This window comes from Amblyomma maculatum, chromosome 7 (assembly GCF_055883805.1).
Source record: "Amblyomma maculatum isolate TAMU_Amacu chromosome 7, ASM5588380v1, whole genome shotgun sequence".
NCBI classification, from domain to species: Eukaryota; Metazoa; Arthropoda; class Arachnida; order Ixodida; family Ixodidae; genus Amblyomma; species Amblyomma maculatum.
In genome coordinates, this window is record NC_139350.1 from 35,087,224 (window position 1) to 35,210,345 (window position 123,122).

Sequence of the window (123,122 nt, forward strand, 5' to 3'; positions counted from 1 at the left end):
GGCGCAGAAACATCTAGATAACGTCGCAAACCGTGACTAGCGCAACCCGAACGATTGCAGAAACATATGCGAGTGGCCAGAATCTTTGAGACACATATCGGCGCGTTTCGCGACAGAGAAACTGATAAAGTTGCGTCTCGCGACAACGAGCATAAAGAAAGAATACAGAATTGATCTTCACGCTACAGTCATGATAAGGCCGGCTGTAACAGATACACATTTGAATTTTATGCGGCATTACTCCCCCTTAACGAACACAGCCTCGATGTTCAAAAAATAAACAAGAAAGTGAACATAAACAGAAAATTTTAATATCACGGATTGTTTAACGCACGTAAGAGGGCATTAGGCGTACAACATGTACGATTTCTGGGCGCGCGCGTCGCCGTTTGGAGGCTGTTGTACCGTCAGGAATGACTTCATAGTGACGTCATAGTCCAGTTGTATTTTGTATGGCCCGAAGTATTGACGTAACAAATTTTCACCGAGTCCGCAACCGCGAGGCGGTGTCCATACCCATACTTAGTCTCCCGGCTTGTACTCTGCGTAGCAACGTCGCAAGTTGTATCATCTGGCGTTCGTGCGTTCTTGGTCTTTAATGCGCAGCTGGGCGAGTCGTCCGGCGTCCTCTGCACGCTGAAGGTAGTCGGCGACGTAGAGGTTGTCTTCTGTCACGTGCGGCAGCATCGCATCGAGCGTTGTCGTGGTCTCTCTGCCAATACAAGCTTGAACGAGATTGCTCTGGTTGTCTCCTGGACGGCCGTGTTATACGCAAAGATCACGTACTGCAGGATGGCGTCTCAGGCGTCGACGTACATGGCGAGCGGTCGTCCTCCGGTGACTTGCCTGGCTGTACTCCAAAATGGCTTTAGTGAGCTCCACCGTAACTGGCGTCCCTCTGTCCGTGATGAGCACTTCGGGGGCGCAGTGTCACAGGAGAATGCGCTCGACCAAAAAATTACCGACGATTACGTTACTTCCTAATGCGAAATTTGAGCGCAGCAAATAAGCTGTTTCACCTTTTCGATAGATTGAGGCAAAGAAATCGAGCAACACATGTATGCGCTATCACAGAATGTTTTAGAGCGCGCGAAGAAAGGAATTAAATTCGAGCTGGCGCTTTGACAACCGGAGACTCGCAGGAAGAGGGGGGAGGGGGGCGGCGTGTACACCCAGCGGCAAACTATGGGGGCAGAAGTGCGCGCAGCAAGCGGACAACGCGATAAAGGGAGGAGGGAAGAGATAGCAGCGACTGACTGATGCTGCTGACGCCGATAGTGAGTCAACCCCAGCTGCGGAGTTGGTTTCAGGGACAAGGCCGCCGATGCCGACGCAAACAATATGATACCCTCGCTTCCGCAGCGCCAAGAACCAGGTCTAGCCGTGGGAAGGTGGTCACGTATTTTCGACGTGCCGGGGCCTACGTGAAATAACCGGCGCGTCGGCAACTGAAGAGCACCCTATCCGCCACACAGGAACAGGGGGGGGGGACCCTCCCCTCCTTTTTCTGCATGGCGGCGACGGTGTTCTATGCAGTCACGTTATCTTGACTCTTTAGCGGCGTCAGCGGCATCCAGCGGTATCAGTCGGTCGCTGCTAGCGCTGGGGGGATGAAAGGGGGGCGGAGCTGGTTACGAGGCCGACGACGACGTCGACGCCGACGCGAAACCCAGGAACGGACGCCAAAGAGCTGCGCTCTAAAACTTGGCGACTTCTGCCGCGGTACCATTTGGCAGTGCTTTTGCTTCGGCGTAGCGGGTGAGGTAGTCTGTCCACGATGATCGATTTGTTACGCACAGATAAAGTCGGAAAGGGGCCGCGCAAATCTATCTTAATTTGTTGAAAGAGTTTGGCGGGGGCGATATGGGGTTCAGTAGCCCAGTTGGTCTTGCGTCGCTGGCATCCACGGCACGTTTTCACGTAATGGGCACCGTCGGCAGGTAATCGCGGCCAGTAATGCCTTTCTTAGATGCGATGCAACGTTCGCGCCATCCCGAGGGGCCCTGCTGTCGACTTATCGTGGAACGCTTGCAAAATTTCCTTTCGGAGTTCCTTAGACGCGACAAGGACATCGTTCGCATGAACGTCGTTGTGCAACGCGAAGGACGACAGCTGATGCCTGAAGACCGTAGGAGCTCAAGCCATCTTGCCTTCTAGGTAATCCTCCAGGTCTCTCAACAGTCTCTCAATAGAGTTGAAAGTAGCGCTTGTCCTGTCCCCTCCTCGTCCTTTGTGTTTTTTTGCGCTTTGCTTTGTTGACGGTGAACCAACACGCTCAAGCGTTTTCGCTTCTCTCAACAGAGGGTCCGAGCGCTGCTGATCTGCAAAATTGGTGGTGCTTACCTGTCCCATGAAGGTGTCGTCGACGTCTTCCTTCGGAGGCACGTCAGCAAGGTCCCGCGACAAGCTGTCTGCGCCAGAATGCTTGTGACTAGACTTGTACACCCCTGTGATGTCGAATTCTTGCAGGCATTAGCTCCATCGTGCAAGGCGGCTCTTTCAAAGCGGCAAGCCAGCAGAGGCATTCTATCTTGAACAGTTGACCCTACGGACGGAATTTCGACGTGGCCTAGTCGATCGCGAGGCAATCTTTCTCGGTCGTCGAATAATTGATTTCGTCTTTTGAGAGATACTGCTAGCGTAAGCGATAGCTTTTTCTACTGCGACATTTCTCTGAACGAGGATGGCGCCTATACAAACGCAGCTTGCGCCGGTATGAGTTTCAATCTCAGCGTTTTCACCAAAATGACCGAGGACAGATGGGTACTATAAGCGGCACTTCAATTCCTCGAAGGCTTCAGCTTGCGATGCTTTCCACTCAAACGGTACGTCGGCCTTTCTAAGCAGCGTCAAAGGTTTGGCGAGGCGCGAAAAGTTCTTGACGAATCATTAGTAATAAGCCCGCAGTCCGAAGAATCAGCTCACAGCTTTCTTATCACCTGACTCCGAAAGCTGCGCGATCGCAGCTGTTTTGTTTGGGTCTGGACGAACACCGTCGTTGCTTACGATGTGGCCAAGGAACAAGAGCTCCTCGTAAGCGAAGTGGCACTTGTCTATTTCAGTGTTAGCCCTGACGACTTGATTGCATCGAGAACTGTTCGAAGCCCTTTCGGGTGGTCTTCAAAGGTCGAAGAGAAGACAACGACGTCATCTAACTACACCCGACAATTATGCCACTTTAAAACAGCCAATACGGTATCCATTACACGCTGGAATGTCGTGGGTGCGGAACAGAGTCCGAATGGCATTACCTTGAACTCGAAGAGGCCGTCTGGTGTGATGAACGCGGTCTTCTCATGGTATCTTTCGTCGACCTCAATTTGCCAGTAGCCGCTCTTTAAGTCCATCGATGAGAAGTACTTTGCGTTGCAGAGCATGTCGAGTGTGTCGCTGATACGAGGGAGAGGGTAAACATCCTTCTTCATTATACTATTCAAGCGGCGATAATCTCCTGAGACTCGTATGATCTAAGCATGCTGGAAAAGGGTCAACGCAGGCAGGCATTGGGTGTTTTAGAACATTCTCCCGCCCCCCAAAGGGTTAGCACTCGTGAGCAAAACAGCTGTGTACGCGTGAGCTCCTTGCTTGGCAGGGGGATTTCCCTTTTAAGTACAGAAATCTTTAGCATGCGTTATTGTCGACGAGACAAAATCTTTTACTGCTTGTTTACTAACAGCGAGTGTGCAGGAAAACAATTTCCACCTCGTCGTCTTATCCAGTCACCTAAATTGTGTTAGGAGGGAGCATGGCTTGCTCTGCTGCTAAGATTATCACGCGAAATGGGTCTCGAAGCAAATCTAAAATAAAATGTTTGGAGTAATATGCCTCCCGCAAACCTTTAATTGCATTAGAAAGCAACAAAACACATTTTTGTATCTTGTAATAGTATTCATCAAGGACGTACAAATAATCACAAGTGCACTTAAATGATGATAGTAAAGCATATTACGATTCTGTTGAGGGATGCGGCGGTGCTTGAGCGATTTTGCCCTTGACATATCCTTGGGAGACGTCTCGTAACAGAGGCTAACTGCTTGAACATGGTCTGCAGACCTGGAGCAAATTCCATGTCATACAAGCTGTGTGTGTGCTGCTATTGATCACGTGCCATCCGAGTCTTTGAGAGTGCATTGGCCAGTGTTCAAAAATGATTCGTTCGAAAGGGCACTAAAGCAACTATGTCCTTCTTCCTCTTCCCGAGGTATGTGAATAACTGCTTACGGTTAAGTACAACATCGGGTCCTGCCAGCGCATGACATCTGTTGCTTCGTTCATTGCACAGTTCAAAAACACATTTTGTACCACTTTCGGAGCAGAAGATGCGTGCCATTATTCGCTTCAACGGATTATCGCATTTCACCACGCGGGAGCTTGACGACATTGAGAAAAACACGGCAAATGTTCACAGGCCATGAACGTACTTTTTTGGTTTTGAAATAGAAAAGGTGATTTTCTGAAGCTCAAATTGTCGGCAGTCCTACATATTTTCGGTACACAACTGGACCTGGGCTCATTAAATGCTCAGGAAGCTCAGTGTAAACGTGACGTCGGCTAATGATGTCCTGCTTTGTTACTGTGGTACCCAATTCTAACTCTGTGCGCTATTGTGTCACGTCATTAACATTCTGTTCGATTGCCGTGTGGTGCTGGGCAGTTATTGCTAGTAAGGTGACTGTTGTTTTTTAGAGAATAGGTGCATAATGATGTGCATACTACGGCTGAGAGAGCCGGTAGTTTGAATTTGGTCCAGCAGTCTGCAACGCGTCGCGGGAAAACATGCCTCTGTCACTGGGCTTACAACCCATTTGATATACTCAGCTTCATTTTCCTTGGAAAAAAGCCACCCGCTTTCCTTGCTATTCAGGACATCAGAAAATGATTTTCTTCATTCGAAAAGCTGATAGCATTCCCTTCCCCCCCCCCCCCCCCCAATGACTTCAAGCTCACCATTGAAACTAAACACCCAACTGTGTTAATTCATACTGAGTTTTGTTTAGTTAGCTATGTAAATAGAAGATTTCTTAAAGTAAATGTTCTGTCATGACTGAGTTTTTGCTGAAAATACAGTAAAATATCGTTAATTCGAAGTCATTGCGACCTAGAAAAGTTTTCGAAATAACCAGGTTTTCAAATTACTGGAACACTGCTAAAAATCTGAGCCAGGCAAACAATTTCTTTGCGAGACCACGCTGAAAGGCCTTTGCTGATATCACACTTTTCAGTAATCGTGTGGCTGTGGACGGTGCGCAGCACCACTAACCTCCAGTCTTGCGCAACTGGACGAGGCGAGCCAGCCGTTGTTGGATTTTTTTTAAGGTCGCTGGCACACTGTTCAGCACGCCCCTGGGGCGCTACGACATACAAAGCATAAGCCTCGCTTTGCGGTGCCACTTCGCGGCTCTGAGGTGCTGTCGCTTAAAGTTTTTGGGGCGAAATTGGCACCGAGGATTCTAGCAAAGCACTGTAAACCTTCAAATTAACAGGGCTTCTGCAGACCGCGGCTTCAAACTGTATGGCTGAATCTTAATTAGAAATTACGGGACCAAATAAATTATTCAAAGTATCCAAGGTTTCGAATTAAAGAAATTGGAATTATTGAGGTTATACTGTAACTTCTTGCATTTCGAACTCCATACATTTAGGAATATTTAAAAGTGATTGCTGCAATATCCGGATTCAGGCATGTTCCTTCCTCCGCTTGTCTGGCATCCTCCAATATTCCCATACTACATTCAGCAATTTAGCATTGTACATAATTTTTATTAAATCTATGTACAGGGTTGTCCACATTTAGTGCGAACAAGCGTGCTGTCTTCAGAGCGCCATTGCCTTCGATTAAATGCCGCATTGAAGCAAAGTTGCCGACTATCATGTCGCTTTGAGCCCCCGCCGCTTTGCTTCGATGTGCGGCTGCCTCGGACGCAATAGCACTTCGAAGGAAGCATGCTATTTTGCACTAAGAGTGGACGACTCTATACACTGTGCCAACAACTTCACTGCCACTGCCATCATAGTGTGGCACCCCTCTTGGCACTAGAATTCCCGTCCCCTCTCTCGCTGTGCCATGTGAAGCATTTTCCTCCCCTTTTTGTCCTACTTTACCGCGGGCTCTTGGTCGCTCTCGTTTCACGATTTCTCAGTTGTCCCTGAAGCTCCGCCGACTCTTGTTTTCCTAGCCGCCTTTCATTATCGTCTTTGCAGCAGTTGGCCGCGAATTTTTGAAGGCCGCCCACTGGCCATACTGGGGATGGCTATGGGAAAATTCAGTACTCTTTCGAGGGCGATGCTTTTCTGCAGCCAGCATCGTTCCTCTTCCGCTGGCCATCCATACGGTACCGCAGCCTGCAGGTCTTTCCAGTTTGAATAGCTCAATGGCAGGAAGCGTCTCTGAAATACAGTAAAAGTGAACCAGTGGAGGCACCTTCCTTTGTTATGAATGCTCTATAAGGCTTTCCTGTAACAGGCTGAATATTTGCGTCCACGTCTCGTCTTTCGCTTTGAGTAGGGTGTTGAAGGGAGATATTCAGACCCTTCATTGCGATTGTGTCACCTATTCGTGAAGGAAAGGTAAGGCAGCGTTTTGAATGTTTTGAAACTTAAGCTGTATGACAAGCTAAATTAATGATTATTTGCATTATAGCACTGCATGATTTAACTCTAAAATAAATAAAAATAAAAATATCTACTCTAGTCTGAATCCCGGACTTTTCACGTGAGAGGCGAGTTCTCCAATCGCTATAACAGTCAACCCTCTTCACCCCTAAAAGGATACCTAAGGAAGGCTAAGGAAGGCAACGCTCCAAGCGGAAAGTACCCTTTCTTGGCTTCAATTTCAGGCTCTCGCCTGAGGTACCTTTCCAGTTCACTCTACTAGGGTTGAAAATAGACGTAGCGCACATAGAAATGCATACAAAGGAAGAAACTATTTCAAAGCAGTTTTCTGATTTCCCAGCGAGACGATGACGTCTCCCCTAGGTGCGGAGAAACCACAACCATCCTAGAGCAGGTTGCGAAAACTTGAAGCGTCATTTATAAAAGGAGCATTCCTTAAACACCGTGAAATGTATGCGGGTGCGGGTAAGGAGCGCAGGCCACAGAAACAAATGAAAACAAAACTTACCGAAATATTTTCCTGGTTTCTTAAGGCACCAACGGAAGCAGCCGGTTGTTAAACGTTTGCAAGTGCTTTAAAGAAAAGCATGACAAAGTGTATATGCTACGTCATTTTGCAGGTTATATATTTTTAAAACGCGACGACGAATGCGTGTGGTGAATCCGCACTGAAAACGTTCAATATCCGCTTGGAGCACCACCGAAACGGGTAGGCTCCTCGTGTAGACAGACATGCTGTCGCGCACTCTACTATCCTTCGCAAATGATGCTATTCAGACGATGGAAACGTTTACGCTGAAAAAAAGAGCCCGGAAAGCGCTACAAGCAAGTCGTGCACACAAGCAGTGCAAACAGAAGTGTTCGTTGTGAAAGTGAACGGCGTCGTAACACGGACACAGACAACAAAGGGACACCACATGCGCCGCCGTTCATCATTTTCATCATACACCAACTCGCCTCTCAGGCCGTTATTCAGAACGCAGACGCCGGAGACGACCGTTGGTAGCATCTGCGCCGTCGGCTGCACCATTCTGGACTTATGTTTCGTGTGCTGGTCGCAGTGTTCCAGAAATTATTTTTTAGTGCTATTATGTGTAGGTTGGTAAGTTTGAACTACTCTATGTGAGGATACACTGGTATCCCGCTCTCCTTCCTAGTCAGCAAGAAGTGCAGGACAGTCATGAGATGACGCTCGGCAGAAGGGGTGGGGAGAAGGCGCTTAACGTTTCCTTCGCTCCCAATGCAATGCCGATACGTCAGGGCACCGCGCTAGTCCCTTAGGGAAGGGTAGATGTAAAATGCGAGAGTGAACTAATTGCTTCTCGTTGTCGAAACACGAGAAGTAACCAATTGCTTCTCGGAGTGCAGTACCCAAAGGAATAAAACCGTATGCTCGTGGTCGGCCTCTCTTGCCTCGCATTCTCCCTAGACCACGATCGGGCCCCCTTCCCGCGCCCGTCCGATGGCCAGGACGACTTGGTGAGCCAGTCGAACCGTTATTTTATCGGACAGAACATTCTCCCGCAGTGCGTGTTTTGCCTTACGTTGGAGTTAACAAACTGCTACCGACCATATTCAGCCGTTGACTATTTTGTCCGGACCGGCTGTAGCTGCCAGTCTGTGCCACGGGACAAGTGTCGCGTACGATTAACGCTTTCGCGTAGTGGACACGGGAGCTCGCCAGCTGTGCGTAGTGTGACACGCGCGTAGTATGAGCACGTGCAGCTTCACTACATAAAAATATCGGGATGTCTTACAAACACTCTCTTCGTAATAATGTAACATAGTTTGTCCCACTGTTCCTCAAAGCACTCGCCAGCATTTTATTGCGCCTGCCCCGATTGGGCGCTCTCTGTAAGGAGAAACATATCTGCGTTTCTATGAGCCGCAGCTCCCTCACGTACTGCCGTACCTTTTAAATGATGTTTCCTTTTAAATGATGTTTCACACTTCACAAATCAGCTCTAGAATGTTTGTCGTTGCTCGGCACAAGGGATATCTAGGCACACTGTGAAATCGGAAAACTGCTTTGAAATATTTCGTTTCCATGAAATACTATGAGTGCTAAGCCTACTTCCTGCCCCTCTGCGAGCGCCTTGTTTGCGGTATTTGTCTATGGGGGCCCGCTATCTGTGTAGGTCTGCAGTCGCGCATGCACGGTTGTTGCATGGCTTGATGGTTAAATATTGCCAAAGATAATTTCACCGCAAGGTTGTGTGGCGGCAATTGCGTTTTTACTGAGTTAAAATCGGAGCACTAGTTGTAGGATAAAATTTTACATTACGCTAATAATGCTGGTTTCCTGAACGCAGCCGCGCTGTAGCGCGGTATATTCGTAACCTACAGCCGTGAAGTGTTTTTGAACATTTATATTGCCTACTCGTAAGTGCTCGGCTCATATATAATTCCAATTCCAATGCCTTCTTCATACTTCTTGGCGGCCATAGGAAACCTCACCAATTAGTCTCTGTTGTCACATGTGTAGTGGTGCGCCAGTCACATAAACAAATTATTGCTGTGTGTTCATCTTAGTTGCGCAGCTAACAGAACCAAGTTTTGTTGCAGTTTGTTTGTATACACCACTGCACTGTAGTGTTTATATGTTTGAAAAATGTATTGCCTATTAAACTGTGGCGGCTGCATGTCGCCCCATGACACACTTTTTAAATCCTGCGTATACATAATCACACGCACTAAAAAAAGAAACAGCAGCTAATGGATGGTAGATGGAGAATAACGATTTTATTTTATATGTGGGATTTAGTGATGCCTGTTTCGGACTGGAGCAGAGCGTCATTCGTACGCACTGGTCTTTAGATAAACAAACCAGCCTCTATCCCAATGCGGACCAAGAGGCCGTAGGCAGCAACAGCTTTCTCCACTGGTTTTTATTTCATTGTCTCAGCAGCCATCTGGAGTGGCTGGTCTCGACGATAGCAATATCGCGGCGGCGCCTCATCCCACAAAGACGGACAACAAAAATAGACCTAAAATGAACATTCATTGCTCTCACATGGACTCGGTCGGTCTTACAAACAGTCTCAGATGTGCTGCACGCCGCAAAACTCAATGCTACTATGTTTAGATGCTTTTCTGACACTTGGAGGAGAAAACAATTGTGAACGCCCTGTTCTACTATAATCGAGCCATGTGTAGGGACCATGGACGTCATTACTAGTCAGTTGCCATGCGCTAATCAATGTTTTAGAAGATGACTGATGCAAAACAAGTTTTGTTAGTCTCATTACCGATTGCGCTGCCGAACCCTCCGTCAAAAAGGATACGCGCCTGTTGTGATTAAGAGGAAGAATCGCGTCGTGAAGAGTGCCGTGCTGTTGGCTTCATCCCGTGACACGGCATGCAGGGTGACACGGTATCTCGTCCGAGGCCCGAGGTCGCGCGTAGAGAACACCACTCCGACGCCGCGTTCGTCGCGCACGTCGAACGGCTGCGTGTCGCCGCTCAGTGACGAGAAGGCTGTGTTGTGCAGTGCAGCTCCGTCGTGGTCCCTGGCCACGAGCCGCGCGACGGGAGAAGCGGCGAGCACGCCGCTCGGCAGCGCCACGGACGAGTACGTAACCACGTCCGTCGAGCCACGGCCGCACTCCTTCAAAGGGCACCGCAGTTTGCAGAAACTGCAGCGAAAAAAAAAAAAATGGAGTGGAGCGCGACATTAGAAGTATCACTCGCTAAGTTCAAGCTTAGCTTTGATCGATGCGCGTCGCCTCTCACGCATACAGTGTTAGTAGGAAACCTACTGGCATTCCCGGTCGGGATCGACCAGCAACATCAAATACACTCGTCGAGATCGCACCGAAACATGGAACATATTTGTTAAGCCCAGTGTGACTCCCTGAACTTGCTATTTTAATTCAGTTGCTTTGAAGAACCTGAGTGTGCTCTCTCTCTCCCTCTCTCTCTCTCTCTCTATATATATATATATATATATATATATATATATATATATATATATACAAATATATGAACAGAATTGAATAGGATGTTCAAGATTCTACTTTCCTGAAATTTGTACTAAAAGAAGTACACCAAGGCTGTTTGTGATAAATGGTTAATGAGGCAAGGCGGACAAACCCTGCGAGAAAAACTGTCACCGTAAACTCAGTGATTACCAAAAGGTTATTGAGTACTTTTCTTATTTACTGCAGTTAGCATGCATGTTTATGATGGAAAACTATAAGCAGTGGCGTTCGAAGATTGGTCTCTTTTTTACAGTTTTGATGCATGCCTGTGTCCCCAAGCATGAACTTAAAATATTCAGTCACAAGACGCATAACACGCATGCAGTACAACGGCATTCAGCATGAAGTTTCGCTCTGATTCGCAGAGAGAAAGGAAACGCTGAGAACCTTTCATTCCTGGATCGCGAAACTTACGATTCGCTGTGTGGACAGAGAGGGTTGAAGGCTGTTTCTTTAAGTGATTGGCTAATTGGCCAAGAACGAAAAGTTAACACCGGTGCTTCGGACAATTCCGTACTCTTGTCAGGCAAAGTGCCATACGTAGGAAGTCCATTAGATAAGGGTGGAGCTGCTTGTAGAGTGCCGCTGCCTCGCATGTATAATTATGGCTTGGGGCTGCAAACTTTGACATGCACTTTACAGGACACATGCGCGTTATTGAAACTGCATAACTGCTATTACTAATACTTGAAATTGAAAGCCAGCGAGATGAACTTTTCGCTTTGGGTGTCGTTCTACTCGTTAGCACTGCTCAATTACTATAGAATATAGCTAGGCGGCACTTGAGCTCTTCTGAATGGATATAAGTCAGCGTTATAATTGGAGCATGTATCAGTCTGTACGTTCTAAAGTATGTTGTGTCAAAAAAGTCATCCAAAAAGTCTTACAGCAAATAGTGCTATAGATACGAGTCCTGTGGCCTCAGTTTCATTCTTTTTTGTGTTTCAGTTCGGAACACTGACTTGATATCTCGTCTGCTGCTGAAAACAAAAATAACGGTGGTTTAGCTTTTGTAAAACTGAGTGAGAAGCGGAAGCTTCACGATGTTAGTTTGTCTTCATACGACCTTCGCTGGGAACTTTGCTCTTCAGACTGCGTCTCAGATGTGGAGTCAGCGCCGACCGATTCAGCCGCGCGACGTTCCTGCCTAGCTGTGTCTGCACGATGCCGCTTGGCAAGACGTTCTTCCCGCTTGTCCAGCATCTCCGTTGCTCTCTTCGTCCTCTCTCGTTCACAAACTTTTCGTAGACTCTCCTGGAGAACTGCAATGCTGTTCGGATCGTCAGACAAGGCTAAGCGCCGGCTCTGACTGCTAGGAATCTCTGTAGCTGCTATTTATGCTCGGCTGAAAGAATGACGTCGCGGCATACCACGTGAACACCGCCTGTCGACATATTCCTATACACGTCGGCGCTCCTTTCGCCATGTGCTATGTGTAGGATGGCGTGACGTCCCCCCTTATTACGTTACCGCCGCGTTTCGGTTGCTCAGTGAGCCCAGTCAATAATGTGACCAAATTTTGGTTGACCTTGAAGTGACCTTGATGTCCCGAGATTCATCTTGACTTGACCTTGAAATAACCTAGATCTTTGACCTTGAACTATGCAACGGCTTCATCATTGGTGTGACCACTGACCATCCAGTGATTCTCCAAACTTATCAACTGAAGGGTCGGCGTTGGCTGAGCCGTAAAGTTCATGGGCAGCGCAAGCCGAAGAGAGCCCAAGATCTCTAGTGAAGCTACCACTTCTATATTCTGGCACATTTGTGGTGGGCAATGTACAGTCGTGAGAAACACTCTCTTGGTATACAAGACACGGCCGATGGCGGAGTTCGAGAAAAACTGGAGAAAACGGGGCTTCGGAGATGGATGGATGGATGGAATATAGGAGCGTCCCCCTTGGAACGGGGTGGTAGCAGTAGCTATCATGCTCACTTTTCTCCCTATATCCTAATTATTGTTTTGATTAACTCTGCCATCATTCTATATATTGAATTTTTGTTCCTACATTATTAACATTATGTCACTTTTCTGCTTTTAAGCCACCAATCTTCCAGTCGTTTTTTGCTAGCTTCCACCGCCGTTTAATTCACCCGGCCACTGGTATCTCCAAACCCCAGAGCTTCAGGAACAGTGACTGCGCCTGCATCGACTTCCGGATGGATACTATTACATTCGAGTATAATATGGTCAATTGTTTCACTGGAGTTACCACATACAGCACATGCGTCATCTTCATTGTTAAATTTCTTTTTGTAGCTGCGTGCTCTAAGGCACCCTTACCTAGCTTCAAAAAGTAGGGCACTGCCTCTTGAGTTATCAAAGAAAGCTTCCTTCCTGATCTGCCTTTTCCACTTTCGGTATAATTCCACACTCTGTTTCTTTTTTATCGAATTTATCCAATTTTTACCTTCTGTGTTTTTCACCTGTTCCTTAACGCTCTTTATTTCTTCGTCCTTGTGACCAGCATACTAACTGGTTAGTTTCCTAGTTCTTTTCCTCCATTGTGAGTCAACGCTGTTTAGGTATAGGTATTTAAATACTTTAGCTGCGGATGGATGGATGGATGGATGGATGGATGGATGGAATGGATGGAATGGATGGAATGGATGGAATGGATGGATGGAATGGAAGGATGGAATATAGGAGGGTCCCCTTTGAAAGGGGGTGGTAGCAGTAGCTATCATGCTTATTTTTCTCCCTATATCTTAATTATCGATTTAGATTGGTTAACTAAACCATCATTTTATTTATTAAATTTTTGTTTCTACATTACTAACATTATGTCACTTCTCCGCTTTTAAGCCACCAATCTTCCAGTCGTTTTTTGCTAGTTTCCACCGCCGGTTTATTCACCCGGCCACTGGTATCTCTAAACCGCAGAGCTTCAGGAACAGTTACTGCACCTGCATCAAGTTCCGGATGGATAACATTTCATTAGAGTATAATATGATCAATTGTTTCACTGGAGTTCCCACATACAGCACATGCGTCATCTTCATTGTTAAATTTCTTTTTGTAGCTGCGTGTTCCAAGGCACCCTGATCTAGCTTCAAAACGTTGGGCACTGCCTCTTGAGTTATCAAAGAAAGCTTCCTTCCTGATTTACCTTTTCCACTTTCTGTATAATTCTACACTCTGTTTCTTTTCCATCGAATTTATCCAATTTTTACTTTCTGGGTTTTTCACCTGTTGTTTAACTCTCTTTATTTCTTCGTCCTTGTGACCAGCATACTTACTGGTTAGTTTCCTAGTTCCTTTCCTCCATTGTGATTCAACGCTTTTTAGGCATAGGTATTGAAATTTAAATATTTTAGCTGCTCATCTGTTACTGTCCAATTTCCTCAGGCGTTCCTCAAATAATATTTTACTCTGAGCTTCCCGAACTTCGAAAGATGCCCAGCCCATATCTCTCTGTACCGCCTCGTTTGTAGTTTTGCCGTGGGCACCTAGTGCTAATCGTCCAATCGATCTCAGATTTGTTTCTAATGTCGACTGTACCTCTGGTTTTAGGCACAAAACCGCATTGCTGGATGGATGGAATGGATGGAATATAGGAGCGTCCCCTTTGAAACGGGGTGGTAGCAGTAGCTTATCATGCTCATTTTTCTCCCTATATCTTAATTATCGATTTAGATTGGTTAACTAAACCATCATTTTATTTATTAAATTTTTGTCTCTACATTACTAACATTATGTCACTTCTCTGCTTTTAAGCCACCAATCTTCCAGTCGTTTTTTGCTAGTTTCCACCGCCGGTTTATTCACCCGGCCACTGGTATCTCTAAACCGCAGAGCTTCAGGAACAGTTACTGCGCCTGCATCAACTTCCGGATGGATAACATTACATCAGAGTATAATATGGTCAATTGTTTCACTGGAGTTCCCACATACAGCACATGCGTCATCTTCATTGTTAAACTTCTTTTTGTAGCTGCGGGTTCTAAAGCACCCTGATCTAGCTTCAAAAAGTAGGGCACTGTCTCTTGAGTTATCAAAGAAATCTTCCTTCCTGATCTGCATTTTCCACTTTCGGTATAATTCCACACTCTGTTTTTTTTTCCATCGAATTTATCCAATTTTTACCTTCTGTGTTTTTCACCTGTTGCATAATGCTCTTTATTTCTCCGTCCTTGTTACTAGCATACTTACTAGTTAGTTTCCTAGTTCTTTTCCTCCATTGTGAGTCAACGCTTTTTAGGTACAGGTATTTAAATACCTTAGCTACCCATCTGTTACTGTCCAATTTCCTCAGGCGTTCCTCATATAATATTTTACTCTGAGCTTCCCGTACTTCGAAAGATGCCCAGCCCATATCTCCCTGTACCGCCTCATTTGTAGTTTTGCCGTGGGCACCTAGTGCTAATCGTCTAACGGATCTCTGATTTGTTTCTAATGTCGACTGTACCTCTGATTTTAGGCATAAAACCGCATTTCCGAAAGTAAGTCCGGGCACCATAATTCCTTTCCAAATACCCCTCAATACCTCATACCTATTGTATCCCCACAATGCCTTATGCTTCATTATCCCGGCATTCCTTCGCCCTTTGGCCTTAAGTGATTGCTCATGTTTTCCAATGTATGCCAACTTCGTTTACCCATACCCCCAAATATTTATATTCTGGTACTCTAGGTATTTCAAGGCCTTGTATTTTAAGACCCTGATCAGTTGAGCCGTTGAAAATCATCAGATCCGACTTAACTGCGCTGAAACTGAAGCCTAGAGCGTCCCCTTCGTCTCCGGAATACTTAACTAGAGTTTGCAATTCTTCCAGACTCTCAGCTAGAAGCACAGTATCGTCTGCATACATCAAACCGGGGAGGTGCTGCTCTACCGCCTTTCCACCTAATCTATATGACAGGTTAAAACCTAGGTTACTGTCTTGTATCCTCCGTTCCAGGTTTATCATATAAAGCATGAACAGCACCGGTGATAGAGGACAGCCTTGTCTTAATCCTTTGCATACTTTGACATCCTCCGTACTTCTTATCCCTTCCCACGTAATTTCTACTTTGTTATCCCGGTATATTTCCTGTAGGAACTCTATTATCTCATAACCGATACCTTCTTCTTTTAATATGTTCCACAGGAGTTCCCTGCTTACGTTGTCGTACGCCCCGTTTATGTCAAGGAAGGCCAAATACAAAGGTCGTTTTTCCACTCTAGATATTTCGATGCATTGGGTAAGCACGAACAGGCTATCATCTAAGCGCCTACCATTTCTAAAGCCGTTCTGAAGTTCTCCGAGTATCTTGTTACTTTCAACCCATGCTTGCACCTTTAATTTCACCGCCTGCATGGCTAACCTGTACATTACAGATGTTATGCTAATCGGCCTGTAGGATTTTATGTGCATCCTTTCTCCTTTCCCTTTATAAATCAAATTCATTTTACTCTGCCGCCAGCTGTCCGGAATTTGCTTATTCGTTATGACTGTTTCCAAAGCTTTTAACAACGTTTCCTTACTTTTTGGACCGAGTTCATTAATCAGCTTGATCGGAATTACATCTATTCCTGTAGATGTGTTTTTAGGAATATTTTTTTCTGCCTGTTTCCAGTTTAGATTGGTCAGTTCTAAGGTGCTTTGTATTCTGCTACCTTGTGTTGCTTCCTGATTTGCGGAGATTACCCTATCGTCGTTCTTAAATGACTCGGCTATAACTGATGTAATGTAGTTCACTGCGTTGTCTCCCTTTAAACAATTTCCCTCGTTATCTTGAATCTGATCTTGCTTTCTTTGATTCTTCTTCCCTAGCCAGCTTATATGGTTCCAGAAGTTTCTTGCTCCGCCTCTAGAGGCATCGTGTATATCAGCCATCCAGCGATCGGTGGACTGTCTTATTTTACTTTGGACGAGGGCCTGCACTTGAAGTTTCTTTAGTCGATATGATTCCCATTTTTGGTCGATTTCCTCCTGAGAAGCCTATGCGTTCTTTGCCATTCGGTGTTCCTTTGAAGCAGCCCGTCGTTGTTCAATAGCTTCCCTGATTTCCTTATTCCACCAGCTCCGTGGCTTCCTCTTTCCATTCCAGCGGTTTGCTACTTTAACCTCCTGAATTTTACTCCTTATGAGTAGTTCTACCTGTTCATAATCCCAGTATTCCATGGGGCTTTTCTCTATTGCTTCCTCTATGTCTGCTGCTATCTGCGCTATTTGATCGTCGTTTAATTTTGCGTTTACGTTTTGTCTAAGTTCCATTTCTCTTTTCATCAAGGGCCCCATCTGCAGACTAATACGTTTTATGATCACTTCCCAGCGTTACAATGCAGAAAACTGCATTGTAACGCCACCTAGCGGCAGCTATCTGGGATCGAGATAATCGTGGTCATTTAGTTAATACTACTAAAGCTAGAGAGAAAGCGATGGCGGCACTCCTATGTAAACCCTCTCCACTCCTTTGCTAATTGTGTTCGCAGCCATGATGTACCTTTCGCATGCTACAGCCAACGCTCTTAGATATAGGCTGTTGGAAAACTGTGCTGGTGCGCCGCACTGCGAAGTGGGCCCAAACAACAGCCGATTTGGCGTGAATTGATCGCAATGCAACGGCAGCGCCCCTCCTCGCGTTGCGGTAGATGGCTGAGGTCACTGAGCTAATACAAAGGCGGAAATTTCAAAGTACTACTAACCCTCTTCTTTCAGCAATGGAACAGGAAATAAAATTGCGTTTGCGTTGTTAACACAGTTTTGTACGCGTAGGAAAGCCACCACGTCAACTGAGGTGCCCGAAGCAAGAAGGTTGCAGATGCGGCTCAAGCTTATCGTCTGCTACCTGCCTGCTTGAGATACGTGTGAAAACGAGGTGGCGTTTCATTCATACAAAGATGTGTTTAAAAACGCAAACGCAACTTTGTTTTTTGTTGCATAACTAAAAAAAGGGGGTTAGTAGTATTTTCAAATTTGAGTCTGTGTATTAGATCAGTGGCCTCACCCGCCTAGCGCAGCAGAGGAGAGGGGCACTGCGGTCGCTTTGCTATCAACTCACGCCGGACCGGCGATCGTTTTGGCCCACTTCCTACCGCGCAGTTTTCCAACTGTCTCTAAGAACGTTGGCTACAGCTGCGTACAAACAGCGCTCTCGCGTTCTAGGTACAGCTAGCAGAAGAAACGATATGAAACTGTCACAAGTACGTTTTTATCAGCCTTCATCTCTATTAAATTTTACAACTGTAAGAAAATAAAAGGTGAAAACATTCCTTATGAACGTTTTGCTCTGTAGATATACTTTTTAGAGTTTTTGTGCGCGTAAAGCAAAAATAATTAAAAGGAGTACCATCATGGCGCAACACGAGTGTAGCACAACCTCCTCGTTGTGCTTTACCCCTCTGGTAGTGGCGGTGCCCCATTTGGAAAGTCCGTAAATTTATGGGAGTCTTATGCACAGTGTCGATGGCAGTAGCAGTATGTGCTGTTTAATATGCCGCTATCAGTGCCACACACGCGTATGCTCCAGTACCGAAGCAGAAAATGAGTGCTCCGATTCCTAATGCGCACCCGCTGGTGACATAGACTGTCGCCTTGTGTTAGAAACAAGTCCTATGCATACCATGCTTCTACGGGTCGCTGAGGCGCCGAACCTTTTTATCCGTTATTTACAATAAAACCGATTATTCTGATAGTGTTCCGTGGTCCGGTGCCGTGACCAGCCACAGGGGTAGAGATGCATCCCGCACGGCGTGGTTCATGGTTGATCTTCCACCCAGAGCGGGCTCCGGCGTGAAAGGTGCGGAGGGAGGCATTGCGACGGCAACAACGACACAACCAAAATAGTTTGATGTGATTTAATTTGTGAGGTTTAACGTTTCAAAGCGAATTAGATAAGTGAGGCGCCGTAGCGGCGGACTCGGGAAATTTCGACCACCTGGGGTTCTCGCACAGCACACGGGCGCCTTGCTTTTCGCCTCCATTGAAAAGCGGCCGCCAAGGCCGGGAATCGATTCCGCATCCATGGGTGCAAAATTCGAGCACCCTAACCCTTGCACCAACCCGGCGGGACCCATCAAAATAGCTGTTGCTACGAATTTGGTAGAAGTTCTCCGTAGTGGCTCCTAATACCTATCGCAGTCATATAACCGCAGGTGGTTGAAATTACAGCTAAAACCCAGTGTAGATTCCTGTGCGTTTTTTAAACAGTCAAATACCTGCAGGTTCGGAACCGTTGTAGTCACATTGCAGTAAACAACATTGTTGACATTTGTTGACACTTAGACAAAGTTGTGGAAAACATGATTGAGAAGTATGCTTGGGCTTCACACCACTTAATTCATAAGTGTTGCTTAGTTTGCTGCTTATAGGTATGTCTCTGAGACCTCTCTGCGATCTCTTTGCAACCGTTAAACTTAGTGTACATTCAACAGCATCAGATGCAGGGACAGCACTGGCATTCGTACTTTTCGTGATCGTCCCGCTCGTAGTCCGGTGGGCACGGCACGTGCACGCACTCGTAACCTCCGCGTGTGTTGAAGCACACGTGGTCAGGACCGCAGTCTGGCTGAGTCTGGCACTCGTCCACATCTGCGACAGAAATGACAGGAAGTTATGTAGGGACTAAAAAGCTTGCGCGCTCTGGCGGCTTAAGAAGAATGGTGATGTTGCACGAAATTCGATCATGGTATTCGCGTATTGTTCTAGTGCGCATGCTTCGTACTCTTTTTTTTCGCATGCTTCTTGCATTGTACCAAGGTTTAGCTACAGAGGGGCCTCGCGCTTCAGCGCAATACAACTAATTCAACATAGGAGTACCAACTTCCTCATAAGAGAAAATTTTGCAAACATTAAACATCAGTCGTAAAAGCCCCGAGCTGGAAGGGATGGCGAATTTCAGACGGCACAATTCATTGTTTGCACCCCAGAAATTATTCGAAATTATCTGGACAGAGGCATGAAGGATTCAATAAAGAAAACAGCCAAAATGGCAAAAAATGCCGCGATGAGCGAGCTTAACCAAGGCAGAAGATTTTTTGACGTTATAGGTTATGTCACGAGTGTGGTCGTTGGGGCACAAAATCCGAATTTTTCGGGAAATAAACTGAGCCAAGTGCTACGAGAAGCAAGATATAAATTGTCCGGGAATGCGAACGGTAGTAGCACCACTGGATGATGTTTTGAACAGTGACGTAGCAAAAGCCGTGGAGCGGTGAGGGTAGGGAGTTGAGGACTTGCGGGCAGTATCAGTAAGGGTAGAAAAAGTGTTGTGAGCGAAAAAAGCGCTTCTCCCTGCAGTACCAGCGCACTCGAAGCTGGTAAAGCGAGATGTGGTGAAATACTGTATAAGCAATGCCCTAAATAAGTCTTTTGTACATATGCTCCGTGGAGCCCTGGCGCTACAGATTAATCGGCTTTATGATGCTGGTTACCCTGAACCCCTTGTTAGCGCGGTGGCTGAAAGTATGCTTAGGAAGAAAAAATTAGCACACGAGAAGGATGATCGCAGAAAAGTAGCTGTAATTCCATATGTGCACCAGACATCACACAATCTGAAAAATATCGAAAAGCGAATAGGGGTTCAAGTTGTGTTTTCTGCTCCGTTGAAACAGTCAGTATTATGTAAGAAAACAAACCCATTTTCAACTAAGGAGAGCCCTTGCAGTATTAATCATCAAAACCGCTTCGTCGGTTGTCAAGAAGGTGTATATATCGCGTGCCTTTGTCGTGTGGCCCTCGAATATATCGGACAGACTGGCAGATGTGTCAATACAAGATTGAGAGAGCACAATAACAACGTAAAAGAAGGGAACCAGGGTCAGCTCAGCCTGTACTGCCGTAATTGCGACAATAAATGTGAACGTCAGCATCGGAAAAGCCCATGCGTACCAGCTTTTAATCAATGCACGATTGAAAGTAAACATCAGGATCAGGTAGTTAGAGAAATTATCGAGGCGGTGAAGATTGCGCGTGCGGGAGATAAGTGTATGAGCATGCCATCGGTCTTTTTGAGCCCGAAGGAACTCAGATGTTTAGATGGATGAGACTGGGCTCTTGGTGCTATGCTGTGGCATCATGACGAGTATCGGTTCCCTTTCCCTTTCTATGATTTCACACTTGCTGGTGTTTATATACATGGCACGCTTGGTGAAGTAAACAGTTGGAAGTCAGCGCTCTATTCCCTTGTGCCTTCTCTTCCCTTCTTTCTCAGATAGGTTTTATGCGCACAAAAAGACGACACAAAAGACAAGGGAGACAGGACGGAGCGCATCGTCCTGTCTCCCTTGTCTTTTGTGTCGTCTTTTTGGGCGCATAAAACCTATCTGAGTATGAACCAACTAGCCCCACAACGCATATTACTGGAATTCCCTTCTTTCTACCTGCGCTGTTATTGCAGTCATGATTAACCAACTAGTCCAACGAGCATCAAGCTTGCAGAGAACACGTCTCGGAGTCAGGAAGAATGAAGGTAAAATGACATGACTGAAGGCAGCCTATCTGTAGAAGGAAAAATGAAGGCAGGAAAACAGGGATGTAGCCGCATTGAAGATAAGAAAAAGACAGTTTGAAGACGAAATCGAGATAATGCTCGCTTCGGGGCATATTTAGGACACATCAAGAATATGAATAAATACACCTAGATAACAAGAAAAAATGACATGAACTCTGACCTAGTTATTGTGAATAGATAAACTAAATGTGAAGGACCAAGGAGGGATTCTGGAACAGGCGAACGGCTATTAATTACTGCTATATGTCACAAGGTAGCTACAGTAAGCTCACTAAAATGGTAACAGACGAGGAAAAGGAGCGCAGTCTCGGAAGTAACCATAAACGTATTACCCGACAAAAGAGAAAATCGGGAATCAAATTTAACCCACAAGCTGTTAACAGCAGGAATCGAAGAGACCAGAATGAATATGGAAGCGGTACTTTCTGAGCTGATTTTCTGCGTGAGCTGCGGCCACGGGTGAAGCAATGTATGTAGTAGCGTTAGGAGCCCTTTTGCCGTGTCGCATCGCCCTTCCGCACCCGGCTATGGTTTGTGTTGGCGTGCAAAAGCAATCCCCCTTACGTTTGTGAGCAAAGTACTGCCCTGTCGCGAGACTAAAACGCATGCTTTGCATCGTAGTGGCGTGCAGTGCTGTATCTTTGCGAGCTGATTTTTGTTGACCCGGAATAAACAGGTGTTATTATACGAATTGTGAATTTGTGACTCGTCACGCGAGACTCTGGCTCACGGTCCCGTTCTCAAGAAGGTGGGTCCTTCAACGTTGATGTCGCATGTTATGTACGGCTGGTTGGGGGGTCTAAATATACATGAGCATGGCTCCAGAGATCTGGGCAGCGATAATAAGTGTATCAAGCTGAGTTTTAGAAGAAATACTAAAGTACGAAAGAGGAATTAATTTGAAGACAGTGCGGCGCTATATATATATATATATATATATATATATATATATATATATATATATATATATATATATATATATATATATACCGTCCGCTTTGGCCAGACACTGCTTTTTGCCAGTACAAAAATAAATTCCCATAAAAACTGTTAATGCTGCACTCGTTATTGCCTCGCAGGAAATGATCGAGATTACTCCAAATGTTTACAATAAAGTGAAAGAGTTCTCTGTTTCTTTAAATAAACGCCGGATAGAGTGAGCGACTTTGTTACGTCATTGACCATTGAATGCTATCGCTGCGATCACTTCTGTCAGTTTGTTTTCTGTAACGTGCGAGTTCACCCAATCAAGAGTTCCCAGAAGTATCGCACAGCTCTGTTCGATCGTGGTTGCCGCCACCTGATAGTGCTGTGGCGAAAGCCTTGCTTTGCACTTTCGTGCCATGGACTAGAAGCGTCCGCAACAAGTTCCCAGAAAATCTTCTTATGCCTCGCTAGTTGCCATAGCAATGATCTAGAGAAGCGGCGAGTGAGATGACGGCATGCACAACAGGTATACATGTGACAGGGGGTTTTTAAAGGAGGAGTGAAATAGGACACCACTAAAGGAGAATGAGGAGTGAAGAGGCAACCGCTGAAGAAGCAGAAAGAGTACAAAAGGCATCACGCCACCGGTCTCGTGGTGGCGCGCGGTGCAGGATGAAGCGTTGGAACCAGGCGTCGCGCGAGCGAACTTTCGCCTTCAAGCACATAGGCGGTGCTAAGTTCCTCTTTTGTTTCAGGCAGTGGCGATGATAGATAGGCGACAGTGGAGATGAGCGAATCTGTGTCAAACTCAAACACTATATAGTCCAGAGAACTTGTGACCTTAAAAAAATTAGCCTTGAGGAGCCAATACGATCATCCGCACTCCACAGTCGCCGTGATCAGGAGTGAACACTGCTCTCAGCCACCCCGGATATCAAGTTAACAGGAAATGTCCGACACAATGCCCTTAAATCACGCAGAAGAACGCAGGACAATGTAGAAGCTGTCGGACATAATTCTGAACGTGATGACGGAAACCGTCACACGCAGTATGTGAGCGGCGAATTTAAGCGCTGCCTTTCCATTACGGTATTCAGTTGACAAGGCTGCGTTGCTTGAGTCGAAAAATTAATAGAAAATAATTGGTGGCCAGTTTTTTTCAATTTTTTTCTTAATCTACCATTACGACTTGAATGACTTGCGACAAACTCCACTCTCCACTCATCTCTCAGTACATTACACCTTGATCAATACCTGTATTCATGTTTGGGCAATCGAAGCGTATTAATTAATCTGTCATTCATCGAAAGAAGCATTGTCTGTCGCACTTCACAGTTAATTTTTCGAAGCTACTGCAGTGGGTGGGTGGTTTCGGCGTTTGGCTACTGGCCCCAAGGTGGCGGGATGAAATCCCGACAGCATTCCGATCGAGCCTAAATGAAAAAAAAAAAAAAAAAAAAAGACTCCGCGTGCTCTGCGGCGGTGGCGCCGGAAAAACAAAACTCAGGTTTCAGTAATTAACCACGACCAATTTCAGCGCCTCAAGTGGCGCGTCAGGACGTTACACACCGTATTTCACACACATAATTTTCCCCGAACGAGCAGCTTTACATGGGCTCTAGCTGTTCGAAATCATGGCAAGGGATGCGATAAATTAAGTACTGCAATATTCCGTACTACCCGCTTAGGAATGCTTATAGCTTTGTATGCACTGATACCTAAGTTGCTAGCCTGTGTGAGGCGCTTACCGCGGCACGTGTAACCGTCCACATCTAGCCTGTAGCCGGGCGGGCACACGCACTCGTAGCTTCCAGGTGTATTCTTGCACTCGTACTGGCACTGGTCGTAGCCTGAGCATTCATCGTCATCTGAGAAAAAGAAGAAAAAAGCAGTTATGTAGAAGTGCATCGATTAACACGAGAAAACTTGCACCTAGTAAAATAACAGTATGGCGAAACAGGCAGTAATATAGCCGAAAGCGACTAACACCATTTCCTTTCGGAATAATAACAGCTAGTCGCCATAACAGGTACAAGCAGAGCAATATTTTGAAACGTAAATAGATAGGTAGGGAAGAAAGCTAGAAAAAATACGCAGACGATGCACGCGATTCGTGAGGAGGCGTATACATGAGAACATTACTTTTCTGGAGCACGCAACATGATTGTCTCATCTCCTATTTAATGAAGCGAGGGATACATTCACATTTGTGTCTGAATCATCTATTGTGCGGTGACAATATATATTTAGGTCGATGTGGCCGCCAACACTTGTCTCAGGTGAAGGTTACGAGCTTTGTGGGGTCATTACCGCCATGTGGTCAGAGAGGTGGACACTCCGAGAGGCATGATCGCGATGTTTCCCCCCGTGGATGCTTCGAACGGCTGGTGCAATGCTCCTGCGTGTTTTATTCACATCGCACCCGACTACCCGAGTTAATGACTTCGTGTTGGCTTGTTATGCGACGCCACGAGACCGAAGCCCTTGCCGTCTGGTCTCGTGGCGTCGTACAACCAGCGTATACCAATCACACATTCCGTGATATCCATGAGCGAAACATAAATGAGCGCCTGTGCGCCATTGCACCAGGAATTTATCAGATAGTGGCCGGCCACGCCTGAAAACTACCCCTGTAAGAGGCATATGCTCCTAACTTTTCGGGACAGTGAGGCTTAAAACGGTCGACACCGCCGACGCCACCGACGGTGCCAATAATATTCTTCGAAATAGGGATACTAACGCCCTCGCCTTCGAAACAGAGAAAACGCACACCAGATGTGCACCCAAAATTATCACTGCTATTTCTTTAAGGCGTTCACTTTATTCCTTTCACGCATCGTTTATCATTTCGATTGTAGCAAATAATTTTTCGCCTAAATAGTTAGTCAAGGCACCGAGAAAACCGGCGTCATTAGTTTTCCAGCGGTACGCAAAAAAGGGTTAGTTTTTTTATATGCATGTAGAGAACTAGCAACTATCGAAATGGTTGAAAACTGCAATGAATAAAACCGTATCAATCATGAAATAATATGCTTTATCGAATATGCACGCGATGCTAGAAACACGAAGAAAAAATATAGACGCTTGTACCGGTTGATGGGCATTTTTGCAAAAGAAACGCGGAGTACGTGACACAAATGCTTGCTGTTTTGAGGAATGGCATTAGCTGCGTTTGGTGGCGGGTTGAAAAAAAAAAAAAAAAAAAAAAACAGGCAGCATGGTTGTATTATGAAGGACGCTAAGTTTGCCTGAAACAAAGGTGCCAGACTGAGTGCACTCGGAGAAGATGGTGCGACATTGAATTGTACACAATTGCGCATAAAATAATATTAAAGGTTTAGGGAACATATGCACCAAATTTAGCTTATATGTTTCCTCCGCTTTATTGATGCCAAAGGAATTAATGTACACGGATCCTCGCCTTGTATCCACCTTGTATTGTATTGTATTGTATTGTATTGTATTGTATTGTATTGTATTAAAGGTTTAGGGAACATATGCACCAAATTTCGCTTATATGTTTTCTCCGCTTTAATAATGCCAAAGGAATTAATGTACAGGGATCCTCGCCTTGTATCCACCTTGTATTGTATTGTATTAAAGGTTTAGGGAACATATGCACCAAATTTCGCTTATATGTTTTCTCCGCTTTAATAATGCCAAAGGAATTAATGTACAGGGATCCTCGCCTTGTATCCACCTTGTATTGTATTGTATTGTATTGTATTGTATTGTATTGTATTGTATTAAAGGTTTAGGGAACATATGCACCAAATTTCGCTTATATGTTTTCTCCGCTTTAATAATGCCAAAGGAATTAATGTACAGGGATCCTCGCCTTGTATCCACCTTGTATTGTATTGTATTAAAGGTTTAGGGAACATATGCACCAAATTTCGCTTATATGTTTTCTCCGCTTTAATAATGCCAAAGGAATTAATGTACAGGGATCCTCGCCTTGTATCCACCTTGTATTGTATTGTATTGTATTGTATTGTATTGTATTGTATTGTATTGTATTGTATTGTATTGTATTGTATTAAAGGTTTAGGGAACATATGCACCAAATTTCGCTTATATGTTTTCTCCGCTTTAATAATGCCAAAGGAATTAATGTACAGGGATCCTCGCCTTGTATCCACCTTGTATTGTATTGTATTAAAGGTTTAGGGAACATATGCACCAAATTTCGCTTATATGTTTTCTCCGCTTTAATAATGCCAAAGGAATTAATGTACAGGGATCCTCGCCTTGTATCCACCTTGTATTGTATTGTATTAAAGGTTTAGGGAACATATGCACCAAATTTCGCTTATATGTTTTCTCCGCTTTAATAATGCCAAAGGAATTAATGTACAGGGATCCTCGCCTTGTATCCACCTTGTATTGTATTGTATTAAAGGTTTAGGGAACATATGCACCAAATTTCGCTTATATGTTTTCTCCGCTTTAATAATGCCAAAGGAATTAATGTACAGGGATCCTCGCCTTGTATCCACCTTGTATTGTATTGTATTGTATTGTATTGTATTGTATTGTATTGTATTGTATTGTATTGTATTAAAGGTTTAGGGAACATATGCACCAAATTTCGCTTATATGTTTTCTCCGCTTTAATAATGCCAAAGGAATTAATGTACAGGGATCCTCGCCTTGTATCCACCTTGTATTGTATTGTATTAAAGGTTTAGGGAACATATGCACCAAATTTCGCTTATATGTTTTCTCCGCTTTAATAATGCCAAAGGAATTAATGTACAGGGATCCTCGCCTTGTATCCACCTTGTATTGTATTGTATTAAAGGTTTAGGGAACATATGCACCAAATTTCGCTTATATGTTTTCTCCGCTTTAATAATGCCAAAGGAATTAATGTACAGGGATCCTCGCCTTGTATCCACCTTGTATTGTATTGTATTAAAGGTTTAGGGAACATATGCACCAAATTTCGCTTATATGTTTTCTCCGCTTTAATAATGCCAAAGGAATTAATGTACAGGGATCCTCGCCTTGTATCCACCTTGTATTGTATTGTATTGTATTGTATTGTATTGTATTGTATTGTATTGCATTAAAGGTTTAGGGAACATATGCACCAAATTTCGCTTATATGTTTTCTCCGCTTTAATAATGCCAAAGGAATTAATGTACAGGGATCCTCGCCTTGTATCCACCTTGTATTGTATTGTATTAAAGGTTTAGGGAACATATGCACCAAATTTCGCTTATATGTTTTCTCCGCTTTAATAATGCCAAAGGAATTAATGTACAGGGATCCTCGCCTTGTATCCACCTTGTATTGTATTGTATTAAAGGTTTAGGGAACATATGCACCAAATTTCGCTTATATGTTTTCTCCGCTTTAATAATGCCAAAGGAATTAATGTACAGGGGTCCTCGCCTTGTATCCACCTTGTATTGTATTGTATTTAAGGTTTAGGGAACATATGCACCAAATTTCGCTTATATGTTTTCTCCGCTTTAATAATGCCAAAGGAATTAATGTACAGGGATCCTCGCCTTGTATCCACCTTGTATTGTATTGTATTGTATTGTATTGTATTGTATTGTATTGTATTAAAGGTTTAGGGAACATATGCACCAAATTTCGCTTATATGTTTTCTCCGCTTTAATAATGCCAAAGGAATTAATGTACAGGGATCCTCGCCTTGTATCCACCTTGTATTGTATTGTATTAAAGGTTTAGGGAACATATGCACCAAATTTCGCTTATATGTTTTCTCCGCTTTAATAATGCCAAAGGAATTAATGTACAGGGATCCTCGCCTTGTATCCACCTTGTATTGTATTGTATTAAAGGTTTAGGGAACATATGCACCAAATTTCGCTTATATGTTTTCTCCGCTTTAATAATGCCAAAGGAATTAATGTACAGGGATCCTCGCCTTGTATCCACCTTGTATTGTATTGTATTGTATTGTATTGTATTAAAGGTTTAGGGAACATATGCACCAAATTTCGCTTATATGTTTTCTCCGCTTTAATAATGCCAAAGGAATTAATGTACAGGGATCCTCGCCTTGTATCCACCTTGTATTGTATTGTATTGTATTGTATTGTATTGTATTAAAGGTTTAGGGAACATATGCACCAAATTTCGCTTATATGTTTTCTCCGCTTTAATAATGCCAAAGGAATTAATGTACAGGGATCCTCGCCTTGTATCCACCTTGTATTGTATTGTATTGTATTGTATTGTATTGTATTGTATTGTATTAAAGGTTTAGGGAACATATGCACCAAATTTCGCTTATATGTTTTCTCCGCTTTAATAATGCCAAAGGAATTAATGTACAGGGATCCTCGCCTTGTATCCACCTTGTATTGTATTGTATTAAAGGTTTAGGGAACATATGCACCAAATTTCGCTTATATGTTTTCTCCGCTTTAATAATGCCAAAGGAATTAATGTACAGGGATCCTCGCCTTGTATCCACCTTGTATTGTATTGTAATAAAGGTTTAGGGAACATATGCACCAAATTTCGCTTATATGTTTTCTCCGCTTTAATAATGCCAAAGGAATTAATGTACAGGGATCCTCGCCTTGTATCCACCTTGTATTGTATTGTATTAAAGGTTTAGGGAACATATGCACCAAATTTCGCTTATATGTTGTCTCCGCTTTAATAATGCCAAAGGAATTAATGTACAGGGATCCTCGCCTTGTATCCACCTTGTATTGTATTGTATTGTATTGTATTGTATTGTATTGTATTAAAGGTTTAGGGAACATATGCACCAAATTTCGCTTATATGTTTTCTCCGCTTTAATAATGCCAAAGGAATTAATGTACAGGGATCCTCGCCTTGTATCCACCTTGTATTGTATTGTATTAAAGGTTTAGGGAACATATGCACCAAATTTCGCTTATATGTTTTCTCCGCTTTAATAATGCCAAAGGAATTAATGTACAGGGATCCTCGCCTTGTATTCGCCTAATGCGGTTAAATAATTTATAATTGAATTTCTTCTCTCACCTGCTTCCGTTTCGGTTTCAGTAGCCGAGGGATCCCTGTGCTGACGAAGGTCAGCATAACTACGCAACGTGAGGCATGAGAAATGGGAAGTTCAGTCGCTGTTTCTTTACTTACGCTTCCTGCTCTTGAGATATGCTTGCTTCAGCGTTGTAGTGAACCAAATGACCAAGCAGTGAATACATAAAAACATCTTATTCGTCACTTCAGTTATACTGACAACCTACGTAAAACCCCATCGCCTGGCTCTTAATAACGACACCGAAACAGCTGAAACAACAATTGTAATTAAATATCATTTTTTGGTCGTAGACGTACACCACTCGCGATCCACGTACAGTAGTTGTTTGCGTACTGTGAAGAAGATAACAGGTGACCAAAACTTTAGTGTTCATAGAACTCCAAGGTCAGGGTTACCAGCGCTTTTCGGTAAGGTTCGCGGTGAACCTTCTGCTCGCTTTAAACAGTGCACAAAAAATTCAATACTTTGGAAACAAACGTCTGTCGTAGGATGAAGGCTGCGTTGTCACATGGCCACATGGTTTTACGACGAGGCAACAAGGGGAGAGTGGGGCAAAACGCGACACTTTTTACTTACCACCTGTAACTTTTAGATATGAAGTGTGATCCGCCGCTTACCCTCTGCAGCTTACATTAAGACTCATGAGATTGGTCTTATCTAAAGAAAAAAAAAAAGGACTCTTAAGCTCCCCCTTTAAAGGTGTATCGGACACGGCTCCCGTCATAGTGTCCTATCGTGGATCCTCATTTGCGTACAGTCACCCCCCACCGACGTACACGCATGCCACGCTTCCAAGCATAACTATATTTCAAGCTGTTGAATCCAAACGTCTTGTTGTTTTGTATTTTCCTGCGTGCTTCCGATTTCTAGCCAGGGTTCATTTGTTTCTGAATAGACTGGCAGGAGTTCTGCTGTACGTGCCGCATGAAATGCGTGGCCTGATTTATGTGCATGGTCTAGTCTTCTCAGGTATGATGGTCTGGCTGATCCATACACTTCACATCCATACTCTACGGTTCAGCGCACCAAAGAGAGATGGGCAGAAGACATGCTGTATCAGATCAAAGTTTCTGATAGAGCAAGCAATTTCAGTATGCCTAGAGGTTTAGACGCTTTATTTATAAGGAAGTAATTACTCATAGGCGTCCTTATAGAGCGACTGGCCCAGAAAGGCGACTCACAGCGGCCTCATAGAGCGACTTCCTCGGGTTCAATCTCCGGACTAGGACAAAATTTTTTAAACTACGAAGTTTCTGAGAAAGCTGTACAGCTTTCCTTTGTAGCCGTATGCCTGGAGTGGGGTGGACATCTATGAGCAATTGCTCTCTTATGACAAACCTATTTCAATTGGGGGCATTATAATTAATACTCGACCAACACTTTATTATTGAGGGAGTATATGTGAGGAAGTAGCGTACGTTTTCTGTGAAATGTTAGGTCCAAAATTACCTGCTCTTGTTTTACTGTTTACTGGTAGCACGGTTTCTTCTAGGTGCAAGACACGGTTGGTCTGCAAGCCTCTCTTCAGTGAGAAAAGAATGGCCGCAGTTTTTGAGGAGGAACACTTTAATGCATCGCTGTCAGCCAAAATCGTTAATTTGTTTGGTGTGAATTGCGTCTGTCTGTCATATGCTGAAAGTCTCGAGGATGTGCATGCGATTTGAACAATAATCACCGTATATTTATTACATAAGTGTTATTGTGGCGAATGAGTTCCTTTTCACGCTAAAGTGTGTTATATTTGGAATACACCCCTGGGGTACTCCATTACCTTGAATTAAGTTCCACGATAGCATTGAGCCCAAGCAGACATGAAATGAATGGACCAAGGAAAATATTTTGAGGCAGTTTAGCATCCGGCCGCAGATGGCTAGGCCTGCTAGATCATAAACGCCTTCACGTGGTGTCATAAGCTATTTCCAAATAAAAAAATAGACGGTGTTCGTGTATGAAAGCTTCTCGTATTGCATCAATGCATTTTCAAGGCGAACAAGATGATTGATTGTTGAATATGCGGTTTGAAAACCGCACTAGTGGGTGTAAAGAAGTGCATGGGATTCAAGAACTAACATAGCCGAACACTTAGAGCAACTTAAAAAGATTTAACAAGACTTGTAAGTGCTATGGACCTATATCTACTGGAAAAAGTTAGCGGCTTCACCGGTTTCAGGAATGGCACAATAACCGTCTTCTTCCAAGCTTTGGGTGTTTTCCTGATACCCATAGCTTGTTGAAAAAAATTAAAATTGACTGTACAGCACGTTCTGAAAATCGGGCTAGCATAACATAATGGATTTCATCATGGTCAGCTCCTATCTGCTTACAGGCTTTCAGGAATACACGGATTTCTTGAAGGGTAGTTAAACTGATTTAGGGCTTATTGACGCTGACATTTTTGGGAAGCTTTTTTATCAGCTGAGCCACTGTGCTTTAAAAACGAATGTAACAAGTTTGTATAGTGTAAAGAAGGAGAAGCTTGACAGAAGTACTTCCCTAATATTTCTGCCTATTCACTGATGCTTGTGCACAAGGACATCTGAGAAAAGGAATTGTGAAGGAACGGAAGTGCCTTTTCAGTCTAGGAACCTGCTCCCACATTTTCTTTGACTTGATTGAGAGGCTGATGCATGACACACCTTTGGCAAGATTCTTTTTATGCTGTGCGGCGGACATAACGAGCATTAGCTTCCGCCTCCTCGAGCTTTATGAGGTTTTCATGGGTTGGGCTTCGTCGCAAAATTCCCGGCTCTGTTTTGTTTCTTATCTGTCTGATTACATTTTGGTGTGTACCAAATCTTACGATTCTGTCGTACCACTGCCGAGGCCTGGGTAATTGCTAGGTGTGTTCAGTAAGAATGCATGCAAATAATGTTTCATTTAGTTTATCAGTTTTATCATCCTTTAAAAATTTTGATAGACGCTGGCTTCGGCTGGGAGCAGCGCCCAGTTGCCTAAAACATGCTTCCAACAGGGTGGTTTTATAGGACTGATGAGTGTTGATAATGACGTGTTGATAATAACAGGTAGGGGATCGCTTCCGTATGAATTGTTTAAAGCATCTCATTTAAAATCCGCAAAAAGAGATTGCGAACTAAATGACAAGTCTAAACAGCTCATTTTTCCAGTGCTCGGAGAGCAGTAAATTTCTTTGCCCGTATTCAGCAGGCAGACATTGTTGCATAGAATGAAATCTTCTAAAAAACGGCCCTAGTGTAATTTGCTCACTTCTTCAAAACGAAGAGCGCACATTATTATCCTGAACTACCACATACGGCTTTTAAATCGTTAACTGTTAAATGGGACTCAAGGTATAACAGTGTTATAGTTTTAAAACGCAGCGCGGTGACTGCAAACACATCATAATTAGTTTTGATGTTGATTTTGCGAATTGCAATATCACTGTGCACGGCGATAGCGACCCCACCAGAGAGTAATCGCTTTCTCTCGGTCACAACGAAATACTTGGCAGTTCTTTAAAATATAACTGGAGCAGCGGCGGTGCGCGCTCTATCGTGATATAGCCGGAGGCCTTTTATACAGTCAAGCGGCAACTTACCTACGCAGTCGCCTCCTATCGGCAGATATCCATCTGGGCACGGCCACTCTCTGACGAGACTAATTGGAGGTGCTGCACGCAGTTCCTGCAGCCTTCCCATAATCAGCGGTCTGCTTCGAGGACCACTGGTAGGGACCCGGGACGGGACTGTTGAAAAAAAAAAATAACATAAGAGAAGCAACGAATGCTTCTAATCTGGAGCGGGAACATCAAAATGTGCTCTATGTAAAAATCAAGGGGACAATAAATCTGACTTAAGTGCCAGAATGCGTGAGCACACAGCTTGTGGCTTCAGTGTTTCTTGTAGATTTATGCGATCGGACGAAGCTTGCGCACAGAAAAGACTCTTGGAGTCTAAGTGTTCGGCCACGTAAAAGTAAACACATGTTATTCCTTTGTTCGTTGCAGGCAGCATCCGACCACATAAAGTAAAGGGGGACACTTTAGCCACAGAGTGCGCTGTAATACAGTGATCCGGTACGGAGCAGGTGAAGCTAATGTGAATACGTCCGGAGGCGACACACAAGTTATACCGACTGCCTAGCATTCTTCGAGGGTGCGGGGCTGCCTTTTATCGCTGATTACAAAGAACAATGGCGTAACATAGAGCCTAGCTGTGCGCCCTTATACACCGCCACCTACCAAGCCCTGTACTGAGGATGCCTTGTCATGAGCTAGCAATACGAACCGAACCTTTTCCATAGACACTCATGCTTGTATTGGTAGACTACCAATCGATGGCTTATGCAAGTTGCGACCAGCGGTACTTTGCTAGATCTCATGCAGCTTCGAAGGCAACAAATTCCTTACTTGTTAGACGTTTTAGGCCTGCACAGTCCTTTCAGAGACCTTCTCATCGGGAAAGATGATGAGGCATGTTGTTCGGCTATATATCAAGCTTTTCTGGGACCCACACAATGCACCTTAAGAAAATTTCAAGAAAAGCACCTGTTGCCACCTGCCCTGGTTACACGCCATGTGATCGACTGCGGGTCATAACCATACTGTATCATGTTACGTGGCAATGCCTCCACATGAAACGACTGATGCTCGTCTCCACCGATCTCGAAGAGGAAGCTAAAGCACGGAACCGCGCGTTTGGTCTTCGAGATGGCCGCACAAGTTATCTTGGCACTGGGGACGAGCGACATAACATGAAGCTTTTCTACGAAGGAACTAACACGTTCAAATTCAGTCTTTTCTGAGCACCTTTGAATCTTGGAATGCATTATTTGGAAACATTCTCTTTGATTCTGACAGTTTTCTAACAGCCATTCAAGACGCATAATCATTTGTATACATGCCTGAAATACACCGGTGGCTAAGCACTCCGCTCTTAATGTTTATACTTTTGTTGCTCCCTGCGCAACGTAACTTGCATTTATTTCGTAGTTTGTATTTTGTTTGCTTTTAGTGAATTCTAGCGTTGAAAACTGCACAGTATGTTTTCATGCTTCTCTTTACACTCAAGCCATAGTGCTCATTGCGATTCAGTATGCATAAACAAACAAATAAATAAATAACCCCGCCTTTCTTCTGCAGTGGAAGACAATTCTATGCCTTTAATCCACCCTTGGTTGAAACACTGTCGCCACGGCTGCAAGGTGACGCAGCTGCGCCTACAACATGATCATCGCCACCAACTCTGTCAGATCAGTTCCCATCAGCAAGGCACCTCCACTGCGATTGGAAGGCGTTCCTTGGGAGCTGGAGCACAGACGTCTAGCACCTTCAGGGTGGCCCGGACCTATTGTACGGAGCGGAATTTCACTGGGGCCCTAAAATTATGGCTCCGCCCGAGAAGCCGGATATAAAAAGAGCGGGACAGTGGTCCTTGGCCACCTCGCGTCTCTCCAGAGTACGTCACTAAAGTTTTTTTTTCAAAAATGAAGTTACAACAACCTGCCATTAGTTTTTAAAAAGCACTTGTGAGGTAAAAAATGAAGTGGATTTCCCCGAAGTGATATCAGTGTTGGCGGACGACATAAAAAAGGTGAATTACGTTAGCAAGGTGTTTATTTAAATCCTGACAGTTAGGTTTTTCATTAAACTATTACAGATAGACACCTTGTTTACAGTCGGAGATTAAGCTTTAGCTTACCATTATTAACTGCCTTGTCTGATGTATTTTTATAAGACGGGAATTTCTTTGGTGCGGTGGCGTAGCACCGGTAGGCAATTACTCTCGTTCTGCCCTATGCGATGCACGCTTCGAGTAGCAGCCGCTCGTGTCGCCGGATCATGAAGTCAATAGGGGCGCTGGAGCTGATTCCTCCTCAAGGTCAGCGTGCAACCGCCATTGTAACTCGCCTGCGGCAGTGCGCGCACGAGGACGCGAATAGACTATATTTTGCGACTTTCTTAATATCGTCACCCTGTTCCCGCAATATCATCGCACATTATTTGTTGGCTAGGCTAGTCGACGGCGCAATTACTGTTACTGCTGTTCAGACCTGCTGTTAAAGAGCATATTTATTTTCTGGAATTTATTCTGCCGCTTTTTGGTTGCTTGTTGTTGTTCCTACTTTTTGTATCCTTCTCTATTCCCGCACTTCTTATGCTATGTATTTTTCTTATGCATCCCGCTCCCTCTGTGATGCCCCGATGGGCCCTGACAGTATTCAAATAAATAAATAAATAAATAAAAAGTAGGTCAGGATTGTACATGTCTCATGCTAGCGTGTACGGAATATATCTGCAGTCGGTGTGAGCTTATGGTGACTATAATAGCCACAAGTGTTATATCGTTGGATAGTTAATGTTGACTATAACTGCGTTGGCCTAATGGTGGGTGGTAATTATATACCGTCAATTAGTTGATTATGATTATATTCAATATTTACGCAACATCATTGTCATATATGTTTTGATAGTTTATGTCGAGTGTTTTTTTTTAATGCGTGAGCATTTAGTGGCTATATTTGAGGAGTGTGTCATCAGAAATTTGTCGGCCGGATTGCGTTGAAGTGAGGGGCGATAGGAAAAAGCGAATGGCTGTAGTGGATTGACAATAAAAAATGTCGCCAGGAAATAAATCTTCTGCATATGCAATCATTAGTTAATTAAGGAAAGCCAATTAAGTCAATCAGACATCGAAATAGCTAACCGGAGTAATGCCGACGTCCAAAGCGATCACGTGATGCCTCACTTCTGGTCATGTGACCTGTGAGGACGTGAGAATAGTGACATGTTATGCTGATGTCGGGATGCGACGTCATTGTGTGAAGTCCCAAAGCCGGAAGTGATGTGTTTCGACATGAATGAGCTGAAAAAAATCGAGCGTGGACGTGTAAAACCTAAATTCCAATGCCAAACCATGCAAAAACTATAAAAAACTCCGTTAACCCCCCCCCCCCCCCATACACACACGCACACACACACACACATGCACATCAGGAGGCGAAAACCTAGACGCCCGTGTGCTGTGCGATGTCAGTACACGTTAAGAACCCCAGGTGGTTAAAATTTCCGGGGTCCTCCACTATGGCGTCTCTCATAGCTTGAGTCGCTTTGGGTCAATAAACAAAAAAAAACAATCCAAACCAGAAGCGAAACGCACATCATCGCTTAATGCTTACGCATTCGCTGTACATCTTTTCTCAATACAGATAACAACAACTTTAGATTTCCACGGTTTGGCGAAATAATCTGCACAAACAGTACAGCGTAGGTGCAGGACTGCAAAAAGTTTTGCAGGTGAAAATGTGCGCAGAGCCATCTCTCGGCAACGTGAATTGCCTCAGGCAGAGCCAGCATCTGAGCCCACTACCCCTATGCTGGCAAAATGTAGTGCGATGTCAGTGCAGGGTAAAAATTCCTAGGTGGTCCAAATTTCTTGAGCTCTCCACTAGGCCCCTCTCACAGCTTGAGTCGCTCTGGGACGTTAAACGATATAGATCGAATCATTCTCTAAATATTCTCAAGTGAAAGCATGACAAAGTTTTTGGCAAGGAAATGCAAATGTAACAAAGCAGTAGCATTTTCCTGATTTATTGAAATAGCCATCGCTGCTCAAATAGCCATATAAAGCGTTTTGAAGCATTCGACGAGCCTGCGCAGCACAAAGCCACAGGCAGGCAACTACCGTGGCGTCATGGAAAGAGCGGAGGGGCATGAAGTAAGTCGAGGTGGCGTCGCTGAGAGCCCCATTGCTTTATGTAGGGCGGCACCCCGTCCGGCGCATGTCGCGCGTCTGCTTTGGCATGAAAGTAGTTTTGCACTATCATCGTAATCATCATCAGCAGAAGCAGCAGTACGACTATAACCACAGCAGGGCGAATGTCTCTTCCATATTCCTCCAATTACCGCAGTCCTGACCTAGCTGCACCACTTGACCCCTGCGAACTTCTCAACCTCAGCCACCCACTTAAATTCTGCCGCCCCCTGATACTCTTTCCTTTCTTTAGAATCCAATTTGTTATCCTAAGCGATCATCGGTTATCTACTCTCCGCACTACATGTCCTGCCCATGGCCTTTTCTTCTTGATTTCCACTAGAATGTCAACTTGAATACATCTCTGACCTACTCTGAACGCTTCCTATCTCTTGACGTTACACCTACCATTTTTCTCTCCATAGCCCTCTGCGTTGTCGTCAACTTGAGTAGAACTCTCTTGGTTAGCCTCCATGGTGAGTACAGGTAAGAGGCAACTGTTGTATGCCTCGAACCATAACGACATGAAAATATTACAAACTACATTTGCTCATAACCCTGAAGGTTTCGAGTTCCGCAATATTATTGTGCTGTAAGGCAAAAAAAAAAAAAAGAAAACGCCATTAGCAAGTATTATTCCACTATTCCCCTTTCACCTGCTCATTATAGCTCTCTGCTGTAATTTGCCGTTATCGTTTCTCTCTGCAGGTAATTCATCTCACTATCCTTTCTGTCCCTTTTTCACTAAAACATTAATTATCATTTGCTGCGCCTGGATACATCTTCTCCTGTCGCTTCTTTTTAACGAGCTACTATTGCTATTACGGGGAAACATTATACAGATGATACTTGTCAGTACTAGGTGCTCCCCTCAGAGGTGGTCCTCCCCACGGTTGCTAACTTCTGTCACTCGAGAAGTATGGCACTTCCGTACGTTCGTGTACGCATGCAGGAACATAAACCCGGAAGGCAATTATGGTTTGCTTTCCTACCAACAGTGCAGCGAATCAAATATTTCGTTAACAATATCACGAGAATTGTTCGTGAAACTAGAGATGGGCAAGACGGCTCACTGGCTCACTTACGTCTGTAGAGGTGAGTGGGTCGCTCAGGAGGGGCCGGATCTTTTATATACACACACACACACACACACACACACACACACACACACACACACACACACACATATATATATATATATATATATATATATATATATATATATATATATATATATATATATATATATATATATATATATATATATATATCGACGTCCATCCTTCCACGTTATCTTGTCATCCAAGCGCCACCCCACTCCAGACAAGTGCCCCGGAAAGCCAGGCGTTGGGGATTATATGGGAGCACATCCCTGCCCCTGACGTCCGTTTCGAGCTTTCCGATTTGTCGAAAATGGCTTCAGGCGCTCTCCGTGTTGGAACCCGCGGATCACACACTATAGCTCTAGCTTACCCTGACGTCAGTTTCGAGTTTTCCGATTTGCCGAAAAATGGCATCGGGTGCTCTCCCTGCAGCAACCAGTGAATTGCACATCATAGATTACATTCGTCCCGACAAAAATTATTAGACGACAAACACTGACTCGCATTTTCTCTCTCTCTCTCTCTTTCTATCTTCTTTTTTTAACGTGCTTCGGCACGCTGGCTTCTCGGCGCCTTGCCTTGTTTGCGCGCCGTCAGTAAGGAGGCATTCGATGGCAGAACCGATGCGATGCTTCTTTGTGTTTGCCGCAAACGGCAGTTGTGTGACACGCGCGACAGGCACATGGTCATTGTTTCCCTCTCCTTACCTCTCACTGACTCATTTCCTTCCTCTTCCGATCAGATGTGTAATAGTTGTAGTCAGTGCTCTCTGTGTCCCCTTCTATCTTCATCCTACGCGCTATTTCATCAAAAGAGTAAGCTGCACGTTCTATTGTCTTCTGAGACACGAAAGACTTCGTCGTCAAATGCTGTTGTTGCACCAGCTAACAATGCACGGCCAATGAGTGTCGTGAGAAATCGTTCGAACAGCAGCATGGAAATGAACGGCGCCAATATTTGCCAATTAAGGCGTTTTTACTCCCCCCTTCAGTGGTATCGGGTGTCACACTATATTACGCATACAGAGCCAAAGGGATTCCCGCGGACCACTTTACACAGCGGCTAGTACGAGTACCGGTCCCCACTCGTTGGTATGGAACAAAACCACAAAACTGCAAGACAAAAAAGAGAAGTGCAGGCACCAGCAGTAGTGCGGCCGCGGTACCCGCGGGTAGATCCGAGGGCAATGGATTGGTTGTGACACTGACATGGAAGGGCGGAATATTTGCTTTTTCGCTTTGCGTTTTGAAAAATCTCACCCGGCTCTCACAGAAAAGGCTCGCTGAACGAGAGAGAACCAGCTTAAAAAAACAATACCGCCGTTCCAGCCATCTAGCAGATTTCCATCCATAGAAGAAAAGCAAAAGAACCACCTCCCTCTCATCTAAAAAAAAAAAAAAACGGCGCACTCCGCTCAAAAGACACCCGAGGGCCAGGACAATATTGCGAATTTTGCGAGAAAGGACATGATGGCGCTTTCTCGCATCGCTAATGGATGGCGCGGTAGTCGCACCCACCTTAAAACCCGTCTGTGACGGAAAGGTTCATTGAATAACGGCTCCGACCGCTCCGATGGCTCTGACCGCTCCGGCCGCTCCAGCTCCGACCGCTGTGGATCCGACGGCTCCGGATCCGGCTTTGCGGAGCCAAATGGCTTACCCGCTTTTTGAAAGGAGCGGCTCCGAAGATCCGGCTCGCTCCAGAGTGACCTCTCCCTACGTGAAACCTATTCCGATCACATTACTCGACCATTCGTCGCGCATTCTTTCACTGGCGGTGCGAACGATTGGAACCATATAGTTTTCTGCGTCGGCACCACCGGTCGAAGTGGAGACACATGGACCATTTTGACATACAGATGAAGCCTAGCACTGCCGAAATATTGCAACGTACTAGTTTTGGGGGGCTGTGAGTTAAGTATACTGATGGCGAGAGAAGTTATTCTTTTTTTCTGCAGATATTTAAGAAGACAAATGGCGTTCATATATGTCATTGATTCGAGCAGCATGTGTCATTTCGGCATTTCCAGCCTAAATAACGAGCGATACACTCAAGAGGAGCCCACCTTGAGAGCACGGCCTAGGCGAGCAGCGGCGGGTCTCGTGGTCACTGCCGAGGCAGCCACGTCCTCCGGCTGAAGGAGGCGGGTTATCGCAGGTGCGGAACCGACGGCGGAGGCGCCTCCTACCGCACGTAGCCGAGCACTCGCCCCATGGGCCCCACTCGGACCATCCACCGTGCACTGCACCGGGGCATGAAGGGCAGAAGTGAGACGCTTAACTGCTAGTTATAAAGATATTTCAATACACTTGGGGTACCGTCGAACAACGTTCATCGGGCGAAAGATCCCCAAAAAAGTACAGAACAAACTGTAGACCAGAAAAAAAATAATGAAAATTTCATCTATAAAGTAGCGGGATATAATCGTGCATCATTGATGAGAAAAGACCAAATTTTAATTTATGCCTTTCAATGATTTTATGCTTGTTTCAGCACAGCGTTCTTACGCATATTCTACAAAGAACATTTTAGTTAGATGATAGAGCTGTAATATCAGATCGGAATCTATATTGGTTCCATGATCATATGATAAGAGAGATGCGTTACAATCGTCGCATTAAATGAGCAGGATGTGGTATACTGAGGATCCATAGTGCTGTAGGGACCTAGATAGGGTTTTGCTTTCTCCTCCGTGCTCACAATACGCATATCAGCAGTCACTAATTTCTGTGCCAAAACGTTTCGTTCCTAAAAGTTTAGCGCTCACTGCGATAGCTTCTCATGAAGTAAGCTGCAGAATGCTTGTTGCTGCCATGCACCAATCGCTATATGTAGGCAAAAACGTGCAACCGCTACCGGAATAGCTGTCGACTCGAACCCAAAAAGAAATCAATACATTATTTTTCTTGTTGAAGTTGCCTGCAAATGGCTATGCGCAGAGCTATAGTATATATTTAGTGCAAATAGGCAGAAATATTATGCTTGTTTATTTTCGCAGAGTTAAGACATTGAGTGTACGAGCCATTTCCGAAGGAGTGCAATGACTAACCGGGGCATGCCTCCGGATGGCAGAAGTCTTCTTGATCGAGTTCCCCCTGGCAGTCCCTGCCTCCCGACGCCGGAGGTGGTGAGTCGCATGCTCGGTGCCGGGTCTTCGTTCCTCCGCCACAGGACGCAGAGCATGAGGACCATTCGGACCACGGACCCCACCCGCCGTGCACTGCACAAAGGTACGAAGCGGTAGTCGAGAGGCCTGGAGACTTTTGTAGTCAATACCGACTACAGAAACAATGCAACCTACAACCGCGCGAATGGACAACAGACAAGGAAGGAAGCAATAGAACGGAGCGCGGATCCATGCTCTGTTACGTTGCTTTCTTCCTTACTCATTGTCATTCACGTGGTTGTAAGATGCATTCAAATACAATCACCAACCTTTCTCTGACGCTATGTTTCGTTGCTTTCTTCCGTGTGCATTGTCATTCACGTGGTTGTAAGATGCATTGAAATACAATCACCAACCTTTCTCTGACGCTCTGTTTCGTTGCTTTCTTCCTTGTACATTGCCATTCACGTGGTTGTAAGATGCATTAAAATACAATCACCAACCTTTCTCTGATATATTTACAGAACGAAAGCGGCGGTAGCAGTTACATGCGCGTCCTTTCTGCATTTTTTGCTAACCGCAACGACAGTAGTGATGATAAGGATTCTTGATAGCCAGTTTTTACTATCTGAACAAAATATAGGGCGGACGAACCTGATAACGATGACTTTTATTATCATTCGATTCAATTCGATAGCACGAAACTGCAAATCACAAACACCAATTCTGCAAAGTTTGCAGAGTGCTTACACGTGTAACAAGTTCTTTTCGAAAGTATTTAAGCGTTTGCTGAAGCAGTAAACTTCTGCCAATGTCATAGATGCACGACATCAGAACCACCTGACGGCACTTGTTTCTCCTGGTGCCGACGTCTAAATGAACGCTTGGAGTCAGTCGAAGCAGCGTGCTGCCTGGGTGAAAATCACTTTGGGTCTAGCACTTTTCTTGATACACTTCACCTTCATGTGAGTGTATATTAATCACGACATGCGCGTACTCTGTACAATTGAACTGACGCCGTCAATGGCATAAAAATGAGGCACAGCGAAGAGGAAAACCAAAAGAGGGTACTTCCGCTATGTGCACAAAGAGGCCGCTTGAATAAGTTATCCAAGGGGAAAACCTAGGTGCAGGCCTCCTGAAAATAGAGTAGAAGGACGCATTCTTCTTCCACTTTGACTAAGCTTCACTGATGAATTGCAACTAGTGTAAACAGATGTGTGCAATTCCTGGTGCCTCTACATCATTGTGACGTCAAGACTATACGACTGAGGCTTAACGTTCATTCCTTCAAGAAGGGCCAAGATTCCCATTTCGGGGAATACTAAGATCAGAACGCAGAACACATGCAGCAAGATTTTGGCGTCATGGCAGCCATTTACTTTTTTTCGCGCTCGCAAAACCACTAACATGTTCGCAAGATAAATGAGTATCTGTCATTAGAGAATTAAAGGATGCCGCTTTCGTGTTCACGCCACCGTTTACCATGTGTCCGGACTTTGAACTTTCTGTTTAGAGCTAGAAAATATCAGAATACGTTTCAGCGTATTTATCTCTTGCATATAAGGTACCGTAATCGTAAATCTTTACCCTAAACCACAAATTTTCTCGGCCAATTTTTCCGAAAACTGCGTCTAGTGACCAGTTATGTTTGGAGGTATAAGCGACAGTACACGAAATGAAAGCGAATGGAGCCATTTAGAGCGAGATTTCGGCCCTACGAATGCGGCGGAGATTCTGTGCTTGGCCCGAAGTGGGCGAGCAGCGCGTCGCCACGTTGGCCTGCTAATTTTCCGCAGCCCATAAAGTGATCGCGCACGTTAATGGTCTTGCATGCGCAGATGTCGTCAACCTATCCTGGTGAAAGGTAACGTGAACAAGATAGCGCTACATCTCCCACTGGTGCAAACTTACCGGGGCAAGCGGTATCGAAGCAGGTAACCACGTCACGCGTTCTTCCAGCACAGGCTGACGACAGCGAAGAAGTATCGGATGCCAAAGGCTCACCGGAGACCACGAAGACACAAAGCCTCTCCTTCAAACCCGGACCGCAGGAGGTACTGCACGGTCCCCAGGGTCCCCAGGCGAGTTGTTCCTCATCGGCTGCTGCAGTGAGGGGGCGCACTGAAGACCCATGGCTAGTGTGTTTCAGAACTTCTTCGCACGAATTTGCTAGGGTCATACATTGAAGCGCTTCAACCGGTCCTCTGCCGCTTGGCCGGTAACGTAGCAGTAGTGAACGACGCCTGATTGGACGCGGCAGAAACACGCTCATAATGCAATAATACCACATACATAATGACAAAGTATCTAGTGGGTTCTAGCTGGCCGCTCATTTCCTTGATCCAACACCGTACGTTTAGTCGGAAAGCAAGTGCTCATCATTACAAGAAATGTCTATAGTTTGCTTTGCATGAATGAAAGCAATCATGTTCATAGGGACTGAGGCTGCACACGTTTGTATCTTCTTTGCCAAAAACTTTCGAGACGTTTATGCTGCACCCAAGAGGTGACACGATAGCAATATTTGTGTTTTTAATTTCCCATTTCGTTTTTAATTTGTTCAATATTTCTTGTTCGTGTTTTATTGATTTTCATTGTATGCGCCGCAACGCGTCGTGCCTCTTAACACACCTGCTACCAACGGCCCTTCCCAGCCTATATGCGTTCGTTGTCTGACTTGCATGGAGAAGGTTCGGGTTTCAACCACTATGGTTACAAATTTATGTTATTGAATTATACCAAGTTTTCAAACAACCTCATCACAGGAACCTACTCGCAAATTTTGGCTATTTTAGTTTGATTATTGACTCAAACATTTTCGAGACGTTTTCAGGCTGTTGTCGCAATGCCAAGTTATGGCAACGGCTTTTCGGCACAACGAACGCAATACGATATCAAATAAAATAACCGGACTGGACGGCTTGATTAGCATCAGCGTACTGGAAACATTAAGGCACGCAGAAATGCCATAAATACCTTAAAAGCTATAGACAAGGGTTCGGCAAGTTGGCGCTTGAGGCGCTTACGTTCTCTGCTACATGACTAAGAAGCAAACCATAAAACCTGATTACTTTTGTCAAAGGCTGTGCGTGTAATCTCTACTTTCGCGTGCCGCTGTAAACCAAAGTTTCCAAACCACATAATGAAATTCATAGGTGGACAGAAATCATTGAGAATGTGGAAAGTTTTCGCGTGGAACCAGAGTGTCAACAGCCATAAGCGCTGTCATATTGCAAGACCCGTGGTTCACGATAAGTAGTGCTGTGGCCACGCCCCCCCCCCCCCCCCCTTCAACGTTACGCAAAAAAATGACAGCTGATTTAGGGCGGTTAGGCGAAAAAAAATTTCGCATCTACCCGATATTGTACAACAATCAACCATATTATGTGAAAGATCAGCATAGTTAAAGGGCCCCGATTTAACCGAGAAGTGGGTGAACACGGGCAGGTTGGTACATGTTGAAGAAAAGAAACAACGAGACGGGACAAGTGAGCTGACACACATTCGCGCAAGTGTTTGTCTGCTCGCTTATCCAGTCTCTAGCGCTGTTTCTTTACTTAACCAAACAGTACGGACATGGCCTTTAGGAGCAGGGCACCTACTCGGGATCCAGGTGTCATGGTGTCATTTGATAAGTGCTGCCCAAGCTGGAAGCTCTTGCCAACTATGACATGTGAATTCCTGCTACAGAAACCACCGAGCAACCAGTGCCTGGCCATGTCACCTGCCAAATATCACCTCCAAGAGCCATAGTTGCGAGGACCAAACAAACGAGCATTGATGAAATGCAGCAGTGGAGGTCTTAGCGCTAGCGCATTAAAGAGAAAGTTAGGAGCAACAGGAAACAGTAACAAGAAGCCTGTCAGCGGTCACCCTCAGCGGCGTGAACAATGGGATCGGGCGACTACAGGGAGACGAACCCTGGCAACTGCCATCCTCGCAGGGTTGGTGCTCGACTGCTTCGCCGACGCAGTCGTCTCCGCTGTTGCCAGGCGGCGGCGAATCGCAGCGCCGCGTACGGTTTCGCACGCCGCCGCAACCACACTCCGTCCATTCCGACCAAGCTGACCAGCCGCCGTCCACTGCGTAAGCACGGTGCGGGAAATGGAAGAAAAGGATTTGAAGCCCTTTGTATTGGTGCGCCAATGCTAATTGCGCATAGCAAATTGAATACGCTCAAAAATATTCCGAGAGCCCTGCAGAATAAATGTTAGAGAAATGCGCAAGGCTGAGCTTTGCTACGCTGTCCGCGTGATGTGTCGGCGAGATTCCGCGAGTGACATATACTGCGCCTTTCCTTTCTTTAAACCAATTGTAGTACTCCGGTGAAATTTGACGTGTACAACGGAACACTGGTTGCGTTCGAAAAGGGGCGCACGATCTAGCGTGTGTAACAGCAACGCGGCTTTTGCATTTCTCCACTGCAGAATCTGTAGTGCTGTCGAAACACGTCCACATGCAATAACATCATATCCTGACGTCGGCATAACTATGTCACTATTCTGAAGTCCTCATAGGTCACTTGATTGGAGGTGAGACACCACGTGACCGGAAGTGAAGTATGATGTGACAACTTTGGACGCCGCCGGTAATCCGGTTGGCTATTTCGATGTCCATTGACGTAATTGGCTCTAATTACCTAATTGACCCACATGCAACAAAATTTTCGCCAGTGAGAGTTTTCATCCTATATCTAATGCAACCATTCTTTTTATAACTCATCGCGTTCGAACGTAATCGTGTGGACAGATGACTCGAACCTGCCGACATAGCCACTTAATGCCTATGAATTAATAATGTGTCCACAAGCAAATACGAATTCAATAGGAAAAGAACTCCCCCGAATGAAATGAATATCTGCAAGTGATATTCAAATTGTAAGTGCACCCCCCAAATTTGACACCCGCCATGTTGACAAGCACTATATAACAAAGCGCAGCGGCGAAGTGTGCAAGATTAGACAAGCAGGTTCAATGACCAGTCCGGCGCATACAGCTGTCCTCTGCTATGTAAATTGCTCCGGAAACATAGCCCCATAGGTATATGATTCGCGCAGCACTTTCCTGGGGTGAAAAAAGGTATCTGTCACTAGAACTCCCGATTAGTAGACACTTTCAAATAATACCGCAGACGGCCTTCTAATGTCTTACCGTGATTAAATTTATTGCTTTTCTAGAAAGCAAAAAGAAAAGTATAAAGACAGAAAAAAACTTTGTTTGCTCGCATTGATAAGAAACCAGATGAAGGAGTTATACATTGTGAAGCGAGAGAGCAATGACTCCTAATCATATTATTTCGCTTATTCCGTCACACCTTCGTCTCCTACATGAAAGAAGGTAATACAATGTTGCCTTTTCTAATCTTTTTTCAGTGGCATATGGCAAACATAAAAAAAAAAACGCGATAATGCACAAGAACATCATCAAGTATTGGCTTTTCATTGTGAGCATATTAACACAATTCAACCCCATTTTTAAATTATATTCTTTCAGCTATTTCAGTTAATTAACTGAACAATTACGCACTCTACATTTTCTTCATTAGCAACATCAAGCATTGGCTTTTCATTGTAATCATTTCGATACCTTTGAGCCCTCTTCTCTAATGCCTCATTTTTCAATTACCCACCAGGGTGGCGCAGTGGTTACGGTGCTCGACTACTGTGCCCAAGGATGCGGGTTCGAATCCAGGCCTCTGCGGTCGCTTTTCGATGGAGGCGGAAAGCAAGGCGCCCGTGTGTTATACCATGTCAGTGCACGTTAAAGAACCCCAGGTGGTCTCAATTTCCGGAGTCCTCCATTACGGCGTCTCTCACAGCCTGAGTCGCTTTGGGACATTCAACTCATAAAACCAATCATTAAATCAATAATTGATAAATTACGCACATTTTTTTTAAACTATACATCAACAAGCATTTGGTTTTAATTCTAAGAATTCTGATAGCTTTGAAGCACTATTTCTCATTATTTCAATACTTTCAATTATTTGAACAGTAATACACTTCAAAATTTTTTAGTTAGCATCATCAAAGAATGGATTTTCATTCTGAGTATTTTTACACCTTTGAACCCCCTTTGAATTTTTTTATTTTTATTTGTTTTGTTTTTGCATCAAAACATCAATTAATTACAATGATTTCATTAACTCACTACTTATCACAGCAATTAATCAGCAGAGCCACAAATTACCATGATACTATTTTTTTATGAAGCCCACAATTATTTCTGACACGTGGTGCCGACAACTACAGCACGTTATCGACGGTCTTTAGGCTGAACGGGCTGTAAAAACTATCGCTTAAAATCGGGTGGGGTTAGGTGCGCTTTCCGTAAGAGGTTTGCAGAGGAGAGCTCCACCGGACTGTTCACTGTCCGCTTGCTCGTATTCTCGCTGATTGCGCCGCTGTGCTCTGTCAAAAGGTGGTTATCGACTCGATGGTCGACGCCCGCGCGTTCAGGTTAAGAAAGTAGGAGGGTGTACATACTATCGAGGAAAAGTCTGCAGAATGAGCAAAACAAAAGAAGAGCAACGAAGATTACAAATTCGAAAATTCTAAAGTTGAGCGAGGCGTTTTCCGACGCGTAAAACTTGGAGTCATCTTCGTCGGCGACATACAGTTCCTCAAACCCAAAATCCGCAATGATAGGTAAATATTTTAGCACCCCCTTTTTAACTGAGTGGTGAGAAATGTCACCTAGCTCCGAATACGCGGAGTGCCTAATATTTGTTATGTGTATCGATTATTTCCTCTGCTAAGGTCAATACTACTCCCTTGACCTTTTAAACCAATCCTCAAGTTGCCTTTTGCTTCCACTGTTTCATAATTTAACCTGCCATCGATGATCCGAAACCCCAGTGCTTCTCGAATACCTGCGTCAAGGTCATGTACTGGTGGTTGAAGTGCCTTAGATTATATAATATTATGTTCAATCGTTTGCCTACTTTTCATGCAGCAGCAAATGCCATATGTGCTGGCAAATTTTTGCCGGCAGCATTTCGTCTTCAATATCCCAGCCCTAGCCTCAAAACGTAAAGCACTATCTTTGAAATTGTCAAAACTGTTTCCTGGCGGCCAATCACAGAAAGTTTACGAGCACGAATTATAGCGCGATTACCCCAGCTTCTGGTAGAGCAGCGACGGCTAGCGGCAATGTCGAATAATTTTCATAAAGCAACGACAGCTCAATTTAACGTGTTTTTTCTCTATGGATCTGTAACGCGATGTATTAGCGCTGCGTTTTAAACTAAAAACGGTCCAGCTTGAGCCCACTTGCCTTAGATTGTTATTCTTCATGTTTGTGCTATTCTACAGGATACTAATTATACGAGGGGGGGGGGGGGGCGCTTAAACTTCGATTTAAAGTGCAAGACACGATGCCATAAAGGGTCCCTACGCTGCCGATCCCCAAGCTGCCCGAAACGTCAATGTTCCTTATGACCATGAAAGGTTGCTCAAGGCCGATCAGAATCTAGTGCCCCAGGTTGGCATACGCTACTAACAATAGGATGACCATCCAGGGCTCTATATTCTTGTATACTTAGGGCGAAATTTTATGTCCCTGCCAAAACAAGACGCGAAGGAGTAGAACTGTTAAAGTGGGACCTGCGGTGTCTTTTGTCGCAGGGCCACTTATTGGGTAGTCGCGAAATCGCTCGCAATGATTACTTAATCCGCAAGGTGTAAGGCGTCAAAGGGCAGTCGAAAAAACACGTGGTTCGAAACGGCTGGAGTTCAAATCTGGTTGGGAGCATGCAGTAGTACTGCCTTTTGCGCCGTCTAGGGCGCAGTGCTGCTTGGTTACACTCGTCGCCACGGAGCGAGGGAGGGGCGTGGGGATACCGAAGCAATAAAAAACCAGCTTCGGCGATTCGAAACGGCGCAGAAAGCTGCCTTGGTTCAGTGCTCGTTTCTATCTTGACCGCAATGAAAGGGACAAGCGTTCGACCATGCTTCTGTTCTTGCTGTTTTGTTGACGTTATTTCCTTTTTGCAATAGCGCATGCTGTAGGAAAGAAGGAGGGAATAGTTATCTGGGACTAAATTTGGCGGGAAGACAAAGAATGTATGCGTCTAGTCTGGAAAGAAATTGTTGATGTGTCTACTAGTTACAATTAGTTTTTGTATGGATGAAAACAAGAACGCAATTAAGAGCAACTGCATTACTGCACAAGTAATTGTAATGTGTTGCCATTAGGTTTTGAAGCTGTAAGTAATAGCGCCATTTAATTACAGTTTTTGAGGTTTTCAGCAAATCAATTAGTAATGTAATTTATATGCTTTTCAAAAATAATTTTGCCCTATATGCTTAGCTCTGAACTGAGGACACAGACAATATTAAGCTTGCTAGTCACGACCATTACCTCTGCCAGCATCGTCAAAAGCCAGCAATTAATAACAAAGCTCAAGTCTTCGGCTACACTCAGTGTGTCTTGGAGAGGTAATCCCAGGCGATAGGCGCACTGTTGGTACGCTCCGCATTTAAGGGTATGACATGACGACGTTCATAGCTCCTGTCTGTCGGCTGCCCTTGTAGATCCTGTTCCGCGTATATGCATGTTGCTATCCTTTCAAACAGTAATATCTTATTTTTGTGCCTCCTATCTCACAAATGTTTATTAGCATACAAAAGTGGTCAATGACCAACAGAGATAGATATAAATCCCCGCTTTAATAAAAATGTACGAACGTGCGTGCGTAGCATAGGAGTATCGTGTCTAATTCCAGCTTCATTGGTCCCAGAGGATGCAATTTTCACACACTTCCATTTCCAAGTGGAAGCGCGATTCGCCGGCGCTTGCGAACTCGACCATGTCATATGGCCTTATGATGTAACCAAATCCGGCAACCAATCACTATTAGGCTATGACACTTGAAAACTAGCACTCGACAGACACAACCCGCAAGACCAGCGACAGTTGTTCTGGCGGGCCTGCAGGATTGAGGCGGCACATGGAGCCCTGGACTGAGGGCTCCACTCAGGAAGAAAAGGAAGTTTACATAATAAATGTTGTTCCTCCTCCTCCTCGACAGAGTCACGCTCATGATTTCTGCTCACTACGCCTACGATGTTCATGCTTCATTTTCTAGAGAACGGGGCCTGTAGCACTATCGCCTTATCGCATCTGTCTGCGTCCCCTCGCGGTGGTGGAGTGAATAGGATGCTCCAATTTGTCCAAGGAGCGGGATTGAATCCTAGCCGCGACGGTCGCTTTTAGGTGGAGGAAGAAAGTAATGTTACCGTGTCCTGTGCGATGTCAGTGCACAGCAAATAACCCCAGGTGGTCGGATCTTCTGGAGCCCTACACTATATGGCGTCTCTCATAGCCTGAGCCGCTTTGGGACATTAAACCCCATAAACCAGACCAAAAATTTGTCTTCGAGGCCGTTATAAACCGCAGCATTTTCTGTGCTATAAAAGGACGCGAAAACAAACATGCAACTAAATGCCTCACATCGACATGGGGAAAAATGTTTGCCAAGGACGACGCAGGTGAATTGTGCCAGCAAGTGACTGTACGCAAGTTTATGTGCTATGTACTATGGTTACAAAATAATACGAATGCATGTTGTGCGAACATAATTTATTTTGGGGTTGCCTAAAGGTGTAGCGGCTTAGCACTTTCACCCAGCTTTTACCAGCGTATCGATTACAAAAGTCCCGCCTTGCATTCACACACTTCAGGCGATTGTCCTAAGTGATTACGCTAAAATAAATTCTTTTCTGCACATCCACCTCCCGTAAACTTTTGCTGTAGATAATGGGACACGCTGTCAGATGTGTGACCTGGGTTCTGCTGGGTCATCTAGCTAGGTCGAGGTCCCCGGAGCCTGTCGTTCAAGTTTGTTGTTTCGATGTGACGAGAAGTGACTAGAAAGGAACTAAGGGTCTGTTAGGACTATAAAACAAGTACTGGAGACCATACGTGTGAGAGGCAAGCAAACGAAGTGCTCCTAGCGCTCATGCAGGCCAGTCGCATAATAAAAAATTAAGAAAAATTACGACCGATTGTGGGGCGAAAGCGGCTGCGGAACCAGAGTACCCGGCTGCGAAGCCAACCGCCGGCAGCTGCATTTCGATGGAGGCGAAATGGAGACGCGTCCGTGTGCTATGCGATGTCAGTGCACGTTTAAGATTCCCAAGTGGCCTAAATTATTTCGCTGTAAGCAGTATACACTTTTATGTCCTGCGCATGCGATGCCGGCAAACGCTTTCCTGCTCAACTCGGTCAGCCCTCCACGGCAGCTCGCGCATGCGTAATGCGGAAACCAGCTTTCTCCTTCTCTCCTCGCAGGTGCGCGCATCTGCTGGGATGCCGCTACTCTCCTCCTCTCTCTAGCGAGCGCTGCTGCGGAACACTTGTGGAACGTCGCAGCTAGTGGCTATGATGACGGCGCATGTGCAGTAGTGGCTTATACTATGTACGGGCGACCTTGTCTTTACATGGCATAATGAAGCTTTTGGTTCAGAATTTGTGATCCCGAGTTCCGGCTGGGGTAACGCAGTTCAAAGTGCGGCCCTACCAATGGATACGCATGATGGCTCGGGGAGCCGCCAACATCAGTAGGCCTCACCGGAGCCCTTGCTCGCGGTGTGTCAGTGGCAAGGCCTACTTCTGTCGATATAGACGGCGACTCCGTGCTTCTGCGGGTAATGGAATTTTGTTACTAAGGAAACCACGCCCTGATCGGGTCAGTTGTCGGCCTAGGCCAACTAGCACAACGCTTATAGTAAGTTCAAGGCGCGAAAACACACACGGACACAAGAAAGGTAACGGGACCTTTCTTGTGTCCGTTTGTGTTTTCGTGCTTTGAATTTACGATAACTGTCACCAACTAGCCCAACAAAACGTTCTTTCTAGCAACAACGCTTCCAGTGAGGTCACGTTTGAACCGGAGCGCTTCGTGAGAACACTGATCGCCGCTGTGTTACTCAGTGCAGAGAAAAGCGGAGACTATTTCCTGAGCGGTGCGAACAGCCCCTTATGGTTACGCCTCTGTGGCAGCACCGCCGATGCTGCCGGTGCGAGTGCCTTTTCTCCAGCAAAAAAGAGAGTCGATGCATGCCCTGTGACCGCCGCCGTCATGACTCTCTGCTGCTAACGTGCGCGTCAGGGTATTTGAAAAGTCCGGCCAGGTTAAGGGTTCTTGCTCTGTATCTTGTTCCAGTGCACTCACTTTGTTATTTTCTGAAGCACGATAGAGCGCACTAAACGGTTATTCCGGTGCGGCAGTGGCTTGTAAAATATTTGTTTACCCTGTACCTTGACGCTGCGCCATTCACACTATTCGGCAGATTCCGCGTTCAAATGATACGTTGAAATGACTGAATAGTTGTCAATCATTATATTAAATTACAATATTTAATCACAGAGGCCGATATTCAAACCGCTTTAGTTAGATTTTAGATATAGAATCAGTGGTATATCCTTTAGTCTACTACTTAACACGGTCAAAACCAACCACGAATCCTGTGTGATACCTCTGGGAGTGCAGAGAAAAACACGTTTTGGCTCCCACAAACAACTTGGTATTTTACGAAAGCGTCCAAATCTCTACTGTCTATCCAAATTCAAGGAGTTTCAGACCTAATATAGGTGTGGGGGGAGTCTAGTTTGGCGGTGTGCCAATCGTTGTTCAAGGTAAACCAACTCAATTTTCGAATTATGCCGGGTTAATTTTGTAGGTGGGTCAAGTCAATCAAACAGTGTCTCACCTTTAACGGAATTTAAGTGAGAATTCCATAACGGTGTGCTTTGGATTTATTGCGCACGGATGAAAGTTGATGGAAACAACAAGAAATCCACCGAGTAAAGGAGACTGGCAGAATAACACGTGGAGTAGTAGGCTATGGCGATAGCTACGGTGTGCCGCAGTCGCTTCCCAATTTTCGGATTCGAACCTGCTCCACTCTGACAGATTTTCCCCTGCACTCACCAGAAGCTTCATTCCGTCCCCTCTTTCACTGTGATCAAGAAAGCGGTTGGGGCCCCGAGACGTCTTGCCTTAAAGTATTCGTCATTATTTGCCTAATGAATGTTTTCTTCAACCCCAATGCTTCCTCTTAACAAGAAAGGCTTCTGCCGAATCCTTGACAACGTTACGAGAAGCTTCAGGCAAAGTTCATAGTTGGATTTCATCATGTTAATGTAATGTTTTCGTGCCGAAGGCGTTATAGCCCAGAAATGTCTCATCAAGAGCGAGTACGGAACCTCGTAGGTATCGGCATTGCCGATTACCCAGAATGGTAAACCACAGCACATTATCGAGCGATGCATTGCACGTCGTCGATCTTCATCAACGTCCACATGTGCGCAAATCTCTCGCACGCTCTAATCGGTTCAAAAGCGTTTAAATCTTACGCGAGGCATATACAGCTCGTTCGCCCGAAAAGCAGTCGCCATCGCCATAAGCGAGATTGAGAAAAATGGTGCCGGAGAGAGTACGAACGCCATTTAGTACCAAACCTATGGCGAAGCCATACGAAGTGCAGCGTTAATAGCGGCGCTGTGCCATTTTCCTTCCCATTTAGCCTACATCTTCTAGTCAAGTTTAATGGTTGGTTGGTTTTTTTTAGGGGGGGGGGAGGTTTAACATCCCAAAGCAACTCATGCTATGAAAGACGCCGTAGTGGAGGGCTCCGGAAATTTCGGTCACCTGGGGTTCTTTCATGTGCACTGACATCGCACAGCACACGGACGCCTTGCTTTTCGCCTCGACCGAAAAGCGGCCGCCGAGGCCAGGATTCGATCCCGCATCCTTGGGTACAGTAGTCGAACGCAGTAGCCACTGCACCACCACGGCGGGGCTCTTGTCACGTTTGAGGCTATAGCCTTCAATAGAGGTTCAAAGTGACGACATATATTAGGGTGTATACGGGCGAAACAGGAAGATGCGTTAATGGCCCAGCTCGGTAACACAAAATCCTCTGACAAATATGTTAGACAAAAAAAAAGCTCCCTCGTTACTGCAGAATGTGTGAAAACTATGTTCCTTGTTTTGGCAGAATTTCAGTAATCTGAGAAGGAAAGAGCAGGCAGGAAAGGGAGCTTGTGGAGGCCTGTCCCATTAGGATGCAAGGCAGTGAGAAGTGCATCAGTAATCCGTGACTTCTCAAAAATTAAGATCTTACTTTTGCGCGAGTAGTTGTAAGGAACGCAAGTTATGTTTTGTGTGACGATGAATGCCACTATGCTTGCAGTACTGTAATGATTCGCCGCGTATGTCTTATTTGCGCGTCTGACACGCATCAGACATTCGATTTATTTTTTTTTTTAAACCGCAATTGTTAGTCCAGCACTGTCCCGGGTTCTCCTTTTTCTTGTATTCCCGTGTTTTTCGTCGGTCCAAGATGTAGATTGGCACTAATTTGGCTCAAATGGTTACCATGTTAATCACGTATGCGCCTTTGAAAAGTGTAGGTGACCACTGGGAAGATCGAAATACTGGGCCTTCCTTGCTCAAAAACCAACATAAAATGTACAGCTGTTTGCAGAATGGAAATGCGGTGTGAAGTGTGCTTCGCGTGCACTCTTAAGGCGAATTTGAGCGTTTACCTAATGTTTCTTATTGCGCGATTTGTCTTTTAAGTAGTTCGGAAGGACTTTTGGACTAGCTGGTGCATACTAATGTATGAACGAGTTGCGCACAGAAAGACACACAAAGGAAAAATAAACACAAGGTAGGCCAGGATCAAAACAAATGTGCGTAAATGGTAGTGTAGTGGAAACGTTTCTGTTAGATGTTTTACAAACCAATGTTTAATTGCTATATTGACACTTTGCGCACGAAGCCCCTAACTACAAAGTTTGTTCATTGGTATTTATCCAGTTGTCAATTTTGGGTACGAAAATATTACTTAAAGCCGGGCCGCGTGACACTGAACAGCAATCAGCTGGTGTCACTAGGCCACACTGAGATCTCAAAATTTTCATTGCTGTTAGCCGGAACACCGGCTACATCATCCCTTTTGAATCGAATCTGAATAGTCCGTCGAGTTCAAAAGGCCACAAAAAGGAAATACCTGCGGCGATGGTTCAGTGGTTTAGACGATCGGCTGCTGAACAGGAGCACTCGGTTTCAGTTAGGACCGCGTCAGCCGCGTTTCGATAGAGGCGAAACTCAAATGCGCCCGTGGGCTGTGCGATGTCAGTGCACGATGTCACCAGGTGGTTGATGTTTTTCCGTAGCTATCCACTACGACACCTCTTATTCGCTTTCTTCTTTCATTTCCGGCTTCCTCCTATCCCTTACGGGGGGGTTTAGGTGTCTATCTAGAAGAATCACAGATACGACCCCTTTCTTTTCATATAAACCAATTTACGCTACAAACAGAAATAGATGAGCTACGTGAGGATGGCGACAGTAAAAGCATGTGTCGCTGTCGATGGCGTCCTGAATCGCGCGGTGAGAGAAGATGGGCGCAACTATGCTCTCGAAGTGTGAGGTGGTCGGAAATGATGTGATAAAATTAAAGTCCAGAGGTGTTGCAATAACCTTAATAAAACTATTGAGCAGCGTAAGAACCATGCACGAAATATTTTACGAAGTAAAGATTTACTGGGTCTGGGACAATGAAAGCAGCAAAGAAGGAATATTCAGCGCACTTTCCCGCGTTAAGTGAACACACTTTGTGCTGTAGTGCAAACGAAGCAGGCATTGGATGCAGCGTAGAACGCCGTTTACACTTTATCTGCAATAACAAAGCATATTTGCTGGATGTTCGAGATGCTATGCATCCATATCGAAAAAAAAAAAAACAAAATTGAGAGAAAAAGAAATCGGTGGGCGAAAGCATTATACGGCACACGAGAGGAAAGTTTGTCCATAATCATGTCAGAGAAGTGGAGAAATTTGGGAGAGGCCTTCGCCCTGCAGTGGGTATAGTCAGGCTGATAATGATGTCATAGAAGTTATCCGCTCATGAAGCGGTGCCGGACGTTGTGTGACGTAACAGCGTCTGATATGTTCGGGAAGTGGGAGCGCCGTGAGCGAAGAACTTCTAAACTCGGCTGCTGGTAAAGACTATGATTTATTGCAACTTTTACAAGACAGGGGAAGTGAGAGGGAGAAAGCCAGCGAGCTTGTCGATTGCTTCTGGTGCTTTCGGTCGCGCACACAGTCCGAGGAAAAGTCGTCTTCCATGGGACCATATGGTTCGGGTTTCGTTCACCCGTGCCACGTGGTGGCCTACGCTTTGAGGTAGGGAGGACCTCTGCTGTTTTCGCCGAAGCGGCCTGCGCAGCCCGCAAGCACGAAGGAGGCACCGGAGCTAGAGCCACGGAGTAAGAAACCATTTAGGAGGTGAAACTCCCGTCAGCGCGAGCGAGCGCGGGCGACCAGATAAGGTCACAATTGTAGCGCCGACGGCACGGAGCATGACGCGGCCGTATGCAGTGGCGGTGGCATGCGGCGCGTCGTAGAAGCCGCAGCGACAAAAAAGAAACCTGGACTGGTTGCCTTGGCAACCAAAACGGCGGCTATGTTTTTTCACGCCGACAGGCGCCGCCTGCATGATAGTGGCGCGCCGCGGGCTTTTGGCCTTTTCTGGTCGCCGCAAACAGCGTAGTTTCCACTCCTAAATGTCTCTTGCTCCGTGGCTAGAGCGGCCGTGCGTCGGTTAGCTAGGAGGTAGGTCCGCTGCAGCCGCTGTGCGTGGATTAACGTAACAGTGTGAATGATTTTAGAGAAAGAGAAGATAGAGGGTTCTACTGCCAAAGTGTATTGGGCCTAATTCTACAGGGTTTTGAATATTTGGGGGCTGGCATTTAAAACATTCCTATGCAAAATCTACTACACCATTCGAGCTGAAATAACGTTCACAAAGTAGCAAAATATCGTCTACGTTATCTGATAAGTGATTCAACATCGGTACTTGCCTAGATTTTTTGAAATCGAGAAAAAACTGCTCTCGGCGGCGTGCGCAATTTTCGCAGACGAGAGTCGAAAAGCTATTTTAACATGGTGCGTCATCTGTCGGGCAGCGAGGCAAGCGCGCCAATGGCCGGGATGAAGCTTGTCTCGCTGCCCGACAGATGACGCACCGTGTTAAAATAGCTTTTCGACTCTCTTCTGCGAAAAGTGTGCACGCCGCCGAGAGCAGTTTTTTCTCGATTTCGAGAAATCTAGGCAAGTACCGATGTTGAATCACTTATCAGATAACGTAGACTATATTTTGCTACTTTGTGAACGTTATTTCAGCTTGAATGGGTTAGTAGATTTTGCATAGGAATTTTTTAAATCCCTGCCCCCAAATATTCAAGTCCCTGTAAATATGACCGAGGTTTGAACGCCTTGAAGCGTCTAGGGTTCAAGTATTGGAAAAAGTGGTAGATTCGAGTCCCAGAAAGGGTCGGTGTGTTCAAATCTTACACAGAAGGTCTTATGAAGAGTTTTTTAAAAATAATTCCTGAAATTCTTTTATTAATATTCCAGCATATGTGCAATTTGCTCCGTGGTTGTGGTTTGTATACGCGGGACTATACAAAACACAAAGCTAGGATGGAGCAGCAATCTGTCTCTCGTGCTGCACACTGCATCAGTATTGAAACCTTCTCTAATCCTTTAGCTTAAAATCAGAGAAAATCGCCACTCTTGGTGCTTTTTAGCTTCTTTTAGTGTGAACAAATACTTCTCTAGCTTGCAAACCCTGAAAAAAAGGGATGTGCTGAAGGGTCGACCTTTAACGTTCTTTCAGGGGTACTAAAAACTGCCATTCACGATCTTACTTGCGTTCGGGAGAAACTAATTTGCCCATTCCTAATATTAGGCTAGCTGTTATACCCATTGCTATTACCCACTTCCAAAATGAACTTCCCCCACCCCCAAAATTAGCTTTGCCAAAATCGAGAATTTAATCGACTCACGTCCAAAGCTATTCGGCCCACTCCCAAAATGGACTGCACTCCTCCTATTGCCTGCTCCTGAATCGACTGTCGAGTCGACCCACGCTCAAAACTAATTAGCTCATTCCCAAAATTTTCATGGCCCGCGCCCAAACTTTTCTAAGCCACTGAGCCGTGAGGTGCACGAAACTACGCAGAAAACATTGAAAACGCAACAGAATGACGGTACACTCCTGGAAGTAAGAGTCCTCGTGTGCAACGAATGAGCTTACGTCGGGTACGAGTCCCCGAGCCACGAGACGCACAACACTTTGGCGCAAAGTGTTTCCTACGCAACAGAACTACGACCTAACTGTAGAAGTTCGAGTCATCTTGTGGCAAGGAAAGTTGTGTTGGTTGCTTGTACGAGCAAGGAGGAGGTAAAATGTACCGATACGAAATATAAACTGCAGTGACAGTTTGAATGCTTCGAGCGCGTTAGGTTGCTAGCGGAGCGCAAAAGAGCCCTAGGGGCAACAAAATTTGAATACTTGCGGGTTGCCTCGGGCAGAAACGCGTCTACAGTTGCCTTTAAAGAAGGCACTTAATGGTAGTGCCATCATAGCGCAAGGTCTGCCTTATGCAGAAGCGGAACCCGCATTTCGAAATGCCCACTCGCTACAAATGGCGCGAGCATCCAATCATTACTCTAATTAGCTCCACACTGACACCGCACAAATGCAAGGCGCGCGGGACAATGAGGGGGTCGCTCCGCATGACGGCGTGCGCATGCGCGTCGCGATTTTATGCTTTCCGTCGGCTCGGCTAGGCGGCGCTGACCCGCCGCTTTTTCTTGTGCTGAACGCTGATTACTTCTGCCCGCATCTGTACATACCTTTGATAAGTGTAGGTTTCCACAGAAAAGTGTAATAGCACGGAAAGTTGAGCTAGTTGGTACATATTTTTAAGGAATAACAGCGTGGCGATTGGTGTCGCACATGCGTTATTGGTTGTGAAAAGAGTATATTTTGCGTGTTTCTTTCTAATAAACTGCAGTTGATAGTCAGCGCAGGTGTTGTCTTCTTCCTCGTCCTTCGTCTCCGCGCTGTTATTCCTTAAAAAAAGTGTAATAGATGATGCGCATTTGTTTACCCAAAAACCAACATAAGTAGAAAGTATAAATAGATTCACGGATTTAAAAGGTGGCACGTGTTAAATGCGCTTCGCGTGCACTCCTATAAGGCGAAGCTTGAGACTCACCTAAACTTTTTTTTTTCTGTCTCAGATTGTGAGTTTGGTTAGCTCATGAGGTTTTTCAGAATCTCTTGACGGCAAATAACGTCAAAATGGCCGCTGCCAGGTTAAAATGCCCCGACCGAAATCTCAAGGACCGTCTGTCTTTTCCGGAGACAAAGAAAGTGTCGAAATGTGGAGCGAAAATAGTGTGAGTGTTTTTGCTGCACTTCCTGTAGAAGGAGCGACGTTCAGCGCTCGCATTTTTACATGCGCGTCACACGAGCATGTAGCGCCTTGATTAGTGATGAAGCCGCCATTCAGCCGCTCGAAAGCCAGCAGAGAACACTCGCTTGCCGCAGAAGCACTCGGAAAACAGAACCTGTCTTCATGAAGCCGAGCGCCAGGGACGATGTTGTAAAGATGCCTGTGGAGCGGAGCGAATGAGTAGACGGTTCAGTGATGATGATGAGCGAACTGTAAATGACGGGAAGGCGGCGCAGCGGCTCCAGGACCCGCAAATGTCTGTCCACGAGGCCGGAACATTCAGATACAAGAGACAGGTGAACCGCGCCGGCGTCACTCGCATGTTCAGGCGTCAGGTCAACATTAACACGTCCAGCTTTGTGTGTTCAGTCAGCGGCACGCAAAAAATGGTCTCTTAGATGGAGAGCTATCTAAAAGCATAAGCGTGGCCCTCTCTTTAAAATCATACTTTGGCGAGAATAAATAATTAGCCAGAGGTGGGGTTCTTCTTTGATCATGATCTTGTAATTTTTAGAGTTTGCTTAGCAGTCAAGTCGACTTGTCAAAGTCATCGATGGCGTTCTGCTTTTCACCCGTGCGTGAGCTGGACTCACAGCCAAGACGCAATAGGACATGGGCGGAATGCAAAAACTAAGCTGCAATAGCGGTGCGTACATATGCCTTAACGAAGGCCTGCTTTGCTACAAAGCTGATATTTATGGTGTGAGTGGGCTAAAAATGCATATCAAGACACTTCTGACAACTCAGTTTCGCAAAGCAGTCAGGCTTGCTACCTGTCGCGATACAGATCCTCTTTAAGCCAATAATGAAAGAAATGAATAGTCTTCCACGGACGCCATGAACATTTATCGCCATCGAGTGCTTGTGCTTCTGAATTATCCTGCTCGTCTAGCACGGAAAAAAGACAACTACAAAACATTTTCGCGAGGCTGCCACACTGGCGACCTTCGAGAGATGTCATTTTCGCTAATATCCACGAAACCACTCGAATGGCCCGGGTTGTATTCCCAGTTTAGTTTCCTGTCCGGCTGTATAGTAGAGGGAGGGCTTCGAGGAGCAGGAGAGCGGAACGCATTGCGCGGTTCGGAGCGACGACAAGGGCGCTGCAGCGACTTGCTCACCTTTTACAATAAGGCTGACTTCAATGCTGGCTGTGCCAACCCCATTGCTGGCTTCACAGCGGTACACGCCTTCGTCCGAGATCTGAGCGCTGGTGATGATCAGCGTTCCATTGGCGCGCCAGCGCCTTCTAATTTGCACGGCATCGTGCCCCTCCACCACTCGACGCCAGACGTATGTGGGCGCCGGCTGACCGCGCGCGTCGCAGTCCAGGGTCACTGATTGGTTCTGTCTGACAGCGATGTCCTTCAGTGACGCGTCAAAGGAGGGCGGCGTGAGGACAGCGACGGTCACATTGACGTGTGCCATGCCGAACTTGTTGCTCGCCAGGCAGTGGTACTCGCCAGCATCGTCGACCTGTGGAAGCATAGAGCGTTATAAAGTATACTCGTTTGGTAACATCTGCCCATACCTGCTGTATACTGATCAAAATAAATGTGAGGCAATTCTAGAAAGTCTCTTCAAGTATTTTTAAACAATGCGAATGCAGCGATGAATAAAGAAAATTACGCCAAAATGTATTCACTGATGCTGCTTTGTTCGCGTTGAATAATTCTTCCCGCTGATCTGCCGTAAACACTGCGTTACGAAGTCAGTATTCGAAGCCTAAGGCAAGGACTGCGAATCTTGCATGCTTGATTTGTGATGGTGACAAAGGCAGGATGCTTGGACGACCAGTCTCGTTGCTCGAACGGGTACATGAGGCCACATAACACTTTTTTCAAATCGGAAGCCACGGTGGTTTTTCTTAAAGGAGTCACGACACCAATTTTGGAATATAAATAGCTTATTGCATCGTATTCCTGATGTACCGAGCAACTACACCTCAATTATTCAGCCCCATCTAAGCCGCATATATTTTTAAAATGAGTATTTTCGTTTCTTCGTGAACTGCTTGTTAATCTGGCCACCGGCGTAGCCGGTGACGAGATTAAGTGACGCCGCGTCATTTGCTGCATGTTCTGTGCACGAGCAGCGTCAACCGTAGTTACGCGAAGCCGATGTGGCGGACCAAACAGCACTAATGCCGCTAACCGCGGTTACCGTAAAACTCTGTTAGCGCTTTTAACATAGCCAATAGCGCGGCGCCTGTGGGCGGGATTCAGGAGCACGTCGGCGTCAGAGTACGAAAGCGGCATGAGCTGGCCGCTCGAATGACATACACACTATACACTAAAACACCTCTCAAAAGCAACACACGAAATGCGCATACAGTGCCGTCCGACGGCGCTTTTGTACAATTTTCGAGTACCACCCGACAGCGCAGTAGCGTAGTGTATAAGGTGCGGCGCGCTGCAAGGCACCTAATACTCCGATCGTTTACGCTGCTCGTTGCCAGGCTCAAGTCTGGCCCCAGCCGCATTATGAAATCTGAGGATGAGAACACCATTGCTTTGTAGTGAAGGAAATTATTATTTTGAGCGACGCCTTAGCAGCAGAGATAGCGTACAAGAACACGGGCACCGTATAAGCAAAAGGCTGTAAGAAAAATTGCCATGGTATGGCTCCACATTTCCCGAAAACATTATTTTTAAATTCTCTTTTCTGGAACATAAAATTATTACCAAACAATAAATTTTAGCATGATTTTCTGACACAGACTCAAGGTATCTGCCGTATCGCTGGCGCGGACGGCTTGCGGAAGGCTAGAAGGGCACATCCTGCGTCGCGGTGTTTAAGGCGGTAGGGGCAGTGTTGCCAAGGAGAATGGCGGCGGTCGCCCTGAAGGTGGATGTGTGGGAACGAACTGAATTGTGCTTCACCACAGTCTGTGTTCTGCTTTGAGAAAAATGCCGAGTACACGCATTGGGAGTCATGTTGGTCTTTGAGCAAGCGCGAACCCAGTACTGTATCGGCAGCTTATCGGCGCCGGCACAGCAGCAAACGATGCGGAGTCAGTCTGTGACCAATCGTCTGAACAAGGCAGTCGCTGTCGGTGGGAGGAGCTTCGTTGTCTCAACTTCATTTCCTTGATTTGAAATAAAGATTGCGTCTAGCGAGCTAGAATTTTGGAAATAAAATAATAAGCTCCATTAATATCTTCCATACTACAAGACTGCAATATATTGGATGGCCATGACATGACCCCTTTAAAATAAGCTTCAGAAATGTCATTTTATTCAAATTCTCTTTATTACGTGATAAATGCGGAACTATCGTGACGGTGCTGTGACAGAACGATGCCGTTTCATGTTGTTGCCTGTTGAAATCTTCCACACAGAGCGAATTACCTGATAGTAATTTACAACGCGTTGCTTGTCTTAGGGAAACATGTCGCTCACAATGAAAGTTTGTTGCACGGTTCCACGAAATCTTCAGGGTAGGAGCCACACTGTCCAGATTAGAAACACTATTGTAGCCCGCTTGCGTATCACTGCGATTTGCATGCTGTCTCCAGGTTGTCATCGTATAGGCGAGGTGAAGGACGTGTTTCACGAAAGCTGTTTCATTGGCCTACAGGAAAGGAAAGACGCAGTATATCTGGCACTTGCGGAATCCCGCTACTATCATCCTCACGGTAGACAAGGATAATTATGATGCGCGTTCCACGATCGTGGGTGTGGCGCGGTTGTTGAAGCGCCAAGCTGGAGATTTGGGGGATGAAGGTTCGATTCCCCGTGGAGACAGAATTTTTATCTTTCTGATGACGTCGTCAGGATGATTGACAAGTGGAACCCCGCGGAATCTCGCGAAGAAGTGGGACACTTGTCGCGGACGCATGCACGGACGGACAGGCTGGGGAGTCATGAGCCATTAAAGGCTTTCGCCTTAATAAGAAGTTTCTGGGCAGTCTCATCTGGAATGTGTTTCGTGGTCTTCGAACATCCCCTCAGCAGCTCTACCCATTCAAATCCCTCGCACTCTACCAAAGACGGGGTAAGGTCGAGGTAGCTGAAGATTTCTGAGCTAAGGTAGCAGGTTAATCGACCTCAACGGCAACGCTACATTTCAACGATGTTCTCGCTTCTCGCGGTGCACAAATGGACCTTCCGTTCTCCGTGGAGAAACTTGACGCTGCGCTGGCTTCTTGTAGACGGTCATCATCGCCGGGTCCCGACGGTGTGAGATACTCTGCGCTTGGAAATCGTGTACAAGAAGCTAGGCACTTTCTTTTAGAATTACAACAAGTCCTGGATTGAGGGTACAGTTCCAGACGAGTGGAAGTACAGTCGTTTAGTTCCCCTTTTGAAACCAGGCAAATCGCCTCTGGACTTGACATCATACCGTCCAATTGCACTGGCTAGCTGCGTCGGTAAAGTATTGGAAATAATGCTCTTTACACGTATTGAGTGCTACCTGGAGCGCTGCCGTATATATCCGGATATAATGTCTGTGTTTCAACGTCATACTGAGGATGGCTCAACATCTTCTCATTTCACTTCCCGTGGAGTCCCAAAGGGTCGAGTACTAAACCCAACGCCTTTCAATCTTACTCTTGTTGGAATTGTCGACTTTATAACACAGTCGGCGCAACTTTCAATATATGCGGACATCTGCAACTGGGATTCAGGAGTTACGCGCCCACAAGTTCGAGCGAGGCTTCAAAGGGCAGCAAGTATAGTTGCGTCCTACCTCCACCTACGAGGTCTCAAGATATCAACCGAGAAGCGTTCGCTAGTTGCATTTACACGCAAGAATATGTCACCTTACCCCATACGCATTAATAATAAATCAATACCCTGCGAAAGCAGCCAATCGTTTCAAGGAGTGATCATCGACCGAAATCTTTCGTAGACCCCCCATATTTCATTCATGAAAAAGAGGCTGACAGCGATTGCTCACATACTTGCCTTCCTTGGGGGAAAGTCATGGGGGGCATCAGTGCGGACGATGCTCCAGCTGTACAATGCATTATTTATAAGTTTCCTTCGATACAGCTTACCTGCACTTGGAAATATCAGAAAAACCAACTTAAGAATTCTACAGAGCGTTCAAGCTCAAACTCTGAGAACGTGCCAGGGATTGCCGAAATGTGCCTCTACGGCTAGTACAGTAATAATTGCCCAGAAGCACTCCATCGTTACCTACCTAGCAGTTGACACGCTGAGGACACATTTTCGACCCATTTCCTGTGTTCCCTCTCATCATTTGGCCATTGTTACTATAACCAGACCGCGTACACCGTTTATAGAAACCGTTAATGCACGTCGGGCTATTCTGCCATCTACGTTTACACCCGCCTCTAGACCGTCCTCTCCACTATGGAGCCTGCATCAACCCAGCGTGCTTCTTTCGATACCCGGCATCAGGAAGAAGGTCGAGCTATCACCGACAGAACTAAAACAAGTCACTCTCGAATACTTCCATGAGCACCATGGAAACCGCTTGCCCGTCTACACCGACGGCTCAGTGAATGCCGTGAGTTCTTCAAGCTCCATAGTCATCCCCGAAAGGACTACAGAAATAAAAGCTCAAACAATTCGCCTGACTTCTTCGACAGCACCAGAGCTAACCGCTCTTAGTGTAGCAATTAAGCCTATTAGTCAGCAGAGCCCCCAGCAGTCGTCTATTTTCACAAAATTCGAAAGCAGCCCTCCAAGCCTTACAAGCGGCGCTTCGCCGCGGCGCCCATGAGAAACTCGTAACGAAAATACGACAACTTCATCACTATGCCATCAATAAAGGACACGACATCATCTGTCAATAGCTTCCAGGACACAGCAGCATAGCGGGCTATCTTCGTGCGGACGAGGTTGCGTAAACCGCCCACCAAGTCGGCGATTGTGTGTTTATACCCTTTTCGCAGGGCAGACGCAGCGGGCTGCAGGCTTCGCGCACTTGTGCGGGAGCTCACGCTCGCCTTGTGGAATTCTGGCCAGTTCGCGAACTCCCGTTTGAAATTCCTGGACGCTGACCTGAAGCTCCAGCTTCCACCCGGCCTAACCCGACGTGGTGAAACTTTGTTGTGCCGCCTGTGGGTTGGTGTAGCATTCACAAGCTTTTATTCGTTTGTGATAGGTATGGCAAATAGCCTTGCATGTGCAGCCTGCGAGTTTGACGAGACTATAGGCCACATATTTGTGAGTACCCCACATTCAGTGCGGAAACTGCCCCTGCGGTGCGCTGGATCGTCTAGATGGACACCCGCTGACAGAAATCAAAATTCTAGGTCTCTGGCCGGGGCGATCGTCGTCGGTGAAGGCCTCCCAGGCACTGCTCCGCTTCACTGAAAGCACGGGCCTGATCGATAGGCTGTGATTTTGCTGTGATGTGAAGTGAGGTGACTGACTTGATGTGACGTGACATGGCTGTGATGCGACTATACTGACTTCACCCATCCCTCTCTTTCCCATCACTTTTATATCCACTTACCCTCTTCCCCCAGTGCAGGGTAGCAAACCGGTTTCTTTTACCGGTTAACCTCCTTGCCTTTCCTCCTTTTCATGTTTTTCCCTTGTTTCCTTCCTTCTGGGCAGTCAAGTCCTCTTAAGAAAGTAGTTTGTGAACATTCTTTCTCCGAAGACGCTAAACGCGGAGAAAATTTAGGCAAGTGCATTATCTTCTTGAAGGAAGCAGGGGTGAAAAGGAACTTGTTTTTCGCACTACTCTATAAACATCTTTTCCCTTCGATTGTCGAACTTTGCACATTACAGTAAAGTGTTTGGTTTGGCTTGTTTTGCGGGATTTCACTTCCCAAAGCGACTCAGGCTATGAGAGACGCCCTAGTGGAGGACTCCGTAAATTTCGACCCCCTGGAGTTATTTAACGTGCACTGACATCGCACAGCACACAGGCGCCTAGCTTTTCGCCTCCAGCGAAAACCGGCCGCCGAAGCCTTTGGGAACAGTAGTCGAGCGCCCTAACCACTGCGCTACCCCGGCGGGGTAGAGTAAAGTGTGATTTACTGTGAACTCCCCATTATATTTTTCCTATATCAATTGATACTGTTTTGATAAAATAAATTTTTGTGTGTTGAATTTTGTGTCCGATATGAAGGCGACATAAAATTGTTCGGTTAACAGTTTTTGAGAATGTGATTATTTTCGTCAATAACTGCCTTCATTGGGTGTAGTTTATTTACTTCGTTATCCCACGCTGCTTGCTATTGAACTTTCATTTTTATCTGCACAGATTTCGTGCAATCGTTATGTGCCATATTTACTCGCGGTATATCGGCGCACTCGGCTGCTTCAGCCCATCCATCCGCTCCCTGTTCGAGGCTGATTCCAACATGGCTGTACGTTCAACAGACATAATCTAATGTCTTCGTCCTTCGCCTGTTATCGAGCTATGTATTACGTCTCCTACTAAAACTTGTATTGCATTTCCGAACTGTAGTGCTGTGAACACTGTGAGATGGCGTAGACGATTCTGTCATGAATTTTCTTCTGTATTATATTTTATACATCCACCAAATTCCGTAAAATTGAACAGTGAGGAAACATGTTCACCAAAACAACCGCACCTGACACTTTTATTTGGTTTTTATTTAAGCGCTTCCACGTGATGTCTGCATTTTTTGTTTACTGCCAGGAACCCCAGTAATGCATAATCATGCGTCTTTGTTGCGAAATTGCGAAGTCGCATACAGCCTCGGAAGAACGCCAAGGTTGTAGTGGGTAGGGTCTCCTGGCGATATCAGGCAGCGTGTCCAGAGTGCTTAATCCTTGGCATTTTTCTTCAAAGTGACGGAGGAATGTTCTGATAGTTTGAGGTCTCTTACGGAAAACTTACTTGAATGAACACTTCGTAACAATAGCCTAGCAGTCAAGTTTTGGTAGTAGACGGGATTTTAAGACCTAGGTGCATGGTTGTTCTACCTGCTAGGGGCGGTTTGTTGCCTCTGTACCGAATTTGCTTTGGTTCCTGTCCCGTACGTTCCCCTCGAACGACTCAGGCATGAGAGAAGGGCTGCCTTTAGGCAGATTCTAAAAGGAACCAAAACGTAAGCTAGAAGTAACCAAACATAGAACCGAAGTAATAGTATCAATTCAGATCTCTAGTATCGACAAATTAGTAATTGTTTCTTGAATCAGTCCAAGAAGAAAATAAACAGCAGAAACGTCTGGGCCCCATACTCGGTCGTCGAGCCACCCTTACAATGCAAACAAGTAAATTATTAAGTGCGTGAGCTTGTACAGCATTCGGGAATGATAGCGTTATTTATGGATTAATTGTGGCACATTCTGACCTACAACTGGCCAACCATGCGTCTGTTTTTTTTTTCTCGAACCGTTAAAGCGAGCTTGATTCGCAGATCAAGGTTCATTTTGTAGGAGATGTGTTCTTTCGAAGCTCACATAACCGAGCACACGCTCAGTACCACCATTAGGAGGGAAAAACGTCCATAGTTGTTGTGCCAGGTGTAGAAAAAGGCATTCGCCTAAAGTGTGCCTGCATAATATGCTGCTGAATGCCAGAAGATCAGACATGCGGGCTGACCTATTGCGTGAACCACGCTCCTCATCAGAGTTCCAATTCTTGTGTGGATCAAAATATTGTCAGTACTCCTCGCCTCATCTTGGTGCCGTGCCCTAAAGGAAGAAGTACTTAATATGCATGCTATGTTCCAAAGGCCACATGACATGGCCGCGTACTCACCGGCCAATCAGTAAAGGGCCATGTCTCTTTGCCAGCCACCACCTACCAGAGTCATGCCCGTGATGTCTCGCTCCGAACGTCTACAACGTCGGATTTTTCTGCAGAACGGGTCGTTTAATGCTGCGCACCTTAACACCTCAAGTGCGGGTGGTTGCTTGCCTTGCGTAAGAAGCACAGTACAAGAAACGCGGAATCACTGACACTGCAAGTTAGAGAAAGTACAAAAGAAGCACCTATGAAACGAACTCTAAGGAAGATAAGTAAAATTTGGGAAAGCTCATGAGCCCCGCTTTTTAAAAGCATGACGCAACAGCGCTAATGGCTCCCGCTTGCCGACTAACCTTGCAGTTCTTCATTCGTGCGCGCTTCTTATGCTACTCCCTCAATCTCTAAGCCGTTGTTCTGTGCCTTTATTATGTCACACATACTCATTAGCATGCAGTCATAGACGAGGACATTATGGGAAAGACCATCAGATATAAATGCTAGTCCCCATTTAAACAAGCTGAGCAAACGTACTTGCGTTGTCTAGGGGCAATGCATCGAAGAGCTCTGGGATTCCGATCTCACTCTGCCATCTCAATGGCGAAGCCTGCTGGTTCAGCCATGTCACGTGGTATTGTGGCGTCACCTCACTCGACGGCCATTCAGTACATGCCACCTACCAGAATCACGCTTTTGATTTTCGTGCGTTAGATCTATTTTTCACTTGCGCCGAGGTCACTTTGTTCCACGAATCGTAAACAAACGGCGGTCGCCATGCAAACGGCGCGAGTCCATCGCATAGAAACAGCTTAGCTATGCAAAGGAAAGGCGCACTTTCTTTCACACTTCAAGGCAGTCACCTTAACCGCGCCATAAGGGGATGGAAGGAGGGAGTCAAACAAGAAAAACAAAAAGAGCTGCCATAGCGGTGGGCTCCACAATAATTCCAACCAACTAAGATATTTAACCTGAATATACATCTCATCAGAAATTGCGTTCGAACTGAACTGAATGTCGAATGCGTATATCCCTTTCCGCAGCCAGCCCGGCAGAAAAGAAAATCATGCTTGTTCACTTACAAACAGCACCGACTGCAGCGCTTCGTTTTAACGGTAAACAGATGCTTCGAAAAATTAAAACCATCCCTTATGACACGAAAGGCAAGAGATGCACCTGGAAGCAGACAAAAAAAAAAAAAAAATGAATGAATGAATGAAAAAAGATCGGCGCATGTATAAGGCGGCGAAAACAGGAACGTTGAACAAGTGGAAGCTACGGGACGGGGGAGGAAACCTGCCGCCAGTTAGGAAGGAAACAAGGGGAAAAACAGGGGGGCTCAGAACTGTGAGCCTTTGGAAAAACTGCCACCAAGTTGAACAAAATTAAGGCTAAAGGAAAACATGATAGGAGGCCCAACGAAGCGCGATTGAGAAAAAAAAGGAAGAAATAACGCGGAGCTGCAAAGCCAATACTGCATAAATAAATAAAAAAAAAGCTGCGACCCGCTATAGGGCAAACGGGGGTACCAAATTTTAGACATTGAGCTTGGGATTCAAGAGGTCTATTTGCAAATAGACCACCAGCACAAGAACTCTGTTTTCTTCAGTTAGAAAGCTTAAGTGAAGGATATGAATCGTAACCCTGATTTAATATGCTGCATATACTCACTATTGAAACATGTATGCATTCATCTCGTAGAAAATGTATTGTGGCGCCAAAATACTTCCCTGCAGCGATGCCAAAAATTCAGGTTTTTTTTTTTTGCTTGCTCTCGGAGCCTATTTTTTCCAGTTTTTTTCAAATATTAGATTTTGTCTTTAGCCGAAAGGGATACGTCGTTCAAACCGCACTGGATATATTCTATTCCAGTGCTCCGAGTGAACTTGACGCATAAGAATCACCTTCGCAATTACAGCTAGGACAATTGAAAAAGACGTAGCTGCCTGTATCTCATAATTGTTTTTAGTTTAATTTAAGACAGACCGCGAAGGTGAAAGTGCGCAATATTTAAATTCTAGTTCAGGCTCATTCCGAATTCACTCCCTCTGTGTATATAAGAGGGGCCTGTTATATAATCAATCAGCATGAGGTTTTGCGCTTTTTTTTTTTTTTGGAATGTAATGGCGCCAGGTTTTTATTATAGAGGTAATTCTAAGTATGGTGCATGATTTTAATGCAATTCGGATAATGTTTTAAGGATTGGATCAGAAATGGAGGAAATCCTTTCTTGAGGAAGGGGTGCAGCTTCAATCAATATGATGTGGAACTAAAGAGAAAGAATAATAACTACTGAAGAAATGAAAAAAAAAACAAACAACAAATCTTGCTGTTTATTGAAATTTTGTAGTCACCCCGAACGAAGGTAGAATGCAGAAACTAATTATTTCCACACTTTCGTTGAGTATAGGGCTTGCTTTCAACTCGAATTGAATAGGAGCGTCCACATATGCCAGAGCACGCGGCAAGCACATGGCAAGCCCGAAAACGCGCGTAACGACCTGTTAATAGTTTATTGCAATTGCACTGCAATTTCCCGTCATGACAGGTTATAAGTAGACAACTGTACGATAATGTTGCTGGAAGACAAGAGAAAATGCAAACGCCATTGATATTTGGTATACTCCTTTCACAGCTGTGAGGGGTACCAGAGAAAAGCAGAATGACCATGTCAGACAAATGGCGCACGTCTACGCTGAAGTTCCTTGCTTCAATTATTCATCCACAGGAAACAAGACAAGACGGAAGAAAAAAAAAAAAAAACAAGGTTGCGTTTCAAAACGTTTTTGTATTACTCCGTACCTGTATTACTGTTGTAATCATTTCGTTTAGTGCACATATGCTGCAGAGAAAAGAAGCGGTAGTAGGGTTGGTAGGTTATAAAATAAATAAAGCAAGATGTAGTTGCGTGCCGCAGTAGCTGACATTTATTCCTAGGATATCTGATCTGCAGCCGCAAGAAATAAAAGCGAATGGGTTGATATAGCGGAACATAAAACAACAAGAGCTATAGTAAAATATACTGGGCAGAAATGTATTTGCAGATATAAGTTATAATCGCCCTTACACTGCATCTATATTACGAAGATAATGCAAAGCAACCAGCTGGAGTTTTATAGTCCCGTACAGTGAGTGACAGAAAAAAGCGCAGAAATGCTGTTGCCACATTCAGAACGTTCAGGCGGTAAATTTGTAATGAATAGCAATGTCGAACGGCATCTTTTTCCGGTGATCTGGTCGAAATTACTCCGTAGCCATCCACTACGGCTCCCATTTTTCTCTTTATATTTTCACTCCCACCCTGTCCCTTCTCCTTACGGCGCGGTTAAGGGGTGCGCAGAAAGAAGTTTGACAGATACTGCGCCTTTCCCTTCCTGAGACCCAATTATCATTATTAAAACACTACTCATGTACAAAAAGTATTAGGAAAAACCTGAGGCCGCCGATTGCGTTGAAAGGCAAGACCATGAGTTGTTCAGTGGTTAACACTCTCGGCTAATGAACCCGAGTACTCGGGTTCGATTCCGACCGCGGCGGCAGGGAAACGCGAAGGCGTTCGTGTGCTGTGCGATATCAGTGCCCGTTAAGGACCCCCAGGTGGTCAAATTATTGCGGAGCCCTCCACTACTTGCACCTCTTTTTCTTGTCTTTGATTCCAACCTCCCTCCTTTCCCTTGAAGTGTGCGCGGTTTAGGTGTCCACCGATAAGTGCGACAGTTACTGCGCCTTTCCTTTCTTCTAAACCAATTTAACAATTTAACGCCGCGGCCCCCCGAAGTCACACTTCCGTTGTGGTTTCAATGACCAGACGACGTCTATACGACTCCCTCACACATTTTAAAGCTTGACTGGACTAGCAGTTTTGTGTGCATAAATCCAACGGACCGATTAACACCAGTCCGAACCTGGGGTGAACAGCAATTAGATCCCCCTCCCCGTGGTCCAAGGAATTTGGAGCCGCTGACAGATTGACAGAAATCTCCAAACGTGAGAAGAGCTTATTCTCTTAAAAACAGAGGCCGACGAAAGCATATAGTTGAAAGCGACCAAACTAGCCCAGGCCATGGGCGGCCAGCGGCTCGGCTGCGCGCGCACTCGCAAACCGACCCCGCTCCGACCGCGTACAGTTCCACCTCTGCATGCATTAAGGAGGCGACCTCTCAGCGGGCGCGAGATGGCACACTAGAAAGTATTTCCAGCGACCACACCTCCCTATTGTAGCTCTTTCTCTCTTCCAGCTTTTAATCCCTTCTTCCTCCCTTCCTTTAGATCATGGTTCTGGTGTTTAGTCCGTAGAGATTAGTCCGTAGTGACATCTAAGGTGAGTAAAACTTACTTTCGGTTTCGGTTTCTCGGTTTCTGCTCTTTTAAAATACCTCTCCTTGATATTGCTACGAAGATGACGAAGTGGGCAGTGGCGCGGGGTGGAGGGCGTGCCAGGCCCGCTGGCCATTAAAGCATATTTCATCGTCATGTCATCACGTCGTTCTGTTTCTATTGTGTCGTCGTGTTCCACCGCTTGTCATGTCACCACGTAACATTTGGTTGGAGATGCGGTTATTCCCCATCCTCGCCTTGCACCGTAGAAGCCAACCATACGCCGGGTCCATCGGTCAACAGCCCGTGGAGATCGCCGCCCAGCTTTGCCCCAGCCCTTTGTGCTCAGACCTGACCAGCCGCTCTCCCCAGCCACGTCCCCAGCCCTGACCACAACACATGACGACCAGGAAGAGCCCAAAGCCGACCCAACCGACCTCACGACGAAGCGACCTCACGACCACTCGAGCGAAGACAGCACCCCCGCCCAAGCCGTTCGGCGTGTCCATGAGCCTTGGTTTTCGGCAAACAGTGAAGATTGGACCTGATGCTCCGGGGCAAGCATTCATCCCATCTTCGGATTCATTGTGGTGCCCAGCGTTTCATGTCCGAATCCTGTATATGTGTTCATCGTCACTTCATGCGATGGATTTCTAGCAATCGATCGGGACGATCGCTCGGTGGCCCCGGGTAGTGCTACGAAGATGACGAAGTGGGCAGTGGCGCGGGGTGGAGCGCGTGCCAGGCCCGCTGGCCATTAAAGCATATTTCATCGTCATTTCATGACGTCGTTCTGTTTCTGTTGTGTCGCCGTGTTCCATCGCTTTTCATGCCACCACGTAACAATATTTTCAAATCGGTTTTTGGACGAGAAAAAGGTGACTCTAAGTGGAATGTTATGAACAACTCAAAATGCTAAAAAAAAAAAAAATCCCGACGTTGCCCTTAAACTGTCCCCCCATTTTTTTTTCGTTAGTTGTTTACCTCAGCTGCTACGTTTCTGCGTCTTAAGTGTGGCGCTAATAGGATCGCGCACAAGTAGGCGTCCCTCGCGAATGTTCAGAGAACTCCCGTGGAATTACGGCAAACAAGCATTCAGTCATTCCCTCAGTGCATGTGCATCCTAAAACGCTATAGTGCGCTCAATTGCTGCGGAAAGCTGACCTGCAAAGAGAGTCACAAGGGCAGGTGGAGCGTTTTGCCTTTCTACGCACCTGCACCGGAGAGACGCGAAGCGAGCCGTTGTCCCAGCGTTGAATGCGGCTGTGTTCGGCGTCAAGCTGGTGACCTTCCTTTAGCCAGAAGATCTTAGGGGCTGGGTCGCCCTCCGCGGTGCAGTGCAACCACAGCTCGCTGCCCACAGCCACTTCGCTGCGCGACGGTGCCTCTGCTATGCCGGGGGCCACTGAGCGACAAAGAGCAAGAGTTATGCAGAGGAGCAGGTATAGGCACATACAAAACGACCTATACTGCACGCCGGCTCGAGTGTATACTGTACGCCGGCTCGAGTGCTTGCTGACTTGAAAAAAAAAAGTATCAAAACGACGAAAGGGGCGCATCTCAATGATAGCGGACGCTAAGATAAGTACTGTGGTCCAGCATATAGGGGTATGTCGACGTTTCCTGGCCCGACCTCTGCATTGTGCCGTGCGCAGTGCACACCACCAGTCAAGAAATTGAACAATTCTTTAGGGTAGAAATAATTGAGGACGAAAAATACAGTTTCTAAGTTTATAGTTGCGAGGAACTCTAGACTGGCCAAAGTTTAGTGAGTTGTACTCTTTAAAGGTTACTGTACTTTATTTTGTACATAGTCAACACGCTGAAATGAAGCGCGCAAAACTTGAAGAAAAAAGCATTCGTGAGGAGTTCAAGTGTGCTTTTCAGGAAGGTTTCATTGGTATTAATGCTGTCGCACAACTGCCGTAGAAGTGTTTGTACGCGCATAAAATAAACATACCTATTCGACAAGTCATTTGCCTACGTTACACGGAGAGAGTGGGTATTAAGAGAAGCAGCTTAGGACACAGGACACTACGCACAGCTCTTTCTATCACAACATTATTCATGAAATGTGGCTATTCGGTATCTGTTTCACATGCGTAAAGCACGGAACCGGAGCAACTATTCAGGCTGCCCGGATGCAGTTCGCAGGCTCGACCTCTCCACTTCTGTGAAGACATTACCAGCCGACACGCGCGGCAAGTGTGCTTGAGAGAATACTCTGCGACTCGAATGTTTACAGCCTTTGTGGCTAGGAAAATGCAATTCTTTCGTTGCTTTCCATTTGTCATTTCCTGAAGGAAGCTGACTCGCTGCCCTGGCACAGTAGAGAGCTCACTGGCAGGAGCGCTGAGCTGGTTGTTTCAATGTGAATAAAAATGTTGTTTCGAAATAAACGAATTAAACTGCTCCTATGTCACCTCCTGTCATAAACGTACGTGGGATATCTGTCATTCGTTACTAACAGTTGCACTCCCAGCTACTTTCAATGGGCGTGCCTGTCACAACGTGAATTAAATACGTCTCTTTCGCAAACATCTTACTGCCTTTCATCTGAGCAGAAACATAAATGTAGTGCCATTTGATGCAACTTTGTGGTACTCAGCTTATTGCACTTTGAAGTGGTTATATATTAGTTTGACAAGCAACGCTCATCCAACCCCGTAAGTGTTACGACCCGTTCAGCTACGTGCGGAAGGCCTCTTATAGGGCTGGAAGGAGCCCCAATATACAGCACTAAATTGCACACTAAAAAAAAAAAGAAACAAACCTGAACGCGGTCAGCGAGACGGGAGGGTTGCAAATATCGTTTTAAAAGTACGTAATGCATGCACAAAATGTCTTCTGATTTGATGTTTGCTTTCTTTACACCCGAGACACAGCTTGAAATTAGTCAAGCCATTGCGTTACAAAATAAGAACTAACCAAGCACTGAACATCAAAACGCACCAAGTATGTAAGACGAGCTTCTGATATCTCGCAGCAGCACATTTTAGAGGCTTGCGTGCACTTACCCCCGACTACCACAGTGGCCGTGGCCTTGTGCTGACCGGCACCGTTTTCGGCCACACAGGTGTAGGCACCCTGGTCGCCCGGCGCGATGTTGCTCAGAACAAGCTCACTTGCTCCATCCTCTGCACCAGGGGAGTACGTCCCTGCACAGTACACCGGGAGAGCGTTCTGCAGGTCTTTAAACTCTAATCCCGACCTTTCATTTCAGCAGCGAAATCGAAAAGGTGACAAGTCTTGTAATCTCACACCACCTAGTTGTTTGGTGCGGGAAGCTGGAGACACCTAATCTTATTTACATGTTTTCTTCACTGGAATAATGCATGAGGCAGAACACATTGATCAGCACGTCGTATTTAAAAGATGGTTGGTCGTTACAAAGTACAATCACCAATGCTTTCCTTGGCCTCGCCGACTGTTGGCTTCTTTCCTTCATATATATATATATATCACTGTTGTGTTGTAGGCCAGTGCGCTTTCTTCCGTCGTCTCGTTCCTGTTTGTAACGCCCAACAATTTTTTAAATACCACGTGCTGATTAATGTGTTCTGCCTCATGCATTATACCCGAGAAGAAAACATGCAAATAGTGCAAACAGTGGTAAGCCCGTTGTATGCGCCTACGCGATCACTAAATAATATATATATATATATATATATATATATATATATATATATATATATATATTTATGTTTCATAAAAGTCTTCCAGGATAGGTATAAGAAGAGGTAGGGGCGCCGACGTTCCGACGTCGGTTTATTTCCGACGTTTCGGCCCCTACCTCTTCTTATATATATATATATATATATATATATATATATATATATAGATATATATACTTAAGTGCTTCTCACATGCTGCTTTAGTTTCGGTTCTAAAAGCCGAAAGATGGCCGCGATGCCAGAGACAGGATTAGGGCAAATGACACACCGAAATAACTGTTTTATGATCGGTAATATGTCATTTGTTGTCATTGCTAGCTTAAGCATCGCAATGAAATTAAATTGCTATGACCTATCATACCGCAATTTTTTTCATGACTCCTCTGACCCATCATTCGTGTTACAACGTTCGTCCCGTGTTGGTAATGTGCTCTCTGCCCTATGGCGCACGCTTCGAATAGAGATCCCACCGACCTATCTGCGCATGCGCCAGTTTTCCGGAAGTTGCATCGCTGCCATGTTAGTTGTCGGCTGGTCAGAGCCCGCAAATGCAGCTGAGCTACTGAAATCTCCACTCCACACGAACTCACCGTAGATTTTTTTTTATAATTCATCGCCGATAAAAGTTGGTCATGTCGTAATTTTACGAAATTACACCGGCTGTTAATGCAAGGCAAAAGTTAAGCAATAGCTTGTACCGCTCGTCCGGTCGCAAAGCCGTCGACGCTGTCATCACTACGTGTCGGTAACGATCGCAGGCTGGGTAAAAAATCTCACCATGGTAACGTCTGGTTCAAGTTATTGATGATTGATTGGTGTGTGGTAGGCCATGCTGAGTTAAAGAAATTAATGATCAAATAAAGAAACAAAAAATGAAAGTAACTAGAAAAGGAGCTTAAAGGGTATTAAAATGCGCAGAATGAGAAGCCAATGCTTGATCATGCTAAATAAGAAACTTTAAGGTGTGTAATTGATTTATTATTTAACCAAAATATATGAAAAAATAAAAATGGGAAAATGTGATTCATAGATGTCAAATGCTCAGAATGAAAGGACAACGCTTGAATATGCTAAGTAAGAACACTGAGAGTGTGTAACTGATCAAGTTACATCAATCAATCTACAATAATAACCTGGCGCTAGACTACTGTCCCCAGGGATGCGGGGTTCAATACCGGCCTCGGCAGCCGCTTTTCGATGGAGGCGAAAAGCAACGCGCTTGTGTGCTGTGCGATGTCAGTGCACGTTAAAGAACCCCAGGTTGTCAAACTTTCCTGAGCCCTTCACTATACGGTGTCTCTCATAACCTCAGTCGCTTTGGGACGTTAAAATCCACAAAACAAACCGAACCAATCTACATTAATGACCTTCCATCTTTTGTTACTTTCAAAATAAGGCTTTTCGCTTATGATCGGGCTTATTACACTGAAACCAGTAATCTTAATGATGCATGTGCTCTTCAATATGACTCGAAAAATATTGACACTTGATGTAACACCTGGCTTATGAAACAAAACTAAAAAAAATGTAAAGTGAGGCGAATCACACGCATGACTCGACATTGTGCACACACCTTCCTAATAACACCTTCACCCAAGTTACAAGTACAAATATCTTGATGTTCAAATAACAGTTGATTTGACTTGGAAAGCGCACATAGAATATATCACTAATGATGAGGAGGAGTCAAATAGCGGGAGAGAGTGAAGAGACCAGGAGTCCTAAAAAACAAACACAATGCGCGCAGATCGTTCGCCGCCGTTTGGGTTACGTCACACAACCCGTGAATCGCACTTGGCCTATCGCAATGTTTTGTTCGGCGTCGGGCGAGACCCAGCCTGCCGCTGCGTTGACTGCGAGCGAAGTCGACGTCTCCTGCACCGTTTTCGTCAGCTTCTCGTGTTCCTTTTTCCTTTGTGTGTGTTGCGCCATTTTGTATTGCACTTTGCAAAAGGACGGCGTGGTTCGGAGTCGGCCCCGCACACGAAGCTTCAGTCTCCGACCAAGTCCGCCTGATTACGGTAAGTGTACTGCGTGTTTTTTATTTACTTGAAGTCTTTGTGGAGCTTGTGGTGTAGGATACAAGCGCGTGCGCCGAGCTTATGCGAAACATGCATCTGAAGGCAGTCGGCGTGCGCTCGTATTGTGCTCCACATGACGACAGAAAGCTGTCCGCGAGCATTCGTTATGGGAAAGTTGTAGGCGCGATATATTTGTATAGAGAACGTGAATTTTTCACGCGTATTTGTGCAAAGTGTGTCCATGGTTTGGTTTGTGCGGCTTAACGTCACAAATTGAAAGGTTACGTATAAGAGGTGATTAGGAAGGAGTTGCTGTGGAGATGGGGTTGCTGAATATATGTGATAATGGCGCGGCTCACGGGGGTGCTCACGGCGCATTCTGCAAGTAATTTTTAAAGCGCGCATGGACCGCACGTTGGGCGTGATACAGGTGCATAAGGTAAATGGTACGTTGTTCTCGGTGATTGAAGAGCAGCAGTCAGAGAGGGCTCTCGCGTGTTCAAAAGCACGAAACCCAGCAGCGTGTTGAAATATTGTGGTGTTGACCGGAGTGATGTCACGAGGCTCATATTTTCAACGTGTGCATCTGCCTATTAAAAGCACAGGACAACGCTGGCTGTTTTTTTTTATGTGCTGTTTTCTTTATATCAAAATGCACGGATCACTTTTGAGTGTTTTGCTACTTTTGGTGACTGCAGACATTGAAAGGATTAATATCCGATGCCTGGCGAGCTGCCGTCTGTTTGAAGGTCGTTTTATCTCTTTTTGACGCCTAGCCGTCAGGGCAGGGTATGTGGCGTGCGCGGCAAATTTGGAAGATGGCGTCTTGCTGACGCTCATAGTCGATTTGCTCAAGCGGCGGGGCCTAGCGCCCGCCTGAACACCTGCGTCCTTCGGCGCTGCTCTTGGGAGCTATCATATAACTCGTCGCTGCGGGCCACAGTGCGACCATGGTGCCCCAGCTTGTCTTTCGTCTACCGCGTGACCACCTGCAGTCCACAGAGAAAGGTGTTTGATAACAATACCTTCTGTCTCTTTTTGCTTTTTGCTGGGACGATGTTCGCTGAAAGCCTCAGCCAGCTTTTCTCTATACTTAAGTAGGCGAACGTACCGCGGAAAAAACTGCGCGCCAAGCGTTACACGACTCCAGTCAACATCACAGTAGAGCTGCCCGCTGCTGCGTTTTGCCCAGAGAGCCGTCTGCTTGGCATCCCCGCCACCATGGTCGCATGCGCAGAAAAAGGTGATTATAACAAGATTTTGTCTTCGGCCGCAGGGGCATCTTCTCTTGAGCCAAAATAAAGTCAAATATAGTATGAGTTCGCAGTGCTATTACTTTTAAATAATTTTGTTTCTAGAATTAGAAGATATTGTAATTTTTTTTTATTTAGATGGGCAAAGTTGTAGCTGTAATCCTTATAGTCTGTCACTAGTCATTTTCAATCGAGTCTATTTTGTGTACATATATTATTATATTTTCTTGTTAATAGATAGCCTCATTTTGTAGAAGCAGTGCTCTTGCTAGAAAAACTTGTTCTAAATCAAGAAAGGCGGGTTGCACCATGCTGAGAGTTTTTGCTCATCTTACAACTGGACAGTTTATACTAATATAGAAACAATAGTCCTGTATGTTATTATTCTCGAGAATCATTTCATATTTGTCTGTGTACTAATGCAAAGTATGTTGCAAATCATAATTGTTTTGTGTACCCGTGATGAAGTTTTATGTGAAGTAATGTGGTTTTCACATGCAGGCTCAGACATGGGCGACATCCATCGAGTTGTGCTGGCAGTAGATGAAGAATGCATCAGCATTGGAAGCATGGAGAAGGCAATGGCACTACTACTTGGAGTGTTCTTCATGTTCAATATCTCCTATCCACCTGGCGCCCTCTTACTATGGTGTTTTTGCAGAGGTTTCAAATGATGGAGTTTCAAATGATGGAAAAAATCTTTTCATCAGGTGTTGTAATTTCTGTACTGGTTACATATTTAAGACATCAGTGTTACTATAAGGATAAAGCCCTTTAGTTGCTAGGAAATAAATAGAATTTCATCTCTAGTTTTTGAGCAATTTAATCATTGCTGAGGCTTTGTATATATTGGGTTCCATAGAACAACTTGCACAATTGATATTTTTTATTTTGATGACTAGGAAAGGTGAATAAACACTCTGCACTTGGATCAACCATGCCATCATGAAACGGTTTGATGGCAATTGCTGAAGGGACTTGTAGAGCAACTGCTGGTTCATTTTTTGCCTGACTATCATGCGTAAAAAAATTACTTAGCAGGTATTCAGCATGGCAGGATGGCAGTCTTAAATAATTTACACTAGTAAATATCATGCATATTAGTAATGCATTTTACATCATGTGCTTAATACATTTCTGACTTGCATAAAAATTTCTGAAAAAGTACTGTCGCACTTAATATGCACTACAACGCACAAGATGCAGTAGGAGCTATGTTCTTGGCACATACTGACTATAGCCTTGCTCACAATTTATTCATTCAGTTGAAGAAATGGATAACAGAGTTCATTTATTATTTTTACAAGTTGCATGCTCTCCCTAAATGCTCACTAATTTATTGTTGCATGGATGCCAGAATTGATTCACTCGTGATGCGTTGCAACTCTTATTGAGCATGACAGTACATTCTATTTACTTTGTTGAATAGGAAGCAACCAATTTGTTAATGAGATCTAATAGCCTCCTTTACTGAACTCTAGGTGATGTCCACGTAACTACCTGAAGGTTTTGAGTTCGCGTCCTGTGTTTTGGGCTGATATTTAAGGCTTTCCCGGTAATAATGTGAAAATGTTGTTTCATTGCTGTCGCTCATCGTCATATGTAGAGGCTGTTTCGATTTATTTAGCTGCATCTTGAAGTAAGTTAAGTCTTTTGCCCTAACTGCAACCTACTACTTTTGAAGATTACCCTCTTTTCCTTTTGAAGCATGTATAGTAGGAAATGATTCTGTATAGTTGAGCATATTAAGAGTGTGAACATGTCTGCCATCAGGATGTCCCAAACAGGTTTCTCTTCACCACTTCAGCATACTCAGCCTCAAAGAAGATTATGCACTATAAACATTCAAGGCATTCTAGACAACTATATGCCAAAATATATGAGTCACATTGTATATGACATGGAAATGAATTTTGAGTATGTCAAGAATGATTTTCCTTGCCCCCTCCTTTCTAATTACTCTTGCTTCGTTAGTGTTGCAAAAATGAAATAATTGTTAAACCTAGCTTGCCATTATTGTGCAGGTATATCATGGGCACATCTTCCATATATTGTTATAAACTGAAGCAAATTCCCATAATTGTTTTTTTCACCTTTCCCACGACTTTTTAGTAGCCTGTATCTATGCATAATCAAACATTAAACACTATGCTGCTCAACAAAAATATTGATTTATTTATACCACGCATTACTTTTGATTAGAATAGCACATATTACCTCAAATATCTCCATTACTGGCCTTGGTAGAACGAGAGAAAGAGGGTTTACACGGTATGATGGAGCACTGAACAAAGGTAAAGGGGGTACGCCTCAGTTCGCAGGTCGAGCCAACGTTTCGACAAGTGGACTTGTCTTCATCTAAGAACAAGGGTAAAGAGGGCAGAACTTAGTTCGCAGGTAGAGCCAAAGTTTCTAAAAGTGCACTTGTCTTCGTCTAAGCCCAGACGAAGACAAGTCCACTTGTCGAAACGTTGGCTCTACCTGCGAACTGAGGCGTACCCCCTTTACCCTTGTTCAGTGCTCCATCATACCGTGTAAACCATCTTCTTCCTCTCGTTCTACCAAGGCCGGTGATGGAGATATTTGAAGTAACATGCTATCCTAATCAAAAGTAATGCGTGGTATAAATAAATCAATATTTTTGTTTAGCATTATAGTGTTTAATGTTCGATTACGCATAGATACAGGCTACTAAAAAGTCGTGGGAAAGGTGAAAAAAAAATTATGGGAATTTGCCTCAGTTTATAAGAATATATGGAAGATGTGCCCATGATATACCTGCAAAATAATGGCAAGCTGGGTCTAACAATTATTTCATTTTTGCGACACTAGCGAAGCAAAGTAATTAGAAAAGAGGAGGCAAGGAAAATAATTCTTGGCATACTCAAAATTCATTCCCATGTCATATTTCCATGTCATGCCAGACGAAGACAAGTCTACTTATCGAAACATTGGCTCGACTTGCGAACTGAGGCGTACCCTCTTTATCCTCGTCCAGTGCTCCTTCATACCATCACTGGCCTTGCCGTTTTTAGACAAATTATTGAGTATATGCTGAAACTACTCCATGCATATCTTTACTTTCTTGCTTCTCCCACCTCTCTGCTTTTTAATGAACCATTGTTAGCAGCGTCGCTCACCAAATCAATCTTAATTTATTTTACTATTCATATTTTACAGGTACTTTGGAAAAATAAACCCTTTCAAGGGCCGAGGAAAGGGTCAGCCAGCGGTATTTCACGGAGGTCGTTGAGCTTACTACGGGTGTTTTTACACTGGTGAGTTGACCTTTGAATTGATCGCTGTCACTGTTATGTGGCTTGTGCTACTGTGATAGCTTATAGCAGTGGCTAGAGTTAATGCACATCTACACAATGCATTAGGATTTCCTTCACTCCTCTTAGTTCAAGGAACCTCATTCCTACATGAAAGGCTTTTTTAAAGAAAGTGTTGTTCAGTGTGACTTGATTGATGCACCATTAGACATGAAAGGCTAAGTTGCAAATTGTGTAGTGCATTAAGATAGAATTCATTTGTATTATAAATTTGTCTGAGAATAAGGCGAGGAAATATTCGGCGGCAGCTGGTAGTTGCTGTGGTAGTTAAAGTAAATGGCAAAAAACCCTTTACTGTGATTATGTCTTGCAACTCCAAAAATTTGAATACCTGTAGTTGCTGAGATTTGAAGCAGGCAATGTGCAAAACGACTAACTATGTAGCAGTCAAAGGCGAAATTTCTGACCTGTGAGTTTTCCGACTCTCGATTATTTCGACATTTTCATGGAACCACAGCAGTAGTCATAGAACCAATGTTCTAAGTTTTTCACACCTTTTATATTCGCCGCAGTGCTGCTGCAAAGAGCCGAACCACTATATAATATGCAGAGTGGAAAGTCAATAATTCAGAATTCAAGGGGGCCGAAAATGTGATCAGATAGAAAATTTAATCCAGAAAGGAGCCTAATAAAAGCAAGTCTATTATCATCAGTGGGTTCATTCAGTACATACGAATGGCTGCAAGCTCTTACTGTTCTGAGATATCGTACACTGCCAAAGCTTGCACTGCTCAAAGTTCGCAGAGCTCACATTTGCTTGCTTTCTTCACAAATACAACAATCTTGATTAATCCATCATTAAGAGATGAGGTAAATGCTTAGAATTTTTGAATAACCCTGTGAAACTGACAAAAACTGCCAAGAACATACAGCATCACAGTACTTTTGCCTAATGAACGCTCTGAATATTATTCAAAACCATGCGCCAAGGACGATTTTTTTCCATTTAATCTAGTGTTCTGCTTTTGCACACATTCTTGGAAATGTTATAGAAATTATTCAGAATTGTGAGTGCCTTCGCACAGATTTCTGCAGTGCAATGCAGTAGCAGTGGTGGCTTTTCGCATCTATAGCTGCCATGTTTTGAAAGTGGTTAGCCACATGAACTACAAGACTATGCAGGGAAGTGTCCCACAAAATGTGGTCGTTCAGTGAGCTCAAAGAAAAAATATGTAGCGCAAAAAGACATGGACACAAGTAGGAGAGACATGCAGTGCAACAAATGTTTATTTTAGTAAAGAAATGTTTTCATACCTTCATATCACAGTGGACCATCAGGCATGCACTAGCAAAGCGTATCTGACAGATACACAAGTTCCCTTGACAACAGTGCGACCGAAAGGTTGCTTGCATAATTTTCTTTCGAAACGGACGATCCACTGGGCTTCAATTATTTCACGTGCTAACCTGTTTTTATGCACTTTTAAAATCACACGTTTTCTGAGATGGGGAATGCATTCACACAGATGGAATTGGGTCGATAAACCTTTCCCGCACATGCTCTTGACACCCAGCCCATGGTCCCAAAGCTTATCACTCAAGCATCTGCCTACTTGTGCTACATATTGTTTGCCACAGACCATAGGAGAGATAAAGTGGATAGACAACATTTTCAGTGCAATAAATGGATTTTTCTTCAAGCTTCATTGTGCAGCTAACTGCCTTATTGAGTTTTGAAAACGTTTTCGTGCACAGATGACTCAACTTATAAGGAGCCGAAAAATAGAACTCTTCTACTGGGTTGCTGTGCTCAAAAGAAAATAGCGCAGTGATCTAGCAGCAGAGCGGGTTTTTCGGCTCCTAACAAGTTGAGTCGTCTGTGCACAAAAACTTTTTCAGAGCTCAATAAGCCGGTTGGCTGCTGCACAAGGAAGGTTGGGGAAAAATTTGTTTATTGCTCCGAGAATGTTCCCTACCAAATTCCTCTCCCATGTGGCAAACAATATGTAGGAGAAATGGGCAGATGCCTGAATGATAAGCATCGGGACCATGGGCTGGACGTAGAAGAGCATTTGCGGGAAAAGTTTGTCGACTCACTGCCATGTGTGTGAATGCATTTCCCATCTCAGAAAGCCTGTGGTTTTAAAAGTGCATAAAAACAGGTTAACACGTAAAATAATTGAAGCCCAGTGATTGTCCCTTTTCAAAGAAATTATGCAAGCAGCTCTTTGGTCGCACTTTGTCAAGGGAACTCGTGTATCTGTCAGATATGCTTTGCAAGTGCATGCCTGATGGTCCACTGTAATATGAAGGTATAAAAACCTTTCTTTACTAAAATAAACATTTGTTGGAAGTTCGCACTGTCTGTCTTGACCGTGTGTCCATGTCTTTTTCTGCTATGCTTCTTTCCTTTTATACCATGAACCAACAAGCCCAAGCATCTACCCTTGAGTGAACTCACAGTGGCAGGTTTATTTTGAGTCTAAACTTCGTCTAAGCCCATGTTTGCCTTTGGCTTGCAGAACCACTACAGCCATTGTCATCGATTACTGCTTGTCGTCTATGTAAACAATGTGCTGAAACAGTCAAGCATCAGAACGGAAACAAAACTGCGAATCTCTTGCTCCACCATGTTGGAAATTGGAAATTTATGTAAAGTCATGTTTTTATTGTACAAAATTTGATTTTTCTAACCTTCCTGCAGCCCTAGTGAATCTGAATTGTTTGTTGTCGGTCTTGTGGCGGTTGCAAATGCGCCTTGCGGGAGGGACAATTTGTTTCTCGGAGCTGGCCAGTTGAGTGAGATGGTACTGATGCATTCAACAAAGACTGTGCCTAAATTGCAGCATATGAACTGCCCCATAAGTGAAAGTTTGACCTTGAGGAATTTTAAGTGTTTGTGTTCTTTAACTGACAGAATCAGGCAAAGGAAGAAAATTGACCAATATAGTTGCCTTCACATGGGAAACATAAAAGTAATTGCATGAATATAATATTAATGGTTTAGAGATGAAATGGTAATGAAGTGAGAAAATGAAGCCATTCATTCCGACAGTGTAAAATGTTTACCTGAACTACGGTACTATAAAGAATTTGACTGTCATCTCAAGTTTTGTGGTTCATCTTTGTTCAAATTGTTTATTTTCTAAGGCTTTGGGAAATAACAGCTGGGATAAGTGGACTTGGAAACTGGAATGTCGGGCTAGCTTGACAAAATCACAATCTCTCGCAGAATCAGGGAAGAGGCTGGACAAAATGACTCAAAGTTCATAAATCCGAGTTGGACAGATTTCTGTTGTCTCATTTTATAGAAATTACTGGTATGCAATGATGGTAACAGAAGTTGCCCACGTTTTGAATGTTTATATTTTTTATATCCGATGTTAGTTTCAGCCTATGTTCGATGCTTTTCTTATGGCCCCATATTGTTTTATTTAAATACCCTTAATATGATCATGTATCTAATATGAGTATACGTCATATTCTGTTTTGTAGATACACCATGCATGATTTTGGGAAGAATCTGCGAGCAGCAAGCTGCAAGTTCAAAGTGTATTTTTACATTACATTTTAGCGCATTTATAACAATAAAGGTTTTTTGAAAGTGCTAATTTTTGTGACTTCTTTAAAGATATTCTGCGAGTCAGTCTGCAGCTTGACAGCAGCAGCAGTGGAAGTCCTTGATTAAAAATAAAAAGGAACAGATCCAAATGACAAAGAGAAGCAGTTGAACTTTGCTCTTGAGGCTCGATTTCAGAGCGGCACAAAGTGTACCTTATATTTTGCTCAGCTTCTTACAACCGAGGCTATAGAAAATTCTAAATGAATGTGTTTCAGATTCAAATAGCTGAAATGATATTGATGGATTCTTATAGGGTTATATTGATGGCTTAAATATGCTTTATGTTGAACGATAAAAAATGTTGAACTGATGCTGTACTGTACAAAAAAGTGCTTAATGTCATTGGACCGTAAAGTGAAAACATGTCAAGTTGTCATATTGACACTTTAAATGTATTTCAAACTGACACAACAACCGTCAATATGACGGCACATTGAACAATGGCACATTGATGACTCCGTTGTATTCCTGGTTCACAAGCAGTACGTCAAAATGATTAACAACACCATCATGTGGGAATGACAGCCAGCGATCATACTGACGGCATAAGTGTATTATACCAAATAATGAAATGAACCGTCATTTGTGAATGACGATCAACTGTCATATTTACAACTTAAGTACATTATATCGAAATGAAGAAATGCACAGTCATTTAGAAATGATGGTCAATTGTCATATTGACGGCTTAAATGTATTCCAGTTTGACAAGTAAACATCAAAATGACTAAAAGCACCATAAGTTGAAATGACGGATAATGCTTGGAAATAGAGCTGCCAAGAATTTTCCGTCATTTTGACCAATTTTTTTTTACAGTGTAGTTTCATCCGTCGTAACGTTTGCATGGATCCAATCGCCTTAAAACTGCTACTGTATAAAGCTTGTCAGCTCGAGGATTGAGTACGCTGCCTCAGTTAGAGATCCATACACTAACTTTCTCATTACTTTACTTGTGTCAAAATATGTTTTGCATTATGTCCAATTACTCGCGTCACGCTAGTGTTTCACAAATGAATATAACACTTAATCTTCCGGATCTTTCCTTAAGATGGCGAAGTTTTCACCCATGCACTTTTCATAAAATATATTACACTAACAATAGCCTAATGCAATCCCTGTTCACTTGTATTTATCGTCCCATAGAGACTCACACCTAAAGATCCATGTCCCACACTGCGGGATTGACCAGTTTATTATAAACGCTTTCGTTCACCAAACTGCCTCGGAATGGAAGCACCTGCTGTCCTCCGTCGTCACTGTTATGGATCATGTCAAATTCAAAAATGCTGTTTCTACATATGTGCTGTAACCACTTGTTTTCCGTTTTAATTTTTTTTCCTTTTTATGTACTGTTATTCTTTTCCCACTGCACCGGACCTAAAGGTAATAAAATGAAACGAAACTAATTGATATAATTGAAAATAAAAAATAAAAAATGATATCAAAGTATTCAAAATGCTCAGGATTAAATGCCAATGCTTGGTGATCCCAATTAAGCAAATTTATAAATTTAAGTTAATCATTTCAATAATTGAACAAAATGAAGAATGCGTTCGGAGATGTGAAACTGCTAAGAATGGAAAGTCAATTTTGGCCGATGTTATGTATTGGCGTATGAAAAAAAAAACAGAAAGAAACCCCATAAAATCAACACAAAAATGGAAATACGAAACAATTGGAAAGTGAAAAACATTTCCTTTTTGTGTTATTACTATCGCGTTATGCCCTTAACAGTGGTGTTTATTTTCCCCTAACTTTTATTTCCATGGTTGACAACCGATACGTGGTATCATATCACATGAGCCACGTATGCATACACTTCGATGCACAATGATTGTTTTAAGTTGCTGTAAGCCCGCCTGATTTGCGATGCATGTAACGTTATGTAAGCTTATTGAGGGACGTCAGGGATACAGTTAAGGTTGGCGACAGCTTTTCATTGCAGCTCCGAGCCTTTCGTGTTCTAACAGTACTTACCTGGATTTCAGACACAACGAATATTTGATAACAGACCTTGGCAGCTGGATATCTCCTGTTTCCCTACAATCGGTGACGTCTGTTATATGTGCACACAGGTCAGTGCAAAAAAGAGTGAGGTTGGAGAGATGCCATAATCCCGAGGATGATTCGAGATTTCATTTTAGAGAGTCCTAGCTAAGCTGTTGCATAGTCACGAGAAGCACGGTACGTCAATAAAAAATATTAACTTCTCAATGTTCCATCGCAATAAAAAAAAAAAAAACGAAAACTGAGCGGCCTACGCGCTGTGATGTTTCCATTTCATTTCAATGCACTAGTACCCACCTACGTGGTAACAAAAAGACAGTGAAGTCATTCCCAATGCAGTCATGGAGAACTCTAGCCTCTTTTTCTTACCATGCAGGTGCTACCAGAATAGAAATAAATGCGAACGATAGAGCGCCATTGAAGCGACGTCTGATTTAGGAAAAAATTAGGGGACACTTAAACTCCTCCGTTGGATGTATAACGCGATAGAGTTTCAAACACGCAGGAGCGATGTCTTTTTTATTTTTTAAATTTTTTTACGCACGTCTTTTTACGCTTCTCATAGGCAAACATTGCCTTACAATTTTGGGCAGTTTGTCAACTTTTAATGTATTTTCGTTTTTCAATTCATTCAAATTATTCATTGATCAATTACAGACAAAAGTTTTTTAGTTAGCATCATCTAGCATTGGCTTTTCATTTTGGGCATTTTAAGATCTTTGAATCCCATTTTTCAAGTTTTTGTTTCAATCATATTAACTAGTTATTTGATCAATTACACGCTCTAAATTATTTTAACTAGCATCATCAAGCATTGTCTTTTCATTCCTAGGATTTCGAAACCTCTGAACCACCTTTATGCAATTTTTTCATTGCCGGAATTCATCAATTAATCTACAATGATTTCATTAACTCGTCAATACCTATCCCACAACAATCATTAATCAATCACTAAAACCTCAAGTTACTGTTATAATTGTTTTACGCAGCCCCTAATAATTTCCGACACGCGGTGCCGACAGCTACCACGACGAAGACGGCTACAGCTTTTCGACCCAGCGAGCTATATAAGCTATCGCCTAATACAGAAAAGAGCCATTGGACCCTCGTGCTGTTATAACATTCAGGAGCGTAACAGCTGAATTTTTTAAGACAAGCGAAAAATCGTTTGCAAGCGCGGCTGGAGCGGCCGGAAGACTACGTGTACCAGCATGCACCGCGGCAGCGGTGGTGTCGTGAAACCAGCCAGTGGGATCCGTTACCGAATATCGATGCCGCTAGGGGTGCTGGTGCTGACTCCTCTTGAAGATCCACGTGCTACCGCCACTCTCACTCGCCTGTGGCAATGTGCGCACGAGAACGCGAATCGAACTAGATTTTGCGTATTTTTGCCTCCGTAATGTCATCACACATTCCTTGTGCTAGTGCTGTGCTTTGCATAGGTAGTCACCGGCGAGGCTAGTGTTATCTAATATTTACCATTACTCGGCTCATGCGTGCCGTGTACGGAATGTGCCTCTAGAAGTTGTGTAGCTTAAGTAGAGTAAAATTACGACGGACTAATTGGGGGAGGTAACTAATTTCCGTTAGTTGGTTCACTGTTATTAATTGAACTTTTACTATACATTATTGTCATAAATAGGTGGTTAGCTTATATCGAGTACAATGGCACTCGATCATTTGTAGGCCTTAATTAATGACAGGTAATTATATAATTGTGACTTTACTTAACTTGACAATAATTTGTTAAGTCAGATATCGTTGGATACCTCATGCCGGTATAACTGCACTGGGCTAATTGCAGATCATAATTAGCTATTGATAATTAGCTCTTTGAGCACAAAATCAATATTTATGCTACAGCGGGACCACACATTGTTCAATAGTTTATGCGGAGTATAACAGCACAGTACTCATTGTAGGTCTTAATTATGATAGTTAGCTATTGGTGATTAACTGTAATTTTAACGCTACATCGCTGTCATATATAGTAGAACAGGTTGCTACCGACGCTCTGGACTAATTATACATTAAATAAATATTTACCTGTATTTAAATATTTGCGAATAAAAATTGAACATTAACTTACAGCATCAAATCAAATATCATTGAATAGCTTATATCCGTAGGATTTCTTAAAACTGATTGCCGCTCTTAGGTAATATCCTTTAATTACTTAACTGTTATTGAATATTGACCGTGTCACTGCAGCGCCAAGTCATTGCCGTTAAAGAGGTCTCAGCAAGTAGGATCCAAAATTGATTGCTAAACCGGGCAAAAATGTAAACCTCAGTCAAAAAATGTAAACGCAACAGAAATGAAACCGTGTCATTAAAGGAAGCTGAAATGGCTTTCAAATTACATAAAGTTCTGTGGTTGGAAAGAAGGAGTTTTGTTAATCATGTGTCAATTTTTTCTGAGTTCTGTTGAGAAGAAAGCGAAATCGCTTGTTAAAACCGCACTGCGGTCCCGCACTCATCGTTTTGCCGGGAGCGGCGGGGGCGGGACAGCAGAACTGGAGAAATGGCGGATGTGACGACAATCTCGGAATGCCGTCCAGCCGGGTGCGTTTCGCACGCTTGCTTCGCTCCATCCCGCGCTTTAGTGATCGACGGATCAGCGCTATCTCCTGCTGAGTGAAACTTGAAAATTTTCCAACCATCACTCTTTTATTTTACGGAATGCCGACGTTTCGGAGCCGGCTAGGCTCCTTCTTCAGGGGTGCATGACGCGGGGCTTGGTGCATCAATAAGTAAACGAAGGTACAAGCGAGAAGGGGGGAGGGGGAGAAGAGGGAGAAAATGGGCTAGATTAAAAAAAAAAAGGGGGGGGGGGGTTAAACCTACGATGAATCACGGTGCCGAAGGTGCCGCTGGTGTTTGAGAATGTTCAAGTTTCACTTAGTTATCAACCAAACCAGACAGTACATATGTCAAAATGTGTAGCTTTCGATCTCTTTCTGGTGCCGTTTGTTTTCTCCAGTTCGGTTTTCTGTGCTGAAGGTTCCGCGTGTTCAAAGATTGCACGAGGTCAACCAGGAGACACGCAGCTGTTGCGGAGTAGCGCGTCGCACGCTTCGACGCCCTTCAACTAGTGAGCCTTTTTTGCTGAGTTGTAAAATAAACGTCGTTCAATGTCCGAAAAATGTTTTCCTCGTTTCATTAAAAAACAAATATTCTCGTGAGTGTGTGAAGCGAGCGACCTGCGGCTATCAGCACGACTTTCGGTTGTGCAAACGTTGATGGTCCAGGCGACATGGTGCTTCATTGTTTCTCAGAGGATAAGAATCGTCCAGCGCAGTGGGTCTCTGCCACTGAAAGGAATAATTTCTTGCCTTTGAAATCAGCTGTGTTTTGCACGGATGATTTTCGTGTCGATAGCGGCCATCGAATCTTTGCAGCGACTGCGGCCACTTAGAAATCCAATTGAATCAACAAAACTGAAGTTCGGTACCGTTCTGTCACTGTTCCCGCATTTATAGTTTATACCGCTGTTGCAAGGTTGGCTTCGCCGTCGTTACGCTTAACCGAGGATGGCGAACTTAAAACGCGATTCGCGGGTCACCTGTAACACAGCTCCCCGCCATTCTCGATTACGTCAACAAGTACCAATTAGGTACAGCAAACGAAATGCATGATCGAGAGAACAAAGCTGCATTTGCAATACTCATTTATAACGCAGTGTCTGCAATTATGTGCGGCTCGCACGGCAACAGCGCGTTCAAGCATCGTCCGAACGCAGCACTGCCTGCATTGCCGCGCCGGCTGCGCCTTCCGCAAGCTATCCCTGGATCCCTTGGGCTAGCGTCAAGAAAGCGTACTCAAATTTATTGTTAGCTTAAGTAATAAGCCGAAGGATAACGAAATATAAAAATTAACCCTTATTGGGATCGCTGACTTGTATCGAGATGATGGTAGGAGTGGTAACTACTATACAGGAGAGTTTCTCTTCTCTGTGTAGCGGCAGTCGCCGCGGTGCGTCGCGGCTCATCCGATCTTCTTGTATACATATTAGCTTCTCTGCTAAGGCGATATGATATCTTCATTCCATCACGAAACAAAGTAAATTACAGTAGGCAGTTCTATGAGTAGCCCGTTTACTACAGCAGTGCTCAATCTCCAAGCGTCATCTGCTGTGGCGCCGATGCGAAATAATATAGGCCTAGCGACGAGCAGGACATCGTTAAGAAAAGGATCCTCTAAGCCACATATCAGGTTGTTCCTTATGTGCCTCTACTAAGAAACGCATTCGGAATCCAACCAGCTTGCTAGAAATTGGCATTCACCCCGGTACAGAAAAAAAAAAAAATGAAGGATGGGGAGCCACCTCGGGCATCTGATGCCTATGCTGTTCTCAGCTAATGAGGAATTATGGCTGGCAAAATCTACAAGTATGATATCATTAGCCTTTAGGCTGAACAAACACAAAAAATGCGTTTTATTTATTTATGTTAAATGTATGGATTGTATACTGCCAGCCTGAATGTCAGTCGTTAGGCAGGAGTGGGGGTACAGAGGAATACAGTTCCCAAGAATACAGTGCACATTCAGTCTTGCGAAGGATGACTACGAAAAGAGCATATCTCACACGTACAGGAAAAAAACAACAAGAAAACAACAAAACAAAGTGAAGTGTAAATACCATGATATGACAGTGTGAAACACCACTATCTATCACGGAATGCGCTCAAAAAAGAAGATAGCGTCAAACACGCAACCCCATTTGCAGATAGGTCGTTCAATTATGAATAGTTTGAGGAAGAAACCGAAAGCTTTGTTACCTTAGTTATAAAGCCATGTATAGGGCATGCAGAGGCACAATCACTGTCATATGGCGGAGCAAGACTCGTACAAAGGAGAAAAGCGGACAGTTAGAGAAGAGTGAAAACCTGGCAGAACGCGCGTGCCTAAAGAAACAGCAGATGCCTCCTTTTTCTATAGGCGTGGTTGAGGTGTCCACAGAGAAATGAGACGGCTACTGCGTTTTGCTATTTCATCAAACCAAATTTTCATTTCAATGCCCTTTTTGTGCCAGTTGGCTGTGTGACAAGCAACAAAAGTGGCCAATAAAGCATCTATTCAATTATCCACGTAAACATTATCCATTACCCATTTTATCCATGCTGGTAACGACGTTTCCAGCTTCATATCTAAGCGCATACACTTGATTTTCGCCTATGGAGAGTATACCACGTTGGCCGCTTTTAGGCTGCCTGCGTTCTTTATAGCATGTTGTATTCACTCCGCATTGTATGTTTTTGGGTCCATTAGCTTCGGCCTATTGACTAACCGTCATTCTGTGTGTGGGGTTGGAGGCGGCTATGCTTCGTTTTATAAGATGTTTCTTCTCCTGAGTGAGCTTATCGGTACGCTGTCTAATTACCCTGCCTGCCTAATTCTATTGCGCACTCTGCAATATCATCCTTGAGATGATCATCCTTTGCTTGAACAATAAGGTATCTCTCCTCAAAGATACTGAATAAACTGGCTGCATTCCATTTCTAAGAATACACACTTGCTCCTGACTAGAGTGACTCCGCCGAGTCTGTCACCTAATCTTCGCCTACATTGCCGTAACCGAGGATTCAATTTTGTTTTCAGTTCGAACTTTTATTCTACCTCAAACTTGAAAAGTGTGGGCCCAAGGTAATGAAGAAAGTCTTGGTTTATGGGGTTGTAACATCCCAAAGCGACTCAGGCTATGAGAGACAAGAACGTAGTTTTGTGACTGCCCTTGCTGCACCAAAACTTCGTCGTGCAAACTTGCAGCACAGAGGAGGCTGCCGTTGGAATGAATAAGAACTGCAGAAATTCAGAGGGTTGACAAAATCTAAGCGCAATGCCGCATCTTTTCCGGACATCACACAGAAAGATATGTTGTCCTGCCTTAGTGATTTCTCTCTTTGATGCGACAACAACAGCAAAAAAATAAAAAAATAAAAAGAAAGAAAAGAAGGAAATGGAGGCCACCTGCCTTCAGGGACAGGGCGGTTGTTGTGCGTCCACGTGATTCGGGGCGTAGGCGACCCGTGCGCGCGGCAGCCGAGTCTTAGCGGCTCACCCGCAGCCACCTCCTGGTCCCGGGGCAGCGTGCTGATATTGGGTGGCACCAGCACCTCCAGTGTGACCAGGCGTTTCCGCACGCCCGCTGCATTCTCCGCCGAGCACAAGTAGCTGCCGCTGTCTTCAGGCTGCAATAACCAACGGCTGAGGATGGTCGGACGTGCGGGAAGATCGAGAAGCGTCCATTGCATTTCAGCGAAATGTTTCGTTTTTATTGCGTAGCACTGTTTTTGTCACGCAAGAAGAAAGAAAGCTTCCAGATAAAAGGCCTGCCACCACGAAACAAGTGGCATCGAGGGTTTGATATTTTTGCCCCTTGCCATCGGGAACGTGGCAAGCCCCACTTGCCAGGCAAACGAGAGAGCCACCTGCGATGTTTGACAAGTGACAACTACTTTGTATCCGTATTTCGGCTCCCAGCCTTCTCCCCTTTTCTACTGCCGGGGAGAAGGCGGAAAGCCGAAATACGGATACAAAGAAATAGAAGAAAGAATGAAAATGTTTGATCAATCAAACTGATCGGACCTAAATTATTTAAGACAGAAATAGAAAAGGTTTAGGGCGCTTGAGCTAATAAAGACGTTTCATAACCACAACTTTAACTCTCTCTACAATCTCAGCCATTAACTTTGCGCAGGCCGTAAGACAATTGCTGACGCCTTCCTCGTCAGATAAATTGTAATCAGCGCCTGTATTTGAAAAAAAAAAAAAAGGGGGGGGGGAGTCTTTGTTCATGACTGCCGGAATACGGTTTCACCCTTACATAAAATGGATGGAGTCATATCGACTATATGTTTGCTGTCGCTACCGTTGTCGGATGCTAATGAAGGGGCAGCAGCAAGTGCCTTTTAAGAGTACACCTTCAGTCAAAACCGTCCGCATACACTTCAATGACATTATGGCCGACCGTTTGCACCTTCCAACGTGTCATCGCAGCTGCCTAGCAGATACAAGGCAGTACAGGGTGACGTCATGACAGTAGGGCACCCTACATTTGTTGAAAAGTCGCATGTCGGGAGATTTGACGCTAATATCTTGAGTTGTATCCGCTATGAATATATCGCGAATGCCTATGATCAAGGCCTCCCAATTTTATGACTTTCGAGACTTGGCGAACAAGTAAACGCGTCGTGCTGAAACTTTCGCGTCTAATGCGAATATACACTATATTTACCCTAGGGAAGCTCTCGTTAGGACTGCGTTAGAAAGTTGAGCCAAACGATAAAGTGATATATGCACATCTACCTCGGCGGCAGCGATGACTAGGTTTCCGCCTACTTCATGGTGAGCCCTGGGTGAATCCACGGGATCTCCCTCCCTCGTCCACGTGACGAGTGGAGCCGGCAGGCCCTGGGCTTTACAGGAGAGCACGGCCACGCCCCCTCTCTGGACGCTCACCTCGGTCGCTCCGTCTTCAATGTGCGGGGGCACTGCGGTCATTACAATCGACAGCTTTAACAAAGTGCATTTTGCAACGATTATGAAATGCGTTAACACCGCACGACTATTTGAAAAAGCTCTCTTTTCTTTGGCATTGCATCACGTACCTCAGCCGTTGTAGTGCAACCCTGGATGTAGCATTGGCACTTTGAAAATACTAAAAAAGAGGGCCACGAAAGGGCACAACACAACAGGTCAGCGTGTGCCCAGATAGGTAGGGTTTAATGTAGTTAAACCGAGTGGGACATGCGAAAGGGTTTGCGCAGAGATGGAAGTCAACGGAGACGGCAGGGTGGAATGGTGTGCAGTGCTAGAGGGTGTTCTAGTCTAACACGAGGGGTGATGGGCTGAGGCGGCAGCTACGACCTTCCGCACGTATTTACCAGGAGGAATTCCTGAGCTCGAAATCTGCTGTACTCCGAAGGTTTTTTTTTTTTTTACTGCGCAGCTCTTTTGCGCCCGTTTGGCGGTATAGCCGAGACGAAGTTGAGGCAGTTGGCGGTGTAACCCTACAAAAGTGAGTCACGGGAGAATCGGGAGCAAACCTGCAATAACATTGTTCAATGCAGGTATCTAGGCAAGTTGGTAGGAATACGTAGCTCACATGAGCGCATAAACACGGAAAACAAAGACAATAAGGATGCAACAGGCGCTCAAAAGGAAATTTGTCAAGAGAGAAAAGAATATCCACAGTTGTGCACCCGCTCGCTTATGGCTCTTCTTTCTCTACTTCTGAGAAATTTCCTTTGGCTCGTGAGAGAAATAGAGAGTGCTTTTTAACTACACTTGCATACGTTCAAGCACCTTTCAAGTTCTTTGCTTCAATACATTGCAAGAACGCTTAAATAGCTGCGCCTAAATCTCGTATTGGGAAGTATCGTAATCGTCCTTAAATTTTTTTCATACCGGCACGGCATATGCAAGCTACAACACTCTTGCTTGGCATTGACTGGCTCAAACAGTGCTTTTAGACTAAAATTATGAGTGATGTACCCTTTTACGCCCTGGCAGCCCAGTGAGGAATCAGGCACAACGACGGTTGACAAGGGACTTGCTCGGTTCGTCTGCGGCACCAATACGACACGCATGCATGCACGCACGCACGCACGCGCACGCGCACACACACACACACACACACACACACACACACACACACACACACACACACACACACACACACACACACACACACACACACACACACACACACACACACACACACACACACACACACACACACACACACACACACACACACACACACACACACACACACACACACACACACACACACACACACACACACACACACACACACACACACACACACACACACACACACACACACACACACACACACACACACACACACACACACACACACACACACACACACACACACACACACACACACACACACACACACACACACACACACACACACACACACTCACACACACACACACACACACGCGAAAGTGACGGAGCAATTTGCTTGTGGCTACGAATTATGGTGCGCCAGCACAGTTAGCCCTGGATTTGCATGGTTCGCCTTGACTTTCTATGGTTTGGCTTCATTTGAATAAGCTTACGAGGGTTGACATCCCGCGATGTATAAGACCCAAATTGACAGGAGGGACACAGAAAGATATTCCTGCTTTAATGTAGCTGTACAACCGTGCCTGCATGACCTACGATTAAAGGTTTGAAGGGTCCCATTCAGTTAGAGTCCCATTTTTTCAAAAGTGCTGTCCACGGTGGCAGCTCCTGCTGATTCGGTCGTGACGTGTGGTCTTGTTATGGCACATAAACTGCCGAGACAGACCAGAATGTCGCTGCTGCACGAGCCTTCAGTCAAACGCGTAAACATCCTACCGCGTTGACAGCACTAGTGCCAGGGCGCTAAATGCGACACAACGACCAAACAGCCCGTGTGAAATACACATATCAGCACAGGTAAAATAGTGCACAGCGACAAAAAAGTAGCGCAGTGTTGCTCGAAGGGAACTTATAGCAGAACAAACGACTGTGCCGTTCTCGCTTGCTTCGATATAGGGATGTTGGTTTGTCAGTTGTTCGCAATGTACATCTGTAAACTGCAAAAGATGTCTCTTAAAATATGTATTCTATACGCAATGTATACTAAATAAATTATTTCTTTGGAACTTTTTGTATCAGTTGCGCATGCTTTTCCTTACCGTTTGTGCTCTGATTTTAGTTCCGCCGCATAATCTTATACTTATAGGGCTTGTATTTTAGGTTGTATGGTGCTTTATTTTTTATGTGCTGATATGTGTTTCCAGTATTGATAAGTTTGCCAATATATTTCTACGAAGATGACGAAGTGGGCAGTGGCGCGGGGCGGAGCGTTCCCGCCAGGGCCGCTGGCCATTAAAGCATATTTCATCGTCATGTCATCCCGTCGTTCTGTTTCTGTTGTGTCGCCGTGTTCCATCGCTTGTCATGCCACGACGTAACAATATGTTACAATTGGTGCATTGTAACTCAGTGAGAGGCCGTTCAGCAATGGCAGGAAGGTTTTCCCAATGTGCGCGCAAATGACAAAAACAATATTTAAAGTTTTTGAAACGTATTGTTTATTCGCGCATTAAATGTACTTTGCTCTGACGTTGAATAACATTTATAATGCATAAAATACGCATATTCTTACTATCTTCGCATGTGTGTAAAAGGGCTACAGCTATGTTGGTAACATTGCGAAGATCTGACGAGCAGGGAAATACAAAACGCAAGCGATGGCGTGGCGAACTGGTCTGATAGTTCCGCCTTAGTTTTGTCACCGACACGGCAGTGGACCATGAAGCTAAAGTCGCCACACTTTTGACTGTGGCTAAAGGAGTGTATAAATTGATTATGGGATCTTTGTGAGGTCTTCTGATAGCCTTTATTCGATACCAGCCGGTTCTCGTAGGTCGCAGAAAAAAAAGAGAAACTCAGGACGTTCAGATATTTTATGAGGTAGTTCTGCGGGAGTAGTTGGATGTGCCCTTCGCGATTACATTCAATGCTTTTACTCTAAGCCGCCGCTTCACACAAGCGACGGAATGTTTCCAGAGGACGAAGGCGGGCGGAGGTTGGTGATGGATGGCGGACGTGGAAGGCTGCAGTGGGCTAGAGAGGGTATGGATCGGTGGGCAGCCCTTTACCAGAAGGTAAAGGTGGGGAGGTGGCTGGTGCTTCTCGAGGGCAGCTAGCTTACCACTTGCTGTTAATTGTGATTTGACCGTCACTTTTTAGCTTCGCTAAAGCACGGGTGTCTAGTGAGCGGTGGCCTTGCGGCAGTAGGCGGGCTGGTGGGACATCTTGTTAAGTCGAGAAGAGAATGGTGAGCCTAGTGGGAGGCGCTGTAGCGCAGTTAAGGTGATGGGGCCGGCTTCTGGAGAGTACAAGCGTATCTTTCCGGGAATACACCGGAATGTTTCTCATGATGACACTGGTATCAATTCCACAGTAAAACGCGACTAACATACACGCACCTCCAACTTGTTGTTTGTTGAGCAACTGCTCGTAAACACAAAATTCGTTTTTCCCTTTTAAAAATACAAAAACTATAAAGATGGAATGAAGGCGGTCACCATCTATAATCTGCCTCTCCTGTTGGGTTATCCTTAGGGCCGCATAAACACTCGGAGATCTCTGTAAGTAAACTTTCTCACCGTGGACGGTAACTGTGGTAACACGGTTGTCCCAGCCCGCCTGGTTCTTAGCCCAGCACCGATATTCGCCAGCGTCTCTGCTCTCAGCCACTGGTATCTTCAGCTCGCCCCCCGTCACGAATATGTACCGCTGGTCCATGCTGCGCATAAAGAGAATATCATAGTGTCATAGTGTGGAAAATCTCACTTCATTAGGAGGCCTAGAGTTAGGCACGACCTTGCTGCACTAGGCCTGTGAGCAGTATTGACCGAACATCTCAATATTTACTCGCGTTTGGAGTGCAGAAGCGACCCCTACAATTTTCTGAGCGGGTTTTGCATTTGAGAAGGTGCACCAGGGAAGTGCACCTACTCGCAGGCGCTATACAGGTCGAACGGCCACCATTTGCCATTCTAGATGTGTCTGCTGCCTCAGGCCCTCTTGAGCGGAGTACTCTCTGCCATAATTTGGAAGCAGGAGGTTTGAGTTACAACATCCTAAGACGCCTTTTATGCGCTACGTTTTTCATCAAGTTTTCGTTATAAACAAACTGGCGGCCGATCTAACAACGACCGAAAAACGCTAGATGCGCAGCTGTCTACGCAGCTTTGCTGCTCTTTGGAGGGTACTTTATTAATATGACCACAAGGGTGGGTAATAGACGGAGACGAATGTTTATGCAAGTGCTCGACGCCTACAAAGGATGGTGTGCTACACACTGACTATAAAAAGTGACAGATAAAACGCTTCGCATGAGCTTGGGCGCTTTGTGTGTCTAGTAGTCACTAGCAATTTTGGTAGCTGTCACCAGAAGGCTTCGCACGACCTTAAGTACTCTTTGTCTAAAGTCGTTGTGGAGCACTGTGACAATCTGCGTAATATAATCCGAATTAGCCCCGGTTAGCATGTTAGCATGAAGCCAGACAAAAGGAAATTGACTAAGGCTTATTGAATGAAAACTATCATTATAATACCCTGCTACATAAGCGTTTCGAATGCCTTCGAACTAAATATTATTCGGCTGCAGTGCCGAACTTGCGGCTACACGACATGTTTCAACGTCATTCGGTGCAGACGACTTTCCTGGAGAGCACCGCAGAGACAATAGGTATTTCCGAATGACTTAGAGACGCGAACACGAAGCGTACTGACCAATGGCAAGTCGCCATCGCTTCGTTCCGCCCACAGCTGCCACGCGACTTCTTCGGCTGAGTGGGTCTTATTCTCGACATATGCTGCTCACGTTTTATGCTGCTTTAAGCAAACAGCTCATGTAAGTGTTGAGCGAGCGCTTGGAGACAATGGTAAGCCGTTTATAATTTACCTCCTGAGCGCAAAATTTACCTAAAATCCGTATAAGAGGTAGGGCTGCACTCCAGTATTCTTATTTAATTGCTGAGCCAGGAGTCCCGTGTTTGATCCCGACATTGGCAGCCGCGTTTCGATGGAGTCAAGCAAGCAAGAAGCCTGTGTACTGTGCGATGTCAGTGCATGTTACAGATTCGCAGGTGGCCGAAATAATCCGGCTGTCCTTTATTCCGCGCCGTTCATAGCCTCAATTGGTATGAGACGTTAAGCCTTATGAAATCAACAGAATAAAATCTTGTTTGGACAGATATAGACAAGCACCTACATGGGTCGTTTGCGTAATAAATGCACGTGGTGATTTTTCACTTTAAATAAGCTCTTGTGGCGTTTGCACACTCTACGGGCTTATATAGTGCGACAATTTGTCTGAAGCCCCGATGCGACCATCCACTTTGGAAACAATTGATAGCAGTGTTTGTGAAGTCACGTGGGACAAATGCTTCTCGCTGATAAGCCCTGCCTTCCTTACTGCGGCAAGTGCTAAGCCTTAAATCACTTCATCTAGCCTCTAGAGGTATGTTCCACGACAGCTCTCACTAACCACGCTATACCTTACCGTACCATAACAGACCATATCGTACAGCACCCTCCCATATTGCATCATATCATACCGTACAGTATCATACCGTACCATAACATACTAAACTGCACAATACCATACCATGCCCCATATTGTACCGTACCGTACCATACCATGCCGTAAAGTACTTTAGGTTGCCATACGGTATGAGAACATGCCGTACGAGTCATAGCGTATCGTATCGTGTACTGTACCATATGATTCCATATCACACTGTACTATACTATACTATACTATACCATACAATACAATTCTATACTTACCATACCTTATCATGGATGGATGGATGGAATATAGGAGCGTCCCCTTTGAAACGGGGTGGTAGCAGTAGCTATCATGCTCATTTTTCTCCCTATATCTTAATTATGATTTAGAATGGTTAACTAAACCATCATTCTATTCATTAAATTTTGTTCCTACATTACTAACATTATATGTCACTTCTCTGCTTTTTAGCCACCAATCTTCCAGTCGTTTTTTTGCTAGTTTCCACCGCCGGTTTATTCACCCGGCCACTGTTATCTCTAAACCCCAGAGCTTCAAGAACAGTGATTGCGCCTGCACCAACTTCCGGATGGATACCATTACATTCGAGTATAATATGGTCAATTGTTTCACTGGAGTTTCCACATACAGCACATGCGTCATCTCCATTGTTAAATTTCTTTTTGTAGCTGCGTGTTCTAAGGCACCCTGATCTAGCTTCAAAAAGTAGGGCACTGCCTCTTGAGTTATAAACTGACTTTTTACACCCTCTACCGGACATTCTACGTTGCCTTTCAGAAGGCTGAGAGCATGAATCAGCCCCAAAACACATGTTATTTACTACTACAGCTATCAGCACTGCTTTACTGGTTTTCAAAACGCAGTGATGGAAGTGGAGTGTCCAGAGAAAAGGAAGACGCCCCAGTGGAAATATTCAGGTGCATGCTACAGCGGGAGATTTATCGTGTTCCTTCTGTCTACAGCCGAGCTCATCGCTTGCTAAGGTGACTGCGCGCACATGACTCGTCATATAGTATTGGGCGCCGCGGTGTTACAATCCCCGTCGGCAACGTTCGTAGCAGCCGAAATACAAGCGGAGTATCATGCTCCGTAATCATTCCATTAATCGTTTCACTTGCCACCTACCGCTAATAATGACAAGAACCGCTCGTAGCTTCTTTCAATATGTCTCGGGCCGTGCCCGCTTGAATGCCGTGACTGCTGAGTGACACTACTGTGGATAAATATGTTACGATGATAAAGAAATCAAATGATTATTGCAGACAAAAAACATAGGCCACCAACCTGGTGTTTCGGTCGCTGATGAGGACATCATTGTGCTCCCAGGTGATGTTGGGCTTGGGATGTCCTTTCGCTTGGCAAACTAGAGATATTTCTTCTCCCAGCATCACTACCTTTTGCTCCGGGTAAAACACTGTGATCACGGGCGGATCTGAGTACGAGAACGACGATTAGATCAGCTTCACAATAATTTCGCACTCAAGTATACTCAAGCGGGCCCTTAAACAAAAAAATGCGTTTGCTGTTGTGAATGCTTAAAACCTGCTCCATTTTCTGTAGAAATTGTTGCTGCTGGAGCCACGGAATTCAGTGAATGGCATATGGTAAGTCTCACTTAGACGTCCATAGACAGATTATTCTGGGGGAGGCAGTCAGCGCAAGGCTTGTAGAAGTGAGCATTGACCAAAACAATCTGGTGAACCCTGAATCTCCGCCTTTTTAAGGGAATGACGGAATAGCGTTAATAGAGAGATTTAGCTTACCGGAGACATATTACGTCTCCCGGAGACGTACAGACGTAGACGTATCGGACGCCTACTGCGCATGCGTGAAAATTGATGTAGACGTATTCGGCTGACACCGGGCAAAACACGTTTTAGCTGTATGTATCGCCCATACGTAAGACGTATCGCTAGACGTACATGCAGATGATGATGATGGCTATCCAATAAAAAAAGATAGAAGCTATTTGTAATAAATGCTTCAAATAATGTGACAAAAATGTCACATGCAGATCCCCCGAAGTCATTATGTTGACGTGTTAGCTGTGTTTCGAATAATTATTAATTTGAGCTCACTTTTAACCACTTTGCCACCTGCAGCAAGCCTGAAAAATCCAAGCCTAGTTGCATTAAATCCGTTTGTTTTGGTGCTCGCATGGAGGAAGGAAACAACTGCTCGTGTTTGCTGGTGTTCGGTCGTGTGCTAGAATTTGCTCGTGCTATCGGTGCAACCTGCCCACGTTACGTTACATCATGCCGACAGCATCCTTCACCCTTCACGACAGGCAGCTTTTTTGAGCACCCTATCATGGGATGAATTTGAAGACATGCATTGATTTCAACGGGAGCGTGATATTCCAAAGCCTCGAAGGAACTTACGTGAGCGTGGTACCCTTCAACATCGGCGCCAACAACAACATAGTGTTCAACAGGATTTTCAGATTCTAGAAAGAGGATTTCGGAGAGCTGCAGTTAGCCCTCCTAATTCCAAATGAGGTCATCAGTGCGCAGCGTGTCAGGGTCTCCGGCTCCGAGGCACCTTGGCACAGCTCGATTTTTACTTCGGTCATCTACTCTACGATATGACAAGTGGCTTGATCTGCAAGCTCTTCAGCGATTCTCCGAGGTAAGTAGCGCATGGTGTGGTGGCTGTGGTGGCTTGACGGTTACAAGCCAAATTATTGATAGCAGTGCTTTCTGTGTCAAATAAATATGCCCGCCGAAACATGTAAAGCAAAGCTGACTGGCTGTGGCGTTTCAGTAGTCACCTTTGAATGCGAATTAGCGCTAATCCTGAGGTTCAGAGCTTATCAAAACTGTCTAACACTTGTGCGACCGCTTATAGCCCTTTCAAATTTAAAAAAAAAAGAAAAAAAGGCCAGAGCGGATTTAAAGCGATAAATTCCTTGTGAGAAGCGGGGCGGGATGTCGTATCATTCCGCGTGCACACTGCTACGCACTCTCGCGCTACTCATTGCACATCATCCCCATCAGCTTCCATGTGTGCATAAACGCTACCGAGCCTTCTACTCGATATAACTACGTCAAAACCCTACCATTTTGTAGTCAAAAGGCACCAGCGCTCATGCTCCTAGGGATGATGGCATGGGACCAATGCTCTCTGGCGCGTAGCGACGTTGTGTCGTTTCTAGCAGGCGAGCAGTTTTGGCTGCTGTAAAACATAATGTACATTAACGATTGCAGTTGACTCGTGCCCAGTCACCGAACGTCTGCTGTAATCATTTATTTATTTATTTTTTTTTACGTCAATTAACATAGGCACACTTGTGCAAAGGCATATATATATACCCCTGCTCTCCAACTCGGTTGTAGAGCTTTGGGAAGGTGCTCTCTTGTCGACATCGAATTTAGTGAAACTGTTTAATGTCCCGCATGCAACCAGTGCTATGCTGCTTTTCGATCTTGCCTACTAGCACAGCATAAGGTCATCAACATAAACACTAGCACACTTACAAGTCAATATTTTTTTTATTAAATTAGGGAAGTCCACGGAAACACAAACTGAGAAATACGCAAAAGGTTGTTATCAGCACAAGTTATTTTTTAATTTGCTTCATGTATTAGAAATACTCAACACAGAAATTTCATAAAATTTTATGCAATAATTTAAACAATGTAAGCAATTTTGGATTTGGCCCTTATCGATATGAAAATCTATAATTGACCCTACTTTGACTGAAGGACATTTTTTTCAGAGTCGTTTCTAGTCTCTTTGTGAAAATAATACCTGTAAACGATCATACTGTGAATACAGCTGATGAAGAGTTGTAATATTCATTGTCACACAATCAGCAGCACTGATTTGCTCTAAAGTGAGCAAATAAATGCTTAGTGGGCTTCTGCTTCAAGCAAAGATGTGAGGCTATTTTCTGTTGGTAGAAATTAGTTGGAATGTGTTTAATGAAGAGCTATTTTAATTCAGTGCACCATTGTATTGCCGGGGAATGGTAGATGCACATAGGATGCAAAGAGACAAGACAGCGGCAAATATTGTCATTTCTTGCCAGTTTCGGCTATTTGCTTATGTTGCTAAATGCAGAAAGCCGCTACCAACAGGCTAAACTGAATGTAGTCTTTTATAAGTTACTTTGCTAGCTTTATGCACAAACTGCTTCGTCTGCTGCAGGCTTATGTTCCCAGTGTTTTTATCTTCTGGCTTCAGATTTTCCTGTTATCTCTTCGTATCCTAGACAGTGATAAGGAAGTAGCTATGGAGAAGCAATAATTGAATTTACACTCGCAGTAGTCCACCCTATCATGCTAAAGCTGAGAAAGAAAGCTGTCAAGAATAAAATAGATTTGGCTCATTTCCATCTGCACATCAGCAGAATCTGGCTCATTTTTTATTTGGCTCATGATTTCTGTGAAATTCCTGGTCTTTATTTACATCCTTACTGTCTCAAACCGTTTGCAAAAGTGAGATGTATATATGATCTTTCAATTACAAAAAAAAAATGAAAATAACCTAGTGTAGGTTTCTGAATTTCGCTTGCTTTGAAAAAAAAAATAAAAAATCAAGTGTCGATGATAGCGTTGAAAAAATCCGGGAGCACTGCGGAATCTACACTGCAGAAATGTGAAAATCTAAGCGTTGCTGGTGCACACGGTGCATCACGTTTGCTCTCATCATTATGAATTAAATGTACCGTCATTATCATTGCTAATGTCATCACTGCTAATTCCAACTTCATTGTCATTGCTACTATCATCCTTACAGTAGACAAGGAGAATTTTGATGTGTGTTTCAAGATCCCGAACGTTGCACAGTTGGCTAAAGCGCTCGGTTTGGGATGCGAGGGATAGAGGTTCTGCTCCCAGCGGAAACAGGATTTTAATTTTTTCTGATGGCATCATCATGACGTCATTTGATTGACAGCTATAGTGTGACCAAACAAACGAATGCCGACAGTATGAGCCATTAAAGATTTTCACCTTAAAATTGATGGGCCTGTACGAGGTAACGCTAGTGAACTCTTCCAAAAGCAATGCAATAAGTATTATGCTACAGCACAGTAAAGAAGGTGCACACTGAAAGATTATTTTCTCATGACCACTTTATAGGGACTCTATAAGCGATCGTTGCTTGCAGCCGCTCCAATTTTTCCTCCTCAGGCGGTGCATGCAAAGGAAGGCCCCCATGCTCAACTGCTGGGGTTTCATCATGGCACAGCAAGGCAAATTTGTTGACCGTCTGTGGCTCAGAAGGAGGACTTCTCTGGGCACAAGTGGAGCCTGTGCAGAAATATCAGGCACTAATGTGTACCAATGCCATAGTCTGCCAGTGGGCCATTTAAAGGCAGACGTCACGATGCAGGTAAGCCTGTTCAGTCATGTCTTCATTGTAGTAACTAGCTGTAATATGTTTTTCATATTCAGGGGAGTGCATTTCCAAATTAAAGCCTAACATCTCTGCTGCGAAAATTCCACAAGTACTTTTATTTTTTGAGTTGGTTTTTGGGAAAGGGTACTCAATGACCCACCTCATGAAAAACAGCATTTCATCTGTAAAGAAACGTGGCACTTAAGTATGTGATGCAAGATTGTGTTAGCATGTGGCCTTTTATAAATTTGTAGGAAAAAATTGTATCTAAAAACTTGCAACTGTAATTACATCTCATTATACAAAAAGAAGAGGCACCTGTGTAGACCCGCATTGGTTATATTTTTAATTCTTGCTATCTTTTAGGGATCCTCAAGGAGACGGTGCACTTTGAGAACCTGCAGAAGATCACCATGGGTCATAAATATGTGATCTATAGTGATGCAGCCTACCCCTGATGGCCTCTACTGTACAAGCTGTTTGGAGGTGCCGTATTGCAACCTCATCATGTTGCCTTCAACAAGGCAATTAGCAGTGTTAGGAAAGCTGTAGAGGGGGGTTTGGCAGCGTAGCATGGAATTTTGCTTTTATTGACTATTTCAAGAACCAAACTTTGAGATGGTAACAGGTAGGGCGCATGTATAAAGTTGCGCAATGAACTGCCGAACATCTTTGTACAGCTGTCATGTGTCTATCTACTTTGTCTTGTGTCTGCCTCAGTTGGTCAATACCTTGTGCCTTTTCAGACATAAGTGTCGGCCTACGTCCTGCGGTCAAAAAATTTGGAACATTTTTTTTTCTTTTTTTTTTAGGCTGCCTTTCTCAGTAAAATATGAACAAGCATGGCAAGCAGTGACCTTCATAGTTGAGGCATTTGTCAACAGTCGCAAAATTCATCTCTGTATTCCTTACAGCAATAATTGCAGCATGCAGTGGTGCATATCTTGTAAATAGGGTAAGTGCACTAGGAAACTTGGACATCAAACAAGTGGACAGGAGGCTTGCAGACTCACAACTGGATTTTACTAAGTAACGATGACATATATAAAGTGCACAAAACCGCATGCTCAACGCTATACTTTTGCTTGCTGTATATATGTCCTCTTTCGGTTAGTAAAATACAGTTGTGAGCCTGTGTACGTCCATGTCCACTTCTGTTTCTGTTGTCCGTGTTTTCTAGAACAATTACTCCATTCCCAAGATGAGCATCACTGCATGCAACAATGCTACCCAAAGATTTATGCTGTTCATTTGTTGACGCTGTTATGCCGAGATGCAGCTTTATGAATTTTTTTATGCGAGATGCAGCAATATTTATCTCGATTGATTGCAGCAGTGCATGACTACTTTCTCGTTGTTCTCGTCTCACAGTGTTCAACATGACATGGTGTGTGCGTGGTGGCATTTAGGCTGGCGTGTAATATTGTTCGTGTTCAAATGCAGGGGTTTTTGCCCGAGTGTTGTGTGCAGCGATATGACAGCTTCGGTTTGCCATCTCGCTACTTGGCGAACTGAAAGGACGCGATGACTTTGGTTCGGCATTGTCTCCCATGCTCCTTTGACTGCGTGACCGTCTACCGGTGGACACCTGACAGCTGTGCTCCGGACCAACGGCTTCACTTGTTCCCAACGCTGACTTCGAACTGTTAGTGGCACGAGATGCTTCTGACCCCAAATATGCACTAGACCACCAGTCTGAACGCTGTACATGAGTTGTGCCGCGTGGGCCGTCTCTAGTGTTTCACCCGAACGGTTGTGTATGCATTTGTGTATTGTCTAGATTAAGGAAAGGTGGCATCTGAGTTATAAAAGTGTCTGTATGTGTGAAGTGCCATCTGCTTTGGCGAACGAGGCGGCGAACCACCACAGCTTGTCTTCGTCAGGCCGTCTGACGGCTTCAGTGAGAACCTGTGCTACCAGATGCAAAAGGTGATGATGCCATTTTATGGTTTTTCACTTCATGCCGCTAATTCACAGCTCATATAATTATTGATCGCATGTACTGCTAGAGTCATTATTCAGAGTTTTCTGTACACTACTGAATTAATTGTACTCTCATTGAGCTGTCATGTTGTCATCATGCCCGAGACGCTTTGCATTGTAGCCCCATCAAGTAGTGCAGCCAGAGCTCGAGTTTTACCAACGTTGGCATCAACGACTGCCGCAGATGCCCTCTCCCTCTGTTTCCGCACTCTTTTTTTTTTTCATAAACTAAAGTCGCCTTTGAATCTCCTAGATTTTCAGTTTTGCAAGATTTTAACCTTGCAAAACTGTGTCTAGTCAGGCCAAAGCTATCACGCATATCTTTCTCTTTTTTTTGCAGCTGTGGATTTCGTGGACCCTGAAAATCACTTAGTGAGCCCTTATTTGAGAAACGCTGACCTATGATATGTTTTTAGCAATTACCACTATGTGACGGGACATTTTGAATTTCTTTTGGTGAAGTGGTGACCACAGGCCACTAACAGTGTTTTCAACGTTGTAGCTGAGGCTCACTTGAGAGAGGTTGCGCACATATTTTTTTTTCGAGTCATTGCATATGTTTACAATTCTCACAATGCAAATATTTCTTAAAATATGCAATTTAAAATTAGTGTAATGCCCTTTGCAGATAATTTTGGACCTGTATTTGCGAAACTGTAGCCTTAGCTACTTTTGCACCATAAAATGCAAGAACAGAAGCACACCGACAGCATTTGTGTTGCAAAAATGTATTTGGGATTTATTTGGCAAAGTGAACATGGTCGAGAGGGTTTTAGAGAAAATAAACTGGTGCTATCTGCAATGTGATATAGTGCCAACATAAATAACTTTCATTCTTTCATCAGCGCAATCAGCATCTTGTCAACTGATTGCCAAGATTTCACCAGCTGATCTCCACATGTCCATCTTCACACGGGGCAGTGTTCATCACCATGTGCTGCATAAAACATCCGTGTTGTATTCTTCTACCTTCCTGGAATAAAAAGGTGCAGTGTTCACAGAAATTACTGTAAAATTAAAGCTGTTATGAGAAAGCTGGAGGTTGTTTAATATTGCTCTCCAGCTGGTATTGCAGTGAATAACTATGCACATGATTATTCATGAAATGTCTGGGCATATGGCATACCCCTATATCATGGCACAGAAGTGCAGCAGTCTCCTCTTGTGAATGCACCTATCGGGGGTGGAATTGCCACTCCATTTGCTCCATTCTGCTCCCAAACTGCTTTTCCTGCTCTATCCTGCTCCAAAATGGAAGATTGCTCCAAATTGGCTGTTTTAATGTTCTACCATCAAATTTAGTGCAACACACAAACAATGTCTTTGCACCAGTGGCAAAGATATAACGCATCTAGCACTGGGCTTAATACAAACGAAATTTTTGTAAGGGAAGGAAGCATGTGGCATAATAAATATTTGTTTGCAAGTAAATTTAATATGAGTCACTGGCGATTGGAGATAATTGCAAAAAAAATGCACTGTGCATGTGACGTAGCACCTCCTCTCAGCCTTTTGAATCGCCGGTGGAGGGAGAAGCAAGAGCAGCAAGCGAAACAGATAGGCGCAAAATACAGTGAGTCGTTCGGAAGGAAACTTGTCCGACTGGAAAAACCACATGAGTTATTCTAATGGTTGTGGTCTAAGAACAAGCAGGCACCTATCGAGCCTCTTTTTCAGTAACAAGCTTGTCGGGCCTACGGCAGACAAAATCATACTTGAATCGTTATGGTTTGGTACTCCAAAGATGTCACTCACTAGGAAGCGTCTCAAGAGTGTTGGAAAGCCATACAGGGCCTATTGCCAAGATTTAAAAAATGAGCCCCAGCATTGCTCAAGCAAAGAATGATAAAACTATTGGAAGGAGGTAGTGAAGTAAAAATGCTGAAGGATGAAAAGGCTACCCTTCAGTGCCATCTACATTTCCTGAAGGCACTACTGACCACTGCTCAGGAATTTATCAGCACAGGCATAGGATCAAAAAGGGATATGCACAAGATAGAGAGCAGAAATGTCATGTCCATTAATCTGAGCTCCAAATTAGTGGCATTGCTTGAGTGCATTGAAGTGGTAAACTTGACATTTGAATCTGTCAAGTCAGAATAGGCAAATGCGTTAGGTCACACTAGGTGTTCAGTTATAAAGCACACCAGCAAGCATTTTGTTTGCTGCTAGTCTGTTTGAAGTTGTTGGCCGTTGTCTTGTCAGAAATGAGTGCGAAGTTGGAGAGGCATTGAACTTGCATAAAAAGGAAGAGCTCATCTTTTTCTGTCAGAAAGAGAAAAACAATTACTACAATTATCAGAGGCATTTGACCTTAGGAACCTGCTCCAAAACATAATTCAAATGCTCCAAAACTCTTGTCTCATTGCTCCAAAGCTGCTCCAAAACTCTTGTCTCGCTGCTCCCAAAGCTGCTCCAAAATGCTTGAGCCTGCTTCCACCCTTTACCTATGTATCAGACCCATTGATGACTGTCTATAGTGGTAATGGCACATACCCACGGCGGGGAATAGGCCATGGTATATAGCAAGTACAAAAGGTTGATGGACAAGCAATTGGGTATTTTGATAATTACGAATCTTAAACTAGAATTCATGTAAAAAAAGAAAGGAAAAGAAAAGGCAGTGAATTCTCATTGTAGCAATCTACCTGGTGTGATTATATAGTTGTGAACAGAATTGCACACAGGTTGCAGGGTGTATCCCTTGGCACTTGCCCCGAAGGAGAGGAGAATAAACACAAATAGCATGCCTGAGTAATCAACATTTGAACGATCTAACAGTCACTAACAGTGTTTCACAAGGAAGCCTGCTTTGGCCACTGTTGTTGAAAGTGTTCATCAAAGATTGCCCACATCGACATATCCATTAAATTTGTCGTACATATATAGGGTGGATCTGGTACATATGATATGGGCGTGTCCAGAAATCTAAAATATAAATCGAGAGACAAAAAATAATTTTGGGAAACTACTGTCGAGCTCACGCCCTGAAACTCTGCTAGGTCTAATCCGACTAGCTGACGTCGCCCATGTCCAAGGACTCCAGGCCGTCATCTTTGCGGATAAGTTGACACCTATCTTGCACCTGTTGGATATTTATTAGTTTTGCCACCACCACATGCAGATGACTGTTCTATTATGACGGGCACTGATGCAGACACGTTGACAAAGCAAAGCAAAGCCTTCCTGTTAACATTATTGTTGTGGTTTCAATCAAACAAACTTAATATAAATTTTTCAAAGACAACGCTGATTATTTTCCCAGAAAAAAAAAAATTTAATCGTGCTGTCAGCAATGAGAGCCAGAACATTACAATTGTAGGCTCGCAGAGAATACTAAGTGTCACGTTCAACAGCAATCTATACTGGGACTTGCCTGTTGCTGGCATATGCAAAAGATTTTCCATGCTATTTGATGTTATTTTATGTCAGTGAATGCTCCTTCTGATGCACATTGAAAACAAATTGAATCATTTTTTCACATCAACCAATGCATTAAGACCACAGTGGAGGGTGGAGTAAACAATAATATAATTTTGCCATCCTTTTCTTGAGGATAAATAAAATTCACCAAATGGGTAATTGCGGTAGAAATGTCTCTATAAAATATTACTTCTGAGCTTTTGCGTTGATTATGCACATGCACAGCAGCATGCTGCAATGACCTAAGAGCTGGAAATGCATCACGCGTCCAGGCAAACATCACACAAAAGTGTGAAGCCGCAAAAAGAAAAAGCATGTGGGAACTTCCCACGCTTTGCCCGATGATGAATACATTCTGGAGAGGGGTGCCTGAGGCCACACCGCACAGGAAGATACGGTGGCTGTTTGGGAGAAGGGACATGGCCATAAAACCATTACACTGATCCATTAGGAGTTGAGTTCTACAGATGCTGTTTTGATCCGCTGTATGTGACATCAGACATGCCCTGTGTTTTTCTGGCAGACAGACTACTTGTTCGACTATTGCAACGCTATCGAAGTGAAAAAGGAAGTTTCTATGTCTCCTCGCCTGTTCCCAAGGTATGACTGCAGGAACATTGCTTACCAATACTGTTTGATTGACTGGCTGATTGACCCGAAGAGATGTGCCGTGTTTTATTGGCCAAAGTTTCGTGAGAGGGCTGGATTGATTGTTTAAAGGTTTCTTGTGGAGTAAAAAAAAAACAATACTGGCCCTGGGCAAGAGGCTCAATAGTCTATCATTGCTATGAACTTGCTTTTGACCTTTTGCTGTTAAGACCTTTGAAGTAAGTACATAAGACTGCATAAGTGCAATCAAATTTCATTGTTTTTGTTCTCTCATCTTCGAAACGTCATTCTTCTCTCAAACCGAAGACTCAGTCATGCCACCAAATGGAGTGTAGGTTCAAAACAGTCTGAGACACGCATAACAATACACAAAGCATTGCGATGGTCTCGTGAGTGTACACCATGAACATAAAAATTTGTGAATAATTTGTTTTCCTACTCATTTATTTCATTTATCGCTGCTTTCATAGGCCCTTGCATTTTGTATAATGCACTGTTGTTGCTGCTGGTCCATGCATAGTTTTGGCATGAATGCAAAAGCTAACAACTAGGTTCTAGTGCAGTTGTACTAAGCAGTCTTGAGTTTTAAACTATAGTAAGTTGTTAAGGCATTGAGATAAACAAAACTTTTTACAAATTGGTGCTGCTCAAAATAACGTAAATATGTCCTCACCCCTCAAGGGCACTGACTGCAGGCTTGGTGTTGATGGCAGCGGCTCCACACTGTGCAGACTTGTGGCTGTGCCATGGAAGCAAGCAAACAAATGAAAGAAATAATTATTTCTGCAGCCATGAGAACTTGGGCTGTTTTCCGGTGCATAACAACATGCACGAGCTTACTTTAGCACTCTGGCTACACTTTGTACACTGCAGTAAGAGAATCAAGACTGAACATTGCAGTGCTTTGTAAATAGCTGTAACATGTTCAACAAGAACATTGAAGAAAGTAATATAAGAAGTGTCGCTTACTATTCCGGGAGTTGTCATGATTGCTTTCATCATCATGAGTCTCTCTGGGCACCATGTCATTCAGGCACTTGCAGGCTCATTTTCATCTGAAAGGGAATAACCATATGAGACACAGATGATTGGTAATTAACTTGTCAACATAATACAGGATCTAATTGTGCAGCTGAAAGTTGCGCCAGGACACTAGAAAAGTGCCACGACGCAGACACTGTTGCCTTCATTCAATGCAATGGTCCTTAACAAGGATCCTTTTTTAATTTTCAGGTGTTTTTATAATACAATGAGCAAACCAGTTCAGCCTCTGCGACTTGTAAATGCTAATAAGACTTCCAGTGGCTGAATGTTTTGTCCAACAGCATAAAATACTTCATTTCACGTGCTGACACAGGGACACAAGTTCATAAGCTTGGAGCAAAAAAAAATTAAATTACCTCTTGCAATATTTGGCTTTGGCACTGCATTCAGCATGTGCTGTTAGTTAATGGTGCCAGACAATTGTCTGAGAAGATAAAGTAAATCATCTTGCAAACAATTTTCATTTATTCTGGCTCCTGGTGGCTGTGCACATTTACATGCACATGTAAACAAAAGCAGCTACACGACGTGTATTATATTATGCAACTCGAGCCATGCTTAGCAAAAATGCTGAAATATTATGTATCTAATTCGCACAACGTAAGTGGCTTTTTACTTTGCGCTGCTATTCCCCAGCAATCGACTAGGCGGTGTTCAGACGGGCGGGCCGTATGTATCGTGGGAAAGCATCATCCACCACCACTCCTACTCGGAGCGCACGCGATCGGCAGGCGCCGAGTCACTGCCATTCCGAGCTACTCGAAAGTGCCGTTTTCGTCACATATGATAACTAATTGTTCCGCTCGGACAGTCCGCTGTCCAGTCCGATCGTCTGAACAGAGAAGGTAGTGGGTAGTGACTTACCAGAATCATTTTTTTTTTCTGACGCTGGATGGCTTGCAAAGGCCTTTGCGAACGCCATCATTGCGCAGCGGAGCGAGCGCTCGTTCGCCGTCGGCAGATCCCTAGAAATCGTTGCAACTTCTTTCGACGGCGCCTTCTCCCTGCGCTGTACAGTGTATGTAGTACAGGATGGTGGCGATCTCGAGCTACTTGCTGGTCGTCCGCCGCACTGAAACGCTTGCGCATGATGTTTTCTTGGCACGGCCGGGGCAAGGGTATTACAGCATTTGATGACGCCAATGTGAAAACGGGAGAACTATGTGGCCCGTTGCACACAGCAGCACTCTACAAGCACTCGTAGCACCATCCCATCGGCGCTTGGCTTAGCTTGGCGGCTTGGCTCCATGGCTGCTGAAATCTCGTGAGATCTCGCGAGATTACGGCAAGCTGGACGTCACGCGGCATACGTCTCCGGAGTACGTCTCCAGCGCCTGTACGTATCGGCAGTTTTCACGCATGCGCAGTAGGCGTCCGATACGTCTACGTCTGTGCGTCTCCGGGAGACGTCATACGTCTCCGGTAAGCTAAATCTCTCTAATGGCTCCCATCTAAGGCTTCCCTTGCGCTTCGTTATTCATGTAAAGACACTTTGCTACTCGCTTAGCCTTTAATCATTTAGTTGGTGCCTTTTTTTCGCAAGCATACACATACACATCACACACAGTCGTAGGCTACAAAATTCAACGAAAGAACACTCGACATAGATACGTCTCGCTTTAGCCATATACCGCCCGAACGTCGCTGTGTGGGGGTTGACGTGACTGACTCGAGATACAATGGTCGCGAAGCGTTTGACTGACACCTCCTCTCTTCATCTAGAGAGGAGCTAACCAAAAGGCTGCTCCTTAAAACTCGGTCATTTCAAGGGTTTCGCGACGTCACACAACGCGCCGACCAAAGGGTTCCCGGCCACGTCACCTAATGTGAAAAGAGGCCTGCTAAATAGCCGCACAGTAAAGTTTAGTTAAATTTAGATCTTTAAGCTGTTGTATATTGCCTTACTGCGGAGAGCGAAATTTGTGTACTGGACGAAACAATCTGCCTTTCCGAAATTAAAATATTACACAACCATTGAACGAATACGCACCAATTTTGTTCCAAAAAACTTTTCGCAATATTTGGAAACCTATTCGAACAAAGAACCGTTTGTTTATACCCAACTAGGGACTGCTTTGTTCAATGGCCCAGCACAGTCTATGCCCTTCCACCGCCACATTCTGCGTTTATAGAGGATACGAAGTGTTCATAGGCTACTTGCCTTGATCGGAAGTTTTTCTGCTTTAGTGTCAAGGAATTTGTTCTTTCGCCACGCCATGTTTAACGGACATACGATTTGTTTGGATTTGTAGCACACGTGGACACGAAGGTTTGTATACAACTGCAGGCTATGCCAAACAGGGCTAGCTAATTATCAGAATGTGCAGCTCAAACAGCTCTCCATCTACGCTCTGTACTCTGCCCGCTCTTGAGAGAACCGGACAGAGTGCGGATCTAAGATTCTCAAGAAAGTATGCATGGTTTATACCTTTCATATTAACAAATTTTGTTTATCGTGCTAGAGTAGGTAATTCTGGTAACAGTAAAACGCTCCATGACGCCAGTACTGCTTGCGTCCGTACAGACTTTTTTCTGTTGTTGGCAACTAAACTGTGCTTAGTACTCTTTTTGTACAGCAAGGGTTTGCCAGTGAGCGCAAAGACAAAGCGGACATCTGGAGCCAAAAAAAAGACCATTCCATTCTCTTTAACCCTTCAAAACATTACAACAGTGCATTTTCCTCCGCGTGCACCGTACAGCTAAAGTACTTACTTCCTAAAATATCATTCCTGAACATTTCCTGCAAAAAAAAATAGAGCAGTTGTTCTAGAACGCCAGTTTGATCAAACTGTACATTTCGAAAGACAGGCTGGGTGGATTTTCACGTCATTCCGACTGCTTTCTCGTTCACGGAAGCTCATTTCACAACTTTTTTTTTTCTCGTCTTAGAAAAAGCGAATCTGGTCGACTTTGAATTCTTTTGTTTGCACAAGTAACGGGTCTAAAAACCTAACTCTTAAGACAATATTATTATTGGCGTAAATGTAAAGTTACTAGAGATGCTGTGTAACAAAATGTTACGATCGTCCCGTGTCGCGTTCACGCTACACTCTTTAAATGTGCTGTCTCTAATTAATTTCCTCCCTTGATGATATGTGTCCAGCAACGCAAGATAATAGGCGGTCGGAATATTCGCGGACACTACCTGCATGATACTCCGCACTTATGCACGATGATCTTTCATTGACATCTCGTGTACAATTATGTCTGTGAACGCGTTAAACAAATTGGCATGTGTCCTATCAGGGACAAAAGTATCTAGATGACACAAACTGCAACCAAAACGCATAATTTTCGTATCGGTCAGTAGTCTTGTGCCATAGTTGCCGATGTGAAAGTGGGACTCAAGAAATGAGGGGGGAATTCATTTGCATGTGCTTCTAGTCCGAAATCGTCAGACGTGCAGTCCAGATACTTTTTTCCCCGATAGTACGTGCCGATGCGAGGTTTGACGGCACAGTTCTTACGCAGTGCAGACGTTGCTCGTCGCTTTGGACATCTATTACCAGGAAGCCCTTCATAACAATAATCCTTCCGAGCCGGTGGCAGTGAGCTTGTCGTTGGTCGTGCCTAACACGGGAATATGTAATGTGATGGCAATCCGTAGCAACTGCCCCCTCTCTGCAGTGACGGAAGGAAAGCAGAAGCGATTGTGTGCGGCGGCAACTGACAAGACACGCGTTCCGGAACTGTGAAAGGTATCCAGACATTCCAGCGTCGTTACTGTTGCTACGTGTCGCCCCTTTTTTATTACATGGAGGAAGACGATTCTTTATAACATGGAGAAGAAAGGAGTCAAACTGAACCATTTTTAATGAGACGAGTTGCCTGTAAACCGGCTCTCTGTGACGATTCGGCCGGACTGCATTGTTTTGTGAAATAAAGGCAATAAAGGGAAAACAACTATACGTAACTTATTGGCAGCATGCTCGTGTCGCGATCGTAAGGTCTTAGGTTCGATTTCCAGGCCTACCAAGTTGCCATTTCTGTTAAATTACTTTCCTTGGGTTACAGGAACCTTCCCGAGGAATTTGCCATCAATCCGAATATTTTGAGCTGAAGCGGCATTTATACGCTCATGAGTGTGCGTCCATCCCTCCTTTCGCAGAAAGTGTCACGCTCAGTATGTCAGTTAAATACGTCGGGGTTCTATTTAACCATTAAGAAGGAAAAGGTTAAAACGTTAAACAGCCATCGCGGTTGCCATGGATACTGGCGCTACTGACGTCATGGCGCATCCTAGCAACAACGTGACGTCATTGGAGAGGGCGGCGGTGCGATAACGCTGTGGGGAGAGAGCGGTGGCGCAATGAAAAAAAGCTTAGAAAGTTCGTGCATGTAGCCTCCGCTTCAGGCGCTTCAGGCTTGTGTCAGAACGACACGTGGCAAGAGAATGCCGCACAATAGGAGCGATGCGGTATCTCCCTTCCCACACTTAAATCCGCACTGCAAATAACGCAAGACAAGGAACACCCCGCGACAGGAGCGACGGTGTACCGTCCACTCTCACACTTGGAGAAAGTGTGAGACACTCCCCCTTTCCATTCCTGCACAGGAATTACAACTGTATATAGCCCTGCAATTAACGCGCTAAAGAGAGGAAATTTCCACCGTGCTGCACGACCCCTGTCGTGCTAGCAAAAGCTCTACAATGGGCGCGCGATATACCCTGTGCTGCAGCAACGCTCAGGCATTCGAATTTCTCCAATGCATACTCTGCAGTGCTTGCGGAATGTTTTTACTTCTTCGTCTATCTTGAGGATTCCAGTTGAGTCAGTCATTTTCTGGTGGCGTAGACGGACGGACGTAGAAAAGGAAACGACAATGTAGCTGTTAAATGCATTCCTGCATAAGTGACCTTGTCGACCGTGGCAGCTCGTTATATCAGCCTTTCACGAGACTTTTTCAGAGACAGAATAGTTGTAATAATGTGGAGAGATAGAATAATACCTAAGCTTTCTTATTGGAACACAAACCTGATCGCGTGATTTCATTTTCGCCCTTTCGAAAAATTGTCCCGCAGAATTTGACATGGCAGAGAACACTGACGTTGTGTCAAATCGAGTGTAAAGTTTTTGATAAGCGCCAAACTGCAATACCATTATCAAAACCAACTAGCCCAGTTTAAAGCTGTTTAATCAACCGACTCCTACTCAATGTAAAGTTGAGATTATTCGTTCGTGTCCAGTGAAGTATGTCAAACAAGAGCGATTGCTAAACAATCCAAAGCGTTGGAAAATGCTTTAACGCACAGAAGTAGTAATTCGCATACAATGGTAAAGGCTCTTTTGGCACACCGAATCTTTAGCACGAAAATTGGACATGCGTAGCACAGAAAAAGAAGCAAAAAGCATGCGGGGCTGATTGAATACACGTCCGACGAAAATGTATCGATACTGTACCGAAATAATACCAAGTACATTTGTTCTCTAACGTTCTCTTTGATCATCACCAGCATACGCGACCTTGTTCTTGCGTGTCACCTAATAGACCAGCTATGACATCCAGTGTTCCCGCGACATGCAGTTAATTCGCATATCACGAAGCGATCATTTGCCAGCAGAGGACATAAGTGCAGTTCCACAGCGTTTTGCGCTATCTCAACAAAGCATATGCCTCATTTCTAAAATATTATGTGTCACAATTAAATGGGGCTTTAAAAAGAGCCACAGTTACCCTAATCACAATTACTACTAAAGGGGTGCGCTGCTTTCATCGCCACCGAGATGCTCTTGTTTGGTTGTGGGGGCGAATTCTGCAAAATAAATTATAGGACCCTCAATGTTCACCTTAATGAGTAAACGCGATAGGACTTTTAACACCGCCTTTTCATTCCGACATTTTTATGCTTTTTGTTTACGTAGGTGTTCGATGAAAGATAGTCGAATAATCTTTCTCGCTTTTCAGTGAACACCTGCGCTTAATTTGCAGCTTTGTTTTAAAGCAAGTAAACGCGCAGTACATGCCACAGTTCTCGACGGACACTTGACCGCGCCGTAAAGGAAAGGACATTGCCTCAACTACCGGCTTCCATTTTGTTTTCTACCGCAATGGGAACAGAGCTGACAATACCCGAGCCGAAACTAGGGTACACCGAAGGTGTTGCGACCGAGCAAGCTGCATATGCTCTCGCGTAAAACGTTTTGGAAGTTATCTTCGTCATGAAAGCCACATCAGTGGTGATGGCGCACTGCTATACGCTCCTGAATATGGATTCTGCTGCACTGTCCAGCACTTCCGTCTCTCAAACCGGTCACCTTTCAAGGATATGGTGGCACAGAAGAATGACCAGGTATTTTCAGCACTTTGATGGAGAGTGTGGCACGGACGTGGTTGGGAGCCGTAAACTCAAAGACCCGAAGAGAATTTAGAGATACATTGTTTCATTGCACCCCCGAGCGCCCTGAGAAATTCAAGACAGCTGCTCTTGTGCTGTCGTGAATAAGGCATTTAGGTAAGATAGGCAGTGCACCTGCCGAAAAAAAAAAGACGTATTTCCTGAGCTGCCGAACCTCTCGTACGAGCCAGGAAAAGCTGAAATTACTGGTACACCGAGAGAAGGAAGGTTTCGCCTGCACGGTATTGGCCGCCCTTGAATGCTTCGGTCGTCCTCTTGGCGGAAGTCTATAGCACATTTCAACATGGAATTCAGCGCCATGTTTAACGTCATTAAAACGAATACAACGTCGTTCTGATTTGAAGGAACTGCGTGTTCACAATACTGAAGCGCTAATTAACTCGAAGAATTTCTTGGAAAACCATCTAGTCCATTTCACAACAGCTAATCAAACATGTATCGTTCCTGATGCTGGCATTTGACACAGTGAGCACTGCACGAGAGCTCAACACATGGTGTTGTTGTGAAGCCAAAAGCGGGCAGTAATTCAGCGTAACTCATCAGTACTTGCATAAATGTCATTTTGTATGAAAGTGAAAGTTTCACGTCATTTCTTTGATTATTATGCATTCCCTGGAAGGTTCTACCCCTGCGACATGTCTGTTCCTAAGAATAGCCCAGTTTTTTGAACGTCTCAGATCATTTAAAGGTGCTCTTGAGGTTAGTCGAAGCCTTTAAAAAGCCATCGTATCGGTTCATGAGATAGTGCTAACCCAATACGTCGAGGTTCCTCACAGCCTGGGTGGATCCTGCGTGGTTGTGGACGGTACATGAGTAACGGCCGCTGTCGGTAACGTTGGCGCTGTAGATGTACAGGGCACCTGGCAAGATTTCGAAAGCTGAAAGAGGCAAAAGACAGATGAAACCACTTTGGAGAATTTGTCCTAATTGTCATACAATTTCAGGCTCATTATGGCCGATGGCTGAGCCCTGTGCCCTTGAATGTATTTTTATAATCTGGTATCTGGCCGGCTTTGTTTCTATACATATTATGGCTCGCCTAATACTATTTCATCAAATGCAGTACATATGATTACCTGATATGCCTTAAACTTGCCAATAACTTTGGTGTAGTAGCTCTAAACTGTACCAAAACAAAATACCCAAGTGGTGTGATGTGTGGGAAGAGCAACGTAACATTAACGATTGTAAAACAGAGAGGTTTGTTGTATTAGGCGCAGTTTTTTTAACCATCCGATTCACTGCACCTCATGGCAGCGCACTGTAAGAGTTGGAGACGCGTGGCAATGTTAGCATAGTCATCATTTTCCTTTACAAAGCTGATATGATTCTTTGAATCATTGAAGTGTTTCAAAGTTCAGAATGCCCGTAAAGATCAGGTAGCCCTGTTTCTGTCACGCAAGTAAATATTTCATCCTTTTACCTAACTGTTCTAGCCGAGAGTCATGGCTGACCAGTCTTTAATGCAGAATTCTTACTCGCGTGACGGATTTAATCAATATGGGTTCGAAGATCGCTTCGAGCAACCGCTCCAGAAGAAAAGACGCAGTCAATCAGTTTCGAACAAAGGGCGAGACAAAAGGAATCAGACTGCGTTAGACCGCTGCGCCATCTCGTGCTAAGCTGAGAGCCTTTCAGACTATGCTTCGCATATCGTCGTCTTTATCGCCTTCATCCACGCGGACAAAGATATGCACTTGGAGCAACAAATTATTGAGTGCCTAAATCCTCTTAAAATGCGCATGGGTAAAAAAAAAAAGCAACTTACATTCTTTGTCGTCTCCCAGCCTTTGGTCGTCCTTGTGCCACGTGACCTGCGGCTCAGGGTCGCCGGTGTTGTTGCACCAGAGTATGGCCGGCTGGCCGGCTACCACCACGACGGTGTCAGTGCTTCTCAGCACGGAAGGGGCGCCTGTATGGGGCGTTCGTGCTAAGTTAGATTACTGGCGAAAATACAACTCTTGGGCGCCTCATCGAAACAGGAAGCATGGTAACGCCTCACAAGGCTTAATAAAGCTATAACCTCTAACAAATATAACTGAAAATATAACTGAAAAAGGAATATGGCCCGTCGCCTCGTCATGCAGATCTTGTAGTGCCCAACGTTTTTTACCGCGACTGCCACACAGTGCTATGCGACTCGAGGCAGGCGGTGAGAAATTATGCCAAAGGCAGGATAGCGAAAGAAGCTGTGCGCATACTGCAGGTAACCAAAAACGACGATGGCAGCAGACAAGTGAGAATCAAGTGGTTCCCGGCGCACGCGGGCGAGGCGTCAGACCGCAACGCCAACCACAACGAGACGGCACACGCCGAGGCACTCGCGCTAACGGACCGCGCCTCGGTCGACTGGCCGCTGTGGTTCAGCACCAAAGACCGAATGACCGACTACAACGAAATAACCAAGGTGTTCCGCCTAGCTCGCAGAACTCTTCCACCCCCTTGCTCGGGGCTCAGTCGAGAGCAAGCCGTTTTATTCAGACAGCTACAGACGGGCTCACTCCCCAGTCCGTCGCTGATGCATAGAATGTATCCCAAGACGCACCCGACAGACAAATGCAGAGTCTGCCGAACGGAGACGGCCGGCTTCGCACACATGCTGTGGAATTGTACCAAGTACCAGGAAGAAGCTAAGTCTGGGAGGATCCCGCCGCGACTGGAAGCAGCCGCAGGGAGTGACAATCAAGAGGAGCAACTCTTGGCCGTCCAGCAGGTCATCAAGGCGCTGGCCCGGCAGGGAACCAGCGAGCCGGCCACGGCGAGCGGGGACCCAGGCCGCGCGGCCGGTGCCCAGAGGACGACGTAGTCCCCGTCCGGAGCGCGCACGCGCGAGCGTGCGTTCTACAGCAGGCCCCGAATAAACGTTTTACCAATCCAAATATTCTTTCGTGTTCGTATTGGTTTTTAGTTTTCACCCGTCTTGTAGTGAAACCTTAGCATAGCTAGAAGCTGAACAACACTGGGCTAGGTTTGCGCATATCGCCGGTGCCTCCTAAAGGCTGTTACTGCGCATGCGCCGTTATCATGGCAACCGATTCAGCCGGAGCCGAGCACGACGGCCGCCCGACCACCGGCTCCTCCGCCGCGCGGCGCGTGATGTGGCACAAGCCGCTGCTGCGTATGCGTTTTAACCAGGGCAACCAGCTGCGCCATTCCACAGGTGTTCCGCCATTTCGCTCGCTACAGAGGAGGACGGTAGTGGCATCCCAGCAGACGC

The 123,122-nt window shown here is 44.7% G+C and overlaps 2 protein-coding genes and 1 long non-coding RNA gene across 3 annotated transcripts; 1 reads left to right on the plus strand and 2 right to left on the minus strand.

The window, feature by feature from the left end:
* Positions 1-9,424: 9,424 nt before the first annotated feature.
* Positions 9,425-102,571, minus strand: LOC146182965 (hemicentin-1-like). The gene is made up of 15 exons (XM_084608310.1): positions 102,430-102,571; positions 99,212-99,351; positions 95,340-95,524; positions 94,006-94,222; positions 75,197-75,337; positions 73,394-73,584; positions 60,341-60,695; positions 44,820-44,981; positions 42,811-43,002; positions 40,840-41,010; positions 39,856-40,032; positions 32,535-32,681; positions 23,706-23,825; positions 18,986-19,109; positions 9,425-10,247 (listed from the first exon to the last, which is right to left on the minus strand). The coding sequence occupies exons 1-15, from the start codon at positions 102,531-102,533 to the stop codon at positions 9,884-9,886; spliced, it is 2,790 nt and encodes a 929-aa protein (XP_084464436.1). The 5' UTR covers positions 102,534-102,571; the 3' UTR covers positions 9,425-9,883.
* A 936-nt stretch (positions 102,572-103,507) lies between these two features.
* LOC146182966 (uncharacterized) lies at positions 103,508-106,943 on the plus strand. The gene is made up of 3 exons (XM_084608675.1): positions 103,508-103,773; positions 106,281-106,482; positions 106,855-106,943. Exons 1-3 carry the CDS (start codon positions 103,730-103,732, stop codon positions 106,918-106,920), a joined length of 312 nt encoding a protein of 103 aa, XP_084464801.1. The 5' UTR covers positions 103,508-103,729; the 3' UTR covers positions 106,921-106,943.
* Positions 106,944-113,178: 6,235 nt separating this feature from the next.
* LOC146182967 (uncharacterized) lies at positions 113,179-114,716 on the minus strand. Its single transcript, XR_014708448.1, has 3 exons — positions 114,412-114,716; positions 113,473-113,558; positions 113,179-113,242 (listed from the first exon to the last, which is right to left on the minus strand). It is a non-coding gene; the product is annotated as an uncharacterized LOC146182967 (long non-coding RNA).
* Between the last annotated feature and the right edge of the window lie 8,406 nt (positions 114,717-123,122).

Coding starts and splice junctions, on each gene's coding strand:
- LOC146182965 (XM_084608310.1), bottom strand. CDS start 102,533: ATGCTGGGAGAAGAAATATCTCTAGTTTGCCAAGCGAAAGGACATCCC. Junction 75,338..94,005: donor CAACCGCCCTGTCCCTGAAG/GCAGGTGGCCTC, acceptor TGTACTGTGCAG/GGACGTACTCCCCTGGTGCA. Junction 10,248..18,985: donor GAGCGGGACGATCACGAAAA/GTACGAATGCCA, acceptor TTTTCGCTGCAG/TTTCTGCAAACTGCGGTGCC.
- LOC146182966 (XM_084608675.1), top strand. CDS start 103,730: ATGACAAGTGGCTTGATCTGCAAGCTCTTCAGCGATTCTCCGAG. Junction 103,774..106,280: donor CTCTTCAGCGATTCTCCGAG/GTAAGTAGCGCA, acceptor TTTCCTCCTCAG/GCGGTGCATGCAAAGGAAGG. Junction 106,483..106,854: donor AGGCAGACGTCACGATGCAG/GTAAGCCTGTTC, acceptor GCTATCTTTTAG/GGATCCTCAAGGAGACGGTG.